Raw genomic sequence first — 144,179 nt, 5'->3', positions numbered from 1 at the left:
ACAAACATTTACGTATAGATTTTACTAACATAGTTTGATAGAACTGTTCTGTTTTGCACTTTTTACGTAAAAAGTCTGCAAGCAAAGAGAATTAAAGGAAAATGTGCATGAGAATCGTGTGTAGTGATACAGTTTGCAGTTCCGTACAGCTCTTCAGGAATCTTAAAGCGAAAGAAATAGCACGGCTGATATACCGATGAATGCAGTTTTTAGACGTCGACGTGCACGGCACTTCTGCCTTCATTTCATGGTAACAACATTGACGAAATTAGTGATAACGCATTGCAATGAGATCATCCAACATCCTCTGGAAATAATCGCACACAATAATTCTGCAATACACACTATGTGGGTGAACATGTCCTTTAAAGTGATTTTCGCTGTATGCGTTCTACAGGATGCATCACAAGTGAGAAGCATTGCATTTCGAACGAAATGAAAATTATTTCATACTAAACTGTTAGCAACATCTTTATTTCAAATATTTTTTGCTTGTCTGTTGTTGTTTTTTTACGTATACTATATTGATGTAAAAAAAAAGAAATAAAGAGGAGAGTTAGCCCGCAGGTATCCCAATGCTGTTTCAGCGTGCATGATATGCTATTATGATCCTGCATCCTTCTGTTTAATATCGATATATATCACAAGTGAGCAACACGCCTACCAGCGCTAACAATGAGCTCCACGTCCGCAACAGCTGCGCTTCAAGTCATCGGAAATGTCCTGTCCGGGCGTTGAAAGAGAGCCGGGGTATTTTTAATTCTCTCCTTCATCCATTAAACAAAATTGCCCTCATCTATGCAGGCACTTACATCGCTATAGATGCATGATACAGCGTCGTGTAACCATGGAGACAATGTTGTGGATTCATGGACAACGCGTTTGTTCATCCGAGTGCACATAAAGGGGCGAGGTCGTTAAACCGTCGTTGAATTCATCCCATACACCAATCTGTTTCGTCACAATTCTTTTTCTTTCTCCCTCTCTCTCTCTCTCTCTCTGTCTCTCTCTCTCTCCCTCTCCATCTATCATCGTTTATGAATGATAAAATACCGCAGTAGTTATAAACCTACAGCCTGATGTCAGGAAAATTAAAACTTCTTTCGAGCGCATTGAAATCATTTTCCGGTGTTTAAAATCATAACCTAGCTTTAAAATACTATATTTTGCAGCGTAATTCGTTAACTTGCAAATTACGAGATTGCACTGGTTTCAAATAAAACCATTCACTTGTTTCCTTCTTCTTCGATCTTCTTCTTCTTCTTTCATTTCTCGTATAAAGGGGAAAATGGTAATTTTAGCATCCTGGGAAATAAAGATTGGGCAAAAGGTGAACTACGCCTGTACGTTGAATCGTTTCAATGGCGATAAACATTTTTAACACTCGACGCTCATTGTGATACCTCGATATTCCCCCTCCCCGTTTCCAATTTACCTGTATTTCCTGATTGATAGTGATAAGGCGCATGACCGCACGCTGCTAAGTATTTGGATTATGCTGAATTTCAGCACTGTGTTGGGCGACCCAACGAATAACTAAAGTCAATCGCTGGCATGAAAACTGCACACAGTCCATTACCTGAATCAACTGTAGTTTGTGGTATAGGGCCCCTCTAAAAAGAGCTCTCGGAGCGCTGTGTATTTTCTCTGTCTTTGTGTCATTCTTGTCATATCATGATCTATTGCAGTGTCACAAATATGTATGAGGTATATTTGACGGCAGATATATATCATTTCTCTCATTTTTTTTTTTGCATTGTTATGACTGATGCAAGGGGGGCTTAATGTCTTAAAGTCGCATCATTCCACCGGAGGGGATGTGACAGAAACGTCACATATAGAGATACATCATACAGCAGGGATGTTTCTCACCGTGGGCAAAATAACTAGAAAATAACTGAGTGGTGGTTATTTCTCGGTCCCAAGTCACCATTTTAATTCAAGGATAACCTGTTCCAACATCAAATTTATGCTCCGCGATTAAATTAGAAATAGCCTCGAAATAATGGTCTAGGTGATGAATCAGCCAGATGAGATTAGCAGGGTGCCCTCAAAACAGACACATTGTGTGTGTGCGTGTGTGTGTTTGTGTGTGTGTGTGTGTGTGTGTGTGTGTGTGCGTGTGTGTGATCCAACACCACGGAAGCCTGATTACTTTGCCGAACATCGATTCCAAGCTTCTGGCTTTCGAACATTCTTTAGATTTTCAGTTTTCCATGACAATAAGTGTGCCTCACTCTTCGGGCAAACGACCACGAAAGTCAGATGAAGTACAGAAAATTATACATTTAAACATTAACTTGTCCAGTTTATCCTGACTTGATAATGCATGAGATATTATTTCGTATCTTTTTATTAAACCGAATCATCTCTCATTGCGTATTTCTCAACTTAAAATGGTGCCTGCGACTTTTGGTGGGTTAGGTCATGATGAGTTTCATGATGCATGTGTCTGATTTATACGCAGATCTTGATATGGTCATTTTGCATAACGACAAGGATAGTGTATTTTGCATACAGATTTGAATAGATAGATAGATAGATGGATAGATAGATAGATATATATATAGATTAATATAGATAGATTATGGAAACACGCTGTATGCATACTGCTAATATGAACTGACCGTCGTACGATTTTTTTCTCTCCACAGTTACATCGCTCAACCTTTTGAAAACGTGTCGGAACATAATCATCGCATTTTTGCTTCTGAAGAAATCAAGAGTGCGAGAGATTGCTCACAGGATGTCAGTCGGGAAATCAGAATCGCTCCTACGTCGCGACGCGCGAGCGTTCTGCAATAAGCGCCACCAGCGCACTATTTGGGAAGCGCGTCGCGACGAACGGAGGACGAATCAACAACTCGAACGCGAGCTGCGTCTACTGGAGCGCTCGCGCGCTTACCGAGAGAGAGAATTGGATCGCGACCAAGTCACGTTCCTCAACAGTTTCGTGGATATCTTCCAGAGGCAGTGTGATATCGTCGCCGAGCGAAAGGCGCAAGTGGTGGATATGGAACCGTCGAATGAGGACCAAGAAGTCGATAGTGTGGACGCAGACGATAGTCAGTGCGACACGCAGTTCGAAGATCAGGAGACTTACACCGTTACTACATCTGAGAATGGAAAAGGGGACGACAATTCTGAGATAACTGCGGTTGCTCAACTTAACAAGAAGGGACTCCTCATGCATCGGGATTCCCTCTTGCCGATTATCTACACCCCAAGTCTGTCCGAGGAGTCTGCCCTCAAGTACTCCAGCCGTCCAAACTCCCCGAGGCCCGTGGTGACGAGTCCGTCTGAACTCGGAGAGATGACACAAGAAAGTGCCCATGTAGAAAACCATATCGAGCAGCCATCTCCGAGGACAGGCAGTCCAGAGGAGGCATCGATTACAAGTGCATCACCCAGTCCTCCTCGCAAAGTGCAGCTCAACGTCTCTGCTCCCGTCTACCGAAGGCGGCTTAGCCCCATCAGCCGCTTTAAGATCCCCGAGTCGCATTTCCGCGCGGACAGTCCGTCGAGCAAAAACTCGACAATCTACGTCAGTGACGTCCCCGATCTCGGAGAGTCAGTGCGCGGGATGCGCATGCGCAGAAGGACCCGGATCCCTCCGCAAATAGCGCAAACAAACGTGAAGACATCCGGAGGCAACCGCAAAAGTCGGCAAGAGTCGCGACAGAAAAAACACCCTGGCGCTGCAGACGAGAGTGAAAATGGCGTGGCGGCACAGGAGTCGATGCTCAACACAAAGTTCATGCTCGAGTTTGAGGAGGCCAGCCGTAACGCGCTCGACCCATACGCCACGGGGACCGACATCGAAAATATCCGCAAGCAATTCTTGGTGAACACTTTGGCCAAGAAGCTAAAGATCAGCGCCCTCAGGAGTGGGCACTTTGCAGAACTCGACGACATTCGGAAGAAGATCGAGCGACGCAGAAAGTGCGTCGAAGAGATTCTGCAAGCAAAGAGGAAAAATAGACTAGCTGCGGCTCAGGCTGCAGCTAATAAGCACGAGGCTATGGATGGGGCTGTTGGAGAGGAAGATGCTCCTGGACCTACGACAGAAGATCTTGGAGAGAACTGAAATGAATTGATTGTGATCTCCTTGATACACATTGTGTATGGTTGATTACCGTTTCCCGACTACATCTGCATTGCTTGCCACCAGGGGCTGACCACGAGGAGCTGGAACCTCCTGCCCGTTTTCCCATTTGTCTCTGAAGATGAAAAACGTTCAGTGATTAAAGGATAGTACGAACGTAATGTGCGAGCAAATTAAGCAGAGTCGTACACGTTGTGTTCTATGTATACAGGCCTATATAGAGTATAATTGTAGTACATTATCTTACATGGAAAGTAATGATGCGACAAAATAATGGCATTCCACAGTCTTAGACGAGAAGTGAGAATCACGTAAAGCTGGTTAACTATTCGTCAATACGCTGTATTTTCAAACATTCATGGCATCTAGCTGTTGGTGATTTTTGACTTCGAGTGGAGTGATTCAGTGTGATACAACTGTATTTACATTACGTCCATGAGGCACGTGCAGCAAGTGCAACCTTGATTCCCTGTGGATGTTATGGCTTATACACTGTATATTGTTTAAAGAATCAATGTTTGAGTCAATACCAAGAAATTGTGAATTAATGCGTTTATGCACTCGATGCGATGTCTGAAACTACTGTGATTAGGAAGTGTTGATCTTAAGGTGCCATATGGCGTCAACCTGTAGCATGTAACTAAAAAAAAAATACCAAAAAAAAAAAAAAGCGTTCGTCCGTCACGTACCGGAATAAAATACACTGTATTTCCTTCTATTGCCTTCAGAATGGCAACACCACCGTGGCCTTCAGAAACTATCACTGTCACTATTATGCTGAAATATGAAAATCGATAGTTGAATACGATATGTTTGTTTGAGGGAAACATACATACGTACGTTTGCCTTTATTATCTGTAAATGCAACAGCTTGTTTTGACGTTGACTGACTAGTAAAACTATATTTGACTTAGTTTCACGCACATCGAGACTTTCGTGTTTGTTCTTGTATCTTCTGTGTGTATGTGCGTGTGTGTGTGAATGTGTGTGTGTGTGTGAATGTGTGTTTTTTTTTTTTGTGTGTGTGTGTGTGTGTGTGCACGCGCGCGCGCGCATATGTGTGATTGTGTTTATGTAGGCCTACATGTGTTTTGCCACAATGGTGTATACATTTCCCGCTGGATGTCCAGTACATAATACTTCGGCCAACATACATTTGCACGATATTTTTGCGGAAGGTAGGGGGGAACTCCACACCTTGTAAAAATTCAATCTGGCAAAGAGTAAAATTTTACAAGCACAACAGTGAAAATTTGATCAAAATCGGATACTACAAAAATTGGAAAAGTTATGATATTACTTTTTTTTCATGAAAACAGTTCTTGAACAGTCAATATGAATATGCAAAGAGTGAGGTGATGTTATTGCTTCACAACTTCCATAAATAATTTGTTCATAAAATCTTGATATAATTTTCATTTTCTTCTTTTTTAATAGGCTACAGTCTCCATTCACAAATATCTGACTGATCTTTATATTGAAGTTACAAGTACATGTATTCACACAGGAGTACCATACTATTTCAAACTCAATGTATTATTTATGGCAGAAAATTGAATGTTCATCATTCATTATGCACATTCAATGGAAAATAGGCGAGGTGATGATATCATAAGTTCTGTCATTTGCATATTCATATAAACTGTTCCAGGGCCCCGTTTTATGAAGATGTTATCGATAATAAATTTCCTTGCTACACAGGCTGCCATAGACTTATCATAGAAATCAATTGAATTACATAATCAATTCTATCTATTCATAAAACAGGGTCCAGAACTGTTTTGCAAAAATCAGTGAATATTTGCGATTTCATAACTTCCCTACCTTTAATCCAATTTTGATCAAAATTTCTCTGTTGTCCTTGTAAACATTTTTCTCTTTCTTCTCAGACTAATTTGTAACTGGCATGGTATAATTCCCCTCAAAAGACCCGGTAGCGAGGGGAAAATATAGGTGGTCAGATTAAATCAATCTTCATTGATTGCCCACGGGGATGACACGGGGATTCTCGAATACAATGTATATCCATGGACCATGGTATATCTGAGCCAGGCATACCCTTGAACCTTGAAGATAATTCCGATAGCAGCCTGCCCATGAGGCTAAACTGGGATGGTATCCATGGTATCCCAACATCGCGCTACTAGGTCTTTCAAGAGAAGCTCTTATTCAAATGCTCGACTTATCTGATCTATTCATTGCAAATTTGAGCTAGGGAAATTTGACAAGGAATAAGGAAGCTACAGCTCTTTGAATGAATGAATGAATGAATGAATGAATGAATGAATGAATGAATGAATGAATGAATGAATGAATGAATGAATGAATGAATGAATGAATGAATGAATGAATGAATGAATGAATGAATGAATGAATGAATGGATGGATGGATGGATGGATGGATGAATGAATGAATGAATAAACCGTACAGGGCGACAAATTAACTCAGGGTGGAAATTGTGGGCAACTCTCCATTCATTTTCTACACAAAATTTTAGTATTTTAGAGTTCTCTCTTGATTCACATCTATAAACATGGTTAAACTTCAAAATATGCGCTTGCAAAATGCACTCATTCGTGCCATATTTGGATTTCAGAGGAGTTACGCTAAATTGTTGAGAAAAGTTTTTAAAAAATGTGAAATTCTATGAGTATAAAACCTTGGAGACATGTCAATACGTCACAAGCTGTCTGCTGCCCTCTACTGACTTGCAAAGCTGGGATTTCCTTATTCCTTGCCCAATTTGCCTCAAACTTGCAGTGACTAATTTGAACATATCAAGCATTTAAATACAAATAATTTCACATGAAGGCAGTGGTTCCCTTATCTGACAATGTATTACGAGGATTGTTTACATAATTACACCACTGCCTCTGCATTTCCCATCAAATTGACCCACCTCCCTGCACCAACAATGTACATGCACACAGTGGAACAGCTGTTTTGCCTGTTTAAAATACACTGTAGGCATTTATTAAAAGTCATACATACAGCACAAAGAATTCACATTTGAATGCAAACAGTGATTGCATGTACATGTACAAATGTATATTTAACAAATGATATTATACCATTTTACATGCAAGCATTTACTGCATGAAAATAAAAAAAAATTATCTGATTTTAAAACTCATTAATCAGAAACCTGTTGATTAAATCACCTTCATCATTCCCTCCCACACATTAGCACAAATAAATAGACAAACAAACAGATAAACACATACAAAATACACAATAAAATATCTAGGGCATGAATGCCCACAAGACATGAGGCATTACTCTTGATAAACAGTTACTAGTACTGTAAAAGTAGAAATTTTCGCAGTGTTGAAATTGTGGTGCATTTCACGCAACCAGAAACCAGCGCAAAAATAAAAGCATTTTTGCTTGTCATATGTTCTAGTTGTTGATATCTCGATTCCACGGAATTAAAGACAGGCGAAACCCTTCTTACCACGCCGAGCGCAAAAAAAAAAAAAAATATGTCGCACGAAAATATCCACTTTTACAGTACTAGTAGCACATCAACTGCATGATACACTGGGTTACCATAGTCAAAGGATTCTTAAACCTACCGACCCTGTACAGTGAAACCTCATTAAAATTAAAATAAAAAGTTGAATATTTAGATATACTAAAAGCCTTTCACAACAAGGTGATTTTACGGGGTCCCAACTTTTTGCATTTCTTTCTTTTTGTACCCTGATATTGATAGTTAGGAACCTGATATGACAAGGCAAGTTTTTAAATCATGAATCATCAAATCAAGCTTCCCCAATACAAAGTTATGTTGGAAGACGTGACACCTGATGCCCTTGTTCTTCCATCTCACAATGGCATTTTATCCATTTTCACTTCTACTGATTGCTTGCTTGCTTTTTCTTTATAAAGGTTTTGTGTTTGGCTGCTGATGATTTAGCATAGTTGCTGGAAAAGATGAACATACAATTGTAATTGTATTAGACAATCCAAGAACTGCAATGTACAGGTCTTGGTTTTCACTCTGGGTTTTCACTCTAAATTGTAAAACTTCAACTGCCCTCATACACACACACACACACACACACATACACACACTTACAATACATGTAGTGTATGTACTACAGAGTAGGCCAACCAATACGCATCATATGCCACCGCAATCCAAACAAATTTCTTACCAAGACATAAATTACACCATGAATATATCCCTCCATTTTAAGACATATCTGGACAGCTATTGCATAAAGTACTTAGTATATGTACAATGTATTGTACCATTAATTAATTTCAGCATTCCTTAGCAAACAAAGCACCCAATAAAGAAAATATTCTTTCTAGAAAATTATAGTGTAAAAAGTTTACACTGATAGAATCAATATAAAGATGTTCCTCATTTTTACAAAATGAAAGGATATACAATATATACTCCCACTCCATCTATCACTGCTTACATTCTGAGCTAAATGGTATGAGTTGATGTCAAGAGTGAAGAAAAAAAAACCCTGTAGATAACTATAAAATTCATTTGCCTTGGATTCACCTCTCGCAATCCAAATAACTGCAATTCTATAGCAGCTGCACCTGCATTATTACATCAACTTTATGTGATCACAGCACCCCAGTAGGTAAAGCTTCTCTGTTGGATCACACCCAATGAATGCAATATTGTAGTTAAAGCTTTGCTCTGACGGCTGAATATTCATTGTGTACAACAGCATCCTTTGATTTTAACAAGAGATTGTATCAGTGCAAAGTGTCACTTTGATCCTTGAACACAAATATTCCTTTATCTAGCATTAAGACTAAGCACTTGACTTAAATACCACTTTCAGAAGGCAAGGGGAACATACTAGTAATCATCCTTAACATTTTTCAGTACTAATGCAAAGGTATGTATACTTCACCTCAAAAATATATTGAAATTTCTATCTCTCACTGCCTCACTCTTCTTTCATCTTACAAAAACAGCACAGAAGACACACACACACACAAAAAAAAAACTGTATCTTTTATATGGACAGAACTTTCAACTAGAAAGCCATCTTGAGGCTAAAATTTGGCCATTCTACACAAACAAGATCATTTTTCTGCAAAATGTTTGATTATTTTCATGATTACTTGTCCCACACTGCATTGGCAGTTTTAGGATTCCTTTGGTGCTAACATGACTGGGAATATATGGGACACTGCATTATCAGCCATTCAGAACAAGATTTATACAGTTTCTCTAGAGGTGTTGTTTCTTTACCAATAATTGCACACTTACCGGGGTTTTGCAGAACACAACATCTTCATGACACTTGGTTTCAGTCGTACGTCATTTAAAGAATGACGACTCAAAACGATCAACATCTGTTACCTTTTTGTTCCTCCAATGCAAAACATGAATAAATGAAAAGAAAGAAGAAATACGCCCTCACAACAGTTTATGGTGCAGAACCTCACTTCTTCACTACAGTTGACTGGAATGTGGAGACTTCAGGTTCATAATTCCCAGCAGTACCTAGAACAAAAATGATAGAAATCATTGTGAATACAATATGGATCCTTCTAATTTTCCAAGAGAAAGTGAAACAGTAAGTGACAAGTTGACATCATCCATATGAAAATTTGTTACATCATGTGGCAGGAGTTACATTCAGATGGTGATACTTCACCTCAAGGATTTAACTGTTGCGGACAGGCTGATTTTGCTACAACACGCATTTCCCATAGACACCTGCCTGAGTATACTCAGGACTCGTCCTCAACAGCTTAAGCTAACCTCGAGGGTAAGCTCTATGGCACTTCGAGAGTAAGCTCTATGGCGCGCCAAGTGTCGCGAAGTCAATTTCATTACAAAATTAGTCATTTTGTTGATGAAATGGTCATTTTATCATGAAATTGGTAATTTCGTTGACAAAATGACTGATTTTGTGCTGAAATGGCCAATTCATCTACGGAATTGACAGTACGACAATTGGCGCCCAATACGGCTTATCCTTGAGGTTAGCTTATTCTCAGGGTTAAGAATCTCCGTCGGAGCAGAACTGTTAGCACACTACTGTCCATGCAAAAATTTGCATAAATCAGCATTTTCATGCACTACACTGAAAGAAGCAGAAAATAATAAGGTGTAATTTTCATTTCTTGTGTATCTTACTGTTTCCCAATTTTCTTCAGCATTTCCTTGATTTTTTCAACCTTTTTTTGCTTGTGTGTGTGAAAGAGAGTGTGTGTGTGTGTGTGTGTGTGTGTGGTATTTGTTTTACACTATTTGAGAAAGTTGTGATACTATCTAGAAAGTATTTACATAATTCTGCAAAGTTTCTGATTTTGTCTACAGGTTTACACACAGTTAGATGTAGAAATAGCAAACTTCAGCGGCATGCATTCACTTAACATAATTTGACACCTGCAACGTAGGTTCAATTACCAGGAAATCGGTATTACAACATGCGGGAAGGATCACAGTAAAAAAGTCATGGAATTTTATTATGAAATATTAAGGCATTAAGAAGCATCGACAAAAATTCACTAGCTGGTAATTATATATCAATTTGCATGACAATACTTTGACCCACTTTGAGGACAGATGGACTGACAGACAGACAGCCTGAAAACATAATGCCTCGGTCAATACTTTGTGACAGAGGCATGTCGCATTATTGCCATATCGCACTATTCTCCCAATTGGTTGACAGTTCTTGTGTTGCCCATGTGAGACGACAATTTTTTGTATGAACAAGCAACCAAAAAAAAAGCTTAAAGGACAAGTTCACCTTCATAGACATGTGGGTTGAGTGAATGCAGCAATATTAGGCAAAAAAAAAAAATTGTTGTATTGGCGTAACCCGCCCGACCCTAAAAAAAAACCTGACCCTGAACTTTTCCACACAAAAAAAAAAGGAAATACATCGTTTTTACCAAGAGAGGGTGCAATACGGTTTTGCGAATTATCAAAAACAACAAAAACAACATCAGCTGGTGTCGGAAAAAGGCACCGCAGTACAGCGTGTCGGCGACCGGCAAGTCCGGTTCGAAGATCTTATTTAATATTATTCGGAGAATCGATTTGTTTGTGGCGCTGGGTGATTTAGCCCAGGAATTTGTTCGTTCGTATTCTGACCGGTATGTCGTGACGGCTTCTAAACCGGTGATATAACAAACTTTGGATGCAACAGACCCACTCTATCGAATGGGGTTTTGTTAAATATGAGTTTTACACGTAAAATACAGGTAGCCAAAAAAAATTAAAAAATAAAAAATCCGCCCGCCCGACCCTATTTGAAAATCTCATGTTAATGCCAATACAACATTTTTTTTGTTTGTTTTTGCCTTAGTAGAACACATCAATGAAAGTTTGGAGAAAATCTCACAATCTGTTCAAAAGTTATGATTTTTTAAAGTGTCTGCAGATTCACTGCTGGATGAGAAGACTACTTCAGTGTATGATGTCAAATGCATACAATGATATAAGGAAAATACAAATAAATTTCACAAAACTTTACTTTTTGAATAAAGTGAATATTTCTTCAACTTGTTACTGACGTATGTTAAGGGTAATATTATTCCCCTTGCCTTCTAAAAGAGAGAAGTGGAGTGACCTTTTGTTATGCGAGAAAAGTGAAAATATGTTGAATTTTCTTTATACTTTCTTTATATTGTTGTACACATGTGACATCACAAGCAATAGTAGTCTTCCCAGCCGTGACAGAGCAGAAACTTAAAAAAATTCATAACTTTTGAACGGAATGTCCGATTTCCCTCAAACTCTCACTGATGTGTTATACAATATTACTGCATTCACTCAACCCACATGTCTACAAAGGTGAACTTGTCCTTTAATCAGTTATACATCAGGTACAAATTTTTGTATGCTTCATGGATGGACACATTTTCAAACATAATAACTACACACTGCCTCACCTGCTGCAGATAGCTCTCCTCCTGGTGCATCTCTGTAATCTCATCAAAGTGATCCCTGCCAGGCACTACCATGGTAACCGCATCCATTCCTCTCGCAGTTAGCAACTGGGAAGAGAACAGAATATTGTTCCTATTATAGTCATATCTTCTTCTTTGTTTGACACAATACGCCTGATTAGTAGTTTGCTGACTACTGCCAGTTGTCTAGTGGGTGAACCGTGAGGGGTCGGCATTATTTGCTTGTTTTCCGATGTGGGTACATCAGGTGGACCACTTTACCCAATGAGCATCCTGCTCTCAGTGAGAAAGTAAAGTGGGATGTTTTACGAGCATGTGTCAGGACTCCCTCACAACTTGGTTCCTCCATCTAACAGCATAACTGAGGGAAGGAGTTTTTCTGCCTCTAACTGAGAGGACGGTATGATTACACATGTACTGTAGCACTGCTCAGCTAGAGTCTAGTGGTGCCATTGATACTCATGGTGATGGTGATGATGATGATGATGGTGATGATGATGGTGATGATGATGGTGATGATGATGGTGATGAAGGTGAAGATGGTGATGATGGTGATGATGCCGATGATTATGATTATGATCATGATAATTATGGGGGGAGGGGAGAGCTGTGACATTGTAGATAAGACTCCTGACTCCCAATTGGAGGACCTGAGTTCGATTCCCGCCCAGTGCATACATCCTTGAACAAGATGTTTTTACCCCTAATGTCCCTCTCGACCCAGATGTATAAATGGGTGCCTGGCAACACTAGGGTATGAATAATGCCAGGGCCCTCTGGTAGAGTAGTGGCAACACTGAAGAGGCTACCCTGGATAAAGAAGACCTTAATATTATTATTATTATTATTATTATTATTATTATTATTATTATTATTATTATTATCATTATTATCATTACCATCATAACGATAACTACATCATGAAAATGTTGATAATTGTGCGAGCAATGATGTTTCACCTCACAGTAGTCTTTAGCCTGTCTCTGGAAGGCTGGCGGATCAAACTCTGCTACTGGCAGATGAACCTTGATGCCAATGTTGACCTGTGGTATAGCATCAACCAGGAGGGCAGGACTAACAGCAGAAGCAGAAGACCTTTTGGATACAAATGAAACATCAAACAAATTACAGTGTTTTCCCTGCATGTGCATGTATGGGGGTTTACATTATGTGGTATGAAAAACTAAAATCAACGACTCCAGATGATGTTGAACTCTTGAATCAATTAAGACCACAGGACTTCCCCTGTTACTCTGTAAAACGACAGAGGTGACAAATGACTGACCGACAGTCAACAGATGGTGGAAGACCGTTGCCGCTTCACTCCGTTTCTGAACAACCCTAGAAAATTGTCTTAGCAAAACGCAGTGCATAGAAGGTGGATTTTACCACCACAGGTGACGACAAACACTTCACAGTTTAAAATCCGTTGAGGGCGGACTGATTTTGCTACAACATGCATTTCCCATAGACGCTTGGCCGAGTATACTTGGGACTCGTCCTCAACAGGTTAATAGTCACATCCCTTATTTTTTCCCAATCATGGAATGACAGCTCGCTTTCACTTTTGAGAAATGAGTTATCCCATTTTGACGAGAGAAGAATCAACATTCTTGTTTGGCTGTTTCACAACACACATCTACAGAAGATTTGCTCTCTTTTCTTGTTTGAAAGACAAAAAGCTCTTCATAAAATATCTATTGAAAAAAACTGATAACCACAAGCACAACAAGTACTTTTGCTCATCATAACAGAATACACAGACACAAATTCTTGCCTACATCCAGAAAACATGTGTTGTACTTTTAAAAGCATTGTATCAGACAGAAAGTTGCACCCACAATCCAAGCAAAAAGTATTGATAAGAATTTGTGTGCATGGTACTTACAGTGTAAGAGACAGAGGGTCATTGATTTCAGTCTCAACCAGAGGTCGAAGGTCATACAGCCCCGACATCGGGCAAATACCTGAAGAAAGAATAGTGTATTACTGTAAAAAGGATCTGTATTTGATACATGTACAAATGTTCTGCATTTCACCACATCACTGCGCACTTTCGCCCACCTCAAATAGCCAACATATTAACTCTCGTCCAGTATGAGCATATCTTAGCTACAAGCCACTTTGCCCAAGGCAATAAAAATATACATGTATGGGTGTAGCCCTATGATCCGCTTGCTTGAACACAAAACTATAATATGAGGCAATTGCCCACACATCTAATTGAACAAGTGTGAAGACCTTCACTGTTCTGTGAGTGTTGTCAACTGTGAAGGGAAGAGTGAAATTTCACAAACCTATATGCCACAACCATGATATGACATCATTCCTTCTCAAGACAACTACAACAGACATGCACATATATGTAATGGTACATCAATTGGTATTTTCTCACTAGATGTCAAAACTTGATATGGCATTCAGATATTAGTGCTAACAGCAATGTGTTCAGCTCCAATAAACCACAGCACTACACATTCTGTTTTAAAAGTTTTTAAAAGCCTTCTGATGACCAAATTCATGTAAAACTGGAGTTGGATTAAAAGATTAAAATCCCTGTTCTGCTCTTGATTAGCATATACTCATACATTTTTCTTTCTGACCTACATGTATTTACAATCTAATAAATTAAACCATGTGCATAAAAAATTATAATTTTTCTGCAATATAAGATATGCAGTAATATCATGTGCTGCCGACTTAATGATGACAAAATGATAATTTCTGAAGCAATACTCTGCCAGGAATTGACGGAATACACCAATCACTGACCCTCCTAAATTTCATAACAAGTATTTAACTTGGCAAGAACGACCTTTGAGATCAGGTTACAAATGTAAATCAGAGTGTCACATGCAGTAATGGTGGCAAACATTAAAAAAAAACACACACAACAAAACAAAAACAAACTAAAGAGAACTACACATACTTTTGTGACTATTGACTGCTTGCTGAACCAGGTAACAATGTAAGTCAGTGTACCATAGGCAGTACTGGTAGCAAAGATTACAAACTTAAAAAGAACTACTTTTGTAACTATTGGCTGATAGCTGCACCATATTACAATGTAAGTCAGTGTATCACAGGCAGTACTGGTGGTACAGGACCAAGAACCCTGCTGCCGTATTCAAATCACCTTTGATGACATTGGCTCTTTCCTGTAATTGACAGGACCAATCGACTGAGAGCATCATGGCTGAGAGGTGACCACCAGCAGAGTGACCAGCCAAGTATAGTCCCCTGAAACCAAAGAATGTAATGGCCATAATGAGAACAGAGCAAATACATTTCAATGTAGGAAATTTGCTACCGTATGTCCCAAAAAAAATTACAACGGGGCCCTACGCAATGATATCTTTTAAAATATTGCATCAATCTAAATACAAATTCAGGGTATGAAACTATAACTCATTGCCCACATCTTACAGAAAACCCCATTTGATTTGCTTCAGTGGTCAAAGAGAAATGAGGAATTTTGTAGAGGATGTCGGGAATCTCTTTTGTCCAAGTTCTGTCTATTGTTCACACACAAAATCATCGAAGTGCTAAACTTGGAAGAATCAGACTCATGACATGCTTTGCTACATTCCCCATTTTTCTGTGACCGCTTAACCAAATCGAATGGGGATTTCTGCAAAATAGAGCTAAGATTTTATATTTTAAGACCCTGAAGTAGCATTGAAAAAGAATAATCATATTGGATGTTATCAATGCAAAAATCTGATTGTAATTTTTGTGGGACATACTGCAGTATGTCCCTCAAAAATTACAATCAAATTTTCGAATTGATAACATCCAAAATGATCGACCTGTCTAAGTGCTACTTCAGGGCCTTAAAATATAACATCTTAGCTCTATTTTGCAGAAAACCTCATTCAATTTGGTTAAGCGGTCACAGAGAAATGTAGATTGTTGTAAAGCATGTCATGAGTCTAATTTTCCAATTTTAGCAATTCAATGCTCTAGTGCGTGAATAATAGACAGAACTTGGACAAAAGAGATTCCCGACATCCTCTAAAAAATTCCTCATTTCTCTTTGAACACTGAAGCAAATTGAATGGGGTTTTCTGTAAGATGTGGGCAATGAGTTATAGTTTCATACCCTGAATTTGTATTTAGATTGATTCACTATTATTAAAGATATCATTGCGGGGGGTTCCGTTGTAATTTTTTGGGGGGGACATACATGTACTGTACAAGCACTTAAGTGCTTCCTACCTAGCCACATAAAATCCAAAAACACAATATTGATTTGCAAAGGCACAATGTATTTAACATGCAATACATCTTATCCTTTCGTAAGTGCCCATGCAGGGCTAGTAGCTTAATCTGCCAAGCTTTTTTCATCAGCATACAGTGCGGATAAACAAGAAATGTTTGTGTACACAAAACTTTTGCGAAATTTGCAAGGAGCCTAGATTCACAAAAGCAGAATGCATGCGACAGTGTCTGTCAACATTATGCATTGAATGTGAATTTGTGAATGTTTCACGCCACGAAACAGGCTGTCGGCTCCAAATCACAAAAGTTTCGGGTCAAGAATGTCTCTGGCTTTAAGAGCAATCAAAATTTCACCTGGTGGTAGACTAGCAAGCCCACTCCGGTGAAGTAATGTGCCTCCGTGGTGACACAATAATGATATGAATAGAACTACAGGTAATCTCTACTCATTGGCAATAACACTGTCAATGTCAATGTATTATTATTCAAGCGTCCAGACATCTGAGCCAATCAACAAAGACAGCATTCCAGTATGCTTGCATATCACTGAATGAAGTATAGTATACAAATAATGAATGTTTATGAGTGCAATGGACAGAATATTTCATGAGGTGAAAGATGAAATGATCCATTCAACTCAACGAGGCGCAGCCGAGTTGAATGGATCAAACATTTCATCTTTCACCGAATGAAATATTCTGTCCATTGCACGAATGAAAAACTTTTATTATTTGTTTTATATAACGCCTAAAATAGCTCCTTGTCATTTGATGTTTTAGTAATTTAAAAACAAGAGAGAAACTAAGATCGCGAGAGTGCTCACTGAGCGCTTTACGCTAGCGCGCTGTCGCATGTACACACTGCAAACACAAGCATTTTACACGCATAGTGTGTCGGGCTCTCAGCGAGTGTGCAATGGGCAAAATCGTATGGATCCAAAATTGCACAGTAAATGGAGCCACAATTGCATGGATGATGACGTCATAGTGAAATGGGCCGAATGATCAATGTCAAACAACCAATCAAATGACAAGGATCTCTTCAGGCGTTATATAATAAGAGTTAAAAATGGTAATGACAAGATTTGCCTGTTTTTTTGTTTTTTTTAACTTTAGAATGACACTTGTAGAGAAAACAAATCTGAAAACATGGCAGCCATAAATCGGCATGACACAGAACATTGTAGACAAAACACATAGGGCACACTCATGGGCTGTACGTGAGGGGGCATAGTCCATTTCAGTCTACCACAAATAAAAGCAATTCTCAATGAAATTGATTCACACGCTTCACCTCAGCAGATGGTGATAAAACAAAGCAATCACATTCATCCTTTCCTAGACTTAATTTAAGATATTGGCTGCGAACAGCAAACACAATGACAATGACACACATCAGAATTACGATTCATGCTGTGTTATGAAAATCGGCACCCAAACCATCCAAAATAAAAAAATACCAGTGAGCTTTTGGAGTACCGTGCAACAATTGTAGCAGGAACAAAAGAGCAGTACAATTAATGAATACTGTCAATATAATTGCAACTTTTAGTTTTGAAACTATCACACAGTAGCCATCAAGGCAACATACTCTTGGACGCCCTTGTAAACATACAGTCCCCTTTCTAGTGTTTTTACATTTATTTTACTCTTTTTGCACTCACTGATGAACTCAGCAAATTTCACAGAGTTCATAAAGACAAAATTACCCAATACAGTGGTTAGGAGATGATATGAAACAGGTAAAATAAACAAAACAAAACAAAAATTACCTTGTATCTGGAAATCTCTTGGCGGCAAACATAACACCCTGTTCAATTTCTGCCACTATGTCTGCCACTGAACCTGCAAGACAGAAAAAAATGCATCTGAGCATGACTTTTGCAATGTGATGGGTGGGATCCATGACATATGCTCCTGCGACAATCGCTCCAATGAAATATCTGCACACTAGACAAAGCATAAATTCCACCCTCAAACATAACCTTAAGCCTAATCCTGTACATCCTCGCACGAAACTAAACCTTAAACCCTATCACAACCGTAACCCTAACCCTAAGTCCTTGGAGAAAATAGACCGGAGCAATTGTTGCAGGAGCAAATGTTGTGTTACTATTGGGTGGATTTGTAAGGCGAGGTATGTACACAGGTAGGATTCACAAGATGTCTAGAAGCTGTCAGAAAGAACACATCTTTACACTACATGGTGTAGTCTGGTGTACATTGTACCTGAATTTTTACACGAAACACACAGGTTTTATCATTCAAGTAGACACATTAAGTGCATGATAAGAAAATCTGTAAGAGAATAACTAGAACCATATAGTATCAGTGGGAATGGATGAGTGACAAATCAGTAATGACTATAAATTGCATGTGTCTGCACATGTGTGTGTGTGGTACATGATTGTCAATGTGTGTATGGAGACGTGTGTAAACCAACAAGAGATTACTGTAAAAGTGGATATTTTTGTGCGACTAATTTCGGCGGGGTAAAAAGAGTTTCATGCGTTTTTAATTCCGCGAAATTAAGACATCAACTACTGGAACATATGGCAAACAAAATATTTGCGTGCTTTTATTTTCGCGCTATTTTTGAGTTGCGCGAAATGCGTGAAAATTTCCACTTTCACCGTAAATGGATATGTATGACCCACCTGTGTGTACCGTATGTGTTCATGACAAAAGTATCAAGCTATTTTAGTGTATATGCATGATTATCAGACAAAACATTTATTTGAAGAATATCATCATATCATCTGTACAATATGGATGTCATGTGCATAATAAGGCACACTTTCTCAATGCCCCTTGCAGTGCAGGTGCATGATGACATGCACTCTACAAAAAAAGAAAGGAAAAAAAAGCTAGGCACATCAAAATTTCGGCAACATTCAAAAAAAAAAATTTATTGAATCAATTGAACTCTTTACTTCTGAGATGTGATAGCTTCCCATAACACTCACTACATGGTGCACCCAGTTCCCACAGGGGCCATCCCACAAGCTCAACACCCATGAGTCATACATGTACATTCCACAAGCTAGACACTACCAGAGGCTCCAACCCCAGGCACCTTCTGATCTGGAGATTCTCCCACCCGAAACCCCAAGCAAACGGGAGACTCCAAGTTGATGTGTGCGAAGCGCAAAGTTCCTAGGGTTCTAGATGTTCTCTGGTGCTATCTAAGGCTTATTTTTTCAACATACGATAGCAATAAGTATGAAATCCTTTCCACCGGGAGACACAGAGCCAGGGCGGGAGAAATCAAATCTCCAGCGGAAGAACGGGAGATTTTGCAAAAAATCTAAATGGGTTTTCGGCGGGAGATCTCCCGTCGAAAACGGGAGAGTTGGAGTCTCTGAACTACAGTTAAACAGGCCTATGAGCTAGATACAAAGCGAATAAGGCCCACAAGCTTGACACAAGCACCTCGTACATACAGAAATGAACAGCTTTTCAAGGCATTGTTGACACTTTTGCCCAAAGGGATCTCAACTCCATGCTATGAACCTCAGAGCAGAGAATGGAGTTGACATCCAGCGGGACTGCAATATCAACATTGATAAAAATAAAAGCCCTCCACATTTGTTTTATAATTATACTGAATAAAATCTAATCAAATTTTGCTTGGTTGATCATGTTTGCACAAGCCAGTTCACAGGCCCTGCCATAGGAGCTTACATGGTACATCACAAGGGTCACCTTTCGCTCTATTGAAACCCATCATCATGACACAGAACACGTACAGATGTCTGCATAAACATGTCCTGCATATATGTACAACATAGAGGGTAGTTTTAGCATTACGGGGTGATTTGGTAATTAGAGGCAGTTTGGGTACTATGGCACACTTTGGTACCATAGGGCCGAATGACTTTGGTACCATAGAGCCGAATGCCTTTGTTGACTTTATGCTCCCGATTTGAACTAATCAGAATCAAGGATTTATCTCATAAGATATAAATGTACATAATACTAGTAACTTACATGATATTGTTAGCTCTTATCCCCCTCCCCATCCAACACAACAGAACAAAAAGAAAGAAAGAAAAGTACTCACATTTTGGTGCTAGCGTGTACTCCATAACGCAAACAACAACTCCATGCTTGATGAGAGGAGGAACAACCAGAGCATTGTTCTCCATCCTGCCAGGGGAGAATGCAATCATCACATTTTAGTGAAAGGCCTTTCCTAAATCTCTATTACCCAATTGCCCTGACATAAGGAGATGTGAATTAGATAATTACATGTAGATACCGGTATTTACAGTGGAATCTAATTTCATCAAGATTTGAGTATCCCCTAAAAATATTACATTGGTAGCAGTGTATCAACTACAACATGTCCCTGATGACTGTCTGCAAGACATAAGGAATTGTTAATCATACAGTAAAGATTGCTAAGATACCATACATAAAATACATTGTATACTCTTGCTACAAGAAAAATGAAGCAAATGTATAACAACATACATGTAAATGATTGTCAATGACCTTTCTTGCAAACATTAGGTATTACAATCAACGAGTGGTATTTACTACTATTTGTAATGTTTTAAAGATTATTTGACTAGACTGGCTTTAATCTTTCATGAATATTCATACAGTTCTAAGATTTTAATCTTCCATCAGTATTCGTACAGTTCTATGATTTTAACAAGACTGAATTGATCACTTTCCCACTACAGCAAAAGAAATTACTGGGATTGTATCAAGCTTTTAACTGGTAGAAAACTCTGGATTTGATGACACACAAGCTGATATCATTAAACTTGGTAATTCATGTCATAGTTATCCCCTGAGTAAACTTTTAATCACTTTATATATGCTAGTGTTATTTATGATGATCTAAAAATAGCAAGGTTAGTTCCTACTTACAGAAATGGCAAAAAGAAAAGGGAGATTAAAGAAATATGTTTCAAATTTTAACCAATATTGTAATCTTGAGCACGCCCTCCATAACAAAACTAAATTTCGCAATTCTTTCATTCCTTTTTTTCCAGTATAATGCTTGTGTATGTCCTAAGGTGGAAGGATTTAATGACCTTACAAAACACTGCATGGCAAAGGTAAAGAAAAAGGGAGATAATATTCGTGGTTACAGGTTGATTCTTGTTGTTTTGATACTAATTGGACAGAAAATAACATCAGCATTATTCAAGAGGGAAAGGAGTTGCTGTACATGACAAGGCTGAAATACACTTTAATGATAGCCGTCTGACAAATTCATATTTCAATCAAACACGTGTCATACCTCGCCCTATCAATATTTCCATGAAATTGAAAAAGACACACCGACAGGACAAATGTGGTAGGTGCTATTCACTGAAAAAAAAACAAAAAAAAAACACAAGGGGGTGGGGGGGAGGGGGGAATAGACCCCACAGGCTTGAACACCCAACTCAGCTTATAAGGTAATGATGATTCAGGCTAAGTGGAAATCTCTCTAGTGCCCCTTGATGGCGGATAATTAACTGAAGGGATACCACTTCTGGACATACTATTCTTCTATATTACCTGGTACACCACGGCTGGCAATCAAAACAAAAAACAAAAAAAATGCATATATTTGGCACTAAGCGACAACTCTGCCAAATAGGCCTTGTTGGGGACCACATGTACTTTTGTAATGTCTCAGCAAAGCCTTCCCTCCAGTACAAGTTCTGCCACATTTGATAAAATTTGATTTCACATATGATTAAATATACAAAGCATAGGGAAGAGTGACAAAGGAGGTTGGACAAAGATAGAATGCAATACTTCATTACATGAATAAATCATTTGTTCAAACAATTGTACCCTCTTTTAGATTAAGAAAAGAAGAGAGTAAGAACAAAACATGTCACACCTCACTGATTCCTCTTGCCAATAGCCACCGTGCAGGAACAGCAATACTGGATCATCTGTAACAGTTCAGCAAGCATGAAAATATACATGTAGTGTTTCATAAATTTGGGACTTCAAAGGTAATGTGAAGACAGCTTGTATTAAAATGAAAACTGTTTAAGACTGCTCTTGGCTACACAATTTACACAAAATGTTTGCCTCAGGGCAACTCACTATGTTAAGAATAACTAACTTTGGAAAATCTGTGTTAAGATTCCCTACCCGATCAGAGGGCATTAAAGAGTTTTTTGGGTTTTTTTACGTGTATATAAGTGGCCTCCAGAGCAAAGCAATTCATTGGCTGTCATGACAAATGAGGCACTGTACACTATTACATACACACAAAAAATAATAAAATGATCAGCAAACACTAAAGATGCATGGAGCAACAATGCAAAACAATACCTTTTTCATGGTTATCTGGATAATACAGATCGCATTTCTGTCGGTCGTTTGTTCCATATTTCACGTTCAGATCAGAGTGCAAATCAGCCCTTGACCTACATTTCTCTGACTCTGGACAAATAGAAGAGAACAAGGAAAATACAAGTTATTTCTACACAAAGGGAAAGCCTGAATGGTTGCACATCACAAGTCTGTCACCCATGAGTCATACAGCCCATGAGACATAACAGTCCACGAATTCGACACCAAGCAATATAAGGCCCATGAGTCCGAAACTAGGCAAATAAGACTCACGAGTCCGACACTCATTAATGCAGTGTCCCTCTCATGAGACGATTTTTTAGCCCAGTGTCAGACTCATGGGCTGTATGACTCGTGGATCTTTTTTCAATGTTAAACTCATGGGCCGTACGACTCATGGGTGTCCAGTTCGTAGGATGACCCTGCCTGAACGTCAACCCTCTCTTGGAAGCTGTCACTGAAAGAACGGGAAGTGATAGAAAAGGATCAATCTCTTGGGTACAAGTATTTTGCTTTGATTAAAATTTGGAAGTTCTTACTCTACCTCACTGCGCATTACATTTGTCAGTATTCTGGTCACAAGACTTTGAATGACAATCATTTTCTTGATGAAACCTAATGGATTCACCATACAATCCAAGTCAGTATTTGGAGCAGTCTCATAAAATTATTCTTTGCAAGCCCTACAAAGGTGAGTATATTACAAGACCCCAATGTTTCATCAGACAATGCAAAAGCACACTGCTTACCTCTGTCTGACGACTCAATGAAGTCAACAAGCGCTGCATGTGGATCTAAACGCCTGCACCACTGGCTGGGGGAATACTGTACATCAAGGTCCTGAGAACATGAAAGATTTCATACAGGTTATGATGGGCCATGGATGACAATATTATACGCATGGACTGAACAAACACGTCATGAGCCATACAGTGTTGTGCTTTAAGATACAATGCATGTTTGGCCAGACCAGGGCCCTGTTGCATAAAAGTTAAGATCAAACAGAAGTCAGAAAATCAAATATAAGTCTCTGAATACTCAATTTTGATTGGCTGTTACCTTCTTGTGTTCGATTTTCTGACTTATGGTTGACTGCATCTTTTTATGCAACACGGTCCAGGTTTCATTACCACTTTGATTGGGAACATGAATCAATTTCAAACAACTAAAAGTGTAATTAAACACCAGCTTTCTACTTAAGTTTCATAGAGAGAAAAATCATACACACAGAAGAGCAGAGGTTTCATCAAAACTGTAAAAAAAAATTTAAAAAAAATCATGGGATTTCAGAGTTTTACAATGTTCTCACAAAAGAGTGATACAATGAGTAGCAACAACATAGAAAAATTATTATCAGAAGAGATATGTGTAGTGGCATCACCTCACCAGTTTTCTTCTGTTTAGCAGGGTAAAAACTAGTTAGTGATAGGGTTAGAGTAAAGATTAGAGTGAGGGTCAGAGTCGGGATTGCAAGTCGGCTAAGGGGTAATTGTCCTAGAATAATTCAGAGAAGGCACTACTTCTACTTTCTTCTTCTTCTTCATCTTCTGCCTCTTCCTCTTCCTCCTCCTCCTCCACTGCTGGTCTGGTACAGTATAATCATACTTCATGCTATGCAAGTGCTAGGTGCACCTGAATTGTACAACAACAACAACAACAACAACAAAAATGTCAGGTTTCTAAACACATCATAATTGTGCCATGGTTACAATAAATGAAGCTAGTGAAGTCCAAAAGTGTGGTACATAACAAAGAACCACGGAGTGGATATCAGTATTATCTACCTCCTTCACGCAGTCTGCGGCATTGGGTCCAGGCGTGGCTAGCTGCTCTCCAGCAATCGGACCACCAAAAGGCATCTTGACCAGAGATATTCAGTGTGTGACGGCAGCACTTGAAGAACGGCAGTGTCAGTGGCAGATTTGACCATTTCCACAAGGCCAGGGAAAGACTATAAGTCTATTGATCAAAATCTAGTCTGCAAGAGACAATGTTAACAGTGTTAACATTAAAATAATCAAATAACCTGCCCTGCCACACTGAACTAGATTTACAGACTATAGAGTCCCTGATCTGACACACTGGAGAAACTGTAACCTACATAGTAGTGTATTTGTTTAAAAGACATAATCATTTGCAAACACAAGATTACTCATAGTAAAAAGGTGCAAAACATCTATACAACCATATATTAGTGCATCTCAAAACCAACAAAATATCAAATGGACTGATTTTTCCAGTACACACTACATGTAATACATGCAAGTTCGGCTGATATTGGGGGTAAGGTATTACAGTTTTGGAAGTTATCCTGATTCTGTCCAGATTTGAAGTTTAGAAGCATGAATTGCGGTACACAGAAAAATAATGAGTAGTGTATAGGTCTACCAACAGTTTTTAGAGTATATCATCAGTAACAAAACACTATTCTGCAAGAGGGCAAGACTTCCTCAATTATATCCCCCCCCCCCTCTCTCCACTCATATCCAACCACCTGCCCAATTTGAGTACGTGCATTCAATCCGCGTAGAGTGCCATGGCAAATTCGGGGGGGGGGGGGGGGGGGGGGGGGGGGCATAATAAAGTCTTTACTTTAAAGAGAAATTCCAGTTCACATAAGAATGTGAAATCTAACCGGTACAATAGTCAAAATTTGATCCAAATAGAATAAAAACTAGAGAAGTTATGAAATTGTGAAGTTTTGCTATTTTTTGCAGAACAGTTCTCGTACCCCTGAATTAAATGCAAATGAGTGAGCTGATGATGTCATCACATCATAACTTTCAATTAATCTTCTAATAAAAAATCAAAACAATTTCATGTATTCATTAGTAGAATGAAAAACATGATGTTATTCCTGGTTGAATAACTTATATCCTGGTTAGAAACAATAACACCATACACATTATGATTTGAGACTGGGGCATTATTGCATATTTGGATGAAAAATGGGGAATTGCACAATTTTATGAAGAATGAGTCTGTAGCAAGTTGTGAAAGGATGACATTATCATTTCACCATTTGCGTAATAATACCAACTGTAATTTGGAACTGTTCCCCAAAAATTTAGTGAAACTTAAAATTGTGATAACTTCCTTTAATATGTTCATCCAATTTTGATAAAATTTTAATTGCTGTGCTGAGAAAATTTTACTCTTTGTTTTCAGATGAACATTCAACTGCACTGGAGTTCCCCTTTAAGAGTTTACACTACCCGGTACAATCTCTGCAAAGTAAATTTGCCCTGCTTTACAAATATAACAACCACTTCCATCACATAGATTTCCATTTGATTACAATTACCACTTCACATTTACTGAGTAGCATCCCTGAATTTAATGCTCGTCAATACAATGGAATCGAGTATCACCTACTGGTAAAAAACTTATCTGGTAATCATGCGCCTTGTTAAAGTGGAGCCTGCTTAGTAGAAACTCTTTGGCCCAAATTCACGAAGGTGGTACAAATGAAACCATGGTTTATAAAACCATGGTCAAAAACCATGGAGCACCAAGTGTCGCATGGAACATTTTGTTCTGAAATTTCGTAGACAAAATGACCGTTTCGTTAGGAAATTATCATTTCATGGACGAAATGTTCATTTACTTACAAAATGTTGTCATTTCATTACAAAACAATCATTTCATGGACGAAATGACCAATTTTGTAACGAAATATTCCATGCTACACTTGGCGCTCCACAGTTTTTGTCCATGGTTTAAACCATGGTTTCATTTGCACCACCTTCGTGAATTCAGGCCATTTAAGTTTTACATTTATATACTATAGGTCTAGACTAGATCTTAACACAGTGAAACTTGTAAGTTATACTTCTCTACTTCTACCAAGATCACACTCACAGCCCAGTCCCTTCTGTACATAGTAAAAGTAGAGACAATCCTTAAGTCAGTGACAATTCCACGACAGCAGAGAATTGAACTAATGTTAGGCTCCTACCTCATAGACTCTCTGTAGACTCTACACATCTTCTTCATTGCAATCATGCCCACACCTTACGTCTTCAAGGTCAGTCTATTTGTCCCCACTTTTCTAGGTGCGTAGTAGATTCTACTCATGTTTACATAATATATGAGTAGAGTCTAGAGTCTATTCATTGTTTGTATCTTCGATCCGACGAGCTTGCATTGTTGTCGCCAGCTGCTAGACGTCCCCCACCCTGCCAGCCCACTTTTCTTATCGATCGAATGGTAGGTACGACAGACAAGGAATTAAATACAGGATACCACAGACCGATAGTACAACTGTATTAATTATACGGCAGTGGTCATCGCACTTATGAGTAAATTTAGGGGTTGGGAGACAAGTTTTCCTCCCGTTTGAGAGGCATGGGACTTCCGCTTAACGTGAGAAAGGTGGCTGGAATTGGCCAGAGAAATCGGCCCACATGAAACCCAATATGTGGGCATCGCACTAAACCATGCACACATACTAGTAACACTATTCATGTTACAATCTACAGCCGACACAGAACAAGTGGGCACACGCACGCACATAACAAATAAACTTACACGGCGATAAAAAGAACATAGCAGTCTAAAACGTCACTGTTTGGGCAAATAAAGGCAATCACTGGAACAAATCTTCGTAACTTTGGCCGAAACTTTTCGTTCATGTGATTTGTGAGTTCTGGTAAGGTCACGATACCTTGAATGCCGACGGGTACCAAATCCGCTACCAGTTTCAGCTCTCTAGACCTCGTATCACCTCCCTATCCCTTCGGCAGATGCGCTCCCGATCCCGCCGATCCTCTTAGCTGTCCGGCGTGCCGACTGCTGCCCTGGATGTACACCACGCCATGTGTACGCAGTAGTACCAAGGAGGTATTTAATTCGTTTTCCCAGCCGTTGCATCATCGTTGGAGCAAGGAGGTACATGTACTCAGGGAGGTGAGGTCACCTCCCTGATGTACTACAATGTACTAGGCGAGCCGAGCTAGTAGGTGTAGTACCTCCTTGGTTGGAGTGTTGGAGCAATGAGGTTCGAGAGATGGAGTTACAACTGACTATATATATATAATTGTTCAATCAGCTGTCAGTTTTCTATGGATGGACAAAAGAATTCCACAGGTGCATTTGTGCCTTTGATGTTCGATGCTTGAAGCCGCCATCTTTCTGAGCAATCTGTGTTGTAATAGTGGACCAGATTCAATGATGAACAGAGGACATAGTTGTTTAACGATAAAATGAACAACTTTAATCCACTATCACAAACTAGCGTCATGTAATGACTGCTGCTCTGACCGTATCACTCAAATATAGAATACATAGAATATGCGTACACTTGTGATAAATGTAGTGCGCTCATATAACACAACATCCCCCTCCTTCTGAAAAGATACAATGACGAATATTTTTAAATTGCACTTGTACATATGGAAACATTCACATTGATCTTCCAAGTATTATAAATGTGAATCTCTGACACAAAATGCTGAAAAATGGAGGAAGCTTGTTTGAGATTTGCATAGATACGTTGAATTACAATCAGGCAGGCAAATGAAATCTATTCTACTTGAAACAGCTGGTCTCACAAATGCAATGTACCAGAAATTCTTTTTATCAGTATAAGTTTTTACATTTCTCATATATACTGAACAAATCTCGACATATCTGGTATCGAAAGATAGAACGAATAAAACGATAACGTTATTCAAACTTATTGTCACAAAAATGCATGCAGTTTAACACCAGCATATTTACAAATAATTTCACGTATATCTTCGTGATATCTTTAATTGTATAAGACAGGAACAATTACATTCATATGGAATGTGTATATAGTATATGTAATAGAAACAGAATGATTTAGCATTTGAGTTTGTACTCAGATTATCATCAACACAGGAAATAATTTATATATGCTTGTATGTTTGTTGTTTTTTTTAACATTCAGTTGAGATTAACTTTTGTATGTGAAATTAGTGAACAGCTACATCATAGTTTCAATGCATAAAAGTGATTAACAGTTATACACAGATATATATATAGCATGCAACAACCATTTTGATAAATGTAGCATATGTCGTAGTTGTTATGGTTCCTGACTTAAATTTCAAATATTGTCTTGTGAAATAAAATGATGTGTATCACTTGGTTACACAAATGTGCTGTAAATAAATCAACACTAAACATAATGAATGAACATATTATTTACACTGACAATGCTGCTAGTTCATCTTCCAGCATTGCATTACTCTTGGTACCGCGATGGGGGTCTGACTTCACGTCCATATCGCGTTATGTACCGGGTAGAGACTGATTTCCTATCAGATTGTCTTTGTCTTCTGTCCGGATGTTGTCTCCTTTCCTCACTCCTGTCGTCGTCTTCGAAGTGAACCCGTTTTGGAACTGTTGGCTTCGTTCCGGTTGGCATCTCTCTCAGGTGAGATCTATTTCTCCTCAAGATGCTACCGTTAGGAGTTGCTACTTCGTAGGATCTTGGTTCCTGACGTACTTTGCTCACTTCGGCAGGAAGCCAAGTGTTGTCTTTGGGATTCAGAACTCTCACTTTCTGTCCAACGTGCAGAGGTGGTAAATCTCTACCTCCATGCAAGTCGTGATTGAGTTTCATGTTCTCCTGTCTCTGAAACAACAAATCAGGCGTAGACGATTGTCTGGTCAGGTGGTGACTTGGAAGTGTTGTCCTGATTGGTCTTCCAAAGAGTAATTCAGCAGGTGATGGTAGGTTGGAGTCGATTGGTGTGGCACGAAAATGTAGTATTGCTGTCTGGATGTCTTGTCCAGTTCTGGTACACTTGGTCATGATTCCTTTCACAGTTTGTACCATGCGTTCAGCGAGTCCGTTGGATCTTGGATATCGCGGAGACGATGTAATATGATCAATTGACCATTTCTCACACATCTCTTGGAATGGTCTTCCAACGAATTGTGGACCATTGTCTGATATCAGAGTTGCTGGTGGTCCGAAAAGACTGAAGATACCACTCAGTATGTTTGCGACTGCCGCACTGGATGTATCCGTCAACTTGCGAACGATTGGATACTTTGAATGGTAGTCGGTCACCAACAGGTATTCTTCCTTGTTGAAAGTAAACAAGTCAGTTCCAAGCTTCGTCCACGGCGAAGTTGGTATGTCGTGAGGTTGCAAGGGTTCTCTTTGTTGCTTGACCTGATTTTCTTGGCAGGCGTAGCAATTCTTTGAGATTTGCTCAATGTCTTTATTGATGTTCGGCCAATACACGGTTTCCCTTGCTAGTCTGCGGGTACGTTCAATACCTTGATGACCCTGATGAAGTTGATTCAGGATGTCTTGTCTGAGGTCTGTGGGAATGATGACTTGATTGCCTTTGAAAAGTACACCATCTGATACTCCGATTTCATCGCGGTATGGCCAAAATGTTCTGACCTCTCTAGGTACTTCCTTGATTGTGTCTGGCCAACCATTCGTGACGATTTGCCACAGAGCTCGCAAGGTAGGATCTCTCGACGTCTCTTGTTGCAGCTCATTTCTCTTCTTTTGTCCAAAGAAGATAAGGTCAATCTGTGATATGTCGATTTCCTCACAGATCTCTTCCACATTGACATCAAGGGGAACGTCTTGATTCTTTCTTGGATTAGGCATTCTGCTCAAAGCATCTGATATGATCATCGATTTGCCTGGCTTGTACTTGACATCATAGTCATAGCCTTGAATTTTGATGAGAAGTCTCTGCAAACGTGGTGGCGCACATCTCAGTGGCTTTCTGGTGATCATCTCTAAGGGTTTGTGATCAGTTTGGACAGTGAACTGGTTTCCGAACAGGTATGTGTGGAAACGTTGTATTCCAAACACGAGGGCTAGCGTTTCTCTCTCTATGTTGGAGTAGTTAGCTTGTGACGATGAGAGAGACTTTGAAGCAAATGCGACAGGTTTGCCTTCTTGCATCAAACAAGCTCCTAGGCCTTTTGATGATGCGTCGACTTCTAGGATCGTTGTCTTCCTTGGATCATAGTACTGCAAACAAGATTCTGCAGAGATCGCTTTCTTGAGTTCGTTGAAGGCATGTTGATGATCGTCTTGCCATGTGAATGGCACATCTCTCTTCAGTAGTTCACGTAAGGGTGATGCCTTTTCAGAGAAGTTGGCGATGTGTGGAGCGAGATAGTTAAGAAGACCAAGGCACTTCTGTAGATCTTCTTTGTCTTGAGGTGTTGGCATGGCATGAATGTCTTCAATCTTCTGTGGATCAGGGCGGATGCCATCTCTGGTATATACAGAGCCGAAGAAGTTGATGCTGTCAGTTTTGATGATACACTTCCTACTGTTGAAGACAAGCCCTTCTCTTTGGGCAACTTCCATCAGTCTATGGAGGTTTTTGTCATGCTCTGCCTCGGTACGTCCAACAACTGCAATATCATCAGCGATACAGATGCATCCATCTACTTGACCAACGATACGGTCCATGTGTTGCTGGAACAAGTCTTGGCTGACAGAAAGTCCGAAAGGTAGGCGTGTGTAGCAGTATCTGCCAAATGGAGTACGAAAAGTTGTCAGCTCCTGGGATTCTTTGGATAGGTGAACAGACCAATATCCGGATTTCGCGTCGAGTTTAGAGAAATACTTTGCTCCGGAGAAAGCTGGGTTGACCTCTTCAAGAGTCGGAATCTTGTGGGGACATCGTTTGAGATTCTGGTTTAATCTCCTGGGATCTAGGCATACTCTCAAGGATCCATCTTTCTTGAGAACTGTAGTAATCGAACTACACCAGTCGGTGTGATAGTCGATTTGTCTGATGATGCCTTGCTTCTCCATTGAGTCAAGCTCAGCCTTGAGTTTGTCTTTGATGTGGACGCTGCACTTTCTTGGAGCATCAATGGTGTGGACAGCTCCTTCTTTGACATGTAGTGTTGCTTCTCCACGAAAGTTACCAATACGATCAAACTGTTGCGGATAGAGCACTTGCAGGTCCTTGACAGATTTCAACGGAGACAGTCTGTTAGTTGGACTACGACTCTGAGGGTGCATCTCATGGATTGTTACCACGTGTAACTCACTGCACATAGGTAGTCCAATTATCACTGGTCCTGAGACATCGACCACGTAGAAAAGTTGATCTCTCCACTCGGAGTCTTTGTACTTGCACGTGATCTGAAGGGTGCCCAAACAATGTATCGGGGAACCGTTGTATGCGGTAAGACGTGCTGAAGTCGGGTGTACAACTGCTTGCCACCTGCTTCCATACATGGCCTTGATTGTCCGTAGAGGGAGTGTATTTCCACTCGCTCCGGTATCGACCTTTGCATGTAAGATGTGTTGTCCACGTTTGCTGGGACAGATGATTCCAATCTTCACGAATGCTTCTTTCTGATGCACAGAATCGATAGATGCGTCTAGGTCGTTTCCCAGTACTATAGTGTTAAATTGCTCAAAATCTTCCTGGGTTTCTCCTTCTGGCTCTTTGGAGAACTCGGCTACCTTTTGTTTGGTTGGCTGCCTGGTGGGTGTCTTCTGTCTTCGTGGTGAAAAACTGCGGTTACCACCTTGGCGTCCTCTGCTTGGACTTCGTCCTCGAAGCACTTTTCCGTGTTTTGTCTTTCTGCAGCATTTAGCCCAGTGTCCTTTGGAACCACATGCTTTGCAAATGTCTCTGTAGGCTGGACACTTTCGTGGTGGATGATTCAAATTACAGTTACCACACTTCTTGCGTCTATCTTGGTTATGTGATAGAGCATCTACGTTGCTTGCGGAGGAGTCGATCGAACGAAGACACTGTTTGCCTACGGCTATGGCTTCGTATTTCCTGCCTTCATCAAGGAGGTTTGCTATCTTGTAGCCTTTGGGTTGGTCTAGAAGATCTTTCTGGAACGCCTCGATAGGTGTAGACGCAATGACTAGCTCTGTCACGCGTTCTGAGAGCTCATTTTCGGTAAAGTCACATTCTTTGGCTTTACTCCGGCATCTATTCACAAATTCGTCGATAGTTTCATTTGCGTGTTGACGATATCGCATCAGCTCCAGTCTGTGGATGCGAAAATTTAGCTTGACTTTCAATTGACCTTCAAGAGTAGACCACAACATTGCAGGTTTTTCTTGATCCTCATTGGATAGACCGGATGCGTTAATTCTACGCAAACCTTCATTTCCTACTGCAATTTTGATTTTGATTGCTTGCTTCTTTGGGTCTTGGACATCGTTGTCTTGGAAGCATAACTCCATGCGTTGTTTGAATAACTTGAATTCTTCCGGCACATCAGCACTATTCCAATTCATTTCTGGATACTTTGCCATCGTGCGTTTTGATTTAGATTGAGTTGGAGATACAAATGATACAATGCTTCATATCAACGTCACACTGTGCAAACTTACGGCTGAATGGTTATAGATATAGTTTACAAAGTAAACAAATCAATAATAGTTTGCAAATATAGAAATATATGACACAAAGTCACTACTGATATACATGTATCAATAATGTACACTCTCCAAAATACATCGAAACATGTCTAGATGTCAATATTACCACAGTAATACACAGATTGAATACAATTGTATGTCTAAACATTCATGTGCACAAATAACGAATGTATGTAATTGCCCACACGCAAGTGTTCAAATGTCTGAGATAGTTTAATGAATTGTACATGTACTAATTCTCATTTCTTTTATCTGGTTGCATGGATTCAATGTTGATATCAGTCTGGATCGTGCCGTGTCTTGATTGTCCGTCCTCGCTACGTTGTAGCTTGCAGGGTAGATGAACTGCGATAACGGGAAACTGCGTATGCTCTGTCAGAAATATCCTTCCGCTGAGTGATGGTCCAGGTAGAAGCAATGATGTCGCAATACACGTTGCTATGCCGATAAGATAAACACATTTCTGGCCAGTCCAGGATAATACGCGTCTATCTGCATCTTCTATTGTTATGTTAACAATGGATGTCAATGGATACGGTGCGTTCAGGTGATGCGAACTTGGTCTATTGTTACGTCAACAATGGAAGTCCTTGAATGAAACGCTCGGGTATTGCGCGTACTTGGATACGGTGCGCGTCGATAATGCTTGTTTACAGAACTGCAACTGTCCAATGTGGCGAATGTCAGTGATTCGTGTGACGAAAATGTTCCGACAACATTTCGTACGAGCTACACAGCTATATCTAACGATGTAGAAACGAATATAGAATGCTCTGCAAAGCGTTCATCAATCCGATGATATGTATTCGTATCGTTATTTGCTGATGAGCAGCATGGATGATAAAATAATCGGTTTATTCACGCACAGTGTTACTCACAAGACGATTCGTTAAGCTAGTCCATGCACGTATCTGCAGTAGACGTAGACGTGTTGTGCGCAGTGTCCTCTCGGGCGGTTTCAGCACAAGTCACTCATGATGAATTTCCCTAAGAAAACTTTAGTTCCGTGCTGATTTGGCATAAATCCGTGATCCCACCGCTGCCACCATGTTGTAATAGTGGACCAGATTCAATGATGAACAGAGGACATAGTTGTTTAACGATAAAATGAACAACTTTAATCCACTATCACAAACTAGCGTCATGTAATGACTGCTGCTCTGACCGTATCACTCAAATATAGAATACATAGAATATGCGTACACTTGTGATAAATGTAGTGCGCTCATATAACACAACAATCTGAAGATTCATTTTTAACGCTAATTTAGGATAATATCGCCGGGTATATGCTGCTCGTTTATATATCAAATGCAATGAAATTTCACCTAATGATAAAGCATATAAAACAAAAGTCAATTCCGTTCGAAAATATGTGCAAAAGTGTAAATCTGAGCTGTATTTTGTGAAAATGTTTGAAATTTTACCCTCATGGAAAGCCGGTATTATCACTTATGTCCTTATTTCCGCCAAATGAAATTATTATGGTATCATCTCGTTAGTATAGTTCTTCATAAATTGATGTGTCAGATTAGCGTACAGACACGTACAGTCGGGTAATTTTGATAGCTATTTCAGCAATATTTGAGCAATTTCGCGCACCCCCGTGCCTTTACCATTGTCTACCGCCCATCGTTTGTAAGTAGGGATAGCGAAAAGTAATTACCATCACAAAGACATATCATCTTCCTTGGAAAGTGGCTGGTGATTATGCAGTGAGACACGAGTCAATAATATTGTCTTCGCATCTGAGCGGCAGATCCAGTTTGACACATGCTGACTTCAAATATAGTTGAGAGGCGGCTTCGAGCATGGGATCAAAGCGAATAAGACTGTTGTGACTCCATTTCTCGAACCTCCTTGGTTGGAGTGAACAGCATCTGGGGAACAGCTAGCACTTTCATAGTCGACAAACTCATTTTATGATCATGTTTTTTTTTTCAATGATATTTTATTCATACGCTCCAATCAAATAATACCAAAGACAGCATTTCAATTTTCGTATCACCAGCAGGGTATTGCATAATTAAGCATCAAACGTTTGCACTTCGGATTGAACCATATGGAGCTGCATTCATGATTGACGAAGCACACATTTCATTCTTCAATGTAGGCCCTAACAATTCTATGTGGATATTTATATACATGTAAGTATATATAATTATATTTAACGAAAACAAGCCCATTACCAAGCCACAATAACAACAAAACGATCCACTGTTTCATTTTCCATCTGGGATATACTGTAGTCTAGATGGGCCATATTCAGCTGCACTACAGTTGGTCTTCCGGTGACATGACATTTGCTTCTGAGACAATTGCATGCACGGGTCTCATTTTCTCGGTCTTTTCTCGGACTTGGGGTTAGAGTTAGGATTTTGGTAGAGTTTTATAGGTTTAGTTTGATGTGAGGATTAGGGTTAGGGTTAGTGTGTAGAATTTTTGTTCGGCTTGGAGAGAAGATATTTCATGGGAGCAATTGTCGCAGGAGGAAATGCCATAGAACTGGGGGTGTTTCATCAATTTAGTCAGCGCTGACAATTTCTGCAAAATCCTTGGTTTTGATTGATGGCTAAGATACTCTGGTCACTGACTGTTACCACGGTGATTGTCAGAGACTGACAACTTATCAGCGCTGACCAACTTGATGAAACACCCCCCCCCCCCTTCCATCCGGGGTCTTCTTTGCATGGGTCCAGTTGGATTGGATACGAGAGCATTTCACCGGGTTATGTATCGTGCTGCTCGATCTTCGCAATGAGTGAAGAGGGATGTGCATGGGTTGTGACTCTCATCCTTGGACCTATCAGATGGACAGCGTGTTTTAACGAATTGCCTCTTGCTATAGATGGAACGGTATGGGTAGGCCTATATGATTTATGCACAAAACATTGTTCAGTTACACGAGGCATTCGAACCGAGCCGTCCTGCCACGCACATCAAACTTATTATCATGGCTCATTCCTCCTATTGGGCTAAACCTCTTCGCCATCAAAAACCATTGAGGTCCTATTTTGATCCAAACCCGTTCCCCCTGCCAGCGCATAAACTCCTTGGATCCCCCATCCATACTGGTACATCCATAAAAACCTTCTATCCCATGCATGCAAGATTCTGTCGGTGACTTTATCTGTCAATCATTGTAAAATAGTATAGATGATAGTATAAAAGACATTGCAGGGAAGCATGCAAGTTATATACTCTGTCTAAAACATAGGGGAGAGCGCATGCATTATAATAAGATGTCTTTGGTTAAAAGTCCTGTTAACCTTTTTTGAGCAGTGATTTTAAAAATGTTTAAGATATCACTTTTGATGCATATGCGTAGGTCAGTTGTATCACAGAACATCCTACCATAAACATTAAAGCATAAAGTATAAGGAGATATCAATCCTTTTTTTCATTAAACCATAATTAAAGACGGTTTAGTCTGGAAACATTTTCATTATAGCTATTGTTCATATTTTGTATATTTTACAAAAATTAACGTCGATTATACTGGTTCAAGTTTTTACATTGTTTCTATCCCTAGCTCACATTTTAGAACTATTTTGAAGCAATAATTCTGGGTTTGCCTTTAATGAAATACGTTTCGCAATGTTTGACAGATGATGTTACTGGCAGACTTAGATTAGAATAAGTTTGGAAGGTTTGTGTGTGTGTGTGTGGGGGGGGGGGGGGTGAGTGTGTACCCAAGCAATCTGAAGAGATCTAATGAATACTTACTACAAGAGGCATTTGATCACGTATATAAAGCTGATGATCAGGGTGTAAATCAATATCCTCAACATGTAATAGGGCCTATCGCACTCGATTATTATCAAACAGAACGCAAAAAAGAAGAAGAATAAATTAGAGTACGGTGTATCCATCAGGTCATATCAGGTGACGTGAAACTACATGTACCAGGTATGACAGTGTACTCGCACAGAAAATGAATGCTCTCTGGTGTGTGTTCCATTTTGGGAATGTTATCTCTTTTTCCGTTTCCCGTGTACATAATAATTATGCTTCATCCTCGCTTTCTATTATCAGATTCTGTAATCTCATCCATGTTGCGAGCCTATTTAATGTTCGATATATTCGTCTTCTCTTTTTTCGTTCCTATTCTGCTTTGTGTTTAATCGACTTTACTGAAAAAAAAAATACATACACAAAAGAAAACTTCAATTTGCATGTTATGTCTTAACATTGTCATTAAAATACTGATTCAACCAGGATGGGATGTATTGATGCATTATAATGGCAGTCAATGTGTTCAAAATCAATAATGAATCAACGTTATCACTGTTTTTTTTTTTTGTTATGTTTCCGACGGTTGTGACTACAATTTTAAACGTCTTTAGGTTGATATACTAAATTGTAGTAGGCGTATCGATCATTGTAATCTTCAAAGTATAGATAAGAATGAAAGGAACGAAACAACATGGCTCCGAAATACCTATATCATGAAGAAGTGCAATTACTAGGCTATACAGAAACCAACTGTCATACGATTTAACTAACCCATTCTTATATAAACACGTCAAAAATCGAGACTAATGCAATCACCGTGCATTAACCTTTTCGTTCGTTCTCTCTCTCTCTCTCTCTCTCTCTCTCTCTCTCTCTCTCTCTCTCTGATTTACACACACATACACAGATGCATTGCCACATTATGCACATTTCTTACTGGCAAGCTACTCTCGATCGGCTATCTAAATATCTTCATAGCCCCATGTGATCAAAGCTAACGTTGATTATGGTGTTGATATGTCGAAAACAAAATGTCGATGGAGGAATAATAACATATGTGGTCATGTCATAGTCTGAAATCAATGTCATCGTATAGGTACTGTATGTGATCTATAGTTTTGTTGCTGTTCTTGCTCTTGCTCTTGTTCTTGTTCTTGTTCTTGTTCTTGCTTCTGCTGTCGTTGTTTTGAGTTTTGTTTTGTTCGTTTGTTTGTTTGTTTGTTTGTTTGTTTGTTTGTTTGTTTGTTTTTGCCATAGCATCTGTAAAGTGCTATCGATCGATCTGAATGTGGATGAAACCCGATCTATAGTTGATAGTATATTACGATCACGATATGTCTCGGAATTTTGATATTTTTTTTTTAAGGCTCCTTGTAAGGATATCAAACAAGTACATGTATATCATGCCTGTTTCGAGCTACTATAGAAGTATGGATACCTTGGTGGCAAAAATGATTTCGGCCACTTTGGAATCCATAAAATTTTAACTACTGCCTCTTAGTTCATGGTATATTCGTTTAATATCAAAACACAACAACTCATTAATGCACATGATACTCATGCAAACATACAATTTTTAAAAAAAAATCAGATTATACTCATAAGTATAATTTTCAACAACTACAATACTAGTAACAGACAATAGTCATGATTATCATACTACTTGCAGCAGATAGATTTCCTGATGCAGTTATGAACAATAAAATGTAGTGGGGTGAAAGTTATTATTGAACAACGTACAATGTATGTCTTATCACAAAGGGAACGTTTTTAGATATCGTGCGAATAACTCTACATAATATCAATATGCCCATAGTTATTCATCACAATGTTGTATGGGATAAGACCTGAATCAATTCAACAACGCAAATCTCTAAAGAAAAAGGGAAGCGTGTGTGTGTTATGTTTTGCTTTGTTTCCTTGTTTGTTGTTGTTGTTTGCGTAATGGATACATGATAATCTATTACCAATTTGTTCATATGGGAAACAAGATGACATCACATTGCACTGGCATTCCGCAATGAAATGAATGCTATGAACATGCGTCTATAAGGGGGAAAATCATACAGTCCTCATCAGAATTAATTGCAAGCACACACATGATAAAGGTATGAACTGAGTATTTCCAGGTTTTCTGTATTCCTATTATGCGCGATATTTTAAGTCTTTGGGATAAAAGGAGACACGATCCCAGATATAACACGTCTAATGAAGATATAAAATCACGTGTACGTTTGTGTGTGTGTGTGTGTGTCACGACGTACGTTTCCACTGCCTTAGAAATGCATGCAAATCCTTTCTCAGATTCATGAAATATTGTTGCACAGTACTGTAATTGAATTCACACCTGGTGCTGACACTCTACTGTATTTATGACTTACAGGCGACTCCCGTTACAACGAAGTCTTTGGGACCTGGAGTTTTCTTTTGTAAATTATAGGGGCCTACATATCTCCGAATATAATTATAAAGTGCATAAAGATATCTATGGTGACCTGGGGTCCTGAATTTTACTTCGTTGTATCCGAAATGTTGTGATAGCCGTGTTCGATATGATGGGAGTGCACTGTATACTGTTAAGACAGTTTTCAAATCACTCTGACAAAACTTTTCGGAAACACAGGCATAATTTACCATTTGCAGATGAAACAAAAAACCCAGCATTCGTGCTTTAAAATAGTTCTAAAATGTGAGTTAGGGATAGAAACAACCACTGTAAAAATTTGAATCCGCGAATCGATGTTAAGTGTTGTTATATGCACAAAATGTGAACGGTTAGTTATGATAAAAATGTTTCCAGACTAAACCGTCTACAGTTAACGGTTTATTGAGAAAAACACTGATATCTCCTAATATTTTAGGCTTTATTGGGAAAATCTTACATGGTAGGATGTTTTGTGATACAACAGACCTGTGACATATGCATCATATGTGATGTCTTGAACATTTTTAAAATCACTGCTCCCAAAGGTAAACTGGACCTTTAATACACATTTTTCTCACTAAACCTGTTATTCAAATCGTCAAATCGTATACATAGCGATTAATCATAAGAACTGATATGCGACAATTCCACTAATGAAATACTCAAAGTGCAGCAAATGATATTGACGCGCATACAGCATGAGGGAAGTACAAACAAAGAGATAGAGATGTAGCAGGACCGAACAAGCACACTTTCAAGCAGATCTTGCAAATTTCAACAAATTAAGTTTTCGTTTTATTCGTCGAGGACTTTAAAGTTTAATTGAAGCATGTTAGAATTTCCTTCAATAGATTGAGTTATATAACCAGACGACAAAATCGTACAGTTTTCTCTAAAATCGACTTGTTTATGTGATTTTATCAAAGCCTCTTATAATTTGGTTTTGTTGCTGCGGCCATTATAACAAAAACAAAAGTAAGAACATATAAAATTTCAAAGCGTTCATATCATTGTCGATATCATTATTGTTTTATTCTACCTGAGGATTTGCTTTGTTATACTTCAAGCAAGCAGCATTTGAGAATGGAAATGATAATGAGGGTTGATATCGCAGAGTAAAGCACCTTTAGGTATGATGATTGTTAATCTACAAAGATGAACATAATCAACATGACGTCTGAATGAGGCAAATTGAATCGATAAACTTGTCGTACATTGTTGCAGCCATATATTATTGACTTTCGAAGAAAATGTTGCTGAGGATCAAGATATGCGAGAAAAAAAAAATGTCACCGTCACCGAGTTTAATCACGAATCGCACGACGAAATTTTCCAACTCTAACAAAACTTGTCGAATAAGCCTCATTACAGATTAGTGTGACCGATCAATCTGATCATTTGACATGGCATATTTCACTTCTACGCATGATCATCGATTCTTTGTCAGGTTAGGAAGTGCATCGTATAAACAATGGGCAACGTCCTTATACCTATTATACGCTAAAAACATCCAGCACAACCTTTATTCCAGTGGACTGCATAAACTGTAATGTATTGTTGTCTTCGATTATCAGAGTCGTACAGTATCATAACGGTAAATATATACTATACACTTTGTTGTGACCCGCAGGTGAGAAAAATCACCTATTTAAAGTATTTAAAAAAAGACTTCCAGCATGGATGCCTTTATTCTCCCGCTGTCGACATAAATGAAGCGGCTTAGCGAAGGTTCATCAGTCTCAGCAAAACCTAAGACAAAAACAAAAACAAAAACAAAATAAGAAGAGAACGGATGAGATCTTAGTCACCAATGTAAAGAAAAAATAATAATAAATTATCTTGATACATCCTTGGTCTGGTTTAAAAACCAAGTGTTGACTTCAATTAGCACAAGCATGAAGTAGACTCCTGTAGGAATATCCAACAGCGACATTTGTTGGTTTAATTACCGTTCTGACTTTGTTTTTCAAAATATTCAAATCAAAAAGGAAACAAAGGTACCTCCAGCGAGCCGTAGAAGATCGAAATCTCAAACGCATCTGAGATGAGAACCCAGCCCCCAAAATGACACATCCACAAACAAAGTGAAGGACAAAGTGTAATCCACAATCTAACTCCCTGGAAGTTAAAACTTTGCCATAAAAGAATAAGATACCCAGAATAAAAGCACGGTATGAATGCAACTCACCTGTTGGACTGGGCAATCTGCCTCGTGCATCTCCTTGATCTTGTCGAAGTGATCTCTGTTGGGAAGAAAGGTTGCCACTGCATCTATCCCCCTGGCAGTCAGTAACTGACGAGAAACGCAGATTTCAAAGTCGATAGAACACATTTCATCCGCAACAAACGACGTGTACTACGTATCAAATACTTCTAGTTTTTAATTATCCCACATTTCAACGAATCCTTCAATCCGAAAATATATAACTTAATCACATGCGTCACACTTAAACGTTTGATACATATATATTTACATATATATATATATATATATATATATATACATATATATATATACACACACACATATATACATGTATTAAGATTTATTGTTGGAACGAAAAGGCGGGATCTGATAGTCATGCCTCGCTTTCGAGTGGTCGAGATGACAAGATCTCGCCTTCTCGGACACCAAGAGGTCGAGAAGAGGAGAGATCTCACATCTCGCTTTTCTGCCTTCTTGGACCCGAGAAGTCGAGAAGACAAAATCTCGAATCTCGCCTTCTCGCTTTCTTGAATCTGAAAACATCGGGAATCGAGGAATAATCTCGTCTTCTCCGTATTACACTTATATCCTGTGTATAAGATTCCGTATATTTCAGTGGGGCATGATTCTGTACCATTTATCTTTAGGTCTCATTGTGATTCATTTGACATTTCATAAGCACGTTTCTCCAGTAATTCTTTGAATATGAGAATTGTACTGGTCTGCCGGTCTGCCTTGTCTGTCTTAATAAATTTGCTGCTGAAATTTGCTGCTGCTGTCTTAATAAATTTGCTGCTGAAATATACGTGGAGTAATTTTATGTATTCTGTAATGTATAATCATAATGCCCTTAGACCAATATAGATATTTGCAAAGATACAATTTCTTTACTTTAAAACAAAACAAAAGCAATGATGGAGTTGCGTAGCGTTCTTCACAATTGTCCTTCACAGGGGCAATGTTTGAATTTGTCATGCATCGACACAGTGACTCTTAAATGATGATTGGGTTCGGTTAAAATTTGCCTTTAATGCCACAGGGACCCGGTACGAAGCCACGGTTATTACGGTTATGCTGTTGTCAAAGTAGGCCTATAAGCTTGATTCACGTGATTACATTTAACCGTAAGCGATGTATTGCTTCCACACTTTACAATGGATACGAATCAAAACGCACAATGAAAATCAAAATAAGAAAATATTAATGTAACGTAATGTGTTACACTTGAAGAAAAGAGAATCGAACTAGTACAGAACTCTGTTTCACAAACAAACGAACTATATCGAGCCAAACAATAAATCCAAAGTTGGGACACATCCAGGTATATAAGATCTAGTTGGGAAGGATACGTTGACATCGAGATGTATTCTAGACTGTGGCAAGGTGGATGCAAGATATTGTTCCCAAATGACTTAGCGAAACAGTTCCTAACTTCTGTTGACTGACTGATCCCAAAATTGTCCTCAAGATCAATTCAATTGCAAATGGGAATGAATTTGAGAGCTTAGTGGAGCAGGCTCCTGGTAAATAATAGAAAACGAGACAAGAAGCACGCTGGACTATTAAAACCATAACAGCCAAGGCTTGTGAGTTGGGTTCCCATTCAGCAGCTCGTTTTCATAACCAGAACGTCACAGCTTTTCCGTGACAATACCTCTCAACACTGTTTTCTCCAGAAGTGTGTACGTACTTTCATCTCCTATTTCATATTTCTCTTTTCTAGTGGAACATTTTCACTTTTCATCCTTTACCATGTTTACTCACAGGATCGATATTTCTAACTAATACTTTTTTTTTCAAATTCATGAAATTTTCCGCCTAGTTGTTTTATTGCAACTGTTTGTCAAGTTGCTCTACATCGACGTACATAATTAATTGCCCTTCATCGACATACATTTACGTCAATACCTAGGGCAATTTATCAATCAGTTACAATAATGTTTTTTTCTTGCTATCTAAAATACCGTAACCTTTTCAACTTTAATGTCCAACTTGACCGTTTCATTTATTTATCAGCCTGACAGGATAATGATAAGCACCTTGCAATAGTCCTCTGTCTGCTTGTTGAATACCGGTGGATCAAACTCAGCCACTGTGAGATGAACTTTGATGCGGAGGTTGGCTTCAGGTATGGCATCCACCATGAACATCGGGCTTAACGCGAAGGCAGACGATCTTTCGAGTATAGGGTTTAGAGAAGCATTATGCAGAAAATAAGAATGGCTATAACGTGAGTATTCATTGCGAATATAAAAGATACACACACAAAGGCGAGATATCAATAGCTATGCATATACGATATTATGGAATTGAAGAAAATGAAAAATATGCACACTCAAAATATATCAGTAAGTGTACATATGACATATGAATAAATCATAACTAGTAGAATTGGACGGGTATTTTGATTTTGGTTCATGTAAAACGAGAACACTACAACAATGATCGTGTGCTTGTTCTGAAGGGAAGTGTGCGTTATTAAAGTATTTAGAATTTTTTGGTTTTTTTTTTTTTACCCTCAGCGCAATGCAATGCAATCGATGCCGACGTACTTTTCTTTGAAGGAAAACTGAGCGAACTGTCTTCATTTTGTTTTATCGCACGTGGCGCTCTGCATATGAAAATGAATAGTAATACAATGTAATGATCGCTTTAGCAATATGTCATGATGATTAAAACAATAATGATAACAGTAATAATAATGACAATAATGATAAAAATAATAATAATAATAATAACAATTGTCACGATGTGACTGAGAGTGCGAGTGTGGAATGTGTGAGACTCCTTTGTTCAGGCAAGCAATCAGGTGGGAAATGGGGACAGCAGGCGTAAACAGCATAGAAATTCAGAATCGGGCAAGCCAGGTGGAGAGAAGTGGTTAGGGAGAAAGGACAGTGTGGAAGAAAGAGGGAGGCTCAGTGGAGTCAGGGTAGAATGGCAAATTTAGAAAGGGAGAGTTGGTAGGAAAGAATAGGTATTTAGTTAGGGGGAGATAGCTGGGCTAGATAGGTTTAAAGCAAAAAGGGAGAAGTATTTGGAAAGAAAAGGGACATGTAATAAAAAGGGGAGAGCTAGTTGGAACCAGTTTAAGCACAGTAGAGGGTGGAGTTATATTAGAGGCGACAAGGAAAGCAAATTTGGAGGGAAAAATCAGTTGGATCTGAACATCTGTCAGAGCAAGACATGCTCTTCTAACTCACTGGTGATAGGAGTAGAGAGGTAGCTGATAGGCCTACAACGCAGCGCTGCATTTCAGGCAAGAGAGTCATGGCACAGCAGCTCCACGCATAAGGGCAGGGCACGCGCAAGACATGCTGCAGGCACTGACAACAGCTGAAGTCTCCTCCTCACCATTACTTCAGGGTCTGAACACCAAATCAGACGTAAGTAGTTATGTAGCTGTATTAATGTGTTTTTGTAATATTCTGAGTTTGTCATTATTGTGATATTTTTCTTGTATATAGAGATTTATGTTATGTTCGCTGGTTCACGATAATGTGGATTAATTATGTGAGGGTATAGATTATAATGTATGTCAGATTGGACATGTTGTATAAGAGTAAAATAGAATTTTGTTTTAGTTTGGCAAAAAGACAGGCCAAGTCAGCAGGTGAATGTTACAGGTGGAATGGTTAAATTTATTGCAATATTTGTGGATACAGTGTATTTGGGTTTTCTATGGTTGTATCAGGAAAATACAATCCAGGTTCTGTTGTTCATAGTTAAAGTGAATGAAGTTAGAATTTTGGTAAATGATAAGTAGAAGGGAGATAAGGTTGTTGAATGATTTAAATGTTACAGTTATTGAGAAATGGAAAATATGTTAAGAGAATACAGTTTAGCTGGTTTTTGATTGTGAGATAGTTTATATGAGATGATCTGTCATGTTTATATGTTAAGTGAGTTATGATTATATACATGGCGATGGCTTATTCCTGTAGTATGTAGATATAGGTTTGTGGTGATGGTGTTATACAGGAGCATTATTGGTTAAGTATAAGGAAGTATTGAACTGTGGTTCATGATTGATATTACCCTGTGAATATATAATGTTATGAGAGGTGGTTATAATATCCCAATATACTAGATCGACACCGACGAGCTGGGCTCGACGGAATCATCGTTATCTCGACGGCATCGCTAATACGCTCGACGGCATAGCTAATACGCTCGACGGAATCATCGTTATCTTGACGGCATCACCATTATCTAGACGACATCACCGTTATCTCAACGGCATCTCGGTTAGTGTGAGGGCAATTCCCGCTACCCGGACAGAATTCCCGTACCTTGGTAGTCCTTCGGTGCACGCGGTGGCATCTCGGTCGACACGACGACAATTCCCGCCAGCCGGACGACATCCTCGATATCGCGATTATCTTGGCAACGTCTGCATTACCGTACGGACTATTTCACCACCCGCTTCACCCCCATCCCCGTTGGATAATATAAAGTAAAACCACACGTGCGCACAGCAAAGTACAGTATTGAACCACAGGTATTTGATTTAACCCGGGTCTAGGATGTGTTTATAAGATTAGTTTTTGAGATGTTTATATGAGCCTAGGATTTACTAGTATCTTATTGATTTGCTCCTGAACGTTATTATTTCATTGAATTGCTTCTGAATATGTCAATATTTTTGGTGTAAATATGAACGAAATTGTACTAGGTTTTGGGGGGAAATTATTGTAAATATATAGTTTTGGTGAATGGATTTTTGTTGGAAAAATACATAGCATAAGAGCGGCATTTTTTGTTCAGTAAACTCACGGAGTGTTGAAGCGTATTATTTACAGTGTATCTCATAGCAGAACCAGACTTATCGTCAGTCGTAGATAAATACAGATCTTAGAGCTGACAATGATAATAATGATGATAGCAAATGGATCTTTGTTTGCAATCCTGTATAAGTTCGGACATTCACCGATGTGGTCAAAGTTACAAGTATCTTTTTAAACATGCAAAGTGCCATGGTTATTGACCAATATGAATACTTCACTAAAGTTGCACGATTTTGGCCATCCGTCCTTGTGACGACGAGGGAGGTGGCAGCATGAATGAAATTTTGAAAACAAGATAGTAGCCTCTGACGTGTGCAACAGAACATTATAAAAGTATCAGTTTTAGATGATCTGGTCTAAGATTCAACTCACAAAATGAATTTTGCAACGTAGTCTCTTGAACGACTCGATTGTATTTAAATCTCAGTTGTTATGTACCACGACAAAATACACGATATTACACATTTCAGCCTTATATTGAACAATTGAACACACAAGGTGTTTTCGTACTCACGTTGTGAACAAAAGTTTGTCGTTGATGTGTGTCCGCACCAAAGGTTGAAGGTCAAATATGCCAGATATTGCACATATACCTGAACAGAGAATTGTTCCCAACCGTTACAATATGTCGTTGAATATGCTGAAGCCATTTTGAAAACAGTAACTACATATTCCAATTTTATCTACAATGGCAAAAATAAATGGATTGCAGGACGTGACTAAGAGAAGCAGTTAAATCCAATCTGAAATACTAAAGAAGGAAAGAAATTTTGGAACTGTCATGCAAAGAAACATTTGAAATTATCGTCAATTGAAATATAGGCCCCTTGTTAAAAAAAAAAAAAAAAAAAGTAAAGACGGCTCGCAATTTATCAGTCCGTGAAGATTACGGGACTAAATAGCACACGAAAGTTTGGCTGGTGATCTAAAATGTTATCACGTCAAACTGCAAGCTTTCAGTGCGGAAATGAATGTTTCCCATTCTTTCTTTTGTTGTTGTTAGTGTCATGCCCTTTATTTTAAGTATCGTACCTTTCTGATCACATTTTTCCCCGACGATTCCTGTAATAGTACATCAACAAAAATCGAGTTCTATTTTGCTTTTGAAGCAAGGGTATAAGTCACGAAAATATGCAGCTCTAAGTATAAATACAAATAAAGTGAGAGGTTTCATCATGCATTAATTCACCTTTAATGACGTCAGGCTTCACCGGCAGGATACTTGACCAATCAGTGGAAAGCATCATTACCGAAAGATGACCTCCGGCACAGTGGCCAGATACGTATATTCCCCTGGGATTATGAATGGAAACCACGTGAGAGTGATGAGCCCACGAGACTCCATTCGTGTCATTTTCATAAATCACACTTTCAATTCAGTTTTCCATCACACTCCATTTTAGGAATAAAGCACGGTGAATTTACTTTACCCTCGACCTGCCTTTGAAAATAACATGCAAACACAAAAACAAAAAACAGTATGCACCTACATGTATACCGTTGTCTGGAAAACGAGAATCAAATTCCTACAGATTTTCTACTCATTGTCTCGGCCATATCGTTTATATAACGAACAACAAATCAGTTTACAAGCACATCTTCTGCTTGCGTAACGATCGAATTTTCTAACTTGAGAGAAAAAGAAAAGGATAACATCAAAGAACAAGCTTACCTGCTATCGGGAAATCTGTTCGAAACAAACACAATTGCCTGCCTGATTTCCTTCACTATGTCAAAAAGTGAACCTAAAAAGAAACAAAAATAGACGAAGAATTAAAAGTGTGTTGTATTTATGTCCCATTTGGGTTTTAATTGTTCTCCATCAGAAAATATCAGAGATATTAGCCGAAATATCGTAAAAGTTTCACAAGTAAAACAGAAATAAGGGTACCTCATGGGGAAAAGTGCGTTGTCAGAGGGATCCGGAATACGAACAAAGAATAAACTGCCATTGGCGACAAGGACGTCATGTGGTCTACTAGTCCAAATCTAAAACATCGAAGAACATTTACTAACTTTATACTTTTTCCTCGTTAATTCATTTATGATCACATTGGTCAGAACGAGATAAACTATATAGTCCTAACAATAATAAAACAAATTTCGTTTGCTTGGTTTAAATAATCGAAGGTATATTTTGCTGTTGTTGTTTGTTTGTTTGTTTGTTCGTTTGTTCGTGTGTTTGTTTGTTGTTTGTTTGTTTGTTGTTCTCAACGATGACGAGTGTATTATGACTGGCAGTGTTTGGGGGAGATGTTTTCATGACGCCAAGTATAAAACCTGCCAAAAATCGAAGTAAGTGCATTCACAGGCTATGTCTGATTAAACAATCTGATAAATTGATCCTCATTGCGTTTTTGTAAGGGAAATTGGTCATGCAATATTCTCTTAAGGGTGCTCAAAGCATATTGTATGATCATCAAACAACTTATACTTATATCTTATCTTGCACATAGAAACATTAGTGAATAAAAAAAAAATAACACGCAGCATCTTCAAACAACTATATAGGAAATAACTTCGCGAGATTCCGGTCACCCCCCCCCCCCCCACCCCAACAGGGGCCCGTTTCATAAAACTTGTCATCAGTGACAAGTTGTCATAGATGTGACAAGCTACTGAAATCCTTGCATCTGATTGGCCGAGAGCAAATTTGTCACAGAAATATGGCAGTTGTCACTGATGACAAGTTTTATGAAACGGGCCCCAGATTGCACTGTTCTTGCAATTCTTGTATTCTTTAAACTCTTCATATTGTATTCATCCGATCTTGTTTTTCCAGTATTGCAGTCAAGAACATCTATACCACGTATTCTCAGATTTGCGGAAAGGATTAACTCACAAGTGGGCGACATCGTGTATCCCACGGTGACAGTTATCGCTCCGTGTTCGTTAAGAGGGGCTGCAATATGGGCGTGGATGTCTTTGCTGTCAAGGCGAAGAACAAAAATAGACCGCTAAACAAACATAATTTTATTCGAATTTCATAAAAATGACTGTGTGACAAACATTACGCCTGACCAACTAGAAACTTGCTCGAGGATTTTCCACCGCTTGCCTGATATAGCCACAACCTACAGCATGCAAACAGCATTACCAGCATTTTTTTTTTCCATATTATGGGTGGAGTAGCTTGCTCCTATAAGATTAATAGAGGAAAAATATCAATAAATTTTAGGCATATGACATAGTCGCAGCAGTTACAGCTTCACTTTACACTAGAGATACAACATTTTTTCACCCCTCCCGAATGACGAAGCAATGGGAAAATACACGTTGGAGAGTGCCTTACCCTTACCCTGCAGACTTTATTTAGGGAGGCAAAGATTACTTGGAGCCAATGACCTTTCAAATTCAATTAATTTTTTTTTTTTATTGATAAGTGTCTGAAAAGGGTCATGGGGTATAGTTTCACAAGTAGTTGCAGCAAGACGAAATCCAATTCTCACCTATATAAATTGTTTGCATGAGCGATAAATATGTACACATCGTGTTGTCCTGTCTGTTTGCTGTTTATTTGCTGAAATAGGGTAACAAAAATCTTACGTCACAGCCTCCTCTTGCCAATAGCCACCATGAATGAAGAGCAATACCGGAGCGTCTGTGACATCATAATGGGATAGCAAACAAGAAATCAAGCAATGAATTTGCCTAACTATAACTGAGGGCACAAAAAAAGAAAAACAAAAACAAAGATCATTGTGCAGGCCCCTACGTAGTTGTGCTACACTTTTTTTTTTAATAGAACAGTAAACAATGCGGAAAGTGACTGGTCAGATATTCATGTAAGTTTGATAGAATAAAAAGTCAGTGACATCATCAAGAGAAAGTGATTTAATCAAAATCATGATAAAGACAATTTAAACTTTATCATTCATCTCCCATCCCACAAGGGTGAGAAAAAAACAACTTACAATTTTATTAAGGGATGAGAGCATAATTTTGGCGTTTAATACCCACACAAAAGTTTGATCGTCCTTGAATTAAAAAAAAACAAATAAAATGGGAAAGAATAATCATTTTGCTTGGGTCTGTTACATGAAAAAAAAAGGTAATGTTAGATTGATTGCAACTCTCAAAATCAAACTTAAGATGACACTTCTATTCAAAAAAAAAAAATTAAAAAAAGTACACTTGAGTTTGATCCACGTTGCAATCACCCACAAATCAAGCTTTCATGCAATAAGAGTGCTCAACTTTGTCCACCTGTAGGAGCATGACACACTGTTTAATCAACTTTTACAGGGACAAACTGTCAGTCTCGGCGTATTATGACTGTAACTATGTCTTTTCATTTCAACACACAGCATTCTCCTTGTCGGTATCAGTCGTATTGTAAGTACATTTTGTTCTCGTGAATTTCACAAATCAATCTAAAGATGGAAAGGTGTAAAGGAACAGAAATATCTTTTTCATGTGTGTTCATTGAGCGTTTTAACTGTGCATCAAACCTTTTTTTTTTCCTTTTAGCATACGTTGAAAACTTAGATTACACTTTGCTGAATGTGCTGCTAACTGGAAAAAATGCGATTACTTCTTTCTTACGAAGAGTTGCCGAAAAATGTTGAAATATTTTCTTTTATACAAATATACCGTATCAGCACAGAAGGCCTATTTCAGTCATGACGCGCTTAAGGTATCCAACATGAGTCACTTGGTTATTTTCAAATAAAAGTCTCCAATATTCAATTGTACCCTGTTCCATTGCTATTAACACACAGAGACGGACATATATACACACACATTTCAAATCTATTTTTCTGTATAATGGGAAGGTAATTTTTATACTATTAAAATCACACCATTGGTATAGTATTTACAAAAATTACCGTACACAGGGTGTGCAATTCTACGTTAGTCGTGGGACTTTATAGAACAAAAGATATACTAAAGGCATTTTAGATCATAATTTTCTACAACAACACTCAACATAGAACAGCAGAAACAAAATATTATAGAACCCAGCTCAATAATCAAAATACATGACGCGATGTGTATACCTTCTTTGACATCCTTTGGTGAAAATATGTCCATTTTTTGCCGATCTCTTGGCCCATATCGTACATCTAGTTGCGCTCGAACTCCAATCTTTGACTTGAAGTTTTTTGACACTATACCAAACGAGAAGAAATAGAAAGAAAGGCATTGGAAACATTGAGGCTATAGTAAAGGCAATTCCAGACAAAACGTTATAGAATAAATACATGTATATAGTTGATGTAGACGCAGAAGCTATACCAAAAACTAAAATACAACTTTTAAGTGTGATCCAATATAGACTATTTGAGCAAAAATAAATAAATAAAAATTAAATTGAATAAAAATTAAAATGACATTTATGAATATAGCAGATATTACACACGGTAGAAGTTACTATATAAGTATAATTATTTGCTATTCACACTGGGCAGTCAGAAGAATACTTTCAGGGTCTCACATCAGTTCATTCAATATGCAGTTTTGTATTACATGTAATACTTAACTGCAAACTTTTTTCCATGATTTAGCAAGAACTGAATGAAGATAATCATCTTGCGAAATTGGGTCGCTCCAGAAAACAATTGGAGGACCAAATCAAGGATTGTAATCCAAAGGGTGCCTGGAAAGACACTTCAACATAATCAAGATCATGAACCTTGATTAGAACATATTATGGAAAACGCTGACAAAGAGGATTTCAGCGAACAGTGTGTATACAATATGTTAAATTAAGAGTGTACGAGGAATAGATTTAAATGTAGGACAGACAAAACAGATGTTCGAAGAAAAAAGAATTGACATCGCCTGAACAGCTTTGCTTTAAAAAGTTATCTTCGTCCTTACTTTCGCTACAAGCCTCCATATAATCCTGGATCACTTCGTTCGAAGTATCAAACCGCTTGCTCCATATGCTGCATGTATAATTCCGATCCAGTTCCTAAAATAAAGATGAATATGATGTCATTATCTATATCATTAAATCATTGATGTTATCACATGTATCTTCATTACAATCAGCAAGTATATTGCAGCAGCAGCAGCATGAAGTATAAGTAGTACGGGTACCAGCGGTAATGGTATCATTATCATAAGACTACGATATTATTCCGCAATGATTTCATAGATATCATAAATGACAATAAATATAGTGGCGATGATGACAGTACCGTCTCAGTGATGATTATACAATGTAATGATTTTTTTTTTTACCCCAACAGGGTATTTATTGCCTCCATAATTCAACATTTTATATCACATTATACAAGAAATGGGAAAAAAATACAATGAGCTTCAAAAGGGGTTCCTGAGATTAAAAGGAAACCACAAACTATTTACACAATATACTTCATTTGCTTTGGTAAATTATGATATGTTTTCTTACTATTCAGATCTTCCTCTATTCTTTTACAAATTTCTCTTCCAAACAAATGTTGCAAATTAGTTTCACGACATTCTTTTCCGGTTTTATTTCTTAACAGTATATATTTATAAATACACCAAAAGGCAATTGTCAAAAACAAATCTAATTCAGTCTCTTTATGGGCTTTTAACAGATGCATTCTTGTTATCTTAAAATCAACAATTTTAATTATAACTGTTAGATACGAAAATAAAAACTTATTCAATTTACACTCAATAAACGCATGTAGATTATCTTCATCTACACCGCAATGCTCACATTTTCCATCTCTTTTGATTTGCCATCTGTACAAATTCTTTTTTACTGGTAGTAGATTATACAAAATCTTAGAATTAAATTCTTTCAATTTGTTTTCTTTACAATAACACAAGTTTCTTTTGACTATGTTCATCCAATCAAATGATGAGTCGAATATCTTTTCCCAGTATAACATCTGTTACTATCGGGACATTGTGTACACAATAGTTTGTAAATCTGTTTGGTTGAAACATCTTGAATGCTTCTTTTCTGCTCTCTTCTTCCTATTCTTATTTTAGGAATTTCCAATAACCTATTATGAAACTTTATACATGATTCCGCATAATTACTTACTTCAATGCTCGTGCTTTATTCATATCAGGTGAAACATAAAACCGTAAGTACTTTGTGGGTGTGTCTGTCCACACTAAATCAAGATCATCGAGTGACCATTTTCACTTGGCGGCTCCCAGCCACATAACAGATGTTTTACTTTTATTCTGTTTTGGTCCTGCTACATTTCCAAATAACTCCAACTCTTTACTTACTTTTTCTAATGATTGTTTATCTGAAACAAAAAAAGTGTCGTCTGCATATTGTAGTAATTTTACTTCAAAATTTTCTTCCATTTGTAAAACATAAATACCATTTATACACTTGTTATTTCTTATTCGGGTCGACATAAATTCTGCTGCAAGCACAAAGAGTAAAGTTGAAAGTGGACATCCTTGTCTAATGCCTCTTTGTATTAAGAAAGACTCAGATATCCAGCCATTTACTAACACTGAGCTGCGAATATCTGTATACAGTATTTTTATCCATGTCTGAAAAATATTACCAAAATTAAACTTGTTTAAACACAACAACACAAAATCAAAATCAATTACATCAAAAGCTTTTGAAAAATCTGCCATCATTATTGCACCATCTATTCCTTTTTTTTATTCAATAATATCGATTGTCATTCGTATATTAAAAGCGGATAATCGATTTTTTATATAACCAGTTTGATCTTCATTTACAATTTCACTAATCACTGATTGCAAGCGTGTGACTAAAACTGCGGCAATTATGTTGTAGTCGCAGTTCAACAGTGTAATTGGTCTCCAATTTTCTAAATATCGCTGATCTCCTTTTTTATAGATGAGTTGTAATGATAACATTCACAAGCAACAGAAATACACTTGTAGGAAAGACACACACAGATATGAATAAATATGATATATGACTTTACGGATCGTTGATGTGAGTATAGAATTACTGTACCTACGGGAATCACGATAGAAGAAAAAAAAACTTCAAGGTATGTTACTATAGAGGAGAGGATCAATCAACAACTGCCGACGAAAAGACTTAATTTATACGGGGAAAATACCGTAAATTAGTCGATGATAGCACGATCTTGACGATTGTTCTATTTAAGTAGTGTTACCCTGTCAAAAAAAAAAGCTTTGGTCAACTGGTACATGCATGTAGCCCTACCTCTTTGTGTACTGTCTGAACGTCTACATTTCATTTGTTGACACTGTGTTTATACGTATACACTGTCCCCTAGAAATTTCTTAGAACTAGAACCTACTTTCTTGTATGGCGTGATGTCATGTATGGATAACAATATAAGAAAATATAAAGAAATTCCACAAAAATTCACTTTTCTAGCATATTGAAAGAGCACTTGACTTTAGTAACCGCTTTCAAAAAGCGGGGGGGGGGGAATAATTGCTACTCTTAACATTTCAGGAACAGGTTGATGGAATATATAATTTTCATGATTTTTTTTTTTTTTTTGGAATTCCCTTTATATTTTCTTTGTATTGTTGCCCACACTGGCACACATGATGTCCTAACCTCTAAGTAGTTTCCTCATTCAGCGGTTCCAACACCAAAACTTTACAAATTTATAATATTTGTATCGATTGTCTGATTTTTTCCTCAAACTTTCACTGATATCTTCTACTAACGTTGGCACTGTTTTACTCAATCCACATTTTCTCTTTGGGTTTTTGTTTCCTTTACAAAGAAGAGACTTCGACAAAAGAAATAACTTTGGATGACCAGTGATGTCACGGCTTTGATACGAGAAAGAGCAATGAAACACAGCCAGCAAAACGTATAAATATAATCATGTATAAGATCAAGAGTGACAGAATATAGCAGTCTGCGTAATCTCATACACTGTAACATCATCTGTGAAAATGACTAAATGGAAATGATGTTGATGATATTTGAGAAAATATGGGAAATATAATCCTCATGTGGAAAGGTGTAAGAGAGCTGGGACCAAGCTCTAAACCCTCCACAGAAGGAATGGAGTACAGAGGGCACAAGAATGTGGAAATGCACTGAATACTCTCTTGTACGTTGGCTGGTCTACCTTGGGTAGTTAAAAAACTGTGAAGTGTCGTTTTATGCAGTGCATCCAGAAATACTCTTGAACTTGAAAAAGCTGTTCATAAGGATTTAAATGCTATATGCATGAATGGTTGCCCACTTCAAAATAAAATCATTTCGAATGTTAAAAAGTGTACATTAAATATGCTAATACCAAACGTTAGCGTATGAAGTTTGAAAGCGTTAACATAAAAATTATTGATGACATTTTCTACGACGGATTAGAAAGTACTTAGGTGTTGTCATTGATACTTACAGCTTACATGGAAACCACAAGTCAACCTCTCTCATGAGGGAATTTTTATTTTATTATTGTTGGAATGGATGTGACAGATCTGATGCACACTTTTTCATGAAGCAATTGGGAAATTGTCAGTCTTCCACGTGGGGCCTACCATTTGGATTAGCGAGGAACCAATCTGGACTGGGTGTAGGAACGGGTATCTCCCCTCCCGCACGGGAGATTTTATACATTTCAAGAGTTGTTCAAAATTTACCGATTTGGTGTTCACTTTGGGTGAAATGTTTAGACAATTTCTTTTTATATTTAAAAAAAAAAAAAGCATGAACATTTTCGGTACCGGTATCTCGGGTATTTTGGGGCGGAATTGAATACCTTTTTTTGGGGGGGGGGGAGACTGCCACATTTCAGAATTCAGATGAAAATATCTCGTTCACACATTTCTGGTGGAATTTTGCAACAATCACGAAAGTGTACTAGGCCTTGTGCCTGGGGAAAGGGTTCCAAAATTGAAAAGAGATGGATATCCTCTACGCGTACTTGGCTCTAGCACACAGGGGAAATTTGGTATTTTTTTTTTTTAAATCAGATATGGTGCACATTTGATGAAATATTCGGAAACTTGTCAATCTATATTCTAATAAATGTAGGGCCTACTTTCTTTTGAAAAGGACCGAGCGGGGAAAATTTTAATTTCAGAATTGAATTTCAACAATCTAGCTGGTGCGCACTCTTTTGTGGTGAAATATTTGGACAGATATGAAATAAAACAAGACAGTTTTGCACATTTGGGGAATTATTGGAGGTGGGGAGCAAAATGATAATTATGTTTGCCCCCTCCCCCAAACATTTTCGTTCAAACATACCCCCCCCCCCCCATCTTAAAGCCAATTTTCTAAAATCATACGTTTAATTATTTTGCCGTGATCACTTGAAAAATTTCTGCATACTCAAGTGATGCCTTGCTCGGATGACTTCATTAGTTCGATCAACTTGCTACTTTTCTAAAGTTGCATTGATACCATAAGTTTAATCATAAATATCATACAATACTTTTTACATTCCGTAAACTTAATATTCTCGACATCTTGTATTTTTGCATGTTACGTCACTTTTGACATTGATATACTGCACTAAAAGTCTATATTACATTTTTGGAAACCACATCCTTCAAGCTTTGCTTTTTAGTGGGTTCCTCATATTACACGCCAATTATACGTCCTTATACATTTGTGCAATTTTGTTTCAAACTGACCATTGTGTTAAAAAACGTTTCTTTTTCAAAATCAAATGGAATATAAAACTTGTATGAAATGCAGAATAATATGGAACATGAATAAAAATAAATGTAGGTTCTAAATCATTTGTACGGCTGATTCTTAGCTCTTGGGCTCCGTTGCAAAAAAAAAAAAAAAGTAGAATGAAATTAAACATAGACTCTAAGTAAAAACTCAAATAACACTAAACGTTCAGAGTTGGAAGTAAGGCATCAGCTCACAGACAGCCCATACCATCCAGTCGCTAGTGTTGTTACAGCGGTTGGGCATCAGCCAATCACAATTGACTCTTGGGTAGGCCTATAGCTAGGCCTACTAAGAGAGCTAGGCCTATCGTTATCTATTTGTATTTGATTACTTATGTTTGATCTCAATTTTTATGCAACAGGGCCTTGGTTAATTTTAACATTCAATTTGAACCCGGAGGTTAGAACCTAGATTTCTAACGGTTAAATCGACCTAAAAACGTTAGACGGCTAACTTGCAGCGTGTGCCGCGATCGCTCGCGAAGCTTGTGAAGTGAGTTGTTTTGAGCGATGATATGACAGTCGGTTAGATTTGCGTGAAGGATTGGAAATAAGCTTTTTAATTTTACCTCAATAGAAATATCCCGTGATTTTTAATTTTTTGGTTAAATTTGTGTGTACGAAATTCGAGATGCCCAACATGTTAGTTACATGATTACTTTAGCGCCGACTACAGTCCCTCATTTTAGATTTTTACAATGCATGCTGCCAACTCTCACTCATTGAGAGTGAGACTCATTCATTTTGATCCTTTTCTCACTCTAAAACTTTATTTCATTTACATGCATTTCTATTGATCTCACTCATTTTGACTCCTAAATTATAGCATTGGCCTATGGGAGTCTCACTCTCAACTACTCAGTAGTTTCCAATGTTGGCAGCCCTGCTACTGTTCACTTTTAAGCCAAACGTGGTAAGGTTTTTACGGTACAACACGTGTTGGCCCTAAGCTCTGCTAGGGACTACTGTATTAAATACGACTGACGTTACTCAGTACAGTATTTAGTAACGACAGCTAATGCTTAAAGGCCATGAGGTGTTTCTACAGCACTTACCTCTGAAAATGTTTCGTCTCCTTGAGCGATAATCGGTTGGTCACAAGGGCTTGGCATTGTGTTACTTAGAATCTATACCTCATACGACGCGCAGCCTAGGCTATCGTTCAAAGTTATTCCTAAAAGTTCCTGGTCCTATTTGACCACAACGCATTGCCATCGGTCGAACGGTCAAGGTATGTCTTCAACAAGGCCGCGTCGTTGTCGCTGCGCTGCACTACAACACAACAAAGCAGGTATTCTGCTTTTTTCGCTGCTTGCCGCGCCTCGAGGCCTCCCGATATCGATCGATTCGATTCTTCTCAATATTGATCAGCGACAAGTTCTAAATCAAAGAGTACCGTATAGAAGCTAGCTTCTATAGTCTTTGTTCTAGATGACTGTGTAGGCCGACTCAATTTTCCATGAGGAGCAACCCCCCATGGGTCAGTCCTCGAGAAAGTGACATTGTGGGATATATTCAATGCAAGTACGAAGTAGAGGCTTCCTTTCTTCTTCTTCCGTCCTTGTCTCTTTTTTTTTCCTTTGGCTTTATACTCATCATCGATCATTATCATTTTTAAATCGTCAGGCCCCTGGACATCCAGGGATGCTGGTGGTGTACTACACCCCTGACTTTTGAGAAGAGATGGGGAAAGAGGCCTAAAACCCCCGACCGTGAAAACTCGGGAAGCACGAATAGGCCTACTGTAACCTAACGTTACGCATTAAAGTGTGCATATGATGCCAGAATTGGCATATAATGCTTTCTGGTATGATTTCAGACGTTTCAGCATTATTATGCAAGGCATAATTTGGCTGGTTTTTTTTTAGTATAATTCTAGCACAATCGCTCCTTTTTTTTTTTTTTTTTTTGCTTGTCAGCTTATCGGGCACCACAAATTGTACATAAAAATGGGAGGACGATTGCCCAGCTAACACTTGGACGCTTTCTGAACGTTCTTGAAACGTTCCAAGTTCGTTATTTGGACGTTTTTTTCAAAACGTTTTCAGAACGTCTTTTTGTGGAAGGTTTTCGACGTATCTATGGAACGTTTCAAATGGACGTTATAAAATCGTTTTTTAAACGTTTAGAAAACCAATAAAAATCCTTTCGGAATTCTTAAGGACCTGCAGAAAACCTTTTGAACGTTATATGTCAGTAAAACCTTTTAAGAATATTCAAAACGTTCCGTGGACGTTCTGCGGATGTCTTGAAAACCGTGTAGAACGTTCAAAAAACATTTTAAGAACGTCTAAAAAGTCTTATGACCCGTTCCACAACGTTTAGAGAACCTTTCATATCCGTCTAGAACGTCCAGAAAACCTTTTAAGAATGTCTAATGTTTATTTTTTGTAGGGTATATATAGTTATGAGAATATACAGGCACAAGCTGAGATTAATGTATCCTAATCCTATGTAATCCTATCCTAACCTGTTCCTAATGTTCTACCACCTATACCTATACTACACCCTATTCCCAATCTGTATCACATTCTTACCACCAAAATGTTGAAATGCATGTAGACATGGTTACTAAAATTAGATCACACACACCTTAATTTGAATATTCATAATCACGCATGATATTCATGATAAAGAAACCAATGACGAACACGTAGTATACCAAATGATAATAATAATAATAATAATAATAGTGGCTACTTGTATAGCGCACAAGTCCACTTTTCAGTGCTCATGGCGCTTCAAAAATGAAAAGATATCATGTATTTACATGCATATACATATTCATACATTTCAACAAAGAAGAAAATGGTAACCAAAACAAATATATACTAAGTAAAGAATACAACATATACCAATTAGAAATACAATATTGATCCAACATTAATGACAAACAGCAGTTACAGTCCTCAGTATGAAAGGAACAGATAAGTTTTAAGTTTGGATTTGAATGACTCTGTATAGATGACAGTTCCCTTAACTGAAGAGGTAACTGATTCCATAATTTTGGTCCCATAACCATAAAAGCGCGATCACCATACCCATGTTTTGCTCTGGGTGTTTGGAGTAAGAATGTATCTGATGATGAACGTAGCCTTCGTGTCGGATTGTATTTTTGAACAGAATAAAAATAAAAATAAAATAAAAATGTTTTTTAAACGTTCATTAAAGACGAAGTCGACGTAGCAGACCTAGTAAAAACGTTTGTGGACGTTTATAAAGGACGACGATGTTGCAGACATAATAAAAACGTTTTGTAACGTCCATTGACGTTTTTAAAACGTTTTCCAAAAAAACTTGTGCAGTTTCCGGTAAATGCTAAGTCCACACTTTGACGTTGTATGCACGTTTTAAAAACGTCCATTTTATACGAAGACGTACGGAACCTAAAAAAAAAAAAAAAAAAAAAAAAAACATAATAAAAAAAAACGTTTAGGAAACGTTCTGAAAACGTTATGTGTTTGCTGGATGGGCACCACAATGCGAATGGGCACCACAATTCAATTTGATTTGTTTGTGTGTGTGTGTGTGTTTTTGTCCCCGCCGAACGAGTTCGAGCAGGGGACTATGAAACGGGCTCCGTACGTGTGTATGTCCGTGTGTCTGTCTGTCTGTCCGCGTGTGCGTCCGTGTGTGATCAAAATCTTCAATTTGCTACTTCTCTGTCATTTATGAGCCGATTTTGATTCTGTTTGCTTTATATGATAGCACTACATGGGAGCTTTGAAACTTCTACACAGAATTTCAGTTGTGACCTTTCACCTTGACCTTTGACCTATATATATATATTGTACATTTTGCTACAAAATGCTACTCCTTCGCCATTTCTGACCCGATTTCGATTCTGTTTGCTTTGTGTGATAGCACTATAGTTGAGGGCTTCAAAACTTCTACACAGACTTTTGACCTTTGACTTCTTTGACCTTCGACCTTGACTTTTTGACCTGTATTGTACATTTTGCTACAAAATGCTACTCCTTCGCCATTTCTAACCCGATTTCGATTCCGCTTGCTTTATGTGATGGCACTAGTTGAGGGCTTCAAAACTTCTACACAGAATTTTGACCTTTGACTTCTTTGACCTTTGACCTTGATTTTTTTGACCTGTATTGTACATTTTGCTACAAAATGCTACTCCTTCGCCATTTCTAACCCGATTTCGATTCTGTTTGCTTTATGTGATGGCACTAGTTGAGGGCTTCAGAACTTCTACACAGACTTTTGACCTTTGACTTCTTTGACCTTTGACCTTGATTTTTGACGTATATTGTACATTTTGCTACAAAATGCTACTCCTTCGCCATTTCTAACCCCATTTCGATTCCGTTTGCTTATGTGATGGCACTAGGTGAGGGCTTCAAAACTTCTACACAGAATTTTGACCTTTGACTTCTTTGACCTTTGACCTTGATTTTTGACCTACATTTTATTGTACATTGGCTACATAATGCTACTCCTTCGCCATTTCTAACCCGATTTCGATTCCGTTTGCTTTATGTGATGGCACTAGGTGAGGGCTTTAAAACTTCTACACAGAATTTTGACCTTTGACTTCTTTGACCTTTGACCTTGATTTTTGACCTATATTGTACATTTTGCTACAAAATGCTACTTCCGGGGGGGACATATATCACGCACCGCGTAATTTCTACTTTTCTTTGTTAGTTTTGTTTCGTTTTTAATTTTTTGGTTTTGGGTTGTTTTTGTTTTTGTTTTTTGTTTGTTTTTTGTTTTTTTTTTTCTTGTCAGCTGATGAGGCACCACATCTGGTTGACCATGACATAATTTCATGGCAATTTAGCATAATTTTAGACCGCTTCAAGCATATATATAGTTTTTTCGCTGGTCACACTGGTGCAATACGTGCAATGTTATAGTCAACCATGATGTAATGGTGTGTTCATCGATCTGTGTCACTATCATAGGTCTAACTAGTTAGGTTATGATGTGATGTGTTTGTGTTTGTGTGTGTGTGTGTGTGTGTGTGTGTGTGTGTGTGTGTGACGTGTATATCCATGGTCCATCAAAGTAACAAGTAAAGCACCTGAAATTTGGAGAGAAAAATAACAGGAAAATCCATATTTTTATCATATAAATGGAGAAGTGGAACAGTGATGTCCCAGCTCAGTTTATCCAAGCAGCCCCAAAAAATTCAAAATGGCTGCTAACATCACAATTGTGCACTTTTTTTGAAAAATCTGAATTCGCTGGAACTCTTTCATATATATAAGGCCTACATACAATGTGCTACGTAAAACTAACCCGTTGAGGACGGACTGATTTTGATTTGATTTGATTTAATTTGTTTTATTTCTGTATTCAATCAGATACAATTTAAATACAAATTTCAAAAGTACAAAGACAAAGTATAGCAAGTGCAGTGAAATAAATCGATAGCAGTACACAAATAGATACACATAGGTGTTTGCATTGAGCAGTGTACATATACACAAAAACATAAAATAAAATATACAGTATTTTTTCAGTAAATAACAGAGATCATTGATTGCATGAGACCACCATCGTAGGCGATTAAGCTTGAAATATATGGGGGCCTCATAAAAGGACTATCCAACGACACAACCCCCTTGGAGGAAAGTCACGAGTGATCAGGTGTGTGCAGTGCAGTGCGTTGCAGGTGTGAGTGCAAGATGCAGTTGAAGGAGGAAAATAGAGATTGAAAAAAAAACAAACAATCATTTACCATAAATATTTGTTATCTTGATGAGTGGGGAGAATGTGATTGTATCAAATATCGTTTTAATGAAGCTTTCAAAGAATAAATACTTGAGCAAGACTTCATATTGTCGGGGAGATTATTCCAAATGTCCGGACCCGAATGTTTTATAGATTTATGTGTCACTAATAATTTGGGATTCAAAAGATGGAAATTTCTATACTATACGAGTAGGGTACGAATGGACAGAAGTATTAAACCTGAACATGTTATTAAACGATGATGGAAGTTGATCATGAATATATTTAAACATAATTACCTGCTACTTGAATAATATTAAAATCAAAAACCTTCAATGTTTTAAGTTCATGAAATAAAGAATCAGTAAGAGCCAGGAAATGCGATCCAGTACAAATACGAATAACTTTCTTTTGTAATTTGAAAATAGAATTTATTTTGGTAGAGCCGCAAGTTCCCCATACAACATTACAATAACTTATATATGGGAGAATTAAGGAATTATATGATAAAAATAAAGTTGAACGAGGAAGAAAGAACTAATATCAGCTGGAAATGATCCCTATATTTTTAGAAATACACGTTGTAACATGATGCAAATGCTCATTCCAAGTCAAACTTTCATCTATATAATACTCCCAGAAATTTTGCATTTCTTTTTTTTTTTCTAATGGGATATCATCAATGTTAATATGTATCGGCGTATCTGCATTATGAGAAGAAGTTTAAAATAAATGAAATTAGTCTTTTTTATATTTTTCAAAGAAAGTTTATTAGACTTAGACCAATTTGATACTATACTAATTTCAATATTTAAAGTATCATTTAAAATCTTAAGATCTTTATGAGAATAAAATATGTTGGTATCATCAGCAAATAAAACGAAAGAGAGAAGAGAGGATGTATTAATGATATCATTGCTATAACACAATTAGCCTATCAAACGCATGAATTCCCGTAGACACCTGCCCGAATACTTACTGTACTCGGGACTCGTCCTCAGCGGGTTAATTCAGAGAGCACTTCACACTGATGAAAAAAAAAACTACAAAAACTACAAAAAGTGTCCGAAAAAAAAACAAATCAAAATTAAACTTCCCGGCAGAGTTGTTGCAGGCAGAGCCTGTAGGTGTCCCACTTCTCCCGCGTCCCAGTTCACCCCACTCTCCCCTATAAAGTCGAGGAATTTTTGGATAACTGAATACTAGGTAATGAAGAATGCACTCACAATGAGGGAATATGAATTTTTGTCCAAAGCTATTAGCACCTTCCGGGAAATAAATAATGTAACTCACTGAAACAAGCTGCAATCAAGATGAAAATAAGCAAAGAGTAGCTTTAGGTTTGAATTTGCACTTTTTGCTATACACCAAATCGCAGTTCTATACTCATATACCAGGGCCCTATTTTATGAAGAGTTAAAATTGATAATATAGTTGATTTCAACTGTAAATCTATGGCAGCCTGTGTGGTAAGGAAATTTAAAATCGATTTTATCTTTTGAATGATAAAACGGGGCCCAGTAATCAGCTGGTATAAAGCCAGTTCGCAGTTCCACTTTGCGCATGAGCAGAAGAAAAGTCATTCGTACCAGCAGGCATGTGTTGGTTTTTAGATTCACTGGGATAAGCATCTATGATGTAATGATTATTCATGTAATCCTTATAAATACTGCTTGCCAGCACATCCACCTGACAGCAAAAGTGGTATTTGGCAATATCAATAGAAAGAGATTGTTAATACATTCAATGCAAAATAATGAATGGATGCTTTCCCATCTGTTAATTGATGGATCATTTTGGTCATCTGGTCTACGCAGGTTTATTCTTTGTTGGAACAGGATCAATGAATTTCATGAATTGTTATGTAAAGCTTACGCATTATGTCGCTCTAAAATGAGTGAAGTGCCCCTTAGACCAGGCGTCCACTAGGGCGCGGACAAGACGCGGACAAGCCCCGGAATGCAAATTTGGTATTCCGCACTCCTTCGGGAACCTGTCCGCACGTTCCTGAACGTGTCCGCTCACTGTCCTAAACATGTCCGGGCGTTTCCGCACCTTCGGGAGAGAGAAAAATTTCCGCGTCCAAATTTTGATCGAGACCAAAATTTGGACGCGGAAATGAACTTCCTGACACCTTCGGCGACTTGTCCTGAGGATGTCCCGCTTGTCCGGAACCCTTCCGCTCCTTCCGCACACGCTCCGGAAAGAATCCCGCGGTGTGGGGAAGCTTCGCGAATGAAAGCGGAAGACACCAGGAATGTTTTAGGACAGCGCGGAGCCGATGCGGATCTATATATGCAAGTGTCCGGAACCGATGCGGAAATTTTGTGATCCAGACACGAAAATGTCGACACTTTCCGCGAGCGTCATGCCAATGAAACGCAAAAGGAGCAAGAAGGGAGGCGAGGCCCCCATGCAAATATCCCATCACAGGCACACCTTTCGTCTAGTGATGAAGAACAGGTAAGGAATTTCCGGTCCCAGAAGGCAAGAAGAAGGTAGTAGAGACTGTGCCAAAAGCAACCAGAAAGAAGTGAAATCAGCCCCCTAACTTCCTAGTAAGTTTGTGTTGATTTGATCTTTTCAGAAATTATTTTTCATCTGAGTGACTTTCCTGGTTCCTATTACTTACTATGGTACATTTTCCTTTATATTGTTTTCGTATTTCATTTGCAAACAAACTAAGTTGTCCCATGTGACAGCCCAGCTGAAAAATCACAAAAGTAGGTGGAAGTACACTCAGAAAAAAAAAGCATAGAATTTTTGGCTAAATGTTAATGTATTATATAAACATGAACAAATTGTTATTCATACGTAAATGCTTTCTAATGATACAACATATTAGAACAAAAGACAAATTCATCACACTAAAAAGCATGAATTCAATTTGCAAAGATATACCTGTGGTCTCATTACAATGTAATATCTTTGAAGCCCAAAATAACAATGAAAGCTAAAGATGATGGAGGGAAATGAAGAATTTTCTGTCACTTCAAAATTCAAGTGAAATGAGAGAAAAAACAATAAGTCATGAACTCGAAAAAGTGTTAAATTTCTGTCTTTCTTTTGTTTTTGATTTTTTTTTTGCTGAGTGTATATATTTAAGTACACATTAAGCATCACAAATCATTTCAGAAATATTCTTTACCTGAGTGATTTTCGTAGTTGTTATTACCTAATAATTTTTTCGTCTTGTTTTAGTTGCAAATAAACTCGATTGTCCAATTTGACAGCCCAGCTGAACCCCCCCCCCCCAAAAAAAAAAAGTAAATTAAAGTATAGGTTTAAAATATTTCTCCATTTTTACACTTCATTGACAACAGGCTAAGCTCTAAGCATGAAAAAACAAAATTCTCGGACTTGAAAATGTTCAAAAGTGATCAAAATAAGAGAGGGTTAGAGATGCACAAGGGTAAAAATAAAAAACAAATTTAATGATTAGGATCATTTTGGCATGCTCTACAGAAGTATCAGACAAAACATGTATATACTTCACAATGGATAAAGCACAGGTCTAAAAAAAGGGAATAAAGAATATATATATATACACATAAATAACAAAACTGCAATAAAGTTCATGCTGTATTCACCGTTGGTGAATGCAGCATGAACTTTGTTGCAGTTTTGTTACTTATCTTTTTATCTTGCCAACACGTGGACTACTTTATCAACATGATATATATATATATATATATATATATATATATATATATATACATTTACATTTTTATGTATTTATGGTTCAAAAAGTTTGCGAATATCATCCATGTGACTGTAGGCAGAGAAAAAATTGTTCTCCCAGATGAGACAAATTAAAAATAAAAAAAATGAGTCGTCAGCCGACATGCAGACAATATCCTATTCTTCGACTTTTGGTGGTCACATTTATCAAATGATAATGACCAATCATATTAATATAATATCATCAGCTACTGCGGAAGCACAACAAGGAGCATCAATGACGGCTAGCAGTCAAATGAGGAAAAGTCAAAGTCAGCGCCAAATTTATACCTTTCCATTTTCCTGGTATTGTCCGCAGTTTGTCCGCATGCCTAACTTGTGTTGTCCGGAAGGCATCCTGATTGTCCGCGTTCATTCCTGGTGTAATCCTAGATGTTTCCGCGCTGCCCGGCTACGATTAGCATATTCCGAGGTATTTCGCGCTCTTCCGGAGTGATTCCTAGGAATGTCCGCAGTCAGTCCGCGGACAGTCCGCGGACAGTCCGCGGACAGTTCTAGGAATGTCCCAGGACAAGCCGATTCACAAAGTTATTCCGCGTCTGTCGCGGACAGGATGCCGAAATAACAAAATTTACTTCCGCAACCCTTCCGGGGCTTGTCCGCGCCCAAGTGGACGTCTGTTAAGGTCTTAAAGTGTAACCCGGTCTTAAAGTGTAACTCGGTGCCTAGGCTTCTGAAAATGTGTCTCGCATATAGAGCGCCACCTGTGGTTTGGGATAAGTTTATAGGCCAGTTCTTTCTGTCGTCTGCTCACACACCATCTGTGGTTTTGAGTACGTTATCAGCCAGTTCTTTCCGTCTTTCGCTCGCTTGCTATAAGAATTGCACTTTGAAAGTTTCGAAAAATGAATTGCAGAGTATTGCTATTGTGGTGTTTGTTCCTGTTTATACATCGCTATTTGAGTGTCAGTGTCAACCACGTCCAGGCAGAAAATCAGATGATGATGGCGAAGAAAGGCTCGGCGAATGACAAGAAGATGGACAGTCATTTGTGTGTCGAGGCAGTGGTGATGCTGGCATTCCAGCTGCAGTATTTCAAATCCAACCTACTCGGCGTTAGCATTCCAGACTCATTTTTGTACTTGTTGTAGTAGTGTGTGATGATATAAAAAGCAATGGATTGTACATAGGACTATAATCATGTCGATGATTGTTCAACTTGAGTTGTTTTCAGTTGCCAAATAACCTCTGTGACTTGGAAGTCATTCTGACTGGGACTGTAACAAGTCTCCCAATCTTGCCATTTCTGATGTATACATGCATTAATTATGTTAATTACATTCCAGCTATTCCACTGCCAGTTGACCTATTCAGCATTCTGGTATTCCAAGCTGTAGTATCGTATTTGTTGTAGTAGTGTGTGACGGTATCTAAATAAACTAATAATCTGTACATATTCTATGATCGTCAATATTTACAATGTAAGTTGCATTCAGTTGCCAAAGTATCCTCTATGAAAAGTTTTCTATCTAAACATTTGTTGCATAAGTTGCATTCAGTTGCCAAAGTATCCTCTATGAAAAGTTTTCTGTTTAAACATTTGTTAAATATCTACTTTGGAGAGTCATTGGGAGTGTGACAAGGTTTCAATCTTGCCATTTCTATAGTCGTTTATTTCACGATTTCACGGGTATTTCAGCTTTTTATCAGCAAGTATTTGTTAATCCATATAATTCTTTTTTTTTTATTTGGTGCATCAGTGTGCAAAAATATTGTATGTAAATGTTCACTGTTACCATTAGACACAAGCAAATTCGGAATTTGTAATAGACTGAGTTTTTGCTCTTTGTTCTCAGTGTCTTAATAAATATTCGCTACAGATATTTTCTCAGCTTTTGAGTAATCATAATGGAATCTTACACATTAGAGCCTTTGAGGGCAGATTTAGAAATATATAATATGCATTGCATTGTCGAAAAGGGTATTATCAGTGATGGCATTAACGATATGACGCAATACTGTCGATGTGTAATTCAAAAGAATAGTGTGGCAATCCTCCCCTCCCATTAAACAATGCTCAGGAGGGGACTGTGAAATGGGCTCCATAACATACGTGTGTGCAATGTTTCCCTTGAACTATCAAAGTAGATTATTGCACACTGTATAACGTACATACACATTTCATGTATTGTCACTCTGAGGTGACCAACCTTATTTATGTATGATGCACGTCATGTCAAGATACATTTTAATATTGTATTGCTCGGAAAAGATTTGGTATACTGTGCAGTGTGTATAAGCGACTGTCAGCAGAATCACGAATATATATTGTCATAGCTTTCCAACTCATTTATATTAGAACTTTTATATTTACTATGGTTTTAGAATAGAAAAGTACATTTATTTTGCATGCCTATATTTCAACATGTCATAAATAAAGAAATATTATAATTTTCTTCCTTACTTACAAGATTCCATCATTATATGAAGTGCGCTTATTTCTTAAGAGGCGTTATAGATGAAGAGGTGGATGACAGATGAGGAGATGACGGATTAAATAGCACTGAAAGGGGGGGGTGGAATGACAGGTATATGTGCAAACCATCATACTGGCAACCTAAATTTAAGAAGTGAAAATTGCCATCTTTTCACAATTTGGTTTGGTAGCTAATCTATGTATCACTTGATATATGTGAGTGTCTCGTGTCAGTGTGTTGTTAACGCGTGATGTGCGAGTGTCTTGTATGACTTTAAGCAGCAATATGATACGTGTAGATGTTAAAACATGTACAATAGTATTTGATATATCAAGCAACTTTTCCTTATCATAGTGACTTGTAAAATGTTTGTACACTTAATAATCACAATAGGGATGATCATTTCTGTATGCACGATATTTTGTGGGGTGTTTTCGAGAACAATCATGTGCAATAAACCGCACATTACGTGGAGCAGACACCAATATGTAGGCCTACACGTCAGGTCCTATGTGAGCAGTTCTTTTCATTATTATCATTTATAGTTGTTTCTGTTTGGTATAATGTATCAACAAACACCTTCGAAAACATACTTATTTGTTCACCATTAATCATGGCTAACTTTGCAAATGAGAAATAAGGAAATCATCAAGAAAGAAAGCAGAGATAAAATAAAAAGAAAAGTGAAAGCATGGGGAAAGAAGTTTGCATTTCCAGATAAAATTGTGGATTTTACCATACAAGCAGTAGATACCCCACCGATCAGAAAAAAAAAAGAAAGACAATAAAAAGATGAAATCACTTTCCTTCGCTGCATCAGTGGCCACCATCTGGGGTTTCAAAGTGAAAAACCACAGAGGACCTTCATCGTCTTGGGATGTATAACAGTCAGAAATGTGCTATATATAGGCAAAAATTGAGCAAATAAAAGTCCACAAAAATAGAGTTACAATCCAGCAAAACCGTTACATTGTTTATGTAACAATAAAGTGTTAGGTGTTGAATTACTCTGGGGATGCTACCTGCCATGTAAAGTAAAATTCTTTTCAAGAAGATGTAAAAAATATGAACATTACGCCGCCCTCCTCCTCCCCCCCCCCCCCCCCCAATCTGGCATAGCAAATAAAAAAAAAAAAAATCATTCATACATTCACCTTCTAATATAGCATTGCATCAGCTCTGTTACTTCTGCATGGTTCTGGAGAAGATTTGGGTGTATTCTGTTCAAACAGTCCCGTATATGTTGAGGTCTTTGGATTTGGTGCTCCTTCAAACAAAGTGGGATTCCTTTACCCAGGGATGCTATCTCCCAAATTTAAGTTTAGTGGAGATGTATTTTTTATGTCATAATTATATTTTTCAAGAAGATGCTGGAAATGTGAAAATTCCACCTCCCTACCATGGACACGCCTGGATACCGCCATAATCTAACATGAAGCTTCTAACTTAACTATACTATTTGCCTAGCTCTATCATTTGGTTCTTATTATTGAAGAAGGTATACAAAAAAAATCCATAATTTCTCATGTAATTATTTGCACATTAATTTTGGTAATGCAATATATTTTGATAATAGAATTATTGTGCACATTCATTCTTTTTTTCCTTTAAATCATGTACATAGTAATCTGATATTTTCTGAGATTGCGCTGAACGCTGAAAATGATTTTGATTCATAATAGCAAAATATGTTGAAGAAAAATTAATAAATCTTACAAACAAAATAAGAAATACATTATGAAAAAATCGTAATTGTTCTATTTATCGTTGATTTTGCTCTTTTTTCTTCATTTTGTTCTTTTTCTTTTAATGTATCAAACCTATAACTCATGTCTGCATCCCCCTTCCTATTATAATAATTATTCTGAAGTACAGGCATCTTGTCCTAATATTGTCCGTGCTCGTATGTCTCGAGATGTGGTGTGCTGCGTTGTATAGTAACTATTTTCATTCCTTAGTTCTTTGTGCAAAAAAAAAGAAAGAAGTTTGTTTCCTTTCTTTTCCTCTCTCCAGTTGTCCTCTATAATCTATTTCTTTAGAAAGGTTATACTCTGAGGAGTAAATTTTAATGTCAAGCTATTGCTTTCTAGTGAACTCCTACGTTCTTCAGTACGTGTTATTAATCTGTGATAGTTTGACATGAATTTTGTTATTTCGTTGGTGACAAGGTAAGGTCCTTTGCCTTTAAGTAGTTTGTATTCTTTAAAGATTTCATTTATATCATGTTGAAGAACAAGTGAATTCAATTGAATTGAATTGAAATGAACGTGCTTGACTATGACAAATGTATTATTTATCATGATATACCGCTAGTTTGCAGGCAGACACCCTTGTTGGTCGTAAATGAGTTTGCACCACAGGACCGCTGGCCCTGAGCCTCTCTCCCATGGGAGATTGGCACAACGAAATGTGTGCTCGACCGCTGCCTACGCATCGCTCTGACACATTTTCAGAAGCCAAGGCATCGAGTTACACTTTAAGACCGGGTTACACTTTAAGACCGTAACAGACGTCCGCCCTAACCGACTGAGAAAGAAGAAAGGTAATTCGGACCAATGTGCCCATGAGCTGACTCCGAACTGCTGGCTTATTTTGATCTGGGCAGAGCCTTCGACTTTAACATTATTTGGCAATCGTTCTGTATGCAAATTATTAAGATGTTACTCATGCAATTATATTACGATGCATTGTATAATTGACGAAAAAGATGATAATTGTTGAAAGTATACTACTTATTTTGTACTTTGTTGATGAAATTGCAGAAAGTTGAAGTACATGTATTTGGGGAAAAAAAAGGCATACAGGGAATAAATAAATCAAATCAAATTACATCTGGGTATATCCAGGTCACATGAGGGCGCTTGTAAACCCGCTCTGACTGGTACTGTACATGTCAATGCTTGCATCTGCGAAAATACTAGACATCCATAAGATGGCGCCCCGTACATCACACGCACGCGCCTGTCCGTGGTATGGTAGTTCACGTACAGTTTACTAGTCCTTCATCAACAACAAAGATCCTGCACGTAGGAGATACGGAAGTCATCGCCATACCACATCATTTTTGTACTGTTTGTGACAATAATATTTACACAGATGGAATGAGTGCGTGACGAATCCGAAAAGTATCGCCTGTAAGTTACTTGGAGGAAACTGGTTTCTTCGTTACGAATCTTCTCTGCACACTGGAGGTGATACAGCAGGATACAACGACAATGCTCTTCACCCTGAACGAAGCCAGACTCTGGCTTGGAATGACCGTGTTCGAGATGTGGGTGCATGCCGTGAGTCTCCTGATCTTCTCCGTCCTACTGCCGCTGAAGGTTGAAGCCATCATCACGGCTTCGTGGTGGGTCGTGTTCCTTCCCCTCTTCGCTGCAACGGGCCTGAACGCTTACTTTTCCATCATCGTGTTCATCAGACTGTATGTGGACGATCTCTACCGCCTTGGGATCATGCGAATCCTGTGGAGTGGACTGATTCTGGCTTTGATATTCGTCTTTGAATTGTTGCTGTGCAAGCGGTTAGAAAATGAGACTGAAGTATCGGCGAGCCTGGTTATGTCACCGCTGTTTGTCATGATTCATGTCCTCTTCATTCGAGCCTGCCAGGTTTCATGACAAACATGAGTCAACTCATGATGGACCTCAAATTTATAAATACAGCTCAGTGTACATATATTATAATCTGTAATGTGGTCCAACAATCGTCAAACACTATAGGGGGCTCGTACTACTAGTAGTAGTACAATGATCTAGAGTACTCGGTACAGTCAGTAGCGCCTACTAGTAGTAGTACTAGTCGTAGTCCTCCATCACTCGAGACAGGATTAGAAGTCTTTCGTTTTGTGCTCGATCTACGCTGGTCGCTGCATCGCTGTTTGTGAGCATGGGCAGCACTCTGGATTGTGTAGACTCTGGCTGAACTGTAACGTCTGTGTAAATGAGGGCTCAATTGGTAGTAGACCTAGTCAGAGATTATGCAAAAGTTGCATTGTGACCCAACTACAGGGAGTGGAAATGAGATGTCCTATGACGTTCTGTTCAGAAACGAAGTGCAATTAGCTGGCCAATGTAGGTAGCAGGGCTGCCAACTCTCACGCATTGAGCGTGAGACTCACTCATTTTGGTCCTTTCTCACTCTAAAACTTTATTTCATTTGCATGCATTTCTATTGATCTCACTCTCAACTAGTTTCCAGTGTTGGCAGCCCTGAGGTAGCTAGTAGTAAAGCTGTAAAGGGTAGCCTGAGCTGACCAGACGCTGTGCGAAGCACTACACATTTGTGTACAGCGACAGGGCTGTGTATAGTAAGTAAAGGGACTGGAAAGTAATATGAAACTGTATATTGCATGGTCACATGTACTGTGATACATGGACAAGCTCTTCATATAAAGGAATACACATATTTCTGTCATGGTCAATATGACACAGGAGTCAAGTTAGGGTCATGAACCATGCTATTAGTATTAAACTGTTAAAGAAAATGATGTAATACAGTGCTCGACGCTACATTCAGAGTGATGGATCCTGTCGAGTACCGAAGTAGAAGAAGTGCACTCCCGTTATAACGAACACAGTTATAACGAAATTCCGCTTACAACGAAGTAAAATTTAGGGCCGCAACATTGTCAACTCTATGTATTTTTATTGTTTGTTCATGCGGTTATAACGAAATTTCAATTTAACGAAAGAAAATTGCCAGTCCCAAGGACTTTGTTATAACGGGAGTCCACTGTACATGTATGTACAGACAATGCAGTACATCTGACCCATTGTATGTGCATGTAATCAGTATACATTGTAGCTGATTGTATACTCACAGGGGAGATGGTGCCAAAGTACCAAATGCTGAAGTTGATATTTATGCCTTACAGCATAATAAAGCAGTGCAACCAATGACATTTGCGCTCATTTAGGACTCGATAGGAGCTACAATAAGGTGGACGGATTTCAGCAGCCTGGCATGGCATGTGCCTCATATGAAAGACTAAATCGTAGGTCATCAAATGAGATCATTGGCATGGTGAACTCATGAAAATGTTGGCTGTGTAACTTGCAAAGAAAGGAAAGTGGTGTCAACAAAGCCTTAATAAGAGTTATGTAAAGCTTCTAAAGTGTAGATGTTCTTTGTGTACCAATTACAAATATTGTAAGAACAAAGCTGTAAATTGCACAGAGCTGGTCTCCATCTAGGACTTCACCCCGTTGAGGAGGGACTGATTTTGCTACAACATGCATTTCCCATAGACACCTGCCCGAATATATTCAGTACTCGTCCTCAACAGTTTAATAGAAATTGATGACAAAGGTTGTCACTTGATCATGTCTTCTACCGGTGCAAATACAGTTTATAGTGCTTTGATGATACAGTACACTGCTTCATGTACACTGATATCCGATTGCAGTTTGTGTATGTTGTACACAAAAGTCTAAAGTGTTCCAATAAGATTTTAGATGAATATTAATGACAGATTTTTTTTTTTAATACAGGCACTGTGAATTAGAATTTCAAAGGTTCGATAGTCACATATAACACATTCCTGTGTGCACCTAGTGCAAGATGTCTTCAAGTCAAGTGGTTGTCCCCCCCCCCCCCAGCATTGCATAGGACAAGTGGTATCAAAGTAAAATCCAGCAGAGCTTGTAAGTCTCCCTGATTACACAGGAGGCTTCTTGAAAGCAATACATGTACAGTGTATTTCTTTGTGTCCCGATAGGAGAAACCGAATACAGTTATTATCTCCCTGATTCTGTATCTTTGTCTGTTGAGATGGATGTTACACAGAAGTATCTCCCTGACTGCTTTGTGGAATGTTCCTGATTTTGATCCAAGGGTATATGTTTGCAAGCATAATTTCAGTGACATAAAAGAAATTACTGTCCGATGTACTGCTTTAACTAGTTCCACCTATCATTTTTCATTCCCAGTTGCCCAGAATCTATATTGGAATACAATGCACATGCAGTGATGTGTCATGCGAAAACAAGCGCTAATCTCCAGAAATTAGCTCAGGATGCATTCTTACACTTTTTACGATGCAGGCAACTCCTATTACAATGAAGTCTTCCTCACCAGCAGTTTTCTTTCACTAAATTGAAATTCTGTGGCAGCCGAATAGTAAAGTACATAAAAATAATGCACATGATAATTTGGGGACCTGAATATTTACCTTGTTGTAACAACAAATTTCGTTATAATCGTGTTTGTTGTTAAATGATTGAACTGTACCTACAATGGCAGACTTATCAATTTCTCAAGGCAATTAAATTCCCTCATCATTTAGAGATTTGGGTTACAATGTGCTATAATGTACATTGTACTTGCAGCATACATGTAATGCTGTATCTAACCGTATCATGAGTAAAGTAGAAATTAGATAAGAGAACACATCAGTGTATTAATTTTGATTTACAGAGTCAATGTGAAGTGTATATTTTCATCAGTAGGAACCAAATCTTTGTGTGTGTATTATGTTTCTAATGAGATCCTTTAAGAGAGCTGGAATGTGAAAGATTGCATTTCCCTTTCCCTACTACGATTCTGAAATCCTCATGAAGTTTGTACATGCACCCACAAAGTTCCTACAGGCACTTGGCTGAGTATGTAGTTTTAGGCTACATACATGTAGTACAGTAGTTTGCTTCAATATGTTGCACTACAGTACACATATTTCTGCATTCTGCAGTTATTTTGGGTTTTGATGGGGTGGCACAGGATACAAGCTCCACCATGTGAGATCACTTTGGATATTGAATTAAAGATTTTACTTTTTACAACAACTATGAAAACATTCATATTCACATCTTATTTAATAAGCAAGTGACCCTTGGGTCCCTTCCTATGGGAGAGGAAAAGCATCTAGAGTGCCTGTAGTGCCTAATGTAAGTACCAGTGCTGTAAGTGGAGTTGAGTTGAAGGGACCTTACAATCTACAAAAATACTGGTTTTTTGATTTGCCTTTTTCTTTGTTTTAAAGAGGAAAAAAAAACAAAGTGTGACAGTGAGAACATTTGAGACATTTACAATGTACTACCTGCACAGTCAAGCATTTGATGTACTTTTAGAGCTCTTTTCCATTATGGACTGGACATGCTCCTAGTAGAGATTGTTATAGCGTGAAAGGAGATTTGTAATTGTGTATCCTTGTATTGATTGAGGCCAAATTAGGCCATTTATTCAGCAAAATAAAACACAAAAACATATGATAGTGGTGTTTACAATGAGAGGCAGCCTCGAAAGCATCTTGTGCTTTCATTAGGTTGCGTTACACATGAAAATACTATATATACTTTACAATAACAACATATACAGTATTACAAATGATTCTGTGTGAAATCAAGTAGATAAACAAAACACCATCACATTAATACGTGTACTCACACACACACACACACACACACACACATGCAGTAAACATAAGCATAGAAGACAGGATAGATTAAAAAAAAAACATTGTCAACTCGGTCACAGCTAACTGTTAAAAAAAAAAAGAACGCTTCAGTACAAAGCACTTAAATCTAGAAAGAGTTGTGCTGCTTTTCAAAACAGTGCTTATTGAATTCCATTCACTTACACCAGTGAACCTAATACATGTAGAGTGGGATCATACAGTCAAACGAATAAAAGTTAGAACTTTCTTTCGTCACTTTTGATACAAATAAAAGAGGCAGACTAATATCACAATGCACTATACCAAACAATGATGCAAGGTACATATATTGTGCTGTATCATAATGCTCATTCAACCAGTTTAGCATAATAAAATTTTACCATTAATCCCATGCATATTGAACATATTTACCCCATCAGAAAGTATGGATGTTGGTACATCTCTGAATTTTATGTTTGTATGAGCTTGCAGTTATGTTTTGTTTTTTGTTTTACCCTGTGAAGACATTGGAAGGGGATATTCCTTTTACCCCCCCCCCCCTTGTTCTTATTTTTATTAATGCTTAAAAGCATTATTTACCATTTTTCAGATGAAACAAATAGACCCAGCTTTAGTGCTTCAAAATAATTCTAAAATGTGAGTTAGGGATCAAAACAACCTATGTACAATTTTGAATCAGTATAATTAATGTTAAGTATTAAATATACAAAATGTGAACAACAGTCATGATAAAAACATTTCTCGACTAAACCATCTACAGTTATGGTTTACTGAGAAAATAAGTAATACTTGTACATTGTATCTCCTTGTATTTTAGGCTTTATTGCAAAATTTTTGCGTGGTAGATTATTTTGTGATACAACTGACCTACGCATAATAAGCATCAAATGTGATATCTCGAACAATTTTTAGATCACTGTTCCCAATGGTAAACAGTACCTTTAAAGTTCACTTATGATCACTTTGAACTGCTGGGGAGCTCCTAACTCTTCATGACATGTGTATACACATGTAGTTGGTTATCAGTACATTGTGTCATGCACATGTTTTGAATTGGTGCACATACATATTTAGATATTCATGAGACAGAAGTAAGTCAAATGCAAGTTAAGATAGCTGAAACTGATGGAATGACCTCCACAATGAATCTGCACTTCGATGTTGTTGTTTTAATCTGTTAAGCGGTATCATGAGTATTAAACGGAATGAAGTAAACCAAAGAAAATCCAAGAATTATGTTTGTGTTTCTGATGTGGTGTCGTTTATTGAAATTTTGTGTCATGTATTGTATGATGGGGCCTATACCATAATGTCCGTATGTATGTTTATCTACAATGTGACCTATACTTTGAAAAGTGTACAAGTATGTGTTTTGCAGAACTTACTGAGCCCATTCTCCTTGTGAGAAGCCCTGTCATGATTGTATTGCTACCTTGAAACTCTTTATTAAGAGATCTGTTATGGTTTTTAAAAAAAGTTGTTTTTATAAAGTAACTCTCCTTTGGTTGGTCAGTGGAACAAATTGTTTCTTTTTTTTCCTTTTTCTTATATTCTCTATTGGTTTTGGTTATCGATGTGCATTGTATTGTACATTGTATAGTCAAATGCATAATGAAATGAACAAGATTTCTCACTCTGAAGACCACATTAAAAAAAAATTTCAGTTTACACTTTATAACATAAATACATGTAACATTATGTGGATGAACATAATCACGAGAATCAAAGTCTAAAGTTTGCATGAGGGCGACCAAATAAGCTACAAAAACATTCTTAGTCGAATTGTTGTTCTGTTTTGTTATGTTTTTACCTCTAACTTTGATGTAGACACAGTGTGCCTACATGCATGACAATGACATAAAGAGTTACAAATATTGAATTCATATTTAAAGTAAACCAAAGCTCCAATATAAGAGTGGATTTTAGTGAAAGTAGCAGTGAATTAGTGGAGGAAAAGTGGACAATCAATTTAGAAGTTCTGAATTCTTATTTAAAGTTTCATTGCCATCATGGCTGCATGAGGAGACTACATTTCATGATGTCATTGTGGACGACAAAATAAAAAAATGTGAAGAAAATTTGATATGTTTCCACTTTTCTAGCAAATGAAGGAGCACTCAACTTGCCTCTTTCAGAAAGCAGGGAAAATTATGGCCCTTAACATAGATTATGCCATCATTAGACATACACACATCTTGGCTGCTTGCTTTTCTACCCTATGAAAAATGAAATTTTGTTGATTTCCCTTATACATACTGTATATTTCTTATATTGTTGTCCAAAGTGACGTCATGAACTCGTAGTAGTTTTCATATCCAGCTATGACAGCAGCAAAACTGTAAAAATTCATAATTTTGAATCTATTGTCTAATTTTTCCTCAAACTTTCACTGAGATGTTCTTCTAGAAATTGAATTATTTGGGCTTTGGTTTCCTTTAGATAGCTAGAATACATGACTACAGAGCACAGTGTGCATGCATTGGAAAAGTAAATTAGCCAAATAGATTTTAGTATTTTGCAGACTTGCTAATAAAGTGAAACCATCTAGAAATTTGAGTATACATGTTAGCTCCCTACATTATTAACCCAACATACAACTTGAAAGCACATAGGGGCCTACATGAGGTATTAATTTATAGACCTTTGCCTGGAGCCTTAGCTACACAACACACCAAGATTAGAACCTAAGCTTCAACCAGCGACATATCTGCATCATAAGTCAGTTTCAAGTCGGTATCATGGGGGAAACAGAACATAATCATTATGAACACAATTATATTCAGGCGAATACAACAACAGGGGCGGTCAACGTGTAAGTGGATGATTCGCGGAAGACTCTTTTGGCCTGCCATACACTGCTGCGACGACGTCTCAGCCTCCCTAGGCAACGACGTCTCAGCCTCCCAAGGCATACTGGCAAGGTGTGTACATCCACGGAAAGATAATGACGTCTTAAATTCTATCAGTAACCGCCGCCCCCCCCCCCCCCCCCCCCCCCTCCGGCTAAATTACTGGTTAGTGATACGGTTAGAGTAAGGATTAGGGTGTTAGGGTTGGGTTTTAGGGTTAGAGTTTTGGTTAGGGTTAGGATTAGGTTCAGGATTAGGGTCAGGGAAAGGGTCCGGGGTAATTGCACAGGGGGTAATTGCCCTATAGACTGCTTAAACTGTGTTTCTCGGCCTAAGTAGGCCCTACATTCGCCTCGCTTTTTCTTTTCTTTTCTTTTTTTTTTTCATTTCAGTTGTGAAAGCTGCAAGAGGACTTTTTCGGCTCAAAACCACTTAATAAGGTCCTTAAAAAGAAAACTACATGTGCGGTTTCACCACTCGATAATTTGCACACGTTTCCTGAATCTATATGCCGGAACGACAATGAAAGTTAATGCTCGTCCCTAAATCAAAGAGAACGTCCATCACAGCCTCCAATAATGAGGTGTAATTTGAAGGCTGCTCCTTAAAGAGCCTATAATTATAATTAGTTCGTTCTATTGGCTAGAAGGCATAAAATAATTGCTCTCCATCTCCCTTCCCCCTTTTTTTACTTTTCTTTGCCAGGACAAAGAGATGGATAATAATCATTTTTCGCATTTTACTTTATGCCTATAACGATCATTATTCCTCGCGTCTCAGAGTCCCTCCACTTAATGTTAGCATGCAGGAAGTAGAACTCTATTTCATCTCATTAATTTTCTATTCGCTTTAATGTGCATGACTATTATTGTTGTTCCAACAGTTTACGAGGCCGGTGCATGTACTGTACGAGTGTACGCTAATTAGAGGTCTGATGGCTATCGAACAGTGCATGTCCATGCTAAAGACCGCGTATTACTCAAATTTTTGACATGATTGTGATTTTGAATCATTAATCGATCCATCAAAGTTGTATCAGGATATAAAAATCCGAGAGAGGCTTTTGAGTTGATTATGGCCAAACTTTGATGAAGACAGACGCAACACTTTTTGGCCAATAGTCTATACATGACGTTCTTATAGGCCTGTCTATAGGCCTTTTCGCCAGGGCATAATCTATAGTTTTAGTACGAAAAGTCTATTGTAGATAGGCTCTATAGAGCTTGATGCATTATTTTAAAGCTGTTCAGTGACCTTTCATCTTTAGGATTATCCTTTTTCTTTCACTACTAAACTTGAAAAGGGAACCAAGAGACGACGTCAGGGACCTATAATGGGATTAGCGTGCTCGTCCATGATGACGCTAAAGATCGGGAATTAGCGGTGAACCAAGACAATTCACACAGCCGCATGGTTGCACTGACGTGCCGGTGTACAGAGTGTCATACCCTTGCGTATAAAGTCGACTAAAAATTGTCTTTGTATATTCTAAAGTCGATAAATCGGGTAACCTGACTCAATGAATATGTCAAAATTTCCTTTTCATTTCTTTTCTTCTGAGACTTATAGAACAGTCGCGTGAGTTGACAATCACGTATCATAAGTCGACAAACTGTCTCTGCGTGTTGGTGTGATGCGTGTCGACTATGTACTACACGTATATTATGGAATAAAGTTAACATAACATACGCCAGGTTTACACTATATATACCTGTTATTATATACCACAGAAATAGAAATCGACTATGTAGTTCCTGTCCAGTATCTGTTATTGGATATCTCTCTGCTCAAAGAAAGTGAAAAAAAAAAACACGAACAATGCCAACATGCACATACACAGTCAAACACGCCGAGGGTATATACTCAAACAATATCACAATGATGATACAAAGGCTACCGGAATATAATTGCTATTGTTCAGCTTTCATAGAAAAGGGGTGAATTCGAGGATTTCAATCTTTTTTATTTCAATTCAATCTTTGGTTGTCGAAAGAGAAATTATTACGATAACATTTCGCCGAATATCGATGACATGTGCACTGATGCCATCTCTGCCATGCATCCCCCCCCCAAAAAAAAAAAAATCGTCTAATATTATAAGGTATCAAGCAGAAGGTCAGAGTTTATGCATATATTTGTTTGTTTTTGTTTTGTTTTGTTTTGTTTTTACTCTCCTGATGCCAGTAAAATCGTCCTTTAGGCTGTAGCCATCATTAATGTTACAGGCCTATATCATATGCCTATATACTGATCATCGAACAGAAGTAGAGAAAACAAACCAACTATAACGAAGAGCAACCAAATTCTACTCTTAAACAATGATTAGCGATATTAAGAGCATGCAGTATTAGGCCTATATACAATGCCATATGGGAGAGAGAAAAATACCTCGACGAATAGCCTTGTTTAGTTGTCTCTCATAATGGCATTCGGAACTGTCAGCGTGATTTTCTTTTTTAATATATTTCTCTTCATAATTTGACTTTGCATGCCATGAATACAGCCATTAATATAGATTGCGAAAGACTTGAATGACAATTTTTATACGCACAATAATTCTTTATCGTTTCAGTCATGATCACATGACAAAAAAAAGATCATAATATATATGTATATATATATATATATATATATATATATATATATATATATATAGGCCCTTTATTTTAATACATGAATATATAAAGATTAAATAATGATTCGAATATGCAGGGAGACCTTCCACCTCCTTGCCCTTCCACAAAATATGAAAGTTTGACAATTTCATTGATTCTTTTTGCTTCCCTTCTGTCTGCATCCCTTGCTTAAACATAATTTAGGCCCTGAGTATGTACCAAGACACAGCAAAAAAAAAAAAAATACTACTACTGCTATATACCGTGCTTACTATAATATATTATGTATCATATGCACACATGATAATTATATGTTTTTATATAGATATAAGTATAGTCATGGAATAAATTAAGTTTGATAAAAACAATGGACCGTGATACATGTAACTTAGTATAGGCCCTAAAAAGATCATTACTTCGGTTTGGTTTGGACTTGGAATCGTAGGCCCCACAAAAGTGATAACTACATTGGTACGCGTTTACAGGCGTTTAATATGTGTATATGATCACCTAGAAAGCCTTCAAGACTAGTACATCGTATAATGTGAGCTTTCTCCTTGAGTCAAATCCAAAATAACACAAAGAGGTGCACAATGGTGACCTTTTACTAAAAGTAGCACCTGCATGCCGGAGAGAACAATCAAAAATTTTGGGTATAACATACGAAAAGATTTTGATGGTCGAAATTTTTCAGTACCCCTATGATCTAGGCTTACTAGCCTATGTCATATCTCATACGAGTCGGGAGAAGTACTTTATTCACTTACGATTTAGAATATTTCAAACAAAATACAGAAATTGTGTAAACGAGAATGAATAAAATGCGTTGATGCAATTTGGAGAGGTATTTACTAAAAAGTAGATCTAGCGAGAGAGAAAGAAAAAAAAAAATCTGAACACGCCGCGTTCATTTTGGAATTGCGTAGCACAGCAGCAACGAGCTCTAGCGATACCCTTGGAATTTCCCATCAGCCTGCACGGCGGGCTCATAGCGAGCTGGCTATGCGCATGCGGAATAAGTCTTCTTTCGCACACATCCGGAATGGTGTTGTCATTACTCACAACGCGAAAATTGACATATTTTGCGAAAAGATGACTTTTGGAAGAAAAATCACACAGTCTCGAGGTCAAAAAGCGTAGAGCGTTTGCTGGAGAGTCTATTGCACTGCAGAAATCCCTGCGAATTTGTTGAGAGCTTGGAGCATTTGCTGGAGAAATTTCAGCCCCTGCGGTTTCGCGAAAGTAGGGGAAATGGCAAACAACAACGCTGGCAGCAGGCAGACAACACGGGTCGCCGTTCGGGGAAGAAAGCGGACACATGCACCTCCCGTGTACAATTACAATGGAGTTCACAATTCGTATGAAGATAAAGACAACGATTTTCTATGGTGAGACAAGAGAAAAACTTAGCGTTTGCTTTGATTTTTGCGACTGATAATAACCTAATTTCAATATTTGTCAGGCCGTAGTGTAACAAATAAAGCATTTCAGAATTTGACGAAGCTCTTATTACGCTAAATGTCGTTCCTCTTTTTATGCCAGTCCAGTCACCGGCACGTCAATACACGACGTGTGCGTAAAGGAGCATTGAAGACTGTGACGTGTGTTCAGTCAGTTCCATTATAGACCGTCACTGCCATTAGCGTAGCGTAACGTGTTAGATCTAACTCTTGTTACATAAATCTGAGTGAGGATCGTAGTCAGTAGTAGACTAGTGCAGTGTGTAGTTTAGTACCAGGCAGTAGGCCTACTACTGTACTAGTAGTCTATACTTGGGTGACCCGCACCTCGTCATAGTTAATGTTTGCCCATATTTGAATCACATTTCGCCACTGATATTCTTTGAAATCCCACTCACATACAGGAAAAATGCTGAAAATTCCAATGGAATCACAAGTTCACTGATCGATATTGAAAATTTGCAGCTATCGTCGTCGAACGCGAACGATGTGAAAAAGTTGCGCGCTAAGGAAGGGGCCCGCAACTCGTCACCCGCTCTCCCATAGACTTAGCACGTAAAAGACGTGTGCGGGTGACCGTGATGTTCCCATAGACATACACGTAAAAGATGCGTGCGGGTGACTTTTAACACGTATTCCTATAGGACTATGAAAATTTCAGATTTTCGCGGAAAAACTGTTCGGTTTTCACCACAATTTGCTTGGTTGTGGTAGCCCTGCCAAGTTTCAAGCGTACAGAACACAGTCCCGGGCATACATTTTTGTTTAGTGCGCTCAAAGCGATTTTAAGCGGGGTGACGGTATTCGGGCCCCTGACGAGGTGCGGGCACCTCACTATACTAGCAGTGTTAGCAGTACTGTAGGCTAGTACTACTACTAGTACTTTCTAGTACTAGTAGCAGTGAGTAGACAGAAAGATCCGTCTGTCCGGAGGAGTCTTTTTATTTTTTGACGTTATCGCTCTCCTCCGTAGACATACGGAAGTTGATAGTACACATCGCTGTGTGGATGGTCTTAACCACTGTCTCTATGGAAAATTGGGTGAGGTGTTGTACCTCACCCTTCTCGATTGCGTCTAATTCACGGCCCTAGGTCGGCAAATTTAACTTTTAAGCTTGTATAGCAAAATCAACATTTCAAGAATGCACTGCACTCACCAGATTAATGCACTTGTCAATGTAATGACTCACCCCACTACCCCCGGACATGGGTGCGTCATTTCCTCGTTTGGTCCGTCAAATTTGTGACCCAGGTGTGCGTCACTTTACCAGCTATGTCCGTCAAATTTTTGACTGAGAGGTGCGTCAAAATCCCATCATTGTCGTCAAATTTTTGACCGAGGGGTGCGTCATGGTACGTCACTTGGCTATGGAAAATAACACGCATTATTCTGAACCGAGGGGTGCGTCATGGTATGCACTTGGCTATGGAAAACTGCACGCATTTTTGCACGCTACCAGTACCGGATACACGTATGTACCGCGAGTGAATTTACAGTGAGCGCTTTCCCGCGGCAAGTGAAAATCAAAGTCGGGAAGCGTTTTGGAGTAGGCCTAAGAGGGAAAAATGCTTGCCCGAATCTGGCAAGCAAATGATTTAAAAGCCACCCTTTCTCCTCACATTTTCTTTCCAACAAACTCATGAAATCACGCATACTCAATCTCAAGCCAGACGGACTATTTAGCGATATAACGATTTCAACCTCACAGTACTAAATAGTAAAATCAAAGATCGTATACGGAATTCCGTATACGATCTTTGGTATACCGTTGCGTGGTGCGTACTGCGCGTACCTGCAGTATAGTAGCAGGCAAGTCGAGTGTTAGTGGTGCTCGACTCGCTCGCTAACGCTGTGCAATTCGCAAGTGAGCAGCGTGCTCGTTATTCCTCATCGAACGTACATCGTCATGTGTTGCATTCAACCAGACTAGAAATGGCCGCGCACATACAGCGCATCTGCAGACAAGTCATGGCCAGGTGACTATGGATTGCATGCACTATACATTCGGAATATCGTAGCAGCAGAGTGATGTACGGTGAATGACGGTACGGCTTACAGGGCCAGGGTAAGGGAAACTTGCCGAAACTTTGAAAAATTCTGTTTACGAACCGAAAGAAAATGAAAATGCGTGAATAAAGCGTATGCAAAAATCCTTTCAGTATTTACGGGGTGCGTCAAATGTACCGAGGATGTCCGTCAAGAAAGTGACCTAGGTGTTCGTCAAAAACCCCGTGTTGTCCGTCAAAAAAGTGACTGTGGTGTTCGTCAAAAACCCCGTGTGGTCCGTCAAAAAGTGACTGTGGGGGTGCGTCAAAAACCCCGTGTGGTCAGTCAAAAAATGACCATGACGCACCCATGTCCGGGGGTAGTGGGGTGCGTCATTACATTGACAAGTGCATAATGAGTAATCCAACATTTTGGTAGAATTTTCAATGTAAAACACACATCAATCAACCAGCCCGTCACGTCGTCACGTTCAAACTGCAGAAACATATGAATCTGTTAGCCAATCACATGCGAGGTAGTTTCTACGTGTTTTTTTATTAAAACGCGTACCTCGCATGTGATTGGCTAACAGATTCAAAATGGCGACTTACCACAGCTAGCGACCAGCGATGTTGCGATATGGATAAAATTTCTGCATTATAACCTAGTTACTGTGAGTATTTCGATTGCACAATGTGAGAGATTTACCCCAAATATTGCTGCATAATGTGTCATGTAAAGTCAAACTTGTTTGAATATTAAAAAAATGTCTGAAATTTGGTTTATCGTAACGTTTGATCTGTGCGCTACCGCTGGCAGCGAATCCACACAGGAGCCAGCATCATTGACTTCAGTCTATATAAGGAGGGGATCCGTGAAGCCAGACGCAGTCTCTGCGGAACATTTCCCCGACGACCAGATACAGACCGATCTTTTGGTCAATAGTGGACTAGTAGACATATCTGCCTGTGCTGTTAGTGTGGGCTTTACTGACAAGGTCAGCCAACTATGGCTATATGAGGTATGTGACCTCTCTACAGTTAGGCACCTATTCCTACACCACAATCCAGAACAATGACCCTGCAGCTGCAGCAGGGTCATACAGGACATGTTCCTGGAGTAATGCCATTGGATGGGTTTCTCAAGAGTAAAACACCATAATATTAATAAGTCCATAGATCTGGATTAGCAGCAGGTCTAGAGGATGGATCTAAATCTAACGTTAGATGACAGAGATCATTCAACAAAGACACGATCCTAGCTAGAGTAAAACGCCCAATTTTCGGCTGGCCTCCAAAATCCAGACACTTACAACTTATCACAAGCCAGCAAATTCTACTGTCACAACACACGCATATCACATCATTTCACATACTGGCACACTCGTGCACCTCAGGAAAGTGCCTGAGCTGAGTCACCTCCAAAAATCCATCTAAAGTAAAATCCCCAATTTTGCCGTCAAAAACGCAGTATGGCCGCAACTTTTCCAAAGGGCGCGCAAATTAGGTCCCGTGTAAACAATCGGGTTGCCGAAAAAGCGCTAAAAATTGAAAAATTTCTTCCGCTGTTCTGTTGCGAGATTTTTCGCTTATCGCAAGCTCAGAGTGTGATGGTATCCTCAAAAACTCAAAAGAAAAACAAAATGTAAGTACATGCTGATGCAGTGAATAAATGTACAGGGGCTGAATGCATGTGCAGAGTCCCCAAAATTCGGACACGAACGGGCACCACAACGTCCCCGATGCAACCTTGCGCCAACAAGGTATGGCGCGCGCTTATTTTTCAGCGGCCCTGTATGCGTATTGACATTGCACGCGTGTCCGAATTTTGGGGAAATGACAAAGTGATAATATTTGGGGATTCTGTGAAATTTTATGATATATAATATTTAACAAAATCAATATTGGGAAAAAGTAGGTTGATATATTTTACATACATTATTATAGATATAATTTTGTAGAGTATTATTTGAGTTGAACAAATATTGCAAAAAAGCTTATGTAAGTGTCCGAAAATTTGGGTTTTTACTCTAGTTAGAATTAGGTCAGATACACTAATCACAGTTATTAATATGTGTTTCATACTGATTACTGCATAGCCCAGTCATAGGGCCTACTTAGTGTAAAAGTGGAATTGTTTTGCGTGACTAATATTTCACACTTGGTCGGGTAAGATGAGTCTCGCATGTTTTTAGTTCCGCAAAATTAAGACACCAACTAGTACTGGAACGTATGGCAAGCAAAAATATTTGCGTGCTTTTATTTTCGCGCTAGTGACCAAGTTGCATTTGCAAACAAAGCTGATAAGCTGCATAACTTGAAGGCTCCAGCAAGCAGTTAATGAGCGCACAGTGTTGAGAAAATATGCATTTTTGAAACAAGTATCTTCACCAGCACAAAAGCAACTCCCCATGGGCCCATTTTGTCATCATACTCTGTGTGCTAGGTGGATGCATACACGTACATATGTTTGTAACATTAATGTTTACATGATTGCAGTCTGGTACGCGCCCTGTCTTGCCTCGCTTGATGGCAAGTTTCACCACCACCACCATAACCTCAGCAAAGCTAGAGAGCGCCAGTCATTAGTGAGTGTAGGGAGAGTAACGCAAGCTGCCCACGATTCGACCACAACGGTGTCCAAAATTTGACCGCCTGCTGCATGTACAAGCCAGAAACCGATACACTTCTGCGCGTGGTCGAACCGTGGCATAGGAGGTTGAACCTTGGTGTGGGTGCCAATATGCATCATCAGCCAGTGAGCATGAAGCAAGTCTAGTGCAGTGGATTGTCAAACGATAGCTTGTGTGAAGTTTTACAGCCTTGAAATTGATGCTGCATTTCCAACATTCATCTACATTCATCACCAAAGAGTCTTTTGAAGCTAACATGCTCCTGTTTGTTAATTAGAAGTTTTGGACAAGTGATTAACCTACAAAGAGCCTAATGAATTATGAATTCATGAGTCACTGAAATTGGTAATATTCAAACTCATCATTAAATGAGATTGTTCAGTGGTGTCGTGCACATTTTGCAAGAAACCGACTCGTGCGTCATGGGTGCACTTTTGCAGTTGATCAGTAAACAGCTATGACTCCACATGTAATTCGTCTGTCTTGTTTGCATGGTTAACTCACTCATGACCATTACAAATCCACATTTTAAAAAAAATACAAATGAGTACATTTTTTAAGAATACAAATGAATAAACCAAGAGTCATTGTCTGGGGCGTGACGTTTGTGAGTGTGATTGTGTCTGCGTATGGCTGTACACACATTGGGATTCAAAATCATTAGATGTGAATGGCGCGACAATAGGCACATTGTATGCACATGGACGGGTACAACACACAGCTTCATGTACAAGTGATGGTAAGGAGTGTTTTCAAGGTATTATCAACACTCCAAGGCATGGAGTTAGCGAAAAGCTAACCACACCATTAGATTCAGCACATACACTGTACCGGTAATCTGAAACTACATGTAGGCTTTCCGATACATGCATGGCACCTGCTGGTTTTATGTATTGAAGCAGATGCCAACATACAGTGTACACTGTATGGGGTTATATAACCGCACCAGCGACCCCAACCCGGTTACAGTGCCCTGCGCCGGGGTTAGGGGTTATACAATGTATGTACAGGTAGGTGCCATTCTATTAATGTTGACAAAAATTTATTGTCAGAGTTATGTATTAGTGTTCCAATAAGATATTGAGATTGACTTTTATTAATTTATTAATATCATAGAATTTGATTGTCATATCAACCGAAAAAAATGTATTTAACCCGCTGAGGACGAGTCCCGAGTATACTCAGGCAGGTGTCTATGGGAAATGCGTGTTGTAGCAAAATCAACCCGTCCTCCGGGGGTTTAGGCGATGTAAAAACCGCATGTCAAAAACAGTGCACTGTGTTTTTCCATTGTGTCTTATGGGAGTTTCTTATCAGATACACCTGTATGGCGCATATTCATCTAGCCTTCTGGCAAGGCCTCGTGGCTGTGAAAGAGACTAACTGCAAGAGAACGGGTGAACGCGAGACCGAGCGGCGCAGCCGCGAGGCCTTTTTGAAACCCTATAGGGTAGCGGCCAATCAGCGACCGCATTGCTCACCACGCTGTCGCATCTAATAAATACGCATAAGTATGCATGTCGGCGGCTCGCTCATCCGTAGCTGCCTGCATTGCCAGCGCAGTGTTGACACGTCCTCATTAGCATACCAACTGCGCTCTGACTCATGAATATATGAATAATTCATATTCGCCTTCGTCGGGAGGCGGTAGGGAAAAAACCCTAGGTTTCAAAACGCCTCGTGGCTGCGCCACTCGGTCTCGTGTTCACCCGTTTCTCGCAGTTCTCCGTATGGTGAGTTAGTCTCAATCTTCAGCCACGAGGCCTTGTCAAAAGGCTAATGTTCATCTGGCCTTGTGCAAATGTGTAGTCCATACCTGTCATATTAAATAGATTATGTCACCTGCGGGGGCATTTTGGGGCTTGGAGCGAGCTCTGCCACTTGAATCCAGGCATAGCGCATGCACACATTTGATGACCACAGCTGGACGCTATCAATTGCGCCCCAAGGTCACTCTCCCCTCCAAATCTTGTCCCCGTACCCAACTTGCTTCGCGGGGACGAGGGGCAAGTCCCAGCGAGCGTTCACATTATGGTTTTGGAAGAGAAAGTGTGGCAGTGTGGCACTTTCCCCGCATCACGGGGACCAATGTGAACCCGGGGTTAGTGGGTGATTTCAAGGTTGGTGCTAGTGCTGGTGTTAATGCTATCTCCCAATCAACTGCCTTAAATCAAGCTCCAACACCGACGGTCAGATTAATGCACGCGATAACGATCACAATTATCAATCCCAACACCTAGTGTTATCTTCACACCACTGCAAAGTCCAAGGATTGCGCTGGCATTGCATGACAGAAAAAAACTGTGGTGCTTGGTTTAAGTCACGTTTTGAAAGAGGGCAAGTCCAAGATAAGGTCCCCTCAGAAGGCAAAATTTCATCTTTGCTCAATATTGACATGTTTGGTATCATTTTGAAGCTTATGAGTTGAAGTTTTGATTTCCATGGAGGAAAAAATTATATTATGTAAATTTATGCAAATTTCAAGGGCTTCATTTGCATAAATGTGAAACACAGCGTTACGTATGGGACATTTATAAACATTCATATTAATTCAAAGGAAAGCAAATGATATTTGATTAGTATGTGGACATAAGAAGTTCATCAAATAGTTTAACTTCTTATGAAAATTTAGGGATTATGCCAATGATTATGCAAATTAGCTCGTGTCCTATCATGAGATGTCCCATACGTAACAAATTGAGGTCATTTTTTTAGGTTTTTTCTGAAATTGCTAAGGTTATATAAATGCCCTTTTGGAAAGTTCTAATTTATTGTTTAGAGAAATTAAATACCATAGAAAAAAGAAAAAACAGTAAAAGGAATATCTTTTATTAGGCATTGAAATAATGTTACGTATGGGACAAATGCGTTACGTATGGGACATCCTCATACATAATGCATGTGAATGCATGTAGCTAGCTGGGAAGGTCTCTCAGTACACAAATGGTCAATCATCCTGGAGAAAGCATCCCAACATTGTAGCTACTTTTTGAGTTATAGACACTTTAAACAATACATGTACTTGACTGAACAATTTTCAGAAAGGGGGAGGGGAAAATGGCAAAATACACAATGAAAAATCAGCATTAAAGGGATGGTATAGTTTTTTGCAGAAATGGGGATTCAGTTTTCAACATTTAATGAGATGATTGGAAACCAATTATATGAATTACTAAAGAGCATACAATCCTAAGACTAGAGGAATTCAAAGTTTAGTGATGGAGATCCAATTTGAAATGGTTGTGATATAAATATTTAAAAAGAATATAAAGTAAAATGATTTTTTTTTATTGCAAGTGATACACAAATTGTCCTTATTCAGGTTTCAATAATACTGAGGTGTGACTCGAATCAATGACCTGACTGCTAGACAGACATCATATATCTACTCGATCACTGGGGTTCCACGCAGCAGGTATTGCTTATCTATAAAAATTAATATTTCTTGTGTCAAGTTGTTTTTTATTGAAACGAAATGGCAAACTGCCCTTCATCAATGGAAGTAAACACTTTAAACTATTCAATTTTTCAGTAGTAACTATCCTGATAAAAATAGGGCATACATACTCAGGTTGGTCATAAAAATATAGAATATGATTAAATATGATTATGATGGTAAATATTTGGGGAATATTGTTCCCTTGTCAATCTGGATCAGTATTTGAGTAGTTTCAACTGATTCAATTTCAATAATTATGCAAAAATTTGTTTATGGGTATTTTGCAAAATTACTTTGCAAAATACCCATAAACATGTCTCTCCACACACTAAACGAATGGGGGACAAAGGGCATGCATACTCAGGTTGGTCATAAAAATATAAAAATATGATTGAATATGATTAGGATGGTGAATATTTGGGGAATATTGTTTCCTTGACAATCTGGATTAGTATTTGAGTAGTTTCAACTGATTTTACTTCAATAATTATGCAAAATACCCATAAATATGGTTCTTCACACACTAAATGAATGGGGGACAAACTGTCCCATACGTAACTGTCCCATACGTAACACGTCATGTCTGTCTTTAATTAGAAACTGTAATTAGAACTTTTTGCCTTATGACACGAAACTTACCTGTGATAATCTTGAGTGTTGTGACTTTCATCACAGTGATTTACAAGTTGTAGAATGATATACTTTCAGAGAGTTTTGAGGTTGAAAAAAATGTTCAAAAAAACAAAATTTTTCTGGTCCCATACGTAACGGCACATATTTTCTCTTCTAGAATATAATTGTGAAGGTCATTTTTCTCCATTTTTTGCATGATTATACTTCTCCTAGATATCAATCACCATGATAAAGTTTAATATGATCAAAAGCCATTAACACTATTTTTCAGGTCATAAAAGTCTCTGAATGTCCCATACGTAACGCGCGTGTTATCTTGGACTTGCCCAAGATGTCATACCTTGTAACTGCATAATAGTTTTAGACACATAATGGGGAAGTTGGATTAAAATTCCTTCTCCAAAATGCAACAGTCTTTACATAATCCAGCTCCCTGGCTCAGATTTGTGTAGCCATGTCTTATTGGTGTTCGTGTACGTTCCTCAGGCAACTATTGCATCAGCATACAGTTGTAGGTTATGCACGTACAGTGTGCATCCATAGACATGACTGTGGGTCCGGCACATAGCAACGCTAACACCAACACCAAAGTTGTAATGACAAATTATACAGTATGACTATCCATCACGGGAGACTAGTAGGCTTACATTGTATTTAATAGCCAATGAGGAAAAGCACTTAGACCCCTGTTACAGTGGCGGGCTGGCCAGAGGCCGGCCTAACTTTGTGATGTTCGGCCCCGCATTTTCAGGCATTTACACCGCCTTGTCGTGTCACAATTGGCGAATAAAGTTTCCTTTCGCATGTTTTGGGTTTTTTTTGTCGTAGTGGCTCTTCATGTAGGCATTTTTTCTTCTTCTTCCTGTGATCTCTATAGTACAGTCGTTTGGCCGAACATTTGGGTTCAGTTGTGTTAATCGACAAAAGGCGGGCCTCAGGCTTGCCCAAGGCTACCTCCAAGAGGAAGTCTCTTGCTGGCCTCGCTTTTGGTCCGGCATTTCGATTTTTGTGCGTTTACATGAGAATGGAGGCCAACCTTTTGCCCACTGTTAAAATAGGGTGGCACAATGTAGATCACTAACACAAACAGTGGAGCTTGGTTCAGCAGAGGACCTTCAGCTCCGGGCCCAACACCAGCTACTGGAAATAATCATAATTTTTAGGTCAGCTTGCTATTAAACATCAACTGATCTCAAGTTTAGTTTAACTGCGGATGTTAGTGTTGAGATAGCACTAGCACTAGCACTAGCACTGAACATGATATCACCCATACTGGCTACAGAATTGTGTCCTTTGATGAGAGATCATTCACATTTGAGTTTTACATTGTATACAATATGTAGGCCATACATACAATTACAGTGTGTACACACAAGGTTGTACTATTAAAACTCATCTCTTTTTATGTTGAACTCACTTCTTGATTTCATTGGGGTTTTTCTTTCCATTTTTATAGCTTCCATAGAATGTGCTATGAAAATTATGTGCAGTGCAGATCAGCTGATTGCAATAAAACAAATTCCAAGCATGTATACATGTACCAACATATATCGTAGAAGTTAGCAATATATGTAATAAAATTGTTCACTGGGGTGAACCATACTAGATAATAGTGTATTAGATTTGTTGAATTTGTGATACATATCAGTATATTGATTGTTGTGCCTATACAGGTGTAAATTTACATAATGCCGTGAGTGTCATATCCATGATATGGTTCTCTCAGTTCGGCCTTGCTGATTTGCATGCTTTTAACAATTTGAATACCTCATTTATTATATCGCCAACTTTTAAGCAGCCGTTATGGTAGGGGTGCATTGAATGATTTCTTTCTTTTAGTTGCACCCATGTGTGCATCATGGGTACAAATGACCTTCCTTTTTTCTCAGCTGGTTAGGTGCTTCGTTTGTTTTCAAAGCAACATTATGCTTACACTTGTAAGCCTGCCTGATGTAAAATTTATGGAATTCATGAATCATGTTCAAGCAAAGGATGAGCGTGCATAGACCAGGGCACCATTTCATGAAAATTGACAGCCCTGACAATCACCATAACAGTCAGTGACTAGAGCTTCTCAGCCAATCAAATCAAGGATTTTACTGAAATTGTCAGAGACTGACAACTTGTCGAGGGCTGACAGATTTCTTGAAACCAGAAAGGTCCACTTGGGAAAGCATCATTTCATTATTTTGCATTGAATGTAGTAATAGTAGTTTTTAATTGATATTGCCAAACACCACCTGTCATTAAATCCCAGTGCTTAGTTTTTGATGCATCTCAGTGAATCTAAAAACCAACATGCCCTGTTGGTACGGTTACAGTTCGTTATTCCGAAGGTTCGTTATTCTGAAGGTTCGTTATTCCGAAAATGTGATAAGGTTCGTTATTCTGAAGGTTCATTAATTCGAAAATGAAATAAGGTTCGTTATTCCGAAGGTTCATTGATTCGAAAATGAAATAAGGTTCGTTACTCCGAAGGTTCATTAATCCAAAAATGAAACAGAGCTCATTATTCCAAAGGTTCGTTACAGACCCTATTTCATTTCGGATCAACGAACCTTCGGAATAACGAACCTTATTTCATTTTCGGATTAACGAACCTTCGGAACGATGAACCCTATTTCATTTTCGGATAAACAACCCTTCGGAATAGCGAACCCTATTTCATTTTTGGATTAACGAACCTTCGGAATAATGAACCTTCGGAATAACGCCACAAATGTTCGGATCAACGAACCCTTTTTCATTTTCGGATTAACGAACCTCTAGGTATAGGGACTTTGTGTGTTTCGGATTAACGAACCTTTGGAATAATGAAGCCAAAGGCTCAAGTGAGCTATTGTGATCACTCTGCATTGTCCGTCATGCGTAAACTTTTTATGCCTCCGTCACAAAGTGGTGCCAGAGGCATTATGTTTTCGGGTTGTCCGTACATCTGTCCGCATTCGTTTACGCGATAACTTGAGTAATATTGACTGGAATTTTACCAAACTTGGTCTAAGTGTAAAGTATGATGGGGCAATTACTTGATTAGATTTTGGGTGAAATCAGCCAAAGGTCAAAGGTCAAGGTCAAATCATGAAATTGTATTTGTTTAAGCGATAACTCAAGACTGGATCGAGCAAATTTCACCAAACTTTGTCTGAGGATGATGTATGATGGGACAATTACTTGATTAGTTTTTTAGTGAAATCAGACAGAGGTCAAAGGTCAAAGATCAAGGTCAAATCCTAAAATTTATCTGTTTACGTGATAACTCAAAACTGGATGAAGCAGCTTTCACCAAACTTGGTCCAAGGATGATTTTTGATGGGGCAATTAGTTGAGTAGATTTTATTGACATTGACAAGAGGTCAAAGGTCAAAAGGTCAAGGTCAAATGCTAAAAATGTTGCTATTTCCCCCATATCTATGCAATGCCCAAAGGTATTTTCTTGAAACTTAGTGTAGACGTGTACTACTGTGTAAAGATTCTCCAGAGAGAGTTTCATGTCATAAGGTCAAAGGTCAAAAGGTCGAAGATTAGGTGAAAATGTTACAATTTCACTTTTCTCGCAAATGGTTCAATGTATTTTCATGGAACTTGGTACATATGCATGTACTGACTGGCAGGGATTATCTAGGGAACTTAGGGGTCATGGGTCAATAGTCAGGGGGTCAAAAGTTAAGGTCAACTCCTCAAAATTTTACTATTTCCCTCATATACTATATGCAATGCTTGCATTATTAGTTTTAAAACTTAATACATGTATTACCTAATTTTCCAGCCAGAAGGTCAAAGGTTAAGGGTCAAAGGACAGGTCAAATTTCTAGCCAGAAGGTCAAAGGTCAAAGGTTAAGGGTCAAAGGACATGTTTAAATACAAAAAAAAACATATATTTTGTACTGTAATTGCACTCTTTCTTCATACCTTGAGAATTACTCAATGCATAAACTTATAAAAGGTTGGTCATAAGGCACATAAAAATCCTCAATTCCCCAAATATGTGTACCTGCACTCTTAGACAATTATAGCAAACCCAGTTCAAGGAAAGTGAACATTCAAGATATTTCTGACAAACCTGTCATTTCAGTATTTTGCCATTTATGTGAAACTGTCATCACACATTGTGAAGACATTGTACTATACACCTATTGGGAGAATCATACATTATGGCGAAGGCATCAGTCCCCATAGCGACATTTCTAGTTTACATTTTCATCTTCTTGAAAACCCCATGACCGATTTTCACCAAACTTGGCAGGTAGCGTCCCAAGGGGGATAGGATCTCAATTTTTTCTAATCAGCACCATGCCCCACGTGGGGGTGTTTCATAAAGCTGTTCATAAAGTTACGAACGACTTACGAGCGACTGGTGATCAGTTCTTGTGCTGAATTATGGAAATTCTGATAAGTATAGCACATCAGAACTGATCATCAGTCGCTCGTAAGTTGTTCGTAACTTTACAAACAGCTTTATGAAACAGGGCCCTGGAGGGCCCCGGGGCCCCAGCCCCCCCCCCCCCCCCCCAAATTAAGGAATCTTAAAAAAAGAAACTTCTTCTCTAGAACCAGAAGTGATAGAGCTAAGTTAATACTGTGAGTTAGTACACTGATGACTGTTGTTTCAAGTTTGTACATTGCGGAATCCGGGGTGCCCCCTCGGCCTTGGGACCCAGGGGATGGGGTGTGAGAGTTCCAAATGGGGACCTACTGTGTAAATTGTACATAAGCTATGTATAAATATTCTTCGTGAAAACCCCTCAATGAATTTTCACCAAACTTGGTAGGTAGCATGCCCAGGGGGGTTAGGATCTCAATTTGTTCTACTGGGCACCATGTTCCCCTTGGGGGCCCCTAGCCCCCCCCCCCCCCCCTCATTAAGGAATGTTTACAAAACTTCTCTTGAACTAGAAATGATAAAGCAAAGTTAATACCTTGAGTTAGTACATTGATGACTGTAATTTCAAATTTGTTCATTGCAGATCGGGGGGGGGGGGGGGGGGGGGGGGATCAAATGCGGGCCTAAATTGTACATTTTCATATTCTTTGTGAAAACAGCATAATAGATTTTCAGCAAACTTGGCAAGTACCATTACTGGGGGATAGGATCTCAATGTGTTCAAATGGCCACCATACTCCCCTTGGGAGCCCCAGGGGACCCAAACCTCCCAAATTAAGGAGGGCAAGTCCAAGATAACACGCACGTTACGTATGGGACATTCAGAGACTTTTATGACCTGAAAAATAGTGTTAATGGCCTTTGATCATATTGAACTTCACCACGGTGATTGATATCTGGGAGAAGTATAATCTTGTAAAAAATTGAGAAAAATGACCTTGACAATTATATTCTAGAAGAGAAAATATGTGCCGTTACGTATGGGACCAGAAAAATTTTGTTTTTTTGAACATTTTTTTCAACCTCAAAACTCTCTGAAAGTATACCATTCTACAACTTGTAACTCACTGTGATGAAAGTCACAACACTCAAGATTATCACAGGTAAGTTTCATGTCATTAGGCAAAAAACTCTAATTACAGGTTCTAATTAAAGACAGACATGACGTGTTACGTATGGGACAGTTACGTATGGGACACTTTGTCCCCCATTCATTTAGTGTGTGAAGAACCATGTTTATGGGTATTTTGCATAATCATTGAAGTACATGTAGAATCAGTTGAAACTACTCAAATACTGATCCAGATTGTCAAGGAAACAATATTCCCCAAATATTCACCATCATAATCATATTCAATCATATTTTTATATTTTTATGACCAACCTGGGTATGCATGCCCTTTGTCCCCCATTCGTTAAGTGTGTGGAGAAGCATGTTTATGGGTATTTTGCAAAATAATTTTGCAAAATACCCATAAACAAATTTTTGCATAATTATTGAGGTGGAATCAGTTGAAATTACTCAAATACTGTACTGATCCAGATAGACAAGGGAACAATATTCCCCAGATATTTACCATCATAATCACATTCAATCATATTCTATATTTTTTATGACCAACCTGACTATGTATGCCCTATTCTTATCAGGATAGTTACTACTGAAAAATTGAATACCTGGTAGTAGGGGATGGCTAGTAACCGATCAGTGGGAATCAGTGGGAATGCTGAGGGATGATTGTTCCAATCCCTGTGGGATTCATTTAAGAGTGCATTATATATATCTACTGTTGTGTGAAAACTATTTGCTTCAGAATGGTGTCATATTCAAGTAATGTGCAGATTAATACCCCGTCACTGACCAGGCACACTAACCTGGAAACATTAAACTGCACATTACTTGAATATGAGACCATTCTGAAGCAAATAATTTTCACACAACAATAGATATCTGTATATATAATGTACTCTCAAATGAATCCCACAAGGATTGGAACAATCATCCTCCAGCATTCCCACTGATTCCCACTGATCAGTTACTAGCCATCCCCTTTAAGTGTTTACTTCCATTGATGAAGGGCAGTTTGCCATTTAGTTTCAATAAAAAACAACTTGACACAAGAAATATTAAGTTTAATAAATAAGCAATACCTGCTGCGTGGAACCCCAGTGATCGAGTAGATACATTGTATATGATGTCTGTCTAGCAGTCAGGTCATTGATTCGAGTCACACCTCAGTATGTATACCCATGAATTTTGTTGTGGCTACTACTGAAAACTGAATAAGGACAATTTGGGTATCACTTGCAATTAAAAAAAAAATCATTTTACATTTTATTTTTATTCTATATATATCACAACCATTTCAAATTGGATCTCCATCACATAAACTTTTAATTCCTCTAGTCTTAGGATTTTATGCTCTTAAGTAATTCATATAATTGGTTTCCAATCATCTCTTTAAATGTTGAAAACTGAATCCCCATTTCTACAAAAAACTATACCATCCCTTTAATGCTGATTTTTCATTGTGTATTTTGCCATTTTCCCCTCCCCCTTTCTGAAAATTGTTCAGTCAAGTTCATGTATTGTTTCAAGTGTCTATAACTCAAAAAGTAGCTACAATGTTGGGATGCTTTCTTCAGGATGATTGACCATTTGTGTACTGAGAGACCTTCCCAGCTAGCTACATGCATTCACATGCAATATGTATGAGGATGTCCCATACGTAACGCATTTGTCCCATACGTAACATTATTTCAATGCCTAATAAAAAATATTTCTTTTACTTTTTTTTCTTTTTTCTCTGGTATTTAATTTCTCTAAACAAGAAATTAGAACTTTCCAAAAGGGCATTAAAATAACCTTAGCAATTTCAGAATAAACCTAAAAAAATGACCTCATTTTGTTACGTATGGGACATCTCATGATAGGACACGAGCTAATTTGCATAATCATTTGCATAATCCCTAAATTTTCATACCAAGTTAAACTATGTGATGAACTTCTTATGTCCACATATTAATCTAATATTATTTGCTTTCCTTTGAATTAATATGAATTTTTATAAATGTCCCATACGTAACGCTGTGTTTCACATATATGCAAATGAAGCCCTTGAAATTTGCATAAATTTACATGATATCATTTTTTCCTCCACGGAAATCAAAACTTCAACTCATAAGCTTCAAAATGATACCAAAGATGTCAATATTGAGCAAAGATGAAATTTTGCCTTCTGAGGGGACCTTATCTTGGACTTGCCCAGGAATATTCAATAACATTCTTCTCTAGAATCAGAAGTTATATAGCTTTAAGTCTTTTTTTTTTCTAAACCGCATAGTCCAACTTTCAAAGTACAGTGTACTTGGCAGGTAGTTTTACCACTGTGATGGAAAATATGCAAATGGGCACCATGCCCCCAGCTCTCCAAGCTACCCCACCCAAGTTCCCAATGATCTCTGGTAAGAGTCTGCAAGAATGCATGGAAGGAACTTGCGGTACTCAGGTGAGCGCGAGACCACCAGGTCTCTTGTTTTTTGGTTTTTTTCCTAGTTTCAATTAGATACATGTATTATCAAAACTGCTGAAAATGCATACTGTAATCTGTGTACACATACATTGTACTTGTAGTCTTAGCATACTACAATGTAGGATCATGCACAATTGTCTAGTCTTGATGCTCACCTATTATTCCTTTTTTCCCGCTTCTCTCCTATTTTGATGAAATTATGCACAAAGCCAATTTACACAACTGTAGGTAAAATGTCTGTGCATAACTGAGTCTATATTCATATAATAACATGTCAAAGTTCACTGAGGATGTGTTTGCATGATAGCACTGATGTCTCATCGCAGGCAGGTTGCTTTAGATCATTTCCTCTTGTGGCCCGTGTATCTGATACTGTATGTCATATAATGCTTGTAGTGACCATGAATAACTAGTAGCTCTGCAATATATAGTGTAGGGTGCATTTATCAACTCACTTCTCATGCAGAATGAAGGTTTTCCAACAACTTTCAGGGAGTTTTGGGCAGTTTATATTAAAACACAAAGCTGCTTTGATTAGAAATGGGGTTAGAGATGTGTTTCTGAAACAAAAAAAAAGAGTGGAAGGCGGAAAACAATAAGCTGTCCCAAATGCCATGAAAATAATTGAAAAATGAATCATATATCAAATGAAAGGAAAATACTTCAAAATTAATAATCTGATATCGAAATTTAGATATTCGAGCAAATTTGGGTAAAAAAGTACATCTTCTTGCCTTCCCGTCGCTTGCCGGCGCGAGTCGCTATCTTGGAAAATTTCGGGACTCGGTGCGCGATGCCAAGGTATACAGCTTGGTGATTGGCAACCTCATTTCCAGATAAATTACGTGTGGCACCTGGAAACGATGCAGAAAGCACACACAAACAGGTTACGAAATTGCGTGGCGCGGAGGTTGCCACCGAGATATCGCCGTTCGAGCTTCCCTGACCGTGTCGGTAAGCCGCGCTTTAAGCCTCTTTTTTTCGTATTTGTCATCAAAAACGGACACACATCAACACAGACACGCAAGAAACAGATATTTTTTTCTTAAATATGTATGTTTTTATTTCTCATCATTCAAAAATTTGACAAAACAATCATGATTTCTCACCCCAGTATCATCACTCACTTCACATGAAAATGGCCGAACACGCACGATCATTTTGAAACGGCTGATTTTTGGGTGCGCGCGAGTGACGTGCCTACTTATAGCTCGGACCTGCTTACATCAACCTCTGCCAACTTTATGAAAAGGAATTGTTGCATCTAGTCAGAGTTCTCTCTCAGTTTAGGGTTCCAGTTCCTGCAGTGTTATGCTGTTTTCTTGAATGTCTCAGTGTCATATGAATAGATTGTTCTAGGTATCTTTAATGTGTAAAGTATTTGATACAGCAGGTCTTGAATTTAGCGATGGCCTGGTGGGCCAGGGCTAACACCAATTTTTTTTTTTTTTGGATGGCCTATCCAGGCAAGTAAGATTCAAAATAGATTGTTACCTCTTTTATTTGGGCATCTACATCTCTTTCGGGCTACCAAAATTTCAGATTTAAAGATTTTAGTGGCCTGAACAGGCCACCAGACAAAATAGCTCATGTTCAGCCCTGTACAGATGTCGGTATTTCAAGGGTGAATGAAACTATGGTATGCATGATACATGCGGAACAGTCAGCCTGGTATGTGTTTGCCATGAGAGTGGGCATGATGATGTGTACGCGTATAATGATCTGAAGTTTTACCCAGCTACATGTACGTTTGTAGACTTCCCACTACCTGTGGCCTTTCATGTCTCTGCTACACTGAGTTGTAGTGTAAGCTTTCAGAAGGGAAGTTGGACAGCAATAGAAACATGCAAGTGTGATACATGTAGCTGAAGTGATGTTGCCATCAAGAATCCTGTTGCATGAAATAATGCAGATATGAACTCCAGCACAGCACAATCCCATAGGCTTGATTTACATTATACTGACGTACATACTTCTGTCTTTAACTCTTTATGTGCCACGTTCGCACGCCTGACTCAGTCGACGGCGTGTCAACTTTTCATATTCTGCTCAAACACACAAACCCGCCCAAACTGATCGATAAATCGCCAAATGCCGCAATACAATGAGAGCGTTTCTTGCGATTCCGTTCCTCTCATATTTAGCTTGCATTTCATGTGGTGATAGACCAGCAATCGATGTTCCCTACTGGATTTGCATGGACATTTTAAGTTTCTGCCACTGTTTTGTGTGCAAAAGTCATGCTTTTACAGTAATGTAGCTACTGATCATTTGAAATAAAAACAATCAAAGATTTGACATACAATTTACATCAAAGCAAAGCTTGGTATTTTCTTTACAACTTTGCTCACTACATGTGCAGTTCAACAGAAATCTAGAAAAGTTACATAGATTTGAAAAATAGAATGTTTTCTCAAAGCATGATTACTTTGGTATCTCAGAATAATGTGGCACACAGGGGGTTTCCACCATGGCACATTAGAAAGAGTTAAGGGGGCTAGAGACAATTAATGTCAGTTGATTTGTCCATTTCTCCTATCCCTCCAGATCTTATTAATGAGTGGGATGGTTTAGTTTTGGTTGAGATAAGGATTCAGATTTTAACTTTTTGTGAGATAATTAGAAACCACTTATGAAATACTGAAGAGCATACAATTTTACACTTAAGTTCAGAAATTATGATGTCTGTTAAAACACTTGATCAAGCTATACAACAAGATGTGTACACGTGTACAGTATATTAAAAAGCAAAAAGCACAATTCGAGTTGTAGCTGTATGGTAAAAATCCTTGAAAAACAAAGTTCACTAAACTTAGGCTATGATAATGCCATTTCTCAGCATAGCACAGGCTAGGAATCCCAAATAAGGTAGTGTAAGATGGTGGATAGGTAGGAAGAGCTTTAAAAAAAACTGAAAAATCACAAGCAGGTTTGATTTTCATCATGAAAATGCAGAGGTCAGGGTCAAAGGTCATTGAACTTCAGCTAAACATCTTTTCAAGTTATAACTTACAGAAAAGTCAAGTGGAAATAGTTCAGTATGAAAGATAAGAATGCATGAGGGAATATTTGTGTGAAGAATGGTAAGGTGAGCTTCTCAAGGTCAAAGGTCAAGAGACGTTCAGAACATGTAAATCATAGTAGTCACATCTAGGCAGAGGCATCCTAGTCGACTCTACTCTGCATTAGAACAGATTGTCAGATTTTCAAACTTAGCAATTTCACGGCGAGAGGTGATTCTGTGTATGAACGGAACAGACGGGGCATATTAAGGTCAAAACACAAGTTTCAGGAGTTTTCCTGGGCCCAGCTCTGTGGATAAATGGGTTAAGGCAGGGCCCCCCCCCCCCCCTTCCCAGATGACAGTGTTTTGTGGTGCTACCTTTCATCAGGTAGCATATGAAGGGAAGTATTTAGAAGTCACTATGTGAATACTTTAGCTTTCCTTATAATGAGGAATGTTGGGTCACAGAGCATTTTGTTGTTGTTGTTGCTGTTGTTGAGATTCCAGGTTTTCCCACAGCCTAGCACAAGCAAAACCTCTTCCTCCCACTCCCCCCCCCCCCCCCTTCTTTTAAACCAGGAAGGTGGGAACAGACCCCACTGCCCTGCATACCTGTCTGTCCAGGGTCTAGGGCACAGTTTGACTCTAACCATGACCCCTTCAGCCCCTCTTCTTGGTGTGATATGCTGCAACTTCTCTTTCACCACTCTTTCCTCTCCTTAGATCCCTCTCTCCCATCTTTCTCGTTCATTCCACATACATCTCTTTTGTTTAGTGACGTCTTCGTACCTCTATCTTTGGCTCCAAATTGAATCCAGGAATGTGATCTTTGAACTGAAAGAGTGAAATCCAATGTTTCATAGTTCAATATTTTCCCCCACTGTGGAATGTATGCATACAGTGTGAGTGACTGCAGACTTTGTCCTGCTGCAGTATGGTGTAAAATACTGGATCATTGTGTGCAGGTGTGTGGTTGTTGTTGTTTTTTAATTCATTTTCTGGTTGTGGAGGTGTCTTCTGGCAAAATAAAGCAGTTGTAGACATGCAGTTAGATGAGGCATTGCTCCATTTTCAAAGGATTTTTAACTTTCAGCTTCATGCACTCAGAGATGTAGTAGGTGCCTACATGTATGTACAGTGTATACTATACTGTAGCTCGAGATACATTTAATTACTGATATAGTGATTCAATGTTGTCACCGAAATGAATTTGTCTATATTTCATTTTCCTTCAAAAGCTAAATAAATGTTGTTATCAGACACATTGTGTATAAAATTGTGTATAACAGAAAAGTTGTGCCTTCTTAAAGTCAGTGATTATCTTTCCATGCAAAACTGGTATTAAAATATGATTTTTTTTTTTTTGGTTTTGTTTTGTCTTTTCCCCCAATAGAAAGCATGCAGATAATCATTGCTGGTTGAGCTAGCTCCCTGGGTGTTGGGTGGGGGTGTTAGTCACTTTGAGTGATAGTTTTAGTCATTTATGAATTTATTCTTTTTTCTCTCTCTCTATCTTTCTCTCTTTCTCTCTCTTTTGCAGTTCTATTTTGTTAATTGTCCAAATATAATGAAATTAAAATGAAATGTTGTAAGGGAATATGGTTTACATGGAAACTTCAATTTTATACATTGTGCATTAACTGTACATGTATGTATTTTTAAGTGAGTCAGGTTTTGATGTCCGTAGCCATTTAAGAGCCGACATACATATAATGCAATGTATTATTAATATTTTTTTTTTGCTAGTTTTTTATGTAGAAAATGACCTCTGATATATATGAATGGAATAAGAAAGATTGGTAGTTACACATATCTTAAATTGACACAAAGAAACAGTTGTTTGTTTGTTTGTGGGTTTTTTTATGTATGATGCCTCTTTAAGTCATAATTTACCATTTCGTCGGTTGAGAATGATAAGGGCGTTAAGTGACCACAAAACCCATAGTGTTCGAGAAGACTTAAAGCCCTTCTCATTCTCAACAGACGAATTTTGCAGATGAAACAAAAACCCAGCATTAGTGCTTCAAAATAGTTCTAAAATGTGAGTTACGGCTAGAAACAACCGCTGTAAAAATTTGAATGCGTATAATCGATGTTAAGTGTTATTAAATACACAAAATGTGAACAATAGTTATAATAAAAATGTTTCCAGGCTAAACCGTCTACAGTTACGGTTTATTGAGAAAAACACTGATATCTTCTTATATTTTAGGCTTTATTGCGAAAATTTTATATGGTAGGATGTTTTGTGATACAACAGACCTAAACATAAGCATCAAATGTGATATCTTGAACATTTTCGAAATGACTGCTCCCAAAGGTAAACTGGACCTTTAATGAAATTTGTATCTTTTATATTGTAAACTGACTGTTTTGGGCGCACCAGGTGGGTTGGGGAGGATGGCCCGAGGGCCCAAGTCATTTATTGGCTCTTTCCAGACCCGGGCTGCCCAACCTGGTTCACCCTTACCGCTCCAGTGTATGTTCTGATTTCGAAAAATGTAATATATTTATGATTGAAAGCCGAATGAATAATAATAATAATGATATAACTGTAAAGCGTGAATTCTTGTGTGGTTATGTTTTTATCAACAGCTTTTTATCACACTTTGTGTGACATTGATGGATATTCAAGACATGCTGTTCCGGACAGTGGAATATGAAGCAAAATATATACCTGCTTCTGAGATCCTTGATATTGAACATTATTCTGAATTATATTGAAACAATAATGCAAGAGTTCACGATGTTAAAATAGCAGTTAAGTGCTTTCATGTCATAGGAAAAACATAGATATGTTTCATCTTCAAGCATGCTTTAAAACATTGTTTTCTCTGTTTGTGTGTCTGTGCGAGGGTGGGTGTGTATGTTTGTGTGTGTGTGTGAGAGTGTGGACTAGGGTATGCCCCAATGATGAGAGGAAAACATCATTAGCATTGACGTCAGAGGATACCTATCTTGTATAGTGCACAAGGGAGAATTCCTAATGGATATTTGCCACAGTACCAATGCATTATCAGAAATGCTTTGTAGCGAATTGAGTGTAGGGGGATGAATTGCCCAGTGTAAAAAAAAAATAAAAAAACAAAACAGTAGTTCTGTTAGTAATTGTGGTATGTAGGGCAAGAAGAAGTGCCTTGAATCCTCATAATGTTTTTACTTTTTTTCATTATTATGCAGTCATTTGGATGGTTTTTATTATTATTTTCAATCAATTTTCATATAATTCAAATCCATATTCAATTTGGCATGTACAAGTGTTGCAAGTCATGCATTGCGCTGATATCAAGAGTTTTTTGGATTATTTTGTTTCATGGGCATGCCCTTAAGATCTCATGATGTACTGTGAACTTTAATAACCTGATCCTGTTGAACACGAATTCAATACTTGGAATCCAGTTAACTCGTGCATTGACTCTTGAAACATTGATTATAGCAAAACACAGCCAAGTTTTCTGATTGTCAGGAAGCAAGTTAGATGTTTAAAATTTGAACGTTTTTGTAATTCAGTCCTGCATTGAAGTTTTACTCAAGTACATTGTAGTTGTTGTGTACATATTTACAGTGAACATACTGTGATATTTTGTATATGTTGGTATTTTGTGTTTCTGGAATTTATATATTCACCTTCTGTATCTTTGTGTATTAATCTCTTTTTTTGGGGGGGGATTCCTATTTGAATGAAAATGATTTTCCTATGTATTTATTTACTTTATTGTCAACAGGAGATCATTGAGAATTGCCTGTGCCAATCCTACAAAGTTAATGATGTTTCCGTTGAGGGGTTGCATGAATGGGAATTAAAATATTGATAAGATAGGGGAGAGGGAAATTAAGACACACAAAAGCTTAAAATGAAAAAAGGATGACTTTTCAGTCAAAAAGCTACCTATAGACACTGCATGTGTTTGCCACAGTGAAATAGTGCCTCATTATATTCATTACGCCAACTTCCACTCTGCTATTCCCACAGTGGGCATGATCGGTGTTCCCCGTTCTACGCAAGGAATAGGGAGGAACAAGACATTAAGGGTCGGCTGGGGCCGCCTCACGTCCTATTAATCTGTGTATTGGGGAGCCAATTTCAGAATTGGAAAACCCGGTTGCCGTAGATTATAGATGTTATTTCAAGGGTGGATATACCCGGAATAATGCATGTCATTTGATATGCAAAGGGAAGGCATAATTAGAGACTCTTCTCTTTCTTCCCTCTTTTTTCCCCCCAATACTTTATATTAGTATGACAGGCTGTTGCCTATGATTTTGACTACAGTGTACAGACGCATGTATTGCAAGGAAATGACACATTCTGTCAAATTATGTCAAGTAGTAGCTCCAAGTCTCCACCCATTTTAGGGGGAAAAATCAGGGGATGTGCTACAAAATGCTTGATAGTTTACCGACGAAAGAATTATGATAAGCGAGCGCCTAAAAGAACCATTCTTTGAGCAATACAAGATATGTTTGATTCCAGAGGAATGAAAAAGTAGAGATCATGATAATTGTTTCTCCACTGCATTGTATGAAAAGATGTCTTACGTCACATTCACAGTAAGAAATGTGTCATGGGGTGACAGATCATGCAATGACTTTTGAATGATTCCTTTAATGCATGGATTTATTCAATCTGTTGCTAAGTGTTGATTATTTTATCCTTGGAAAATATCCCTAAGCTAGTATAATCTTATCTATAGCTCTCTTTATGATATTGCACTCTAAAGTTTGAATGGACAAGCCAAATTGTTGCCTGGAAGTTTGACAGGTGGACTGAAATTTTCTTGAGGTGAAATACAAACTGCACTGCATGTCAGTGAAATGTATGTCAAGTATGCGCTGTACTTGTATGTTTCATCAATCAACGTAAATCAGATATTATAATGGTAGGCCTACATTAGCCGGGTTCACACGTACACCAATTAGCGGGATACAAATCTCGAGATTTGCATCGCGATCGTCATCCCGAGTTTTTTGCACGTGTGGACAGAAAAAACCCGAAAATTAGCGGGATAAGCATGGCGATGCTAATCCCAAGAAATCTTGCGCTGGTTCGTCAATTAGCGGGATAATTGGCCCCGCGCTGGTACGTGTGAACGGTCGGGATTAGAATCTCGAGTTTTTACATCCCATCATGCAATGCGCACATCACAACAGCGAGGCCTCTGCGAAGAGGTCCATCACCTCTTTGGAGCACAACAACAACAGCGCGCGAACCACACCACTGACGCGTAAAAGACAATGGGCAAAGGTAAGTGCGCGCAGGCAGTGATAGAGAAGGGCGCTGCGTGACCCAGTTTGCAGGCTTTGCTGTTATCTCTATCGGCAATTAGCGGGATAATTCGGTACGTGTGGACGCTCGCTAAATTAGCGGGATACCGATCGCGATCGCTATCCCGCTAATTTGGTACGTGTGGACGCTCGCAAAAAAACTCGGGATGAGCATCGCGATCGTCATCCCGCTAATTTGTACGTGTGAACCCGGCTATGGTGTAAAGAAGTACTTTGCTTCTATATAAGTATTGGAAAGCAGTATGGACTTTTTATATATTCAGTAAAAATGTTATGAGCTGTCATGGTTTGTTTAATATGGTTTTATAATTCATACTCTCCTAGTGATCTGGTGGATTGAGTGGATCCCTGATTGGACTTTTAGGGTGGTTCTGGCAAATATGAAATGACAGTCATCATGAGCTGAATTTCTGTTTTGTGCAAACCATTTATGTGGGTAAATAATTCAGTGTACACTTTACCTGGTGTACATTATATGTTCTGAGTGCTTTAGTCATGGCATTGTCCTTGTAGTAGAGCTCTCTAGTGTTCTGTGTAATGCATCATCAAAGCCTTATTTAGCCCTACAGTACTCCTTTTTCTAACAGATAACAAATCACCTCTTTCTCCCGATTTGTTCTGTTGCAGCCCCATTTGTTTTGAGGTGATAGAGGAGGCACATATGACACGGTGTGGACACAGCTTCTGGTAAGATATCAGTCATTGTCAGTTTGGTTTAATACCAGTAATTGATTCTCATTTTTTTATTTTCTTAGTGGAGTGAATGTCTTAAGTCAGTATTTTTATCTTCAGTATTGCCAAGGGTAAATTCTGCAACATCTTGAAACGATGAAGTGGTATTGCTTTTTATTTTGTAAGCAAGTTGAAGTGAAATGTTGGTTCTCTGATCAAATCTAGAATATACCTGCTCGCTATATCAGGTCAGAGACTTGTGTCTTGTTCTCTGTCTATTTTGCATTCCCTGTCTACTCGATAACATCTTATCAATTTGCAGTCCTTGCTTGGCACAGAACCCACGCAGGTGGGTGACCCACGCACGTCCTCAGATATCACACTTGTATAATGAAGTTGCTCAAATCGCACAATGCTCCGACTGAGTAGAGAAAAGGTAGGCATTAGTTTGTGTGAAATTGGAGGTTAGGCTGAAGGCTTCACGCGATAACAGTGGCCTAGGAAGCAGACACAATCCTAGCTACACTTATTAGGCTACCAGACTTACACAAATGGCCAAGGATGGCCTTGGAAGAGGAGATGAAGTGCCACAAACCATTTAATGGCCTTTGTATATGTTCATAGAATATCTAGTCCAATACCTTTGCCTCTGGAAGAATCTGCATGGTAGAATCTGTTTTCTTGTCTTTGTGTTTTTGTTGTTTTTGAGGTGTAAAATATGCAATGGCAAAAGACCAGCCTGGCAATAGAAAACAGAGAAAACTATTATAGTGGAATAAAAATGCATTGTATTTTGTAGTCTGAAAACCAAGCAGAAGGAAGTTGTAGGCCCCTATCACTTATTTATTTTTTGTATGTTCACAGGCAGTTGTTGATGTAGGCCCTACATGTAGAATGCATGAGGATGGGAAAAGGGAATTGGTATTAAATGAATGAAGTGTCCATTTTAGAAGAGATATACAGTGTACTATGTAGTTATGCAATCAATAATCTAATAGAAAGGTATCTAAAGAAATGAAATTGAATCATCCATGATACAAAGTTCAGTACATTGGCCATGCACAGAAACACATGAATGACAATCCTCAATATACCTTCATTCATTCATCATTGTATTCAAACTTTTACATTTTAAAATCACATCATGGCTGAATCGTATGATGGACTATCATAGTGTTGCATTATTTCTTCATGCCATTTATGCAAACTGTCCACAAACTTCCATTTTATTAATTCTTGCTTTATGATCAAGTCAGTGTCTTACCTACAATTGTACTTATCTTTGTTTTTGTTTTTGTGTTGTCATGATTGTTATTACCTTTGATGTTTTGCTTCAAGACTGTTTATTCATGTCCCTATTATTTTTCAGCCGGAGATGTATACTACGCAGCTTGGAGATGAGTAATAGATGTCCGAAGTGCAATTTTGTAATTGAGAAGACAGACCAAATATTCCCGAATGTCACCTGTAAGTAGCCCGTGGAGTTCTTGTCCACTTCGTGTATTGATCATTTGAATTGTAGTTTGGTGATTTAACCATGAATTGTGTGCTTGAATTCATGCTGTGAAATACAGTGCAAAGAATGTTTTTACTCTCAAGATTCAATTTCTGCATGTAGTGTGCATTTATTAGCATTCAACAGGTCGCGATATGTATTTCTAAAGGCACATTTATACATGTACATGTAATGGGTATTTGTTGTGCCATTAAACATATTTTAGTGCACTGTAATGATTACAGTAAAATCAGACCCAAAATTGTAAAAGCTTCATTAATATTGAACATAAAACAGTTCAAGAACTTTTCAAGTTTCCAATGTATTTACCAAATAGTATGGTTGTATGGTATGGATACAGTTGTATGTCCATAAAATATTGTAGCTGAGGTGCATCAACACACAACTTTCCTTTGTTCTATACGTACTGTGGATCTCAAACAAACTAGACTTGACATCACCTTATGTAGTTTACATATTATGTAAGGTTTGCAACCATATCACTATTTGGTTGAAAACTGTAAAATTGTAACATTCCACAACTATCTTATTTTAGGTCCAATTTGATGTAACCTCTACCAACATCTGCCAACTGTACTATTCAAGTCTACTTATAAAAATGCTATATGATTGCACTGAATTACACTAGAATGAGGGATTTTTCCACACCTACATATGTGTTCAACTAGTAGTAAGTCATTTAATAGGATTTGAGCTGTGAATACCCCCAAAGTAATCTTGGTATATGATACGATTATTCTCTAGAATCCCTCATTTCTTGTGTACACAGAAAGCCAAGATAAAATTTATGTGTGATATTTGTATTACTAAAATGTGATATTTGATGATATGCTTTATATATTACATGTATATTCTAAGCAAAATCATAAAACATAATAACTTATAAAAAAGGGATAAAACTATAAATCTGGTGATATGTTATTCATTAATTTAGAAAAAAAAAGGTGAAAAAAAGAGAAGCGTACTGAAATATGTATCAAATTATTGTTACAACCACGCTGCCAAGACTACAAAGTTTTCATAAAAATATTAGAATGCAGTAATGGTCTGTATTGTGTGTTGACTGTGGAATGGTTTAACTTTGTGTGTGTCTAAATTTGTTAGTATTTTTGTCACTCTTTTCAGCTCAATTCATGGCATTACCAATACATAAAAATGTTCTCCTTTCGGGAGCATTCTCTTGTCAAGATTCCTCTAATCTTTAATTGTACAATTTAAGAAGAGTCCATGGCAAGCTCTACCACTCACAAGGAGAAAATAGGGTGACAAGAACCTTCAGACTCAGTAGTCACCTATTGTTTCCAGGTAGCGGATCCTACACAGTTACCACAGCAAACTCATTGAAGTAACACAGAATCCAAGGAAACCTTCTATTCCTCTCTCTCTACCCCCCTCTCTCTTTCTTTGTCGCTGTCTTCTCTTTTGTCCATTCGCGCCCCTGGGGAAAAGAAAAGAGGCTTATGTGTGGATTACTGTCATTCCCTCAGTAGATTCACTGTTTAGTGCTTATTTTGCATCAATCAAGTCTTCTCTATCTGCTAGTATCATAACCCTTTTCTCAATCTGCTTCTACATGGTGTCCATTTCTGCTCTGCTGTGGTCAAACAACGTGTGTGAAAACTATTATCTCAAGACACAATGTACCTTTAGTCATGAGGGGTATTACATGTAGACACCGGAACTTGATATTGACAAGAAAGAAAAAAAAAAGGATGGGGGGTGGAGTCTTTTAATGAATCAATCAGGTACCATTTAGCCAGACCTTTTGTTCTTTGGTTGTGTTGTGTGTTGTTGTTGTTGTTGTCGTTGTCGTTGTCGTCGTCATCGTCGTTGTCGTCATTGATATCTCTCTTTGTCTGTTTATTTTTTTTTTGTTAAATATTACACCTTTTATGTACCTTGCAAACATCCACATCCCCATTTTCTCAGTGCTCACAAAGGCCCGAATTCGCGAAGGTGGTACAAATGAAACCATGGTTTAAACCGTGGACAAAAACCATAGAGCGCCAAGTATCGCACGGAATATTTCGTTACGAAATCAGTCATTTCGTCAATGAAATGATTATTTTGTTAACGAAACGGTCATTTTGTCGACGAAATTACCAATTTTGTAACTAAATATTCCCTGTGACACTTGGCGCTCCATGGTTTTTGTCCATGGTTTTTAATACTGTAGTTTCATTTGTACCACCTTCGTGAATTCAGGCCATTGTGTACATAGGTACACTGTGTATAAAAAACATCTTGTAGGGGCTGAGGAGCCACACCAATACAGTTTGGCTTCGTTTGTAGCTCATAGAATGTACAAATGTAGTTGCAGGCCTGATGTGGGTAAGAGGTGGACCAGGTATTGCTCTCATGTGGTATGCATGAGAGGCATCACATGCTCATTGAAAAACATGAATAGGAGGCCCAAAATGCTGAGCATGTGACCTGACATTTTGATATCTCCAGCCAAGGCCTTATTGTTGTTGTTGCATCATACCTTGCATTCACCCCTGGCATGCAGTGGGACCTACATTGTAGTGAGATGCTAATGTATTTTTTCGTTTGTCACTGCTCTTGAAATTAAGATTTAAATCAATTGAAGTAGATAATAGCTTTATTCAATATCATGTACAATTGTACTGTATTATTGTATGGCTTTGCAAAGAAACCCCAAATTGTACATCATTTTCTACACAGCAAAAAAGTATCTGAAATATGTACTGACAATACTTGCTCTAAATTATTGTTTGGTAATGGATAAGTGTTGAAACATGTGCATATACAGTATTTGATAACGAAATTATCAGAAAAGAAGGAAGCTGTGAAAATTAAATGTACAACGTATTCAATATAATTATATTTTCAAAAATGCATCACAGTCAGTAACAAACTATAGTATGTACATATCTCGATGAGCTCGTTATACAATGTACTTTTACATTGTATAAAGGTACAGGTCAAGCATGTTGTACTACATGTACGTGTTCCATTTATACTTTTGACAGCCAGTGTAGAGCAAAGCTCACATTAAAAATTTACTGATAGATGTAAAGTTCATTGATTAGGGCATTCATACTGTAGGAGGAGCTCTCATTCTTATCTTTAATGTCACAATCATGTTTCCCCCTTTAAAAAAAAAAGAAAATGATTTCCTTTTTATTCAACGCCATTCATCATACACTTTGTTGTATTTTTACAGTGAACGAGCTCATACTCAAATACAGACAGAGGATAGATGAAAAGCGGTTAAAGATTGGTCTGCAGGTATGTCCACTTTCTTGTCCACTTTTCCTCTGTCTCATGTTCATCAGGTTCGATTGCATTTCATTTGGCAGACAGTAGCACAGACCTGCAGAAGATGTTTTACATAACCAGGTGCAAAATCAGCAGAATGACTAGAAGGGCACTGTCTTCAAATATGTGTGGTTTCGTTTCTATGGAAACAGTTGCGCACAGTCATAATGCAAAACATGACAAACAAAACAGGACAGCTTTTAAATGAAAAAAAAAATATCGGCAGTTAAATGTTGCACCAAGTTCTTGACATATACAAAATTTGTGTATCAACTAGACAGAGATCACAAAATCAAAAACTGATCAATTTTAGAATTTTGATCTTGGATTGTACATTGTATTTATCACTGTGAGTAGAAGTTGCATTTTAAATGCAATTTGTACTCACAATGATGAATACAATCCTAGATCAAAATTCTAAAATTGATCGATTTGTTATATAACCCTAAAAAGATTGGGCTATTTTGACAAAACTGAATAGGTAATTCAAAATCGCAATAATTCAAATTTATTCTTAATAATCTATGCTAATTTATGCATAAAATAAAGAAACTGGCTGTAAATCTGTAATTAAAATTCCCAAACTGCTAATTTTTGGTCTAGGTACTCTTTTAAGGATTCTTATTGAATGGCAGTATCGAAATTTTTTTCTCATGTATTTTATTGTTTTTAAAAATTTCTTGTGTATTTCATTGTTTCGACTTTTTGTTTTTTATTGCTTTTTTTAGATGGAAATCATGGGTGACGCTATTCCGATCATGACATGAGATCAATTGATTTTAATCAGCAAAAGCAAAAATGATACATTTATGAATTTTGGCTAGAAACAGAATTTGCATTGGATTTGTATATGAAATCACATTTTTTAGCAATTTTGGGTCTGACATGCACTTCCAAAGTATTGCATAACTTCTGAACCATTAACCCTGGCATCACGAATTTGGTCTCAAAAGTTGCGCAAGACCTCAAAGAAAAAAGTCATGAAACGTTGCGGCGCGTGATTTTTACATTACGGATTTATCGTGAAAAATGTCTATTTAGGGTTAAGGATATAACATTTTTGTATGTGTGTGTGTTTTTTTTTATGTAATTTAAAGTACCACTATAGTACTACATGTATCATACCTGTGGGGTGCAATAATTTCTCCAGGATATCACTAAAATTGATGTTACATTGCCTTTATTGTAATGGTGGATCATGCTTTATAGTATTACATAATATGAAAACAGTTAAGATTTATGGGGATAACGGTTGGGCTTCATAATGTCTTTGTGTATACTCACTCAAGAAAAATAAAGTCTTACAGTTCCCACAAAACTAATGTCTACAGGTTCTTCAGACCCACTGAGCATGAAACTCTGTTCATAAAATGTTTATTACAGGGAAAAGCCACATTCTCAGTTGAAAGACACTCAGCTAAGAAATGCATGATATCTAATTATTGCTTTAATTCTATGAAATGTTGCTATTCTTACCACTCTCTGTATTCTTTGTAAAATGTATTTAAGAAAAAAAGAAAATTGCATTTTGAGATTATCTCTGACTACCATATATACCGGTAGTTATTTGTACGGAATGTGACAGAAAAAATGATAATGATTATCCCCATGTGTCTCTGCATTTACTGATCTTCCAGACAGCAGGCCCCACCCCAGATGTGCAAGAATTCATTCAGGATCAGGAGAAATGGGACCTGGCAGAAGTGAACCTCATGTTAGAAGTACTCATCAGCAAGAAGCGAAAGCTGGAAATGGTCGGTTCTCCCTCCCCCCACCCCACCCCCTTATCATCCTTTCTCTGATCTTAAAGGGACTGTATTTAGTACTGGTTGAGGTGGGGATTCATGTTTTGAACATTCCTAAGTGAGATAATGAGAAACCTCCTATGAAATATGAAAGAGCATGTAATTTTAAGAAGGATTCAATGTTTATTTGATGAAAATTGGTTTTCAAATGGCTGAGATATTAAAAAAAGTGATGATAATAAAAGGCGACAGGCCACGCCTTTTATTAGGATCTCTTTGTTTCGCCTTGTTTTTGGATATCTCTGCCATTTCAAAACCGATTTTCATCAAATAAACTTTTTGATACCCCTAAGAATTGCATGCTCTTTGACATCTCATAAAGTGGTTTCTGAATATCTCGCAAAACGTTAAAAGCTAAATCCTCACCTCGACCAGAACTGTACATGTACACATCCTTTAAATCAACCCGATTATCATGACTATTTGCAACTGATTGTTCCTTTGTTTCTTCCTTTCTTTCTCTATTCAACCTATACAATGGGTAGTTATCTGTTGAGTTGCCATGTACAGTGTATATCATTGTTCCATGCAGTGATATGACTATTTCACATACAAAAGATGTAGGGTTCTAATTTACATGTACCTCTGAGAGAGTCTGCTCTCTGCAAGATTTACTAGGAAAACATCTTTAACATTTACTGTGAAAGTGGAAATTTTTGCGGTGTTGAAATTTTCGCACATTTCGCGCAACCAGAAACTAGCGCGAAAATAAAAACACACGAATATTTTTGATTGCCATATGTTCCTGTGCATGATGTCTCAATTCCGCGGAATTAAAAACTCGGGAAACTCTTCTTACCCGGCCGAGCGCGAAAAATTAGTACGCAAAAATATCCACTTTTATACAGTATTTGGATGCAGCTTGGTTTTGTAATGTTGCATTTTTGTTTGTTTTGGTGCTATAGAAGAACTTTTTTTTTCAGGATAGCTGCAGTAGACTTGACAACATCCTAGAAACTTTGTTTATATGAGGTGTTTTTTTTTTTAAAGAGAACAAAAAAATATGTGAAGTGAGGATTGAAAAGTCTTCATGTATATAGTTTATCTTTTATACCTCAGGACCTAGATTATTAATGGCCGTACCATAATATGAATGGACAGGGCCTCAGGGTCATTAATTTCACATGAAAGAAGCAATCAGATACTACATTACAGCTAAATTATGACTAGATTTTACAGAATAAGATTACGTTACGAAGCAAGAAAAGTGTGAAGACAATATGTGTGTCATTCTTCGCACATCAATGATTTCAAGCTTTGCAAAACTGTGAATACATGTTTGCATCCATCCGGTGATATGTTTGAGCACTGTTTGCTTAGAATGTCATACTGATTAACTGAGATTGGACAAGATGTAGCAACAAGAAATGAAGAATGCACACCAGTATGAAAGAGTCTTTATTCATTCCCTGCATCTTTTCAGGACAATCAGGTAGCGCAGATCCAAATTCTAAAGGACTTCCTTGATGAAGCAAAACGGAAAAAGCAAGAGGTAAGGATATAAACGCTCCAAAGCCTAAATATGTGTGAGTTTGATATGTACATGTACAGCTGTATATTCAAAAGAACCGACAGAATGAAATAATCAGAGATTATAGGAGAGCCAAACTTGTAAAGATTTGAAGGATGTATTTTATCCTCTTCCTGCAGAAGTGTTGATGACTAAAATCTTTTGAAGTCATGTGAAATTTCATATGGTGTGGCTTTCTTGCTGAAAGTCCTATTTCTACCACTCTGATTGTCTGAATATACTCTCTGTTTGATGCTACAAAAGACATCTCGGAGCTGGAATGGGATTGCACTTTATGCATCTCTGTGTCCAGTGTCTGGGAATGGGTTGTTGACCATCACCGTTGACCTTGCTGGTGGGCACCCAGCGATGTGAGCAGGTCATCCATTGTTGTCTTGGTCACCTCAATATGGGAGGCTGGCTCAATATATCTTCCTTTAATATTTAAGAAAAAACGGAACCTGAAGAATATATTGTGTGAACCTTGTGAAATATTATGATTGTAAATTGAATTTTGTGATTTATATTTCCAGAGAAGACATCTTTATTATTAAGTTACAGTTAGATTGCCAAAGGCACATTGTAAATGAGTCTTGATTATTTGGAATGCTTACAAGCTGTCCACCATTAGCCATTCAACGAGGTTCATGGTCAGAAGTAAAGGGTTCGGAGGTAGTTCACCAGGCCAAGAAAGAGGGCATTTATGCTTGTCCTTTATTCTATCTGCAATATTTACTTGTCTTCTTATCTGCTTAATATCAAGGTTTCCTCATTGATACTTACAAAGCACATAGAATGCCCATGTGCCTTACCTGAAGAAATTATCAAAGAAATCTATCCATAGTGTATTTGCGTATAACACTGCCCTCTCTTTGTTCTCACCAAAGGCAATGTATATCAATCTGTCATCGTTTTGTCACCCAAGTAATGCACTAGTGTAATTCATGTCATTTTTAAAGTCACATTTGATGATGTTGTGATTCCATGTAATTAGATTCAGTATTTTTTTTTTCCACTACTAATACCATTTCAAGACGGATCAGCTTGTGAAGGAATGAGACATGTAAATATAATTTATTATATCAGGAGGGACTTTCCTCTCGGGAAGCATCTTTTGGCTTCTGCCCAACATACTGTAATTGATTCACTTTTGTCAGGATTCAAGTCTTGTTGATTGATGAAGAAAAAAAATCAGATAGTTCGATGTTGTTGATAAGGAAGGTCCTATTCAATCCAAGGTGATGGAGGCTTTGTGACCTTGTATCAAAATTGCAGGATTTCCACCTGTAGGAAAATGACGGGGTGGGGTACAAGCAGGTGGCGTGGAAGAAACACGAGGGCAATAACCACACTGTACAAAGTTCAGGGATTTCAGCCAATGAGATGTTAATCGCAAACTTGGATACAGGAATTATTTATGTAGTGTTGTTGTTTCCACCCTTTTCAAGATTTTCCACTTTAAGTCAGATTCCTTGACCACTACCCTATCAACTGCCTCTTGCTTAAAGATGATATAGGAACAGATCATATTTATTGAAATAATGTCCAGATCATATTCATATCATGGTATGGACAAAATTTCTCTGTATATTGTATGTTAGGGCTACTGTTATGTTGATATTTTTGTGGGATTAATTTTTACACCAAGTGGCTCCAAAACATATTTATTATAGCAGATTCTTGAATTTGCTCTACACAATTGTGCTCCCATTCAAAATGTACAGCGAAAATTGTGGAGATATTTGAACGGGATTAAGAATTCACGCTTGCCAAAAGTAGTGCGAAATTAATGTACCATGACAATTTCTGTGTCTACAGTAGACATGTCGCCATGCATGAATGGTACTTGCACACTGCATGTGTGTGCCTCATATGTTTCATATTTTGTTTTATTAGTGTTTATTTGAATCTATATTGATGTTTAGCCAAACTGTGGACCACCACAACCAAAGAGTAGCATTTGTGCATTTCTGTGCTGCCAGTGCAACAGTCAAGTCTGGTCATAACTGTCAAAGCTACACATAGGAAATTGATGAAAAATTCCCTTTTGATAAAGCCACTGGCAGCCAGTTTAGAGCAGTGCTATTAACACTCCATAGCAGAAATCTGCCACAGGTATTACAATACCAAGCTGCAGCCGGTCAGAGCAGTGGGAAACCAAACACGTCACACAGGGGCATCATCTGTAGCTACCTCTGTACTTTGACAACCATGTCCACAAGACCAGCAGTCTCTCTTTGATGTTGAGAGAGAGAGAGAGAGAGAGAGAGAGAAAAGAAAAGACCACGACAACAACAACTGAAGATCATCATTATTAAATATGTATGTCCAGCCTGCTGCAGTTTGAAGTCATAGACCCAACCATGATGCACCACGTATGACGTACCTGTGTTTAGTGCATGATGCATTACTTGCAACTTTCATGAGTGTGTTCCTCTCTTCTATACCCTCCAGCAACTCAGTGAGCTGACGTCACAAATGAAGCTCCTCGAAGACGACCTGAAGAGGATAGAAGAGAGGATGATAAAACAGAGGCATGCGTATAATGCCATGATGTCGGTAAGTCCACCAGTGCAAACGTTCTATTTGCTCGGAGGGTTGCTACAAGTTTGTGGAATTAATTTACAAATTCCACTTGTGTATCGCAACAAATCTGCACTTGCCAAATGTAATGTACTTATTTTGTCGTTGACTTAATCCTGATTTTAGTCTACATCTGCTGCTAGTCTCAAAAGTTCTAGGGTACATCTGTAGGCAGCCGATGATAAAAGTGTACATTTTGACACAAAATTCTGGGCATGTATTTCTCGTTTCAAGTCACATAAACTTATTCAGAAACACCAGTATAAAGCGCCATATGAATGCAGTTATTATTATTATTATCATCATCATCATCATCATCATCATCATCATCATCATTATTATTATCATTAAATTGTGTGACACATGCATGCACGCTGCATTCATATTTGTATTGTGAAGATAAATAAAGGTTCAGTGTATGCTTTATGACCAATGAAAGCTATTTCTCTCAGAAACTCTACATAGAGAAAGACCCATCAACTTAGTGCAGAAGCGGAAGAACAACTTCTCTGATCTTTTTACCATCATGAAATTCACAGGATTTACACTGTAAAGTAATACATAATAAACAGGCTTTCAAAAAAATGCAATTGGCCTAATTAGGATAAAATTGAAAAAAAAAAGAAGACATTTCCTTTTTTGCATGATCAATAATTTGCTATGCTGCAAATAGATCTACAGTGTGCTTATCCTTCCTATTTCAATATGCTGGATGGTGCTTGATAATCTGTGAATGTTTCTTCCTTGTGACACGGGAATAAGGGATTGTTTTTATCGTTTTAGGACAAAATAACATACTGTAAAAGTGGTTTCTTTCGCTGTGGTTTTGTTTTCGCGCTTTGAGGTTGAACTGCGAATTTAACATCACACGAAAGTGTTTTGAAAAGTCACGCGAAATTAACCACGCAAGGAAATGTTTTGAACTCGCCGCTTGTTACAACGCTTTTGCGCACATGCACACACGAAGATTCTGCGCATTGAGTGTATTGATGGTCAACACACACACAGCGATACCGTGCAATGTAGCCTGTACAAACATGTTATAAAGTACTCGAGAGACGGGATTTCAGGTAAGCCTGCATTTAATTTTAATTTCTATTTGATAAATAAAAGAATAATTGGATTATAGTTTGGGTTTTCATGTGCAAAATAAAACAGTTTTTGCCTACTGTTAATTCACAGATTTTGCTGACCGCGAATTTAAACACACGCGAAAAAGTCGGCACCGATGGAAATCGCGAAAGTATCTGTACGCGAAAAAAACCACTTATACAGTAATAATATCAATAATAATAAAGGACATTTATATTGCGCAGCTACTCATACTCTACTGCGCATTACAAAATGACATGCATACAAGAAATTCAAACAGAAAATACATTACTTCAAGAGATGACTTTTTAACCTGGCCTTAAACTCATTAATTGTAACTGCTTGTCTTACAAACAAAGGGAGATTATTCCATAATACAGGCTATATGTGTAAGTGAAGGGCACCTATTTGGTGTACAGAGTGTCAAGTACTACCACTTGCAGTACATTTACAGCCCAATTTCTCATTTGCAGTCCCATCTCTCTCTGAAGTGAAAAGTCACATGGTGTTGTCGATTTTCACATTTTCTGCAACTTGTTATGTTAGTAGTAGAATCTGCGCAAAGTGTGGTGAGGTATAGAACAGGCTCACTACCAGTATCTGTACGTGGACCAGCAATTTTTTTTCTTTTTTTTTCAATATGACACTGCACATTGTCCAGGACAATGATATTCCTGCAATCTGATATTGTGATTAGTTTATTCTGAGTGTGTTGTCATTACGCATACACCTCAAGAGGATGCACTGATGGTATTGTATTGTACATTTACAGTGTTATAGGTAGTCTGAGGCTAGAGACAGTGTATTGCATATGAGTGCCCCTGCAATAGCCTGTACAGATGTTCTTGTTCTGTTATGTTGCACTATAATGTTTGTTTGTTTTTTGTTGTTGGCTTTTTTTTTTTTGCCTTCCCATTACCTACAGAAATTTGTGGGTTCTGTACAAAGTTTTACAGAAATTTGGGATCTTGTAGAGGAAGGATGTAATAACAGTTGCTTTGATTTTGATGCTTTTGTAATGGTAGAACAGTTGTGAAAAATCAGCACGCGCTGTCTGGGACTCATTTCTTGAAAAGAAATCAAGGCAAATTTTGCCTTGTGCATGAATGTGACTTGTGACCCAGAGGTTTGAAGGTGCTTACTTTTCGGGTTTCAGGTCAGGTCGGCTATTTAAAGGGAGGCTGTAAAGTCTACCATCGATAAAAAATGCAAGGAACTGCCATTTGTGAATGCAAGAAAATGATGCTCTCTGATAAATGCCTGTGGTCATTGACCCTGGCATAGTATCTCACAGATATTGTAAATGTAGACTAACCACATATCGGTCGCAGAACCAAAACTGGCTTGTAGGCTACTGTAAAACGAGGAATGTTCGTGTGCATTTTAATTTCACGAATTTCGCGAAATCAAAATGCATGCAAAAGTTCTTGTCCACACGATATGCATTTAATGTTAGAGGCAACTGGCGAAAATGTCTTGCCGTGAAAAAAGTTGTCGGCTCCAATTCGTAAAGATTTCATTCCGCGAAAATATTGTGTTTTACAGTATTTTGTTATCTTTTCCTCACATTTTCATCTACTTGGACTGTCATTTATTGCTAAAGATATGATATAGCTGGTTTGTCTTCTTCATGACACGTGATTATCTGTGCTTCTTTAATCTAAAAAAGTCACATTTGCTCAGTGTTCTCAAAAAGCTGGTATTTACAAGGAAAAATTAGCCTTGAGCAGACAAACATCTCTTATCGAAGACACTAGCACTTTGTGTAATACAATGCACATTTGGGCAAGGGCCATGTTCTCTTCATAGGGAAGTGTCCAATATTCATTTTGGTTGGTTGTTGGGCTGGCACTTGCATTTTGGTTGCACTTGCCCATTGTACTAGGGGCAAGTACAATTTCCATCTGGGCAAGCAATTTTAGAGGATATGTATTTTAAGAGAAAACAAGGTGAAAGAAATAAAGGTTGCCCTTAGGGGCAAATGGTCCAGCAAACATAATTTGCAAAGAGCAGAATACATTGAATACTCCAAACACATCATTGTGGAGCTGGCAGCACTAAGATGTCTGTTGACATTGTATTTCACAGCCATTAATTTTTTTAACTTGGCATATTTTCATCAGCCATTATAGTGTACATGAAGATACTTGCATGTCACACCTAATAAGTAGGTAAATGCTTATCTGAGTAGCTCACTTTAAAGTGACTGATAATAGTCAAGACTTGGTCTTTTAGAGTATGAAAATAAATGTCACCTTTTCAAGTGTGCATGTACACACTCATGCCAACTCATTTTGACAGTTCCTTATAAATATCGCTCAAAACTCTAGTCTGTATTATAATCTTAGTTTAGAGGTCTATGCGTGTGGTAACAGTAAATAATGGGAAATTTTCCCTTACTTTATCGTGAGATGATCAATCCTAGCAATTTGTTTTCTTCTCTTTTTTTTTCAGTCTCCTGTTTTCGCCCTCCACTCCACATTATGTGCTAGGAAAATTTAGCTCAGTCTCAGTGTTGTCGACTGTTAGAGTAATGTAGTAAATTCAAATGTGGAGCAAAACGTACAGAGACATTTTTTTTTCCAATTTTAGGTACACATTGCAGATTGTAGTGTTCAGAATATTCATGGAAAAGCATACTTTGTTTTGTTCTGTTGGGTTTTTTTTTTTTTCAAGCATGCAAGTGATTTTAAAGATAAAAAATTCAGTGCTCGTCCAGTCTTATCCAGCTGATGTCTGAGAATGAGATCATGCATAGAGCAATAATTTTCAGTGATTTCTGATAACGCAATAAAGAGGAACAAAAAGCATTAAGTCAAAATGTTAATCATATGCAGAGATGAAATGGGCATTTTGGTCGCAAGCAGTGTTAGTGCCTTCTTAAAATCAAAACATCTTTGCTCAAATAAAGTAGATTCTGTTTGTACCAAATCCCAAATCAGATTCATCAAAGCTGCGATATAAATCCTTTACTAAATGCCTTCAAAATACTGGAGAGCAAAAAAAAAAAAAAAAAAGCCAGCCAGCTAATATCAAAACCCATGTGCTAAAGTGTATACCACATTTACAGAGCACACCATATGGCCATATCATATGGCAAGCTTGAATTACTTTGGGAGAACAGATTAAAGGGGTTGATCTTTTTGTTTCTTTTTTTTAAAATGCAGTAAACCCAGCATCAACCCCTGTGAGTGCATGCATTGATAGTATTCATGAATACAATACCTATCCCTGACACGGTGGAGCCTTTAGTCCACCCTATTTTTCCTTCTTTGGTTTTTGAATATGCTCAGTAACCCTAAATATAATACAATATGGATTTAAAAGTGAAGGGCATGTATGATAAACTAATCAACAGGGAAGGCAGTGTATCCATCGGTGAATTGGCCCCGCTCACTGGATGGTTGAGTGCAGCAATCAACTTGGTCTAGATATCATTGTTTCAGTTAATGCTGTTTCTAGGGTATCATTTCATTTCCTGTCCTTATTGCTCTCCCTCTCTTCCCCCTCTTTCTCTCTCAGAGAGAGATAGGGAGAGGGAGCAATAGAGGGAGATGTAAACAGGTTGCATGTCTGCAGCTTTTATTTGAAAGGAAAAAGATAAAAGAGAGGAAGAAGATGTTGAGGAAATGCGGCATAGACGGTGGAAAACATAGCGAGCTAAAAGCGTAGTGAGCGACGACGGTGAATGCGTCAAACTCTCTCTCGTGAATGTTGGTTTCCAGGATGTAGCTTCCACTCCCTTTCAGTCCTTCCCCTCTTTCCCTTTGACTGGCATTACTCGCTCAATGTCACAGCCTGCCCACGCTCGTCTATACAAAGTGGACAAAAAGCCCCCTCTTTGGTCACCGCAGCACTGAATCGGCTGAAGATCCCCGGCAGGAAACGAAGAACAATGCCGATGTCGATGTGAGGGAGGGAAGAAAGAAAGATTACTGTGTCCTCGGTGACTACGAGAGCTGGCTACTTATTTTCTGTGTTGTAAAATGAGGATGTCATGTGATTTTGTGTGCACATAAAGACTCAAGAAGCTCTTGCATGCACTTTGTTTATCAGCTGGTCCAGGTGTGTCTAATGTTTAACCATATCTCATGAATTCCCTTGTTGTCGAATGATATCACAACATTTTTATTTTTTACTCTAAGCTGTATCATTGTAACTCCAAATGCTCTTTCTAAGAGACAGTGGTTACAAGAACAGATCTTGCTTTGGGGCTGCAAATATTCATGGAGCATTAATAAGATCATGTACAAGTAAATTTATGGGCCGGTTGGAGCTACTTTTAATTGTGTAAAACTCCTTGCAAAACTCAAAATCATTAATCCTGCTTAATCTATTGAGGAAGGGCTAATTTTGCTATAACACGTACTTCCCATAGAAATCTACCCGAGTTTACTCGGGACTAGTCTTCAACAGGTTAAGTCCATTCATAGGTGAGGAGAATACCATGCCAGCTAGTTATCTGTATGCCAGGCAAGTCAGGCAGGACGGTGTTCAGCTGTCGTAAGCCTTGTGTCATCATGCCTCATGTTGCATGTACTTTTGTGATATTGTAAATTTCATACCATTGCTTAACCATTTTTGTTAAACAGTCATGAAAATGAGAGCAAGATAGTAGAGTTTCTGATGTCAAAAGGCACAAAAATGCTGTCATACTGATATTAAATGTCAAAGCTTGTCGCTTACAGATTCACCAATCCCAGAATTTACTTTTCACCCATTAGTTTCTTTCACCTCATGAATTCAAGTTGAATGAACTCCCCATTCGATCACAGATGAGGTTGTTTACACACAGCTGTAGTTGACCATCCCTTTGCTTAATTGTACACCACAGTTTGGCATTTAAAGTCAATTTGTAGAACTGTTCCTGTTTCTCTACTGACACATATATAGCCATGATTTGGAATAAATTTTAGCATCAAAATGGAGCACAAAACAGAGAACTGCATCTGACATTGCAGGACAATTTTACCCATACTCAAGAGATACAGATGGTAAAGGCACACTGTTCCGTACCGATTCACTGTCGCTTTGAGTTAGGCATTTGCACACTGGCACCTGTTCCCCCAGCATGCATTGAACTTTGTGGGTGACTTTTTGGAATTGTCATTTACCTGGCAGGGCCCATTTCTTTTTTTCAGTTATTTTCTATTTGTTTTTTAAGTCTCAATATATTTTTTTTTTTTTTTTTTTTTTTTTTTGGGGGGGGGTCCTCAATTGCAAATGCTATTGCATCCGTTTCCTAAAATTAAAGGTCTGATTGCATGCAATGTTATATTTTTGATGAGAAGCCTCATCAGACGGTCATTGAGAATCAATGAGGGCACTACGCTGCTAGGCAGTGTCCCTCTTGGGAATTCTCCATTGTGCTTCATATGAAACAGAAATGGGTCTCTCGTTTATGTAGTTCTGAATTAAAGCTGCACACAGGGCAGACATATTACATCAAAATAATCCATTGTCAAAATGTAATTTTTCTTCACACAAAACTAAATGGACCCATGGTACTGAAGCTTAGTAGCATATATGCCTGGCGCAGCCAAAGGTACATGTACTTTAAGCTACCCTGGTACAGAGAATACTTTTCTTTTCTGTTCAATTCAAACATGATATCTGAATGCGATGCACAATTTTTTTTTTTATATTTAGCTGACATGGGGCATTCATGAAATGAAATTTTTATGTTCTGCTGACAAGGGGCATTCATAAAATGAATTTTTAATGTTCTTGCTGGAGGACTTTTGCCATCTGATCTGATCAGGGGGGTGTTTCATCAACGTTTGTCAGCGCTGACAATTTCAGCAAAATCCTTGGTTTTGATTGGCTGAGATGCTCTGGTCACTGACTGTTACTATGGTGATTCAAGTTGTCAGCGTTGACAAACGATGATGAAACACCCCCCTGATCTGCTGTAGCATCTCCTCTGTACCAATATGAAAGGGAGATGCTGTACACATGATACCATCAAGTTCTACCACCAATATGCATCAGAATACACAGTGTCTTGCCTGCTTGGCATCAGCCACACAGAGAACCTCGGCAATAGCAAGTTTTTAAGGCCAAGCTTGTGAAACTTGGGACGTTCATTTCTAATGTCTGAGTAAGCCTGAAGGAAATTCAAGGTAGGGCTTTTCTTGGCAGAGAGTTAGCAGGGCAGCCATAATTCATTAGAATGAGCAAAGGAGTGAGATAGTGAGGTGAAGGGATTATAATGTCTGCTCATAGTCTGCTCAAGCCACCTGGCACTCCTGGGCTATTATGTTGACCTTTGGTACTCAAGGAAAACTTTCAATCTTCCTATGTACATGTATATATCTGTTTAATATATGACAAATTTACCTATTTATCACCCTCCCCCTTCAGCAGGAGGTGGGGTGTGACATCAGATAACTGCCTCTTTAATGTTTTACTAGTTTGTAGTAGCAAGAAAATTCATGATTTCTTGTATTTTCTTAAATAGAAAAGTAGCAGCCAAACATTTGCAAATTTGTTTTCGTATAAAGATGAAGCTTGACGCGGACAGTGTTAAAGTAACAGAACTTGGGGTTTGAAGGAAAGAGCTCGAGTTGAAATACAGGTGGTGGATTGTTTAGATAAGAAGAGAAGCAAAACATATAAAATATGAAAAACAAAAACCATGAGCTTTATTTGTCTCATGCCGCAGCCTTGTATCACAAACAATTTTATTTTAATACACTTCGAGAACCATAAAACTTCAGTCTGCGAAGCATAAAATTGATGTGCATACAATGATGATTGTAACAGGTTTGTGTTTGGCTTTGTGCACTGCCTGTGTCATGCTCAGGCCTAGCTCCTCAAGTACTAATGTACTTGGAGCCAATTCATCATGCTGAATAGCAATTTTCAGTCCCGAATTGTTTCTCCGCTACCTGCCACTCGGTGGTGATTCATGCATTCCTTGGTCACGTTAACGCCTGTTGGTGCGTGGAGCTAGCAGAAATGTGGCTTTGCAAGGTTGCGTAGTTGTGCCAAGAGGGAATTTCCCCTTCCCCCACTGCCAGATGTCTGTTCTCCCCCCCCCCCCCCCCCCCCCCCCCCTCCTCCCTCTCTCCCTCTCCCCATTTTTCTTTAGCTCACTTAACTCTGGCCTGTTTGTCTGTCTGGCCTGTCTGTCTGTCTGTCTGTCTGTCTGTCTGTCTTCATCCCTTTCTCCCTCTCCCCATCCCTCTTTCTGTTTGTTACAGCGAAAGCGCAAAGCTCATGTCCTTCACCCTGTACCCATCCCATAGCACCAAGAATTACGATTGTCTGAGACATCACTTTCATCATCATTGTAGTCTTAAAATACAGTCCCCTACAATTGAGTGCTCATATTAGCAGGCTATGGTGTTTTATGTGGGGGAACCTCTATACAAGAGCACTGTCAAGGCTTACATAGTGTAAGAGTTATGAAAATCAGACTTTTGGAATTCATGAAATGTTTGCCATGCTACCATGCTACAAAACCGTCAAAAGTGCTCTTAAAAGCATCGTCCTCATCATACTCATTTTCAAACAGAGCCACAGTTGTCAAGGGTATTCTTTGTCAGTTTTGAGGGCTGAATGATGTTGATGCATATTCCTAGAATCCTGGATAATTTGTACAGAAAGGGCCAGGCATTCATTGATGAGACATTTTCTTCTGAGAATTTAGTCTGAACTACATGTACCCTCATCATTAACCTGTTGGGGACAGGCTGATTTTACTGCAACACTCATTTCCCATAGACACCTAACCCAGTATTCTCAGGGACTAGTCTTCAATGAGTTAAGGCCTATTTGCAGGAATACTTCACAAGGGAGCTAGCATCATTGGCTGCGTCACCGGAACTTCAAAGGGAAGACTAGGTTGCTTCTGCATTTGCCACAGGAGGAAATTCCATCCCCCTTGTCCTGCTTTGTCTTCCATTGAGGGTGATTCAGTTTCCCGTCGTCAGATGTCATTTCTGGTGGGCCGTGGCATCCCAGGCAGAATGCATTGAACTCCTCCCTATAGCCCATGTGATTTGTGCCCCTCCTGCCCCCCATCATAACCCTACCCCTCAACTCTCAACCCCCACCCCTCCCCCATTTTTGTGGCCCAATTCCACCATGTCTTGTCCACCCATGGGGCATGAATGCATTCAGGCTCTTGTTCTCAAAAGGGACACCTCCCACGTCTCATAAGAGCAAATGCTTATTAAAACATTACATCATTGATGACATGGTATGATGTGCCTCATCTTACCGCTCTGTCCCATGCATGAAAATAGTGTAAAGACCTTGTTTTCACCACTACGAGGCCATCACAACCTACTGAACATTGTTGCTGCTGTCATGGAGAACTGCTGCAACTGGAGTACTGTACATTGTAGTTCAGCTTTTTGTAAACCCGCCAAACTTCTGCCAAATTTGATTTGAAATCACTGTTGAAATTGAAATTGAAAAGTATTAAAATCTCAACTCAGTAGCAGGGGAATTGCAGTTTTTTGTGGTTTTTTTAAAGATAATAATCCTAGATTGCTCTACATTGTATTTTCTCTCTTTCTGTACATCTGGCATTATTCCCATACTGGAAATTATTCCATCATTTCTCATCTGAATATCACATTCTGAACATGAACAGAATGTGAAGTGACAACCTGTTACGACATGTTTCAGGTGGGCATTTTCACCAATGCTCCAGTGGCTATAGATAATTTTCTTTTTTCTGCCCACACAGTGGCTTGCGTACAAGTGCCCATGCTTCTTTTACACACCAGTGAATGTGAATATGAAATATGTAGTTGACTAAAGTGTGAACGTGTTTTTAAACATTGCAAAAGTTTAATGTTTGACTCCTTTGATAGTCAGTAAACAATTATCAAATGCAAATTGTGTCTCTTTATGTTCTGGTTTTACCCGTCATATCTAAATAATGGAAAGTTCCACACTCAGACAAATTTGGAGCGCATTATGTATCACAAAGTTTTCAGATTTTCCTGTACAAATTTCATCTCACAAAGTATATTAAATGTATGACAATTGATAACCAATGTAATTGCTTCTATCTCTACTGGACTGTTTGATTCAGTTATTACCATATGATTGCATCTTTATTATTCCTGGTAATTTTCCTTCCAAATGTAGAAGCTTGATTCCTGAAAGCAATGAATAGATTCTTTGTGTGGCTTGTGAATAATTAGATGTCATGCTGCTCTCATTGACATATTTCAATGCACTTTAGCTTGATGACTCTGGATTTTTCTCTTTGAAACCCCAGGCCTTCCCGGTGAAAACGGTGAACAGCAACGACATCCTCCTGCCGTCCACAAGGTAAAGGATCATATCCATGCTCTTCATTGTGCTCTCTCTACCGCGGCCGTGAGTCATCCGGGCAGGATGCGATTTAACGCTCCTTGAGCATTCTATCAGAGGAGGGCGAGGGAAGTAAGAAGCGAGAGGGAAGGCCAGACCTGTGAAAGGGAGAGGGAATGAGGAGAGGATTGGGGGGGGGGGGGGGGGGGGGGGGGAAGGGGCATGGGAAAATGAGTCCTCAGATGGAGGAGGAGTTTCGCTAAAACACGGTAGTTCAAGGAGAGGTGTGTGTGATACCCCTTTCAGACTGGGTAACTTTTAGTGTGCCTGATTGTGAAAAGTGAATGCACAGATGAAAATCTGAGGGAAAAATACCCTCTTCAGGATTTAAATTCAGGTTTCATGAACAGTGTTTGAACGGGAGACTCCTGTCTGATATGCATTGAATCACTGTTGAAATACAGACAAATTTGAATGTACAGCTCCCTCTCAACAGTGTGCTACTACTACGTGGTTACATTTTAAGCTTTTGGCTTCCTTGCTGTTGTGAGAAAGAGCAGACTTTTTAATCAACCGGTATGACAATGTCATTTTGAAAATTGAAAGGAAAATGGATAGCAGTGAATGGTTTGCTTATTAAAAATATGACTAAATTTTGGTAAGGATATTTGATCATTTACAAGTCATCATACATGGCGCTCAGGGACCACCTCAGAATAGTTGTCAGGAATGTAACATTGCCTGTTGCACATCTCTTGTTATTCTCTCTGTAAATTGTCGCTAATTTCCCATCATTTCAGGAGGGATATTCAATTCATTCGATTGATTTTTCTGTATGCTTGGACATGGTGTACTGTATTAGGTGTACTGCAGCCCCTTGTGATCGCAGATATTATTATATAGTGCTCCCCCTACAGATAGTGAGAAAAATCTCTTTGGACGAGCCCAAGTTGATGTCAGTATATCTCTCTACTTCCTCCGCCAGTCACTCAGAGTCCTCATCCAAGGTGGAAGGAGCCAAGCCCGATGGGCCCCAGGAGGGTTTCAATGGTAGCAAGAATGTAAGTATCATATCATTATACTAGAAGAGCTGAAATTTCGCAATGGCTTTATTTCTGTGAATTTGGCAAATTGCACGAAAATAAAAACATGCAAAAGCAACAACGTGCTAAAGTTAAAAAAAAAAAAATTAAATCAGACCGTGCCAGTGCTGGATCTTGTGCAAGTAGTTACTATTGCAAGTCTGGCATGCTGCCTGGGCCATTGCAAAGCGATATCTGGGGCATAACAACATGCTAGTACACAGTACTTTTAATGCAGAACACACTAATTGTTACTAGTACTTGTTTGTACAGGGAATAACCAGTTGAAAATATTTGGTGGTAGTATTGTTGGTTATACTTGTACTTGATTATTTGAGGTATGTGAGGTAACAAGTACTAGGCTCTCGCAACCTTGACATTAAAAACACATGAAATTGTCCGGCAAGTAGCAATAAGTGACAGTATCTGGTCATGAAAATTTCAACCTGTATGATATTGAGCTAGTTACTATACAGTGACGGTTTCACCCTATGACCCTGCAATCTTAATAATTTTGCTGCTTCAGGTTTTTTTTCTTCTTCTTTTTTTTCACAATCAAAGGAATAAATCAAAGATATATTTACAACTTGAACGTATAGGATATGTGCAACTAAGGCTTCACAGGAACAAAGAATGTGAACCTTGCTGTTCGTTGTAGCAAACAAGTTAATATCTCATTCCAGTACTTACTCACCTTTATAGCTGTAAATGAATAAAACACATTATAGGATGTACCTGGAATTAATACTTTAACTGCAGTTACTTCCCCAGAAGGTCTGAAATAGAATTTAGAAAAAGAAAACCAACTGTTTTAAAGAATAAAAGAGAATCAGGTCCTTAGACAGATTCCAGTGTTTATATTAGGGGTGTCAGAACTAAAACTCTTCAGTGCAGTGCAAACTACAATATCCTCCACACAGCCGCCATCACCTGTAATCTCTCATATCACTTTAGTGTTTTGTGTTGTATTATATACAATTACATGTGTACAGGTATTATGCAACAGCCCTGCATACATGAGGCCAGTGACGTGGGAAATTAGACATTCATGGTTATGTGAGCTTTGGTTGTCATGGTAGCACTCTTCTACCGTTCAGTCTGCAAAATGTCTGCGGCCCAACAGTCCAAGACGTGAAAGATTCATTAAAGAAGAGAAATTGTTGAAATATTTAGTGCAGTGTACATTGTGTAAAAGGGGTATATTATCTACTGCCTGTTCACACACATGCTGTACGCACACTCAATTAAGAAAAGAAAGACAGATATCCTTAACTGCGTAACATCAGGTGAAAATTCTGCCTTTGCAATTACTAAAGTGAGCATACTGTGTTGTTACATTGCCTTCAATCCTCTCATTTTGTGTGCCTTCATTTTCAATTTTGCACCATTATATCAGAAATTTAGCCATGTGGCTTTAAAGAATATCAATGCACTCTTTTTTTCACTCAACTCATTCAAAGTTTAGTATTTTATGATTTGATGTGTACAATGACCCATGCCACAAACATAATATGAATGTTTATAATTTGCCAGACTTGGGTAGGAGAGTTGGTTAGAGGGTTGAAAGTGCTGTGATGCAACTCTTCCGTGTATGCCAGTTTTACTGTGCACCATGTGTAATATTCTGTTGTTGGGTTTTTGTTTTTGTTTTTGTTTTTGGTTTGTTTGTTTGTTTTTTTGTTGTTTTTTTTGGGGGGGGAGGAGTATATTCGTGATTACCTACCTACAACCATGTAATGTATATTATTGATTTTTCCCCCCCTTTTGTTTTTGTTATTGTTTCCTTAGGGAGGAAGACAGCAGTGGTTAGACTCAACTCTAGCCTCTAGAAGGAAAAAGCTGTACAATCACTTTGACGACCTCCAGTCTTGTTACTTCAGCATCAGGCAGTCAGAACTTGCACCATGTAAGTCTTGGAAATTTCTTTCATGCCTGTTCAGAGAGGCAAGCTATCTCTTATATGAGTTTGTTAATCGTAAACGCGCATGGAGATTTACAAGGTAAATCCTTTCAGTTTTCATGTTGCCTCTTTTGAAACGAGTAGTTTCATTAAGATTGGATGATATCTTGGGAAGTTGTAGAAATGTGAATTATACAACCCCCCCCCCCTCCCCTTTCCAGATAAGAGAGAAAAAGACATAGAGGGGAGATTGGAAGTGCTGAAATGACCAGTTCAGAGCCACTGACAAAAATGTTTTTCTGACTCTTAGTCTGAGAGACCTCATAACTCTCGGTATCGACAATGCGCAAAAAACTTCTGTGCACGCTGCAGACCCCTGTCACAGATGCATTGTGGGATTCCTCGGGTGCATTGTCGCTTCCAGCTATTTTTCTGCGTGTCTCAATTTCCATGTAATTCAGTACAATTTTTGTCTGCTTTTTATTTCGTTGCCGCTCTTTTCTTCGGTTAGAATTAAGCTCTTTTAAAATGAGTTGAAAACTTCTAAATTTCGCTGATTTGTGGTCACTAGAGTCATAGTTCACAACTGCAAAGCTTCAATGTGCTGGTCACATGATGGCAAAGGGAGAAATCTTCCACAAAAAAAATACCCCTGGATAAGCACAGACCGTGACCTGAGTACATATGCAGCCAAAATCGGTCCATGCAAGTTTGTCCCCCTGAGCTATCCCACAATGTATCTCAAGTGATGCTCAACACGCGACACCCAGGTATTGGCGATAACAAGAATTGATAGTCTGTTGTCTTATCCTCCTACCCACTGAAACAGCTACAGATTATAGCTTGAGATTCGAATGTCCATCATGTGAACGATTACAATGTTGTCTCCTTGTCCAGGTGAGTCAAGATCAACAGACATGCTGGACCAGTTCTCAGAAAACCTCTCCAAATTCACCAAATTCAGCTCGATGAGACCGCTCGCCACGCTGAGTTACGCAGACCCATACAATGGCCAGTCAAGCATAGTCTCAAGGTACGGTACAACCCACTCAGTATTAAATGACTCCATTTTCCAAATCCTGTTCAAATGACTCTTTGCTGTGTGACTGGCAAAATAAACTGAACCGATGTGATTTGAAATTCAAATCGTGTATGTTTGTTGGCATGATGGCAGAGTGTACAGTTTTGTTACTGGTTTAGGAACTACCTGTCATTGTTGTTAGTTTTTTTAAAGTAGATATTTGAAATTCAAATATGTGTTGCAGGGAAAGGAAATTGAATCTGTAACATTAAGGAAGTATATGATGCAAATTCACACAAAATATTAGTATGGAGAGCCTATATTCAGTGACTTTACAAGCTGTGGAGACTTATGTGCCAATATTTGCAATGCATTTCTATTTCTTTCCTCACAACTTAATATTGATGCTGCAGCATAGAGTTTGACAAGGATAACGACTTCTTTGCGATAGCGGGGGTCACCAAGAAGATCAAGGTGTTTGAGTACGGCACGGTGATTATGGATGCAGTCGATATACATTACCCTGTCCACGAAATGGCGTGCAACTCGAAAATCAGGTGAGGCTCGAGAGAGGGAGTCTGAAGAGGTTAGTTGGGAAACCACAGTGAGAGAATGTGAAGATATACAGAGGAGAAGTGCCAAGAATGAGTGAGGAGACATGCATTCAAAAACTTCAGAGATTGTAAAATTAGAAGGTTGTTCACTCCATATAGCTTGTGACGTCAATATGCTTGTTCTCCCCCTAAATGCCGTAGTCGTACTGATTTTTATTTTCCTCTTGTGATACACGTAGAGAGAACTCTAGCCAATTTTTTTTTTTTTTTAAGGTTAGAGGGGGTCTGATAAAATGTTATAAAGAAATCGGAAAGGACAATAAAGCAAGTTTTATATTTAACTGAATTTACCTTACTGCTATTTTTAGTTGAAGGGAGACGTACCTAGTGTGTTTAACCTTTAGAGTTCTATTTTGAGTGAATGTGTTCGAGATATCAGAGACTTGTCTGTTTTGAATTATTGTCAGCTTACTCCTGTGCATTGGATGAGAATGAATCAAAAACAAAACAAGAGAAAAGCAAAAAAAGGCACTGGCTTTTAAAAGCACTTCTAAAGTAGCCAATCCGGTTTCCATGGTATATTAATTGGCATTCAAATTAAATGTGACTGTATTATGACTAACATTAGTAGAGAGGGCAGTGTAAAAAGTAAGCAGCATTGAAGCAGTATAGTCCATAACAGCAGTGGCATAGCTTTCGTGCTTAAAAATGTATCTGAGTATATTTATCTCATTTTGGGCTGGTGTCTCCCAAATACTCCTGCTACAATCTGTAGATACTGTGTGAAAAAGGGTTGTTTTTGTTAGGATCATGATGTTCATTTTATAACATCCTCATTCTGCAGCTGTGTAGCATGGAGTGCGTATCAGAAAGGGGTGCTAGCCAGCAGCGACTATGAAGGTACTGTTACACTGTGGGATGCCTTTGCAGGAACAAAGACCAAGTCATTCCAGGTGAGCGGGAAGTCCTTGTTCCCCCTCCCCCTCCTCACCCTCACCCCCTTCTCTCTCTCTCTTTCTCCAAGCTGCCCTTCCTAGATCATCAAGTCTATTACACCATCAGCCTGTGTGACACTTGGCCTGTATCAAGATGTGCTGTAGGAATCATTGCACTGAAAGAACCAGAGGCATTTTCCTGTGAATTCTTCATTTATAGCACTTTGTGTTGCTGTTGTTTATAAGTTGGGACCAGACCAGTTCTTCAGTCGCCTGATGGTAGACACTTGTATAGAGCATTGATATCTTTTCAATTTTATCAGTAGCAATTAGAAAGAAAAACTGGTGATCCTCTGAATAAGAGGTACCTAAGAATAAGAGAGGTTTGTTTATCAGTGGGAATGGATTATTGTTTCTGTATGATTATCTGATGGCATGGCGAGTAGTAGGCACCAACTAATATTATACATGATCTATAATTAGTTATTTATAGGAAGGCAACTTTTTTATTGTCACTGTATTCACATGACTGCCAAAGGCGGACTGCCCCGAAAAGGATATTTGCATTTGGGGAGGGGGGGGGGGGGGGGGGGGGGATGTCGTAGAATTCTGTATGTTTTGTGCAAAATTTCCTTCCTCATTTTCAAGTGTGTATGTGGTATTTCTTACCCATTCAATAGAAGAGGAATAAAGATCAATCAGCACTCGGTTTTATGTGAGGTGGTCTGAGTTCTGTGTTGTGCTTAATTGGGCTAAAGTTAAAGTTGTCATTTAACCACATTCTTACTTTGTATAAACAACATGACAAACCATCAACATGTGCCATTATTATTTATTTCTGTATATCCCTCCTGACTTTTATAAGACAAAAAGAGTCCTGTTTAAACATGGAATTTTATGTGTATGCATATGAATAATTTTGTAGGTTTCTACTAGGTTTTAGTTGTCATGTTTGTCACTCTATGACAGAGTGCCTCCTTTCTTCAAGTGTGCTTCCAGTTTTAACCATGTGTAGGTCTGTGATTTCTGTGGATGTAATTGTATGTTTTTGCCAGAGACCTTCTTACCTGAAATGACTCATCCAATCAGGCACTAGAGGTTGGGTAGTCTTTGACTCCAGTGGTTTGATAGATATTGTAAATAAGCTGTGGCTCTGTTCTCTCTCTCTTTCTTGCAGGAGCATGAGAAGCGTTGCTGGAGCATAGATTTCAACCGGATGGATCCAAAGCTGCTAGCCTCGGGTTCAGACGATGCAAAAGGTGTGTATGCATGGCTGTGTGCTGACATGCTGCCACTCTACCTCCGTACTTTGGTTATAAAGTACTGTATACGCTGAATGTTTCGTGAGGTTTTCATTTTTCGCGAATTTTGCGAATCGGGTGCTATTCGCAAATTTAAAAACACATGAAAATATTAACTCCGATTTGGGCATGAATGTGATGTGCGTGCATACATTTCTACATTCTGTACTGTACTCCACAATCACAAATTTAACCACACACGAAATTATCGGGAAGTCCTGATTTGCACAAAAAAAAAGAATTAGACTCGTTATCAAAATAGTGTTAAAGTGGAAATTTTCACAGTGTTTAATTTTCGCGCAACCAGAAACTAGGGCAAAAATAAAAGCATGCAAATATTTTTGCTTGCTATATGTTCCTGTAGTCGATGTCTTGATCCCGTGGAATTAAAAACATGTGAAACTCTACTTACCCGGCTGAGCGCGAAAAATTAGTCACACAAAAATATCCACTTTTACAGTATATGGCGTATACAGTACCATAGCATGGTAGAAAAATGCTATGTAAATAGAAAAAACGTTGCCATAAGTATGATGGTTGTCATTATTATCATTATTACTGTAATTATTCTAAAGTTGGGTGACTGCAACGAGTCCAAGACACATGTGCAAAGCTCATCAGCAGTAAATCCAGATTCTTAAGGATCACTCCTCTTTTGAGAGAGCTACGCTGGCTTCCACTTCACCAATGAGTATCATTTTAGATCTTGCTTGCAATCAAGACACTTACTGGTCAAGCCGTTCATTTCATTACTGAACTTTTAATACATAAATCTCACACACACACACACACACACACACACACTGATAACCTGTGCAGTTTTAAAGGCACCCTTCTTCTACAAATCCCAACATGTAAAACATAGACAGCATTATGAGACCAGACATGTACTTGTGCAGCTCCGAAACTGTGGAATAAAGTTAATATGTGACCCGCTACAACAAAATGATCCTAAAGTCGGGCGAGGTCGATTATTTGAAAATTGCATGACACAATTCCCCAATCTTTCTGCTTTAAATTCATATATAGCACGTCTTATAAAAATAATCGGCTGCGGAGATATCGATGCTTGAAAGAGAGCATGTCGAGACGTCTGGGAAATCACTGTTTCGAGAAAAGCACCCTAAAAGTTCTCCTTGCGACGCAATCACAATCAAGAGACACGCAAGTCAGTATTCACCTCCGGACAATAGAAGTTAAACCCTAGCAACCCCCGAAATGCTCATTCAAACACAGCGTCGGCGGTCTCCTCACCGACCAATCAGTGACCAGGATGTCAGGAGAAGCGGCTAGGCATAGCGCAACCCGCCCGCACGCACCAGTCGACTGGGCAGTGTGCGAGCTTCACGCTTCGGTTAGCGGCAAGCAGCAAACTGACCAATGAGATCACTCTGGTCGTTGTTAGGGGCGGAGCCTATGTGTGGCGCTCAATCCAAATGTTCGAACCAGTTTCTGCTTCGTTGAAACGCCAAAAACACATGGCCCAGAAAAACGCTATTTTTTGGTCTTTCCTTTCATCATTTTGCTTCAAAATTTCGACAGATGATAGAAGACATGTCAGACTCTAATAATATGTCAAATTCAGAAAATCGTAAGTTTTGACCAATTTTGATGCTCTAACTTCAAACTCGATTTTCACGGCTTCGACAATGCGCGACTTTAGGACCATTTTGTTGTAGCGGGTCACATATTAGAAATTGGGAAATACCCAACTGTAGCATTGTTTGAATTAAGACTCAAATCATGTTTCTATTTTAGTTTAACTGTTCATTATTGTTTAGCATATCAAGAGCTCATGTGCAGTAGAATACCATAGAACAAGACAGTTTACAGCATGAAATTTTTTGTGATTTGGAGCCAATGACCTTTTTTCGGGGCATGAAATTTTTGCGAATTGTCACTAGCATTCAACGCATGTAGTGTGCACAAGTACTTTTACGTGCATTATAATTTCTCAAATCGTGGTTCTTGCGAAATTTGCAAAATTGAAATGCACATGAACATTCCTCGTTTTACAGTAGATGTGCATAGGTTCTATGCTATATGATTTGAATATGTTATTATTATCACCATTGTTATTACTGTTAGGGTTCATAGAAAAAAGTTGATAAAGTGTAATGATGACACTTGTTTCCTCAGATCCTGTGAAGCCTCTCACAATACGTGAAGGATGATTTCATAACAGGTATCTCACTAATGTCAAGGTTAGAAGGAAATAAACAACACCAACAGCAGCGGGATTTTATTTCAGCCTTTGTCCTCCATATTGTTCTCTCCATCTCCTTGCAGTCAAGCTGTGGTCAACGAATCAAGAGCAATCAATAACCAGCCTGGAGGCCAAGGCTAACGTGTGCTGTGTCAAATTCAACCCCACCAAGATGTACGGTCTAGCCTTTGGCTCAGCAGGTCAGCATTCCTTAGTATTCTTTTGAGACTCATGAGACAGTGTGGAGAATAGGTATTACAATCTGTTGTTGAGCATTAAAAAGCTTGGACATATCTTTACTTGATAGCAAACTTTGTCAGGTCTTGTTGTGTGAGCCTGATCATTATGGTTTCAGGTTTTCACATAGAGAGAGATAGGTTTTCACATAGATGGATAAACTAGCTAAATATAGTTTGATTTGTGTTATTTCACAAATATCTTTTTGAAAAAACAGAAGCAAAAACAAAAAACTGGTGTATCAAAATTAAAGTTTTAAATCTGTTTGTTTGTTTACTCAATGCTTCTTGCATATGTTATGATGATGCCTTTTTCCGAATTGTCATAAGATTGGTATGTTGGTATGCTTAGAGTACATATCTGTACCAACCTGTCCCAAGTGTGCTTGTGTTTGTTCCTTGTGTTTGAGCGGTCAAGCATTCTACTCCTTCCTGCAGACCACTGTGTACATTACTACGACCTCAGGCAAACCAAGCAGCCTCTCAACGTGTTTAAGGGGCATCGGAAAGCCGTCTCCTACACCAAGTTTGTCAACTCGGAGGAAATAGTGTCAGCGTGAGTATGAACTTGTAAAGTTTTGGTATTGGAACCGCTGGATGAGGAGACTACTAGAGGTTATGGAGTCATGTGTGGACAACAATATGAAGAAAATATAAATGGAATTCCGCAACAATTCATTTTTCATGAAAATTACACATTCCGTCAACTTGATACAGACATGTGTCAAAGGTAGCAATTATTCCCCCTGCTTTCTGAAAGCGGTTAGTCAAGTGCTCTTTCATTATGCTAGAAAAGTAAATTTTTGTGGAATTCCGTTTATATTTTCTATATATTGTTGTCCGCACTTACGTCATAATCTCTAGCGGTCTTCTCATCCATTGGTTCCAACACCAAAACTGTAAAAATTCATAACTTTTGCATCAACTGTCCGATTTTCCTCAAACTTTCACTGATGTGTTGCTGCTTTCATTCAATCCACATTTCTCGTTGGGTTTGGGTTTCCTTTAAATGCCACAGCAAGTTGCAACAAAGTGCATGGACTCTAAAGGAGTTGTAAAAAAAAAAAGAATAAAACAAACAATAAAAAAAAAGGTAACAAGATACAAACAGAAAAAGTACGAAAAAAAAAGGAAAGTTTCTCAAATTTTCAGGAAATGGTTCAGGACTGGTCATAAACAAAGGTGCAAATTTGAAAGATAAGAGAAACAATGTCATCTCACAACACAGCCATTGATTTGTGCACAATTTACTTAATTTACCTTAATGTAGTAACTCTAAACTTCCCCCCTCCTAACCACCATCAGTAGCAGATCATTGCAGTTGTTTAGATTGATATGATGCAGACAGCATTCCCTGAGAAGTCTCTTTCAAAGTAGAGAATTTCTTGTTTTTCCAAAGAAATATTATCTGTGGTGTTCTCCATGTCTACAGGTCGACTGACAGCCAACTGAAATTGTGGAATGTGGAGAAGCCACACTGTTTACGAACGTTTCGCGGGCACATCAACGAAAAGAACTTCGTGGGTCTGGCATCCAACGACGACTACATCGCCTGCGGCAGCGAGAACAACTCCCTCTTTGTCTTCTACAAGGGCCTTTCCAAGCAAATACTCACCTTCAAGTTTGACACCGTTAGGAGCCTCATGGTGCGTAGCCTGTGATTAGTGCCAAGTTTGAACCACATGTACTTGGTGGTAATTAAAGTAATATATGTGACCCTGCACCTCAAAACAAACAAAAAGTCGCCAGACATGAATTTTTAGTTAAGACCATATTCTGAAAGAGCAGACTTAAAGCTTTAAAATGATGTATAACTCATATCAAATGGACTCTCCTAACCTATCTAAATGTTGGAAAGAAAGCACAAACTCAGGAAAAGTGTGAACTGAGAAAAGAGGCTCTGAAGTACAGTGTCTATTCAAGCGCTTTTAATCTTTACCAAACCGTGCTGGCTATGCGATGAATGGGACAAAAAACAGGAAGTAAACCACCAGAGTAACAACAATGAAGGGATTATCAGATTAAACTGAAATTAAGCATGCCTCATTAACACATTCTGTCCATAATTAATGCCAACTTTCAAAGCAGTAGCGCTATCTTTTCAAAAGTTATAAGAGTTGAAAGTGAAGAGTGTGGACAAGGTTTTTCAGAAATGAAAAGGGTATTCTAAAGACACACCTAATCACACTATTCTACCAAAAATGTTCGAGATAAACTGCTAAAAAAACACACTTTCCTGCCCGTTTTATGATACCAAATTTTAGCATAATGTAAAAGAAGACCCGCTCTTTCAGAAAATATGAAAAAGTCAAGTTCGGCTAGGTTGACCCATTTCACTTATTTGCAGTCCTCACGCAAGATCAGTGTGTTCGACTTTATGTTCGTTTTGAGGTGCACGGTCACATATGGAGTCTTTAAAGATTTACCAGATGATTACATCATACTAGGTCTCTGTCAAGTTTGAGAGATCCTTAAAGGACAAGTTCACCTTCATAGACATGTGGGTCGAGTGAATGCAGCAATATTAGTAGAACACATCAGTGAGAGTTTGAGCAAAATCAGACAATCCGTTCAAAAGTTATGAATTTTTGAAGTTTCTGCTCAGTCACGGCTGGATGAAAAGACTACTATAGTTTGTGCTGTCACATGAGTACAACGATATAAAGAAAGAATAAAGAAAATTCAACATATTTCCATTTTTCTCGCATAACAAAATAACACTCGACTTCTCTCTTTCAGAAGGTAGGGGGAATAATATTACCCTTAACATACGTCAGTAGCAAGACGAAGAAATGTGCACTTTATTCAAAAAGTAAAGTTTTGTGAAATTCTCTTTTTATTTTCCTTATATACTTGTATGCATGTGACATCATACACTGTAGTAGTCTTCTCATCCAGCAGTGACTGCGCAGATACTTAAAATATTCATAACTTTTGAACGGATTGTCCGATTTTCCTCAAACTTTCACTGATGTATTCTACTAATATTGCTGCATTCTCTCAATCCTAATGTATATGAAGGTGGACTTGTCCTTTAAGTTGGTTTTGCATAGGAGATCATTGAAGAGATAGTCAGTGATGTGAATAGCTTGAAATATGGTGTAAATGTCTGATGCAGTTTTATGCTCCAAATTACTGGGAACAAGTCAAGCATCAGACAAAAAAGAAACATGGAAAACTCTGATGAAAGCCCCTCACTTCTGTTCTCTTCATACCTCTTTCCATAAACCCTCAATCTTATGAGTACATTATAAGGGAAACCCTTCAGTGGATTTTTGTGATTCTCGACCAACGTATCCTAATTGTAATGGTAAATATACTTGCCAGAATTTTTAGGGGGAAAAAAATCCTCAAGATTGAAGGTAAAACCATCATTTTTCCGGCCACCACTCAGAATGTCCAGTGAGGATGAATGCCCAAAGCCAATCATTTGCATAAAATGATAGGACAAAGATTTCTGCGACTAAAACTTGTCTCTTTCCAGCCTCTACCTCAGCTAGTAATGTCCAATGATATTGTTACTGAGTTGAATGGAAAGAAATACTATGAGGAATATTCCCTTTTTCAGTGAGAATAATGTTCAGCAGTAGAAATGAATAACTTCATCAAACTCTCAAGTGAAGAGCTATGTACCTATTGCAGAATAAACTGATTGCATGAGAAGGCAGAAGCATCCCATCGAATTGAACATGTGACTTGAGTTGCTCTACTGTTTGTTTAGGGTTGTTTTTTGTTTGCTGTTTTGTTTGTTTTTTTGGGGGGGGGTGTTTGTTGAGAATGAGGGACATCAAATTATTTTTGATGTGTGTATCAAAGCTGCCCACGAAATGTATTCCATGTGGTAGGGTTTGTATGCTTCCTGCCAAAATCTATCTTGTGTGACTGAATTTGATGGAAAGTAATGAAAAGAGCCCCCTCCTCCTCCTCTTCCCCTCCTTGATCCGTGTCCACAATTACAGGATAAGGACAAGAAAGAAGATGACTCCAGTGAGTTTGTCAGCGCCGTTTCATGGAGGACGGTAAGTTATTGATGTGCTCTTTAGCATTAGACATCCTGAGGCACACACACACACACACACACACAAAAGAAAAAACCTTCATCATTTGTTTGCCCTATACCTGCTACCAAACCCTGTTTTCACAATACCACATGCAACTCCACAAGCTAAAACCAAAATGTGTACCACATAGATATGCATGCGCGGGACAATTCATCAAATGTTTTACTTTATGGTGCAGGCTTCTACATTTTTACAGCCTTTCTTGAAAATGTCAAACTCTTCTCCCGCTTCTGTATACCCTCTCTCTCAGATGATTACATGTATATCTCCTAGAAAATATATAAAATTGTACAGTAGCATATCAGACTTCCCAATAATCGCAATGATTTGACAGAAAGTTTACCTCTTTCAGCTTTGCTTATGGTGGGGTAAAGAGAGTTGGTTTTTCCACTAAATCAAAGACTTGTGTCTGATTTGTCACCACCCCCAGGGCTCCAATGTACTAGTGGCCGCAAACAGCCAAGGAACCATCAAGGTCCTGGAACTAGTCTGATGGCAGCGAGCGACCAGCCTGTAACTCGTGGCAAGGGCTTGGTCTCTCGGCTCGGTCGACGGCAGCAGATCAGATTGGCACCGGGGAATATCCCGTCTTTAGTCGCTGACATCTAACTGCTCATCTTTGAAAATTCCACCAATTTTGTTCAGTTTGTTTCTCATGGCATCATATGCCCAAATAAAAAGCGTTGCTTCACGTACATTCTCCTCAGTCATTTTAGTCTGCATATAATTTTACGTAGACCGCAGTTGAACGCTTGTGAATTTATCAATTGTAGCGCACACGATGTGTATACTCACATTCCGTAGAGTTATTCATGCACGCTGCTGCTATGGCTTGCAGCAGACAACGGGAAGAGAGAACGCCAGTGTGGCCTGCAGCTCTTCAATAGAGAAGCGCAGAGACTGCATGTGTGCTGTGGGGCGGTGATCCTAGGGGAGAGCTGCATCATGTCACACCAGCAAGGAGATCAGAGTGTGTTGTGTGCGACGCTGGGCTGTCGGGGACTGTTGACACTCATCATGAAAGATGCTGTGAGAGCTCAAGGGCCTCTCGCACCAAATCTGTCTTTAAACATCCAAGCACAAGGCACGATATATGCCACATTATGAAACAAAATAAAGACAAATTCAAAACAACAACAACAACAAAAAACCCTCTTCAAATTCTGAGCAGACAGTAACGTCTGTATTTCTGTTTGTGTGTGACAGCAGAATTGTCATGTTGGATCAGTAAATGGCTTTTGGAGTAGCTCCTGTTTAGTAACACAACCTGTTCATTGAAACCCATCACTGCATTGCCCTCTAAAGTCTCAGACAGTAAGGCCAAGAATATTGTAAAAATGGGTGATTTACTGAGTAATATTCTAAAGAAAAAATGAAATATGATATTGCGGCCACTGACAAAGTTCAAAATCTGCAAGTGTTTCGACATTC

At 38.4% G+C, this 144,179-nt stretch overlaps 4 protein-coding genes across 4 annotated transcripts in view; 3 read left to right on the top strand and 1 right to left on the bottom strand.

Moving 5' to 3' along the window:
- Nucleotides 1-4,087, top strand: part of LOC139726654 (uncharacterized) — a 5,733-nt gene extending 1,646 nt beyond the window's left edge. The window contains exon 2 of the mRNA XM_071637642.1: nucleotides 2,655-4,087. Within this exon, the coding sequence (XP_071493743.1) occupies nucleotides 2,747-4,087 (1,341 nt within the window). The 5' untranslated portion in view covers nucleotides 2,655-2,746. The remainder of the gene's footprint in view (nucleotides 1-2,654) is intronic.
- A 5,370-nt stretch (nucleotides 4,088-9,457) lies between these two features.
- Nucleotides 9,458-24,454, bottom strand: LOC139726653 (kynurenine formamidase-like). Its single transcript, XM_071637641.1, has 11 exons — nucleotides 24,334-24,454; nucleotides 23,299-23,389; nucleotides 22,529-22,639; nucleotides 22,086-22,140; nucleotides 20,298-20,383; nucleotides 18,007-18,079; nucleotides 15,151-15,254; nucleotides 13,903-13,981; nucleotides 12,974-13,109; nucleotides 11,997-12,101; nucleotides 9,458-9,591 (listed from the first exon to the last, which is right to left on the bottom strand). Exons 1-11 carry the CDS (start codon nucleotides 24,406-24,408, stop codon nucleotides 9,541-9,543), a joined length of 966 nt encoding a protein of 321 aa, XP_071493742.1. The 5' UTR covers nucleotides 24,409-24,454; the 3' UTR covers nucleotides 9,458-9,540.
- A 47,078-nt stretch (nucleotides 24,455-71,532) lies between these two features.
- LOC139726621 (transmembrane protein 203-like) lies at nucleotides 71,533-73,779 on the top strand. The gene has a single exon (XM_071637610.1). The coding sequence runs from the start codon at nucleotides 71,720-71,722 to the stop codon at nucleotides 72,122-72,124; it is 405 nt and encodes a 134-aa protein (XP_071493711.1). The 5' UTR covers nucleotides 71,533-71,719; the 3' UTR covers nucleotides 72,125-73,779.
- An 8,625-nt stretch (nucleotides 73,780-82,404) lies between these two features.
- Nucleotides 82,405-143,241, top strand: LOC139726620 (E3 ubiquitin-protein ligase COP1-like). Its single transcript, XM_071637609.1, has 19 exons — nucleotides 82,405-82,749; nucleotides 108,344-108,403; nucleotides 109,758-109,855; nucleotides 113,092-113,156; nucleotides 114,824-114,940; nucleotides 116,415-116,483; nucleotides 118,956-119,060; nucleotides 129,418-129,470; nucleotides 130,438-130,513; nucleotides 132,323-132,440; nucleotides 133,332-133,467; nucleotides 133,869-134,012; nucleotides 134,854-134,962; nucleotides 136,122-136,203; nucleotides 138,535-138,651; nucleotides 139,126-139,243; nucleotides 140,120-140,333; nucleotides 142,647-142,706; nucleotides 143,179-143,241. Exons 1-19 carry the CDS (start codon nucleotides 82,613-82,615, stop codon nucleotides 143,239-143,241), a joined length of 1,941 nt encoding a protein of 646 aa, XP_071493710.1. The 5' UTR covers nucleotides 82,405-82,612.
- Nucleotides 143,242-144,179: the final 938 nt, after the last annotated feature.

The sequence above is a fragment of the Diadema antillarum genome, unplaced genomic scaffold (genome assembly GCF_040938485.1).
Source record: "Diadema antillarum isolate AM-2024a unplaced genomic scaffold, OU_Dant_1.0 seq00000094_RagTag, whole genome shotgun sequence".
Lineage (NCBI taxonomy): Eukaryota > Metazoa > Echinodermata > Echinoidea > Diadematoida > Diadematidae > Diadema > Diadema antillarum.
Note: the sequence above shows the minus strand (reverse complement) of the source record. Positions and strands in the feature narration are given on the sequence as shown.

What these genes read in the sequence shown, in the direction of transcription:
- LOC139726653 (XM_071637641.1), bottom strand. Translation starts at nt 24,408, where the DNA reads ATGCCTTTTGGTGGTCCGATTGCTGGAGAGCAGCTAGCCACGCCTGGA. An exon ending in TCCAGATAACCATGAAAAAG is followed by an intron (nt 22,141 to 22,528) that starts GTATTGTTTTGC and finishes GAACTGTTACAG; the next exon opens with ATGATCCAGTATTGCTGTTC. An exon ending in AGGAGAGCTATCTGCAGCAG is followed by an intron (nt 9,592 to 11,996) that starts GTGAGGCAGTGT and finishes TTTTTGTTCTAG; the next exon opens with GTACTGCTGGGAATTATGAA.
- LOC139726621 (XM_071637610.1), top strand. Translation starts at nt 71,720, where the DNA reads ATGCTCTTCACCCTGAACGAAGCCAGACTCTGGCTTGGAATGACCGTG.
- LOC139726620 (XM_071637609.1), top strand. Translation starts at nt 82,613, where the DNA reads ATGGCAAACAACAACGCTGGCAGCAGGCAGACAACACGGGTCGCCGTT. An exon ending in GGGTTCAGACGATGCAAAAG is followed by an intron (nt 136,204 to 138,534) that starts GTGTGTATGCAT and finishes ATCTCCTTGCAG; the next exon opens with TCAAGCTGTGGTCAACGAAT. An exon ending in TCTAGCCTTTGGCTCAGCAG is followed by an intron (nt 138,652 to 139,125) that starts GTCAGCATTCCT and finishes TCCTTCCTGCAG; the next exon opens with ACCACTGTGTACATTACTAC.